This window comes from Biomphalaria glabrata, chromosome 11, assembly GCF_947242115.1.
Source record: "Biomphalaria glabrata chromosome 11, xgBioGlab47.1, whole genome shotgun sequence".
NCBI lineage: Eukaryota > Metazoa > Mollusca > Gastropoda > Planorbidae > Biomphalaria > Biomphalaria glabrata.
This window is the reverse complement of record NC_074721.1, coordinates 42,407,359-42,551,537: the sequence shown is the minus strand read 5'-3', so window position 1 is coordinate 42,551,537 and position 144,179 is coordinate 42,407,359. Positions and strand designations below refer to the sequence as shown.

The window sequence follows — 144,179 nt, the reverse complement described above, 5'->3', positions numbered from 1 at the left end:
CAGCACTGACTGAAATCAAATCTAAGAAAAGAGAGAGACTTCTTACAATAAACGATGAAATGCGAGTTTGTTTGTCGACTTTGGAGCCTCGATTAGATTGCATTTGCTCTCAAAAACAGACACAACATTCACATTAAACATAATACTGAAAAACAGGTAAAATCTTTTTTTCTTTTTATTATAAAACATCTGTTGTTCTTCGTGGTGTGCCGCAAATTTTTTGTAGTTTGTTTACTGTGCCGGCAGACAAAAAAGTTTGAGAAACACTGGTCTAGAGCTAGATCAACATTGTTGTAACATATAATGTAGGCCTACATAGATTGTGATAGAGATCTACTCTCTACTCAAGCCTTCAAGGTCTAGTATTCTAGATGTAGATCTATGGCTACATAGATCATAGATATATTATATACAAAATCTGGATGATGTCTCAGATTAGAGTGTGACTAGATCTAGAGTCTAGCCTACATAATGCTTAGGCTTAGTAGATCATTCTAGATCTCATCTAGACTCTATAGAATAGATCTAGAAAATCTAGATAACATCTAAAATCTACATCTCTCTGTTGCTGCATATTTTAAGCATATGAAACTTAATTTTTATCTAATAGATATAGCTAGATCTAGTCTTCACTTCTAGGTCACTTGATAAGATTGTGACAAGTCAAAAACTCGCTGTCAGAGTCACTCTAAATTATCACAGCATTAATTATTATTTTTCATTATTTATTTATTTTATTTTAATTATTTCCCCATCCTAACCCTAAATTATTCACCCGCCACACCTTTTCCGCTCCAGGCTAGACTTAGTTGACCACATTGGAGATAGTTAAGGCGCGTCCTTTCATTTATCTTCCCTTGACCGGGGCAAAGATACGCACAGACTTTGATCTTATCGACAGGATGTCTGACAGCCGCAGTGGACACCACCTTGTGTGGAATGCAAGTCACCCCTCCCCCCCCTTTCTCCTATGTCTCTCTTTGATCTAGGAGATTACTCGAGTCAAAGTGCCTCTCGACGCTCCCATCTTAAGTCTAATTCACCCACGTGTATGATAATTCTTAGCCTAGGACATTTCCTGTGCCCGCCCACATTTTCCAGGCATATATAAAGTAGATCCAAATCAAATCAGACCCTCTTATTTCTCATTCTCGTTGAGCTATTGAGTCTGGACTACTTCATACCTTCTTTCTCCTAGAGGAATACCTGGTGGTAAGCCGAACTTAATCACAAGTTCCATCTTAATTACTTTTGTGCTATTTCCACTGGATATTATCATGTGTATTTTATTATTTCACTTATATTTAATTAGTGCATTGTGTATTTCTCACTGGCGTAAGTAGAAAACATGAACATGTCCTATGTATTTATTTGTTTATTGCATTGCTCTATTAATGCTACGTTGCTCAATTGATAGTTGATGCAACTATGTATATATTTGTACACCTTATTTTATTTCCTTTATCTCGGTTGACAGCCTTGATAATTTCACTATCGCACTAATACTGCGCTTAGAAAGGAGATATGAGTTATCCCCCCTGTAATGAATTATCTCCCCTTTACTCATTTTACTCTAACGAGAGTTGCGCTCCTTGAACGGACACCCTCTCCATTCAAGCTCGCTCTATTGTTCTCGATCAACGGTCATATGTAAACATACCGTCAGGATCGCTGACACCGCCCAATTCAACCCCCCCCCTTTTTTTCTTTCTCTATCCACCTGTGTTGTTTATTTGAGATTATTATTTCCCCTTCTATGTACATTCTTATATTATTATTTCCCCTTTTATGTACATTTCTATATTGCTACTATCTGCCATCTATTCTCCAAACCCAATGTGTCATCATCTCCCCATTATGCTCTAAAGCAGTTTTACCAATCTGACGAATGCACCTCAGTCGAGGGCATCGATAAGATGCATAAGAGACATGTCCTAACTTGTCTTTATTTATCCGCAGCCTCCCTCAGGTGTCTGCCTTTTATCTATTGGATTAATCACCTATTTGCTATCAAGAGTGACCTGCCTATTTACCTGCCTATTTGTTTGATATCAAGAATCACCTACTATCTTTGTGCTAGTGCTATTCAGCACTGCACTAGCTCACTGACCTGCCTATTTATTTTGTGCTATTCAGCACTGCACTTGCCTACTGAGATCTACTCAACTCTACTACTCGGCGCTATCGGCATTGCCCGCCTATTCGACAGCCCACCTGTCAAGCTATTAGGTGCGGCGTCCCTATAGATTCAGATCTGTGTGAGACGTCATAGCTACGCCAACCCTCTGCAACTCACTGGACATATCCTGTCAACTACGCTGCCCACGGTAGATCCGCTCTGCCCGCAGTAACCTTGTGCCCACGGTAGCCGGCCACCCGCCCTACTGTGCCCACTACAGATATTAGATTTTGGGGATTGAGACTCCACAAGAACTATATCACCGGCGTCCCTCTATCCACTAGAGCGCCACCTCCAGCTGCAGAACCTCAAGCCAGGACACAGCCAGCTGCGACATCAACAGGAATACCAGCTAAGTCAGAGGACAAAGTGACATACTCTCTTATTAGGTGCAAGAGTGATGATTAAAGCTAGTATTATTTAGAGATAGAAGCAAACCCTCCCCCTTTTTATTCTTATATGTATATTTATGTAAATAAATATTCTTCATTTTTAACTTTTGTATCTATCTTTCATTGCTTTGTCTCGTTGCATGTCTGCTCCCGATTCATATGCTGATAGGTTGGTGTGTGATAGCTTTAAAAATAATCATCCCCTAGACATTAAACGCGCCAAACACACGTCACATCTCCCCACCTGTCACAAAGATAAATAAATTTAGCTTTTATGTAGCACTACTTTCATGCTTATAGTTATAGCATGCTCAGAGCGCTATGGTCCAATCTCATTGGTGGACCGGAGGGGAGGGGTATCTGGGAGGTTTTCAGTGCTGCCTTTAGGCGCTCATTAAACACATCTCTGCACAAGATATATTTGGACTATAGTTACAGATAATAGTTACTTATTATTAGATACTAGTATTATATAGATCAGATCTAGCATCTAAACCAAAGAAAACTTTACTATCCAGTTTAGATCTAAGTCTAGGGCTGAAGACTTTTTAAAGTTTATTTTAGGACTAGGCTCATCAAGACTAGTAACTTGTTGATAAATCTAATGGTCCTAGATCTGTGTTTCTTTTACAACTTTCAAATGCTCTTTAAGATTTGAAGCTAATTACACCTTAGCCCAAACCTTTTGGCTGTTGCGGCTGAAGCACTTCACTAGTCTCAATTGAATTTTTGGTGTAAACTAGGGTTTTGAATTTCTATATTTTTAGGATGCTTCGAAGTCCAACCAATTCTTTATATTACAAGAGTTCTACATCTATTATTAAAATGTTATTGCTATTTTTACTTTTGAACATGTCTACAGGCTTACAAGAGTTTAGCAGCTTACAACCAGTTCCTAGATGGTTGGGTTCAAGATGTTATGGCTTTTAAACCACTAGCAAAGGTAAGTAATTAATATTGTTATATTATAGTTAATATCTTGATATTCAAAGGTATTTACATGTATATGAGACCAATATCTGTCCAATGGCTGTGTGAAGCGTCTAGTGTGGTAGCTTAGCTTGTTGCCACCGCTGGCTAGCATTTGTGAAAGGGGAGCAACTTTGTAAGTCTCTCTTGCCAGTACATAGCCTCTCCACAGCAAGTCCTATGCAGTACCTCCTCGTGGTGGCAGATGGAAACTGAGGCTGCGAAGCCTCAGGCTAAACTGCAAGGGTCTCGGAGGAGGTTTGGCCCCAAGATGTGAGGCAGGCATGGCCCGTCGGCGTGCGGACACGCCCTGTTGCCCACAAACCAAACCCCTAGCTATAGGTCAATAGCCGCACTGCCTTGTGTGTGTGTCCCTGTAAGGTCTAAGGCTAAGGGAGTAAACCCTAACAGAAAATCCGGTCCTGGAGCCCCGTAGGCGGGGGGACAGTAGTAAGACTACTGCTCTCTGGCAAACTCCTGCAGCCACCTGTCCCCAAATTGTGATGGCTCGCCATCCCTTTGGACCCGGTCAGTATGGAAGAGAGGCGGGTGCTGACGTGTGGGCAGCCCAGCACTCGCAAATTTACCGCCCAGGCTTTCCCCCAGCAATGGAGAGGTCACTCCATCTCTGACAGTAATGTCTTTGAAAAAACACGGAGAGTGGTAGTTACCGGTGATAAGTTCCTAGCTGATTGGCGTAAGCTGGAACGCCAGGGACCACTCTTGACGGTAGGAGGGGCTTTTTAGCCTCACTGGATAGCTACTGCCTGCCTTAAGCCGAGCAGCCCTCGGACAATAAAGTGCTATCCCGCCACAGCTTGCCGCACCACTGGGTGCTTGGTGCTAAGACAAAATCAAAAAGCAAGCTGCTCACCCGCACCTGCAAATAAAATGAAAAGAAAACCCTCAACATTAATGCGTTTAGCAAGCTGGAACATACGGACAATGTGTCCTGGCTTCAATACTGACCCTGAACTCGTCACCGACATGCGACAAACAGCTATCATTGACAGAGAACTCAGCAGACTAAACATTGATGTGGCCTGCCTGCAAGAAACCAGACTGGCAGACAGTGGATCTCTTACAGAAAGCAACTATACATTCTACTGGCAAGGAAAACCAGAACAAAGCCCTAGAATACATGGCGTCGGCTTTGCAATAAGAAACAGTCTCGTCCCCTGCATTGCAATGTTTCCCATTGGCAATGAAAGAGTAGCACACATGAAATTTGCATCACCGCAAGGCAAAGTTAATATAATCTGTGCTTACTCACCAACCCTTGCTGCACCAGAAGAGGACAAAGACAGATTCTTTCAAGCTCTAGAGGACGTAATTAAAAGTATTCCAAAGTCCGAGCACCTCTATATAAATGGAGACTTTAATGCCCGTGTTGGTGATGGAAATGATGCATGGCCAAAATGCTTGGGACCTCATGGTGTTGGCAAAATAAATGACAATGGCCAAAGGCTACTTGAGTTCTGTAGCTCTCATGAACTGTGTGTAACAAATACATTCTTCTCTGGCAAGGAACGCCATAAAGTCTCTTGGCAGCACCCACGCTCAAAAAGGTGGCACCAGCTTGACCTCTGCATCACCCGAAGGATGGATCTGAAAAGTGTCATCCACACCCGTTCATACCATAGTGCGGACTGCAACTCAGACCATTCACTAGTGCTAAGCAAAATCAAACTACTTCTCAAGAAGGCTTACACTTCCACTCAACCCAGAACTAGGCGAATTAACGTCAACCATGTAGGTGACCCAGAGAAGTGTGCACTCTTTGGCGAGCTCCTGAACAGTTCAATCCCCTCGTTAAGTGATGAAGAAGACATCTCGATCAGATGGGAGAAATTAAGAGACGTAATCTACAGTTCGGCAATCACCGCCTTTGGGCCTCAAAAACACAAAAATGTAGACTGGTTTGAGGCGAATCTAGCACATATGGAACCTTGCATCGAGAAAAAACGATCTGCACACCTCGCTCACAAGACAAAGCCTAATCCAAAATCTCTGGAGGCCTTCAAAAGTGCTAATAAAGAGGCAAAACAAATGGCTAGAAAATGTGCTAACAACTTCTGGAGGGATACCTGCAACAGAATCCAAGACAGTCTCCACTCAGGAAATAGCAAAGCTCTATTTGATGTCATTAAAGCGGCCCTGGGTCCAGCAGTGTCTAAGCCTGCCCCCCTTCTATCCAAATCAGGAGAAAAAATTACAGATCAAACCAAGCAGCTAGAACGATGGACAGAACACTACCTCGAAGTCTATGCCACACAGAATACAGTAGACGATGTCGCCCTGGCTTCTCTACCAGATCTTCCAGTACTGGAATGCCTAGATGAGCTTCCGAGCCTTAGTGACCTCAAAAAAGCCATTAACTGCTTAAAAAATAGAAAATCTCCTGGGAGTGATGGTATCCCAGTGGAAGTAGTGAAAGTCAACGAATCACTCCTGCTCCCTGAACTCTATATTCTCCTCTGCCGCTGTTGGGAAACAGGTCATGTCCCACAGGACATGCGTGACGCAACTATAGTCACAATATACAAGAACAAAGGGGATCGGAGTGATTGCAACAACTATAGGGGTATCTCTCTCCTCAGTATAGTGGGCAAGATCTTTGCTAGAGTGGCACTATCCAGGCTGCAAGTGATAGCTTCTAGAGTCTACCCAGAGTCTCAGTGTGGATTCAGGAGTGGTAGGTCCACTATAGACATGATATCTTCTCTACGACTACTGCAGGAGAAATTTAGAGAGAGAGACAGACCCCTTTACATTGTTTTTGTCGATCTGACTAAAGCTTTTGACATGGTCAGCAGAAGTGGCCTTTTCAAACTCCTGAGGAAAATAGGTTGCCCTCCCAAACTACTGAAGTTAATTGAATGTTTTCACGAGGAAACTAAATGTACTGTCAAATTCAATGGAGCCCAATCAGCACCTTTTGAGGTTTGCAGTGGTGTCAAGCAGGGATGTGTGCTCGCACCTACTCTGTTTGGCATATTCTTCTCCTGTCTACTGCATTATGCGTACAGCGACATAAACGAAGGTGTGTTTCTCCATACAAGATCCTCTGGAAAACTATTTAATGTATCAAGGCTGCGGGCAAAAACCAAGGTTAGGAAGCTACTCGTCAGGGAACTCCTGTATGCTGATGATGCAGCTATTGTGGCTGATTCTGATATTCAGCTACAGTCCATGGTTGACAAACTATCTGCTGCTTGCCAGAAGTTCGGCTTAAACATCAGTCAAAGCAAGACTAAGATACTTGTCCAAAACACAAACACTGCACCTCAAGTAAGCATTAATGGCCAACCACTAGAAATTGTTGATCACTTTTGTTACCTTGGCTCCATCATATCCAACAACACTCTACTGGATAAAGACATAAACAACAGGATAGCCAAGGCAATGGCCACCATGTCACGGTTGCAGAAAAGAGTCTGGGACAACATATTGCTGACTAGCAGTACTAAAGCCCTAGTCTACCGGACCTGTGTGTTGAGCACCTTGCTGTACGGAAGTGAAACATGGTCAACCTACTCATGGCAGGAAAAAAAGCTGAATGTCTTCCACCTCCGATGCCTAAGGCGGATCTTTAAAATAAGGTGGCAAGATAAGATAACAAATGAGGAAGTGCTACATAGAGCAGGATGCCAGGACATCCGCTCTGTTATCAGCAGCAGACGCCTTGGCTGGCTTGGCCACGTTCGTAGAATGCCAGTAGGTCGACTTCCACAGGACATCCTGTATGGCGATCTAATTGAAGGCAGGAGAGCCGCTGGTCGCCCACTTTTACGTTATACGGATGTATGCAAACGCGACATGAAGCTCTTCAAAATCGACACTGGCAACTGGGAAGAGGTGGCACTGGACAGATCCACATGGAGAGAGAGCATAAAGGAAGGGTCACAGATTGCAGATGTCATACACAACAGAAGCAGAAAGAAGGGTGAAAATGCAATGGCGCCTGGTGATTTTATATGCCCAACCTGTGATCGCAGCTGTGTATCAAGGATTGGCCTCTTTAGTCACACAAGAAGTTGCAAAGGGAAAAGATCGTCTCACGAGACGTAAAATGCCACAGATGAGACCAATGTCTTGATATGTACAGGTATTTTAAATAATTTTTTTTTTCTTTTTAATAGGTCTTCACTCTCAGTGGTTAGCATGTACTGCAGCCCTGGATAGTAATAAGTCAAGATAATAGTGAACAAATAGATGCTATCTTACTAGATTTTTCTAAGGCTTTTGACAAAGTTCACCACCATAGTTTGCTTAAAAAATTAAAATATTTCGGCATTAATGGTCCACTGCATCAGTGGATTAAAGATTTTCTGATAGGCAGAGAACAAACTGTAATAATAAATGGCTCTAAATCAACACCGATAACAGTAAACTCAGGTGTACCTCAAGAAACAGTCTTGGGTCCACTACTATTTTTAATTTACATAAATGATTTACCAAATTGCATTACTTCAGGAACAAAAGTCAGATTATTTGCAGACGATTGCCTAATATATAGAACAATAAAAACAACACAAGACACAGATATTTTACAAAGAGAATTAGATGAATTACAGAAATGGGAATCAAATTGGAGCATGTCTTTCCACCCAGAAAAATGTCAGTTGTTAAGAGTAACAAAAAAACTAAAACAAATTAATTCCCCTTATCTTATTCATGGCAAACCAGTAACATAGACTAAAAACGCAAAATACCTAGGTGTTATAATAAATGAAAAACTATCATGAAATCCACATATTGATGAAACTACAAAAAAATCAAACAAAGCATTAGGATTTATTAAAAGAAATTTCTATAAATCAAATAAGAACATAAAACTAAAATGTTATTTAACCTTGGTTAGGCCAATAATAGAATATGCATCCTCCGTTTGGGACCCCTCAACTCAAGAAAACATTAAGAAACTGGAACAGACACAAAATAGAGCAGTGAGATTCATAACAAACGAATATTCACATTTGACTAGAGTAACACCTTTAGTAAAATCACTAAATTTAGAAAGCCTTCAGGAAAGAAGGCTCAAAAGTAAAGTAGCAATCATACATAAAACACTGAACCATAATCTTCAAATACAAAAACAAAATTTAATAAAATACTCTGAAAGACACAAAGATAAAGGCACATTCCTCGTCCCATATGCTAGGACAAATTTGTACAAATACTCCTTCTTCCCTAGTACTATTAGAGCATGGAATGGGTTACCTGAGCTAGCCAGGAAAACCAGGGACTTGGCAGAATTTAAGTCATTGGTTAATATGCATGACTAAATGCATGACGCGTAGGACGTAATCATCTTCTTTTTTGAATTAACGTCTGTATTATATAAGAAGAAGATGGTATTATTCTATCAGCCCACTGTTCTTGTATAGTTGGACTTGGTGAGTCCTGCACTCATGTGGCAGACATGGATCCTTGAGTCAAATAACCTACTCACTGAAGCCCAGGCTGGCTTTAGAAAAGGCAGATTAACAGAAGATCAAATTGCCTTCATCACACAAGAAATAGAAGACGGCTTTCGAGAAAAGAAACCAACAACAATTGTGTGGGTTGACTTAGAAAAAGCATTTGACAAAGTCTGAGAACAAGGTCTCTTGCTCAAGCTAATCCAGCATCACATATCCCAAAGAATGTACAACTGGATAAAGGAATACCTAAATAATAGAAAAGCCTTAGTTTGCATGCAAGGACAAAGAAGCCACACAGTGGGTATAAAAAATGGCGTCCCCCAAGGAGGAGTCCTATTTCCAACACTTTTCCTAATATTCATAAACGATCTAAATCAAAACCTACCTAGAAAAGTTAAAAGCAGCCTTTATGCAGATGACCTTGCCATAATTAGCACAGAAGAATATGTAGGAACATCGAAATTTCGATTACAAGATGCTCTTGATAAACTCAATAATTGGTCCAAAGACTGGGGCATGTCCATCAACACAAAAAAGACCACATATACCATATTCTCACTGTCAACAAAACAACAAACAATAAAATTAACATTAGATTTGGAAGCTTTAGAAAAAAATGACAGCCCTACTTATCTTGGAGTCACCTATGACCCGAGACTAACCTGGAAAAACCAAATAGATAAAACACAGAGTAAAGGCATCCAGAGACTATCCCTCTTGAAAAAATTAGCTGGCACAGATTGGGGAGCTAATCACAACATCCTGAAAAAGACCTATACCAGTTATGTAAGACCTGTATGGTGCCACAGCATGGGGCTCAGCAGCCCAAACCAACCTAAGAAAAATAGACAAGGTTCAAAATATTGGTCAAAGGATAATGACAGGAGCAATAAAAACAGCACCCATAAGAGCTATGGAGGAAACCGCTGCCCTGATCTCTCTGGATGAAAGAAGAGAAATAAAAATCCTTTCTCAATTCACTAAATTGGAAACCTTGGAGAGGCACCCACTCAGAACAAAAATCCACAAAACTGGCACAAAAAAACATCTCAAAAGGACCAATTTCATACAGGAATCTCTAAACCTAAAAAAGAAACACCAACTTGAAAAAATTACTCTGGAATCCTCAATACACTATAATGAATCTCTACCCTGGGACGAAAGCCCTCTTCCTACTACAAGGGACCATATTGAAAACATAAAAAGAAAATCTGATTACAGACCAACAGAGCTCAAGGAAATAGTGAACTGTTTTCTACATACCAATTACCCTAGCAATCAGTGGATCAGAGTTTACACGGATGGCTCATCCCATAAAGCCACCACAAATGGAGGAGCTGGAATACTTATCCAATGGCCAGATGGAGGAAAACTAGAAAAATCCATTGCAACTGGAGAGTTCTCTGACAGTCACAGAGCAGAAAGGGAAGCACTAGCACTAGCTGCTACCATGTTAGCAAATCATCCAAGTTCCCCTCACAGTCAGATTGTCTTTCTAACAGACATGAAAACAACCCTCCAAAGCTTGCAAAACTCTGATTCCCCTCATATTAAAAACCTCAGAACAGCACTTACAAAGCTCAACAACAACAGCAAAAAAACTGTTATCCAATGGATACCAGCTCACATACAACTAGCAGGAAATGAGAAGGCTGACACACTCGCCAAGAGTGGGAGAACAAACTCACAAGTAAACTCTGCACTCTATCCAGAAGAAATGAAGAAATTAATTGTAGATAAAATAAATGAGAAATGGACGAACTCCCATCCAAATCACAAGAAAGATGACGCTTACTATAAGCTATCCCGACAAGACCAACGTCTAATCTTTCGACTCAGGGCCGGACACAACAGAATGCGACAACACATGTTCCGGAAGCTCAAAATTGGAACCAGTGAAATCTGCCCATGTGGAGTATCACCAGAAAATGCCGACCAAGTCCTCCAAAACTGCTCTCTCTACCAAGAGGCCTGCATAAGACATTGGCCCCAAATCACCCCAATAGAAAGAAAACTATATGGAGAGCTCCCTGATTTGGAAACCACTGCGCAGTTCATCTCATGTACTGGTCAAGTCATATGAACACTCCAACATAACAATGAGAACGATGAAGAAGAAGAAGAAATGTGGCAGACACTTTATTTATGCTGGAAGCCAACACCAGGCTAAAAGAGAGTAAGACAGTTACAGGCTTGTTATCTTACTGGATAAATCCATCAGAGCTTAAAAAAGTTTTGCCAACTAAGGTTTCTGAGATTGATATCACCTCATTAAAAAACAAAAAGTTAAATTTGATTCTCTTGTGAACAACATCACTTCTAAAAATAAAAATTTAAAGGCTATTAAATCCAAAGAAACTATAAAGCTTAGTATAAATATTTTTAATTCATTTATTGAAAGTAATGAGTTCCAATCAGATATTTTACTGTGTTGTGCTAATAGGAAGAATAGGTTTGTGCCTGTGCTTTAACGCTGCTAGGTCTCTCAATGAAAATTTCAAAACAGTCATTTATTACTGTCATCTTCCTGTCATAAGTACAAATAAATTTTTTGGGCCTGAGACTTTCCTTATTGGGCCAGAAAATCAAATCGGATATGTCGACATACATAACATCCAAAACAGTACATGAATATCTTAGATCAGGGGTGGGCAACCTTTTTGTATCGAGGGCCGCATTATTTTAAAAATTGGGAATGGCGGGCCGCATATTTATATACAACTTATAGAGACACTCTAAGCTAACTGTGTAGAATGTCTTTTAATTCATATTTACACTGTATTATATTCACGTTTCTTTTTTTTTCCCCACACTTCACGTTAAGGAATTACAACAAGAGTTAGCAATTATTTAAACCAATTTTACTTATTTTTTTTCAAATTGCTGTTGTCCTTTTACATTAAAATATCCTGACAAATATACAGTTGTACTTAATGTGCAGTATTTTACTTTCTACACTCGTGCATGATGTTCCGGAACTGTGGAACTAGCTTACTAGTTTCTATCCTTGTGACTGCTGTCAAATTACAGTCAGTCAAAATCGACCAGTAGTAATGCTTGTTTAGTTTCCACAAAGGAAAAGGCTTGTTCACTGAATGAGACAATATATGTTCTGGAAGTTAAATGTCGGGACTAGAGAAACTTGCCCATCACCAGAGAATGCTGAACATGTCCTTCAATGGTGCATTCTAAATCAAGAGACCCGAACAAGACTTTGGCCCAAAAACCCTCCTAAAGAACAAAAACTAAAAAAAACAAACAATTTTTATTTGTTACTACTAGGTCTAAATCTATTGACTAGATCTAGTGAAATCTAGTCTAGATTATTCTAGATCTACTTGATTATCTATCCTTTTCTAATTCTAGGGCTCTACTCTAGTCACACTAGATCTTGTATATAGTTCTAGATCTAAAATAATTTAAGAGTCTACTAGTACTAGTCTAGATCTATATCTAATAAGTCCTCTATGTCTAAGAACACAGATTATAATAATTATATTAGAGATCTAAATATTTATGTCTAAATCTATAGTCTATAATAGACTTATTAAGAACTAAATTTACATAATGATACATAGAAATCTAGAATCTAGAGATCTATCACCTTCTAAGTCTATTTCTAGATAGATCTAGAGTCTACTTCTAGATCTAGTTATCTAGTGCTAGCCCTACTTCTAGATCTAGAAACTAATTTAGACTATGTAATAAGAAAAGTAGATCTAATAGCCTTATTTTAGTAATAGCCTTATTTAGGCCTTAGACTTACTGTGTCTAAGTCTAAGTCTAGTTAATTAATTAATTTAGGTCTAGATCTTTAATAACGTTGTTTTTTTAAATCCTTTTGAAAGTTTCTTAGATTACTTAGAAACCAGTTCAAGGAGTTAGTGTTAGTGTTAGAATTAGAATAGTCAGATCTATTTGATCTATGAAAGTATGATAATCTATCAAATCATCTAAAATCTAAAAAACAATCTAGACTAGATTAGATCTATTGAAATCTATTCATTCTAATCTAAATCTAGTCTAGATTCTAGATCTAGAAGTCTAGTGACCTAGACCTATCTAGTAGCCTAGTCTAGACTAAGACTAGATTCCTAGATTGTCTAGGTCTAGATGATGACTTGATGATAGATAGATCTAGTAGAGTCTAGAGTACTGTAGAGCCATTGTCGTGAAAAGAAAGGGATTTGAATGGAATATTTGGCTAATTAGCACTTACTAGATTCTAAGAATAGATCTAATTTTAATATCTAGACCTAGACTACTAGATCAGTAGATCTAGAGATCTATGTCTAGAACTAGATGTAGATCTAGTCTTCAACCATTTCTTCGTAAATTTAGGACACACCGGGTCCGGAAGTAGATGAAATGTAAACAATAAACACAGACCTATATATATTTTATTTTGCACTCAGTATTTTCAATTCGCACTATTAATAAATAATGATAAAATGGCAATTTTTTTTTTAGTGTCGGAATTCAGACTTGGCGGAACAAAAAATCGTGAATGCGGAACGGCGGAACATGTGAGCTTTTTTGATGATTTTGCGGGCCGTTTCCGCATAATGCGGGACTATAGGCATGTCTGCTGTAGGTGTCAGCAGGCCGCATAAAACATTCCGCTGGGCCACATCCGGCCCCCAGCCGTAATTTGCCCACCCCTGTCTTAGATGCAGTTGTGGGATGAATTTTAAACATATCAGCTAATACATAGGCTGCTTTACCTAGAATATTTGAAATAATGTGTGTTAAAAAACATAATTTGTGTACATTCATAATTATAGTAGTTAAATTATATATAAATATGTGTAAATGTGAGACAGTGTATTTTTTTTGTACCTGTATTATATCCAAGCTATCCAATGAGAAATATTTATATAATTTAATATATAGATATATTTATTCAAATCATAATATGCATTCATTTATTTGTGGAAATAAAAGAAATGAATTGAAGTATTGTTTGTATATTAATTATTATTATCTTATCTATTAGTATGAAAATTGTAGATCTATTCATTCAAAAGAGGCCCTTAGTGAAACCTGCAGTACCAGGTTCGAATCTCGTTAAAGACTGGTATTTTGAATTTTGGGATACCTCTGAGTCCAACCAGGTTTAATTGGTATTTGACATTAGTTGGGGAAAAGTAAGGTGGTTGTTCATTGTGCTGGCCAAGACATCCTCGTTAACCGTGGTCCACAGAAACAGGTGACCTTTACATCATCTGCCTTATAGATCGTAAGGTCTTTAAAGTTAACTTGTTTATTTAAAAAAAAACATTTTATTTCAAGATCAATTTTTGTAACTATGTAACTGTTTGAATAACAATGGACGCCAAGAACTAGTTGTTTTTTTTTATAAAGTATCTTAGTTAGTAATTCAAATCAAGATATCTGCCTGGTCATGCATTTTGTGTGATGGACTGTTCAGACTTACCGATGGTTCCGGGTTTAAACCCTGCCCATTCCCATCCCCTGTGGAAATCGGTTCTAAAAAGTTAAATCTAAATCTAATCTAGATTGAAAGATTCTAGTCAAGATTATTTTCATAATTTGCCTGTTCTGTATTATGCATACAACAAAAGAAACAATGAAGTTCATTTTAAATAATAAATCAAAATATTTAGAAAAACAACTTGCCTTAAATTTTCTTCTTTGCTGCTTGTTTTTTTAATATGTAGTTTTCAAGTCCTTCCTGTTACTCAAAAGAGCTGGTTTTATTAATCTGTATGTGGCTCTGTTCCAAAAGCAATATAATGAAGCCCGCTATGCATCTTCATCTGAAAAATATAAAATGTGATGAATGTTGTGTTGGACAGAGTTTAAGTCTTAGAAAATGAAAGTTTTACTATTTATAGATTCTGAAAAATTCTAGCTTTATAAATGCAATGTCAATAGACTCAAGTCGTATCGAAATAATTTCTTTTACCATCATTTTTATTAGAAATCAAAAATTAGATCTAACTCTATATTCTAGACTGCCGATACAAAAAATAAAATGTGATTTATTTTTTATTTATATTATATATCCAGAGATTTAAGTATCTATAGGATGGCTGCCTGGTCGTGCGGTTTGCACGCTGGACTGTCGTTTGGACTTATCGATGGTCCCGGTTTCAAACCCTGCCCGCTCCCATCCCCCGCCGTCCTGCGGGAGGTTTGGACTAGGAAGTAATTATCTCCAACTCTGAAGGAACATCCGAAATAAGTAAAACATTTTACAAACAAACATTTTACAAACATTGTATATAGAATTAGAACAGGCCCAGCCTGTGTGGGGGGGATCGAGTTGATGGTGCTTAAGTGCACTGAACATAATTTCTTAAAAAAAAATAGATAAAAAAATCACTTAGATTTAGATCTAAATCTATACAGACTCTATGTTTGTTTTTTTCTACAATAGTGCTAACATTTATTTATAGATCTATATAGATCTATTTCAACAATAACAAATGTTTGACCTGAGTAGTTGATGTCTTATTTACAAAGTGAATATCAAAGTGGTAATTAGATCTACACCTAGAATCTAGACTAGTCATCTTGTAGAAGAAAATTAGATCTAGATCTATACATATCTATGGGATAGGACCAATAGCGAACGCTTTTGTGCCAGTTTTTAGTTTAGAATTTTATAATGAAAACATCTGCGGACTCCTCAGCTATTGGGCTATAAAACTAAATTTGACTCTTTTTTCCATATCAGCTATTAAATTTATAATTCAATTCAACTTGCGGTATGGGTCGGACATAATCAGCTAACGCAATTTTCGCGGGAGTCATAATGAGCGAAAGGCCGTAAAAAATAGCGAAATAGCATGTTAAAATATAGGAAATTATGCTTCAATTAGTTCTATCATCTAACTTCTTCCATGAAGCATTATAACTATTGTCCTCCTTGTGGCATAAAGCCTAAATTTGTTTTCACTTTCTCGTGCTCCACATCTCCTTTCTCTGCTTGGAACTGATGTCTATATAGCCTACGAAACTTGCGATCAATTTTTTTTCTTAAAAGAAATAAAGAAACTACAAAATTCTATCACGCCACCTTCCTATAGGCTACTCCACGTCGTACTACTCTCCATTTCATAAACTCTCGTTACTCAACTATTTTTTTTTTAAGAAATTATGTTCAGTGCACTTAAGAGCCATCAACTCGATCCCCCCCACACACACAAGCTGATTGACCCAAAGGCAGATCCCGAATGCGATGGATTGATGATGTATGGAGACAGATCTACAACAGCTTGGTTTTCGGGCATGGAGACGAAAGGCTCAGGAGAGATCTTGTAATTTTATAAATGTATATTATATGGTAACTCTTATATTTATTACTAAATATATAGTTCGCGTTTTTTCCTATCCTGAAATCGAATATTTTCTCCTGGAAAACTGTTGGAGATCTGAAAACCTAATCTCAGAATGGTGGGGTAACCCTGTGAAAATGAATTCTGCACTTCTTTTAAACATTTATACACATATTAATCTCATTAATTAGTAACAAGAGGTTAACCAGACAGTTAAAAAAAAAGGAGGAGGGCAAAACAGAGGTCCCCCCCCCCGTATCCCGTATAAGCGCTGTTAAGATCAACTGAAGCGTCATTTCACCCCCACTGGCATAGAGGAAAGTAGCTGCCAGCATATGACCTCTGAGAGACTGTTGGAGAGCTGCGAGTCAAACATTTTAGACAGAAAGAAAATGCAGGAAAATATGCTGGTCGCAACTGGGCGTAGTCATGTGAAACACGTAGTGATGCACTTATCCTTAATCTTCGAAATCGAAGACGTTGGGTTAAGGTTAAAAATAGGCCTATTATTTTAATATTTCAGTTTACAAACAATAACAATAGATAAGACAAAAAGAAAAACAGATTAAATCAGTAACTAAATTATTATTAATGGCTTTTTAAGCTTATAATAGGGGTTTCGCTGAATAGGTTTTCAGTTAAAAAGGTCATTTTGAGCGAACACCCCATAATATTTTTTTTTCAACGGAATGAATAGCCTTAGCTATTCTAGCTAACTATTTCCTCGTCAATTTAGAAGCATAATATGCAAATCGCCTTAAGTTCGGACCTATTCTCGTTTATCTGGAAATGTTTTGAGAATGAAATTTCCATACATGTCAACTTTGACCTTTAGCTACGCTTTATTTTATTGAGGGAAAACAAAAGTGAATATGTGGGAAATGTAAAAAAATGTCTTTGTAACACCATTTTATTAGTTCTGCAGTTACTTTTGAAATAAATAAGAATGGATAAAAAATACCGGGAGGTGTTCGCTTTGTATGCCATTTCGCTGATGGGCCTTTCCTATAGATCTAGATCAGATCTTGTACTACAACTTGTAGTAGTTATACTTATAGATCTAGTAGTGAAATCAGATCCACTGAAAACTGAAACTTTCACTGAAAGTGAAAGCGAACTGTTGATAATCTAGATAAATCTATAGATCTAGTCTAGAATTAGATCACATGTGTATTGCAAGCTTTGATAGGCTTTACTTTTCTAATTATTTCTAAGTTTTGATTGAGAGACATCAGTTATGGCAAGGACTAAAAAAAATGATAATTTGTTTAGTTGATCATCGAATTGCCACATTAATTTAATAGCCCGGAATAAGGGCAAGGCCTCTCTCAGCCTAGCTTGCCGGCTAAGTCTTGGTCTTATAAGTTCTAGATCTAGAATTAAAAATCTACAAGGTCTATTTATTTTTAAGTTTTTTGCCTACATATAGATATAGAAGTTGAATAATAAGTCCACACGTAGTGTACAGAAAACTTTATCAGCAGTCGTCAATCGAACGTAAACCAATATGAATATGGTTGTTTATATTGGTAAGGGCGAAACCAAATACCGGAAATATCCAAATGTCGGAGATAATAGGGTACTAGATCTATAAATAAATATTAGGAGATTATAAGACTTGTCTTCGAAAATCAAGATCTCTCTTAAACTGTCGCTTCTATTTAAGTGAAATTTCGTACACAGGTTCCTTTTACCTCCTAGATGCTTATTAAGAACGGGTTTCGATAGAATAAAAACGTTGGGACCACAATTTGCGAAAAACCACAGGCTTGCTATCAAAGCTTTGTATTTTATTATTGGTATTTCCCAAATCAACTTAATAAGGAAATTATAAGGCTTGTCTCTGAAAATCAAGATATCTCTTAAACTGTCGCTTCTATTCAAGTGAAATCTAGTACACAGGTTCCTTTTTACCTCCTAGATGCTTATTAAGAACGGGTTTCGATAGAATAAAAACGTTGGGACCACAATTTGCGAAAAACCACAGGCTTGCTATCAAAGCTTTGTATTTTATTATTGGTATTTCCCAAATCAACTTAAAATAAGGAAATTATAAGGCTTGTCTCCGAAAATCAAGATATCTCTTAAACTGTCGCTTCTATTCAAGTGAAATCTAGTACACAGGTTCCTTTTACCTCCTAGATGCTTACTAAGAACGGGTTTCGATAGAATCAAAACGTTGGGACCACAATTTGCGAAAAACCACAGGCTTGCTATCAAAGCTTTGTATTTTATTATTGGTATTTCCAAAACAACTTAATAAGGAAATTATAAGGCTTGTCTCTGAAAATCAAGATATCTCTTAAACTGACGCTTCTATTCAAGTGAGATTTAGTACACAGGTTCCTTTTACCTCCTAGATGCTTACTAAGAACGGGTTTCGATAGAATAAAAACGTTGGGACCACAATTTGCGAAAAACCACAGGCTTGCTATCAAAGCTTTGTATTTTATTATTGGTATTTCCCAAATCAACTATAAATAAATATTAGGAGATTATAAGACTTGTCTTTGAAAATCAAGATATCTCTTAAACTGTCGCTTCTATTCAAGTGAAATCTAGTACACAGGTTCCTTTTACCTCCTAGATGCTTACTAAGAACGGGTTTCGATAGAATCAAAACGTTGGGACCACAATTTGCGAAAAAACACAGGCTTGCTATCAAAGCTTTGTATTTTATTATTGGTATTTCCAAAACAACTTAATAAGGAAATTATAAGGCTTGTCTCCGAAAATCAAGATATCTCTTAAACTGTCGCTTCTATTCAAGTGAAATCTAGTACACAGGTTCCTTTTACCTCCTAGATGCTTACTAAGAACGGGTTTCGATAGAATCAAAACGTTGGGACCACAATTTGCGAAAAAACACAGGCTTGCTATCAAAGCTTTGTATTTTATTATTGGTATTTCCAAAACAACTTAATAAGGAAATTATAAGGCTTGTCTCCGAAAATCAAGATATCTCTTAAACTGTCGCTTCTATTCAAGTGAAATCTAGTACACAGGTTCCTTTTACCTCCTAGATGCTTACTAAGAACGGGTTTCGATAGAATCAAAACGTTGGGACCACAATTTGCGAAAAACCACAGGCTTGCTATCAAAGCTTTGTATTTTATTATTGGTATTTCCAAAACAACTTAATAAGGAAATTATAAGGCTTGTCTCTGAAAATCAAGATATCTCTTAAACTGACGCTTCTATTCAAGTGAGATTTAGTACACAGGTTCCTTTTACCTCCTAGATGCTTACTAAGAACGGGTTTCGATAGAATAAAAACGTTGGGACCACAATTTGCGAAAAACCACAGGCTTGCTATCAAAGCTTTGTATTTTATTATTGGTATTTCCCAAATCAACTATAAATAAATATTAGGAGATTATAAGACTTGTCTTTGAAAATCAAGATATCTCTTAAACTGTCGCTTCTATTCAAGTGAAATCTAGTACACAGGTTCCTTTTACCTCCTAGATGCTTACTAAGAACGGGTTTCGATAGAATCAAAACGTTGGGACCACAATTTGCGAAAAAACACAGGCTTGCTATCAAAGCTTTGTATTTTATTATTGGTATTTCCAAAACAACTTAATAAGGAAATTATAAGGCTTGTCTCCGAAAATCAAGATATCTCTTAAACTGTCGCTTCTATTCAAGTGAAATCTAGTACACAGGTTCCTTTTACCTCCTAGATGCTTACTAAGAACGGGTTTCGATAGAATCAAAACGTTGGGACCACAATTTGCGAAAAAACACAGGCTTGCTATCAAAGCTTTCTATTTTATTATTGGTATTTCCAAAACAACTTAATAAGGAAATTATAAGGCTTGTCTCCGAAAATCAAGATATCTCTTAAACTGTCGCTTCTATTCAAGTGAAATTTAGTACACAGGTTTCTTTTACCTCCTAGATGCTTACTAAGAACGGGTTTTGATAGAATAAAAACGTTGGGACCACAATTTGCGAAAAACCACAGGCTTGTTATCAAAGCTTTGTATTTTATTATTGGTATTTCCCAAATCAACTTAATAAGGAAATTATAAGGCTTGTCTCTGAAAATCAAGATATCTCTTAAACTGACGCTTCTATTCAAGTGAGATTTAGTACACAGGTTCCTTTTACCTCCTAGATGCTTACTAAGAACGGGTTTCGATAGAATCAAAACGTTGGGACCACAATTTGCGAAAAACCACAGGCTTGCTATCAAAGCTTTGTATTTTATTATTGGTATTTCCCAAATCAACTATAAATAAATATTAGGAGATTATAAGACTTGTCTTTGAAAATCAAGATATCTCTTAAACTGTCGCTTCTATTCAAGTGAAATCTAGTACACAGGTTCCTTTTACCTTCTAGATGCTTACTAAGAACGGGTTTCGATAGAATCAAAACGTTGGGACCACAATTTGCGAAAAAACACAGGCTTGCTATCAAAGCTTTGTATTTTATTATTGGTATTTCCAAAACAACTTAATAAGGAAATTATAAGGCTTGTCTCCGAAAATAAAGATATCTCTTAAACTGTCGCTTCTATTCAAGTGAAATTTAGTACACAGGTTTCTTTTACCTCCTAGATGCTTACTAAGAACGGGTTTCGATAGAATAAAAACGTTGGGACCACAATTTGCGAAAAACCACAGGCTTGTTATCAAAGCTTTGTATTTTATTATTGGTATTTCCCAAATCAACTTAATAAGGAAATTATAAGGCTTGTCTCTGAAAATCAAGATATCTCTTAAACTGTCGCTTCTATTCAAGTGAGATTTAGTACACAGGTTCGTTTTACCTCCTAGATGCTTACTAAGAACGGGTTTCGATAGAATAAAAACGTTGGGACCACAATTTGCGAAAAACCACAGGCTTGCTATCAAAGCTTTGTATTTTATTATTGGTATTTCCCAAATCAACTATAAATAAATATTAGGAGATTATAAGACTTGTCTTTGAAAATCAAGATATCTCTTAAACTGTCGCTTCTATTCAAGTGAAATCTAGTACACAGGTTCCTATTACCTCCTAGATGCTTACTAAGAACGGGTTTCGATAGAATCAAAACGTTGGGACCACAATTTGCGAAAAACCACAGGCTTGCTATCAAAGCTTTGTATTTTATTATTGGTATTTCCAAAACAACTTAATAAGGAAATTATAAGGCTTGTCTCTGAAAATCAAGATATCTCTTAAACTGTCGCTTCTATTCAAGTGAGATTTAGTACACAGGTTCGTTTTACCTCCTAGATGCTTACTAAGAACGGGTTTCGATAGAATCAAAACGTTGGGACCACAATTTGCGAAAAACCACAGGCTTGCTATCAAAGCTTTGTATTTTATTATTGGTATTTCCCAAATCAACTATAAATAAATATTAGGAGATTATAAGACTTGTCTTTGAAAATCAAGATATCTCTTAAACTGTCGCTTCTATTCAAGTGAAATCTAGTACACAGGTTCCTTTTACCTCCTAGATGCTTACTAAGAACGGGTTTCGATAGAATCAAAACGTTGGGACCACAATTTGCGAAAAACCACAGGCTTGCTATCAAAGCTTTGTATTTTATTATTGGTATTTCCAAAACAACTTAATAAGGAAATTATAAGGCTTGTCTCTGAAAATCAAGATATCTCTTAAACTGTCGCTTCTATTCAAGTGAGATTTAGTACACAGGTTCCTTTTACCTCCTAGATGCTTACTAAGAACGGGTTTCGATAGAATCAAAACGTTGGGACCACAATTTGCGAAAAACCACAGGCTTGCTATCAAAGCTTTGTATTTTATTATTGGTATTTCCCAAATCAACTATAAATAAATATTAGGAGATTATAAGACTTGTCTTCGAAAATCAAGATCTCTCTTAAACTGTCGCTTCTATTTACGTGAAATTTCGTTCACAGGTTTCTTTTAACTCCTAGATGCTTACTAAGAACGGGTTTCGAAAGAATCAAAACGTTAGGACCACCATTTGCGAAAAACCGTAGGCTTGCTATGAAAGCTATGTATTTTATTTTTGATATTTCCCAATCAACTTAATAAGGAAATTATAAAGCTTGTCTTCGAAAACCAAGAAATCTCTTACATTGTCGCACCTATTAAAAAGAAATTTCTTGCACAGGTTCTTTTTACCTCCTAGATGCTTAGTAAGAACAGTTGTTGACAGATTCGAAATCTTGGAACAACCTATAGTGATAATCTACAGGCTTGCTTTAAAGCTTTTGTATTTTATTTTTGGTATTTCCCGAATGATCTTAATTAAGGACTTAATAAGGCTTGTCTTCGAATCAAGAAATTTCTTAAATTAATTGTTGTTTGTAATCCATTTGTTTTTTTTTTTTTGTGATTGCTTTTTCGGAATCGACATTTTTGTAATGACTGTTTTGAATCGGACCTATGTTGGTTTTTTTTTTTTTGTGGTTATTTAGAATCAACTTCTACTCTTTTGGGGATGGCTGATTGAATAGACTTGTGCATTTTTCATATATGAACATTATTCGTAGTTTCTGTTTTGAATCGACCTGTTTGTTATTTGTAGTGGCTATTTGAAATCGGCTTGTGCTTTTTTTGGGGGGATGGATCTTTAAAATCGGACTTCTGCGTATTTAAGGGGGATGCACAGTGAGAAAACATCGATCTAGGTCAAAAATATCGATATTTTAAAATTAATTGATTTTAATAGTTTAAAATGTCTAGAAAACGAATTCCCTATCAGAATACTAAAAAAACTGCGCTTTATACATCAATTTTGTATTTTAAAAGTAGATGTATAAGCAAAATGTTGATGTTTTGGTTAAAAATCAACATTTTGTAAGCTAAAGTTGATAAGCTAATGTACGCTCTTATCCCTAACAGATGGTATCGATACAAAGGTCTACTTTTCTAGTTCCGATTATGTGCATGGTTTCTCATTCTATAAATATAAACTTTCAAAATACGTCACTACCTCTTTTTTTTCCCTATATCCTCATATACACACTCACTAAGCCATATTTACGCATGCGCACTATCAAAGCTACATTGGTAACTATGACAACAAAATTTACACGCATGCGCACATGACGTGAACCGGTCCTTCTGTAAACATTTGAAAGCCTCGATTCATTATTCAAACTCAGAAATGCCAACAAAAGGTTATATGTTTGGAAAGAAAAAACGTTACTGTAAGCCCAGAGGAAGACATGCTTTAAAGACAAATGCATAATTACAAAGGTAAGTCTAAATCTAGAGTTTTTTATTTACTAGACCAGCGTGTGCTTACACATAAAATAATGAGATAATCACTTTGCTTCATTAATCTTTGAATTCGACAAACGCAACGTGTTTATCATATCAATGAATCACATCTAGATCTAGATCTATATATAGATCTAGACATTAAATAAATATCATGAAAGTGATTGCAAACATAGAGATCTATCCTTTTTTAGATCTAGTATAGATTAGGGACATAGATCACATTAGAACTAGAATGACTAGATATTCTAGATTGACTAGATCTAGACATCTAGATCTAGATTCTAAATCTAGATTATCATGTAGTTGTAGGACTTCAACTTGGTCTTTTTTTTTTTAAGATCTAATACATATATCAAGGTTCGTACGCGGTCTGGAAAAAGTCTGGAATTTTAAAATTCAGATTTCAGTCTTAAAAAAGTCTGGAAAATTGCTACTTTTCGATGCAATTTTGTTAAATGTCTGGAATTTGAAAAAAAAATAATCCGATGTCATTCAGCCCTCAGGCGCCGTAACCGGTAAAACGCTAGGCTGCTAGATCTAGTTGGGCATAGAGGCTTCCATTAATAGGCCTACTAGATCTATCTTTTGTGAAAGCATGCGCAATCCACGGCATGTCGGTGAAATGCCAGCCAATTTCTAGACGGTGTACTGTAGACTTAAATCAGATTTAGTAATAGATCTAGTCCTAGACTAGTAACTAGTTTATTATGACTGCTGTTATCTTATCTTATATAATACAGACGTTACTTCAAAAAAGATGATGATTAGAAGATGTTATTCTATATTATCTAGATGGTCGATCAAATTTCAGTTAGGCTACCAAAGGTCGGGAAGTTTTTGGCCTAGATTTATTTATGCATGGGCGAAACTCCCCCCCTCCCTTTTTTTAAATAAAGAAAACAAATATATCTCGTCAATGACGTCAATATAGAATATATATAGAGAGTCTAGATCTAGATCTTGAGTCTAAACCAAAAATATTTGGCAACAAGAATGACTTACTAGATCTAGGTCTACTACTAGATTTAAAAGTCTCGATCTATTCGCGACTTAGATAGTTTACTAGATCTAGGTCTACTACTAGATTTAGTCTCGATCTATGACTATGCGCGACTTTTATTACTAGATCTATATCTGTTCTAGGTCTACTAGATCTACTAAATTCTAAATTCTACTAGACTAGATTACTAGATTTAGTCTTGATCTATGCGCCACTTCTTAATAGATCAAGGTTTTCTACTAGCCTAATGTTAGCCTCGATCTATGTGTGATTACCCCCCCCCCCCCCCCCACATTAAATAAAGAAAACAAATTATATTATAATATATCTAGTCAACATAGAATATGCCTATAAGATCGATAAAACTTCCCATCGAAGGCCCCTAGTTTTTTAGGTTAATTATTTGGCAGCTGTCTATGCGCACTTGAGTCTAAACTAAAAGACTAGGCCTTTAGAATGACTTCCATTACTAGGTCTAGAATTAGATTTAGTCTTCATCTATGCGCAAATTAGATTACTAGATCTAGGTCTACTACTAGATTTAATACCTAATTTAGTCTCGATCTATGCGCGATTCCCCCCCCCCCCCCCCATTTAAATAAAGAAAACAAGTTATATTATATCTAGTCAACATAGAATATAGATCTAGATCTTAGTCTAAACTAAAAGATAAAAGACTAGAGCACAAGAATGACTTAGATTACTAGGTCTGCAACTAGATTTAGTCTCGATCTATGCACGATTACCCCCCCCCCCCCCCTTTTTTTTTCCCCAAATCTATTCAATGTAGAATATAGATCTTGAGTCTAAACTCAAAAACTAAAAAGACTTAGAATACTAGATCTACTACTAGATTTAGTCTTGATCTAAGTCTAGATTTAGATCTAGCATACTTAGCATATAGATCTATAATTATAATCTAGTATGGTTATGATATAGATTTAGATCAATATTATCAATTTTTACCCCGTTAAAATAAACAAGTCAGTATTCACATAGGCATAGGCCTATTGTGAATTAGACATAAGTAAGCCACTACTACAAATTAAATTTCAAGTTCAATACAGTTAATCTATCTCTAGATCTTTATTTAAATTTATCTCCTCCAATAGAATTATAGGCCTACTAGAGGTAGGCCCTCTAACCTAGGCTAGTCTAAATAAGTCTTTACTTTTTAACTAGTGTCTAATGTTTACGCCACTAAATATCTATATAAAAATTATAAAACTATTGGACTAGTTATGAGATTAAGAATAAGATTTTACAACTAAGTTAGGCCTATTGAACTATATAGGGCCTATTAAATTTCCCAAGTCTAAGTGCTACAAGATTAGTGACTTTTTTTTTTTTTTTTTTTTTTTTCCCTTGTACCGTATGTTCCTTAAAAATTGAAAATTATTATTACACCCACAGGCACCACGACATGGCCTAAATTGTGCCGATGTGCCTCAAATCAAAAATCAAATCATTATTACACCCTAGTCCAAACCTCCCACAGTACGACAGGGGTTAGTTATTGGCAGGGTTTGAACCCAAGATCACGAATACAGCAGTCCAGAGCACATATGGCATGCTCAGGTAGCCATCCTTTTTACTGTTAGTAAGTCTGGAAAACATAAGATAAATGTCTGGAATTCATTTTCACAAAAGTTGTATGAACCATGATATATAGATCTACATGTAACATGTCACTTTACATTTTTTACTTTTGATGAATACAATATATGATTCCTAAAATGCATTATAAAATTTAAAATAATCTTCATGTTGTACATAAATAGATCCTCTAATTTTTTTTTATTTGTTTGCAGCTCTGTTTTGGATACAGCTGGATCTGAAGCAGCAACAACGCAGCCTGCAAGTGCAGCTGAACGAAAAATAATTCTAACTGCAATTACTAACGCTGATAACACCAATAAGAGGCTGCCTGAAGATTTCATATACGTCATGATGAATTCAATGGAATTGACCACAATGGTCTCCTTGTTGTGCTGTCCACATTGCTTCGACAAAAAATTAACCATGTGCATCACACAATCAAAAGGCATGGCTCATTTGATTAAAATCAAATGCCTAAATTGTGAAATATATTTGTGGCCTGACTTGACCTCAAAAAAAAGTAATAATGTTCATCTGGATATTAATGTCCGCGCTGTCGCTGCATTAAAAGAATCTGGAATCTCGCATTCTAAATTTGATAGGTTTTGTGGACTTATGAGTATGCCCTGCATGCACAGAAATACTTATAACAATCTAACTAACACTGCTATAACACTGCTATAATTGAAGCTGGTGAAGAATGTATGATTAGGGCATCTGCTGTTGTGCATGGAAGAAACATTTCACAACCTCTGACTACAGATGATAGAATAAGTTCAAAAGGCTGTCCTGTTATTACAGTTTCTTTCGATGGGACTTGGCATAAAAGGGGCCACTCATCTCATTCAGGAATTGGCACAGTTATTGATTTTGATACTGGACTCGTCATCGACACCGAAGTCCTATCAAATTATTGCTGTGTTTTGTGATTCAAACTCTGCAGAACTAAATTTTGATGCCTCTAAGCATATGTGTCAAAAAAACTTCAGTGGCTCAGCAAATGCAATGGAGGCCGCAGCAGCATCCAAAATTTGTTCTCACTCTGTGGCATCAGAAAACTTGTTTATGGCATGATGCTGTGTGATGGCGATAGTAAATCACATTCATCTGCCATTACCAACTCAGGATATGATGTAGAAATCTTAAAAGAGGACTGTATTAACCACATCTCAAAAAGAATGTTTAATGCTTTGAACAATTTAAAAATGTCTAACAAAAAAGAACTAAATTATAGGCTTACAAAGCCAAAAATTGAAAAAATTACAAATAACTATTCCAAAGTTCTGCGCCAAAATGCTCCTGACATTCAAAAAAATGAAGCTGGCTGTTATGGGCTCATTTTTTCATATGATGAGCTCAGACCTAGATCATAACCACAGGTTGTGTCCTGATGGCACTACATCTTGGTGTCACACTTTAAGAGATCAGAGGCACTAAAACAGCCATACAAAAAACAATCAGACCATCACATCAGAAATAGGAAAACTGTTATTTCCTATAACAGACACAGATCTGTTAAAAACATGTTCAAGAATGGGAACACAAAACGCCAATGAATCTTTTCATTCCCTCATTTGGCAAAGATGCCCCAAAACAGAATTCGCAACATTAAAAACTAAGGACGGCGACATACCTTGCTGTTTTAGCCTGTTGGCATCAGTTTTTGACATATTAGGCGTTCCCTGGACACTAAAGAACATTTCTTCTAGTGAGAAAAAGCAAAATGTCAAACTACAGCTTGTTGTTAGAAAAAGATCAATCACATTAGTGTCCAGGAGAAAAAAAAAAAGAAAAAACGAAGAATTGAGCATGAGCACCGGGCAGAGGTTCTAGAAGGTCCAACCTATCAATCAGGCCATTTTAATGAATAGTTTTTTTATTATCTATTATGTTATATTATGTAAATATTCCCCTTTTTTTTTCATTTTTATGGTTGCAATAAATATTTTATATCATTTTAAAAACTTTAAATGCGTTTTTCTCAAAATGTATTTTTAGGTGCATGTTGTCCACAAGAATCTCAAAATCTTTAGTTCTGTATAATTTAGACTAATAATTTTTCACATGTAGTTTATTGATAGTATATCATAGGTAATAGGCTGCAAAAATTTTCAAAATGTTTAATTTTCATAAAAAAAAAGAAAAATAATGATGTGTCCGCAGGTGAAAAATGTGGTCGAAAAAAAAAAAATAATTTTAAAAATTCATTTTGAGGTTATGATGCGACAAAATGTATTTAACCCATATACATTTTTTTTTAGTATACACTTCTTTCACTACATCTTTAATTAGGTGATTTAATGGCTGAAGGTTACAACACATGACTTCTGAACCTGGTAAAGACAAGGGCTTTGAGATTCAGAATATTTATGATACCTCTAAGTCCACCAAACTCTATTGGGTACTAAAAATTAGAGTGTGGTATCAGCCAGGATAACCAACTACTTAGTAGGCTAAAGTTTATATTATTGATTAACATGCATGGCTAGATTCAGTGGCGTCACTAGGGTCGGTGTAACCCCCCCCCTCCAAGGAAAACGAAATCTCTCCCTCTTTATTTGTAGGTTAAATCATTTATAAATTGTTTACATTTTAATTGATGGAAGCTGTGTAGGTAGATTTTACTTTGTTGACAAGTCTAATAGAGCCTACAAAAAACGTGCGCTAATGTTAAATTAGATCTATTGATTCTTGCTCTTGTTTGCAAAGATATGTTTTAGTGTACAGCTGTAATCATAGTGACTAGTGACGTCAGCAATGTCTTTTTTTTTTTTGACTTCATGGACAATTTTCATTCATAAATCATTCTAGCTGAAATAAATTTTTCAATAATAAAACATTTTCAAACCGACTGAACATTTCATGTACGCTATGATAAACTCAAAATAGTTGACTACAATGATCTTCATAATTGTTGTCCTCATCGTTTCAACAAGAACCTGTTAGCCTCACACATTGTAAAGTTCTAAATTATAGGCTTACGAATCCAGAAAATAATATAAAAAAAACTATTATTTTAAAGCTCTGTGCCAAAATGCTCCTGGGACTAAAATCCAAAAGATGAAGCTGGCTGTTATGGGCTCATTTTTCACACGATGAGCTCTGACCTGGATCACAATCACAGTTTATGTGATGCACTACCTCTCTGTCATAACAAAAATCACCACCAGACCATCACATTGGAGATAGGAAAAAACGTATTTCCTATTATTAAAAAAACTAAAAGACATTGAACTGTTAACAAAATACTAAAATGAGAACTCAAAATGTCAATTAATCATTTCATTCTCTCATTTAGCAGAGGTTGCCTTAATTGAAAATTTGTTTAGTTGGCGACATACCTAGCGATTTCGGAGTTCAAGAACTTACCTGTTGGTATCAATTTTTTTTTCATATTACAAATTCCCTGGACACTAAAAAAACAACATTTGTTTCAGTGGAACAAAAATGTTAAAAAACTTGGAAAACAAATTGAACAATAAAACTGTAAGCTAAATTATTGATTTGTTACACCCGAATTTAGGCAGTGTTATCACGGATTGGAAAGCAGGAGCCATCTTTCAAAAAGCACGGCCAATTTGAACAAACAAATCAATTAGCTTGGAGATGAAATCCACCTACTCAAAACAATCATTGTCCCAACGCCACCTTGAAAAAAGACTGAGCAGTGACGGCTGAGAAGGATCATTTGAATAACATACCGAGATAATGCTACCAATAGAGAAATATTTTCCAGCGACTGAAAGAGGCGACTGAACGTCGATTGACATTTGTGAGATATATCATTAGTGTCAATGTGTAATGCTGAGTTCTTGCTTCCTGAAGTACTCTAGACACGTGACAAGACGAATATTATAAACTAACTGAAGCTCGTTTCAGCAAACATGAAGTTTATTTTATTACAATAATAATGCACTGCACTCCTTGTTAGTGCTACAAGTCAAGAAATAATAAACAATCCTATCCGCATAGCAGCGGTATCAAATGTATCAATCACGTCCGCATCTCAGCGGGTAACAATAAGAACAATTACTAATAGTGACACTGGAGCTTCAACTATAGATATCCATTGAAATACGAATAATACCTTAATATTCAATAAGCACATAATGAAATCAACTCTCAAATATTATTAATCAACAATCATTAGTCCATCGACTTTCATCCTATATGCATATATATACACCAGTCCAGGAAGCAACGTCCAACCTTCCTGGACCGGGAGCAAAACCTTACTGACTTGACTTGACTTGACTGAACTCCATAAAAGTCAACTTTATTCATTCTACTTCCTGTTTTCTACATCAGGAATTCCACGTGTCTTTTAAACTCTTAACATGACGTGAACTTTAGATAATGCAATGTCAACTAAGACTGTGACAATTAGACAAGACGAAACATGTTTACTTAAGTCATCCTTAACACGAAAGCCGAAAAGAGGAGCGCAAAAACATGCCGTCAACGTTTAATCATGGTGTCACACCGATTCAAAAGGAAAGTATAACGGACTTAGGTTAGTTCTTTGAGGGGCTATTTAAATGCCCCAATTGTATATTGTCAAGAGAGGGGGTGTAAAAAGTGAAATTGTGTGTGTGTGTGTTTGTTTATTTTATTAGTTGAGTTGTAGATTGTTTTTAGCACGGGGTTTTTCAAGGGGGGGGGGGGGAGGGGACAATAAGGTTTCCTGTGGTCCGTCTAGTCAGAAAGCTGACCTTGTCTGAGTAGGGTGTTGGTGATTGTTTTTCGGTTATTATGCCTAGAGTAAGGAGATATTATATTATTATTCTTGCTATGTGTGCGTACTGAATATTTGGGGTAATGCTATGATGTGTCATGATACCCTTATGTAATATATTATATTATATATTATATTGTTTGCAGTAAATAAATACTAATTTTCTACTCCGTTGAGTGTACTTTATAATAATTGTACGCTTGTAGAGAACTACAGTTTGGGCATAAATTAGCTCTTAAAGAACTAACCTAAGTCCGTTACAGAAAGTAGCTGTGGAGAAAGCTTGCAGCCCTATGTGTCGAATAGCGCGCGAGCGCTTATGTCAATGTGTTTCTCAACATTTTGCATTAATAAAATGTTACTTTCGCCACTCAACTGATCAGATAATTTGTTAAGGGGGAGCGCCTTAATCTCACTCAGAGTTGTCTGGGGGGGGGGGGGATCCCCGGGTGCCAAACGTTTTTCTACATTTCTGAGCTTCATAATCTCTTTCCCGTGGCGTGTACAACGTAATATTTTTCTCATAATAGGAAAATTACTAGTCAAATCAAACTGAATTCAGAAAGTTTAGTACATGCTGATTCTAAAATGTGAGAAACATTCGAGGTAGAAATTTGTATTTTTAAATATTTTTTTTTTGGGAAAGTGCATTTTCTCGACTTGGGTGTCGCCCCCTGATGGGTGCCACCCGGTGCGGCTTTGCACCCCACGCCTCTCCCCATAGTGACGCCACTGACTAGATTTAAACATGAAATGCGTAGGACGTATTTATCTTCTCTTTTGAACTTATGTCTGTAATCTATATATATTTAAGCTTTAAATGCATGTGAAAATATTAGAGTTAGTAAGGAAGATAATGTGAAGTAGATTGTAAACTAAAAGAAAATGTTTTTGTAAAATAAAATATTGTATTGTCTTCATCACCTCATATCTGAACACAATATCATAATAAAGAATAAACAAGATGTGCTTTAATAGGTTTGTTAATTGACCTCAAAACAAATTTAAATAATAAACAGGTGTAGATTCGACTGATGAGATATCGGTGGACTAATTTAATTGGCTGTCAAGTAAAAAGTTGATTAATTACAGTTATGATTGGCTTATTCTACGACTTTAAATTATTAGGCTACCAACGCAGTTTGCACAGCACTCAGAGAAAATTATTATAGTTCGCCAACAGCTATAGAGCACAACGACCGACCGCTTAAAAATCCCGAAATTAAAAAATCCCAGTCTTCACCAAGACTCGAACCCAGGACCCCAGGTTTTGAAGTCAAGCACTTAACTACTCAACCATAGCCCCACCGGATATGTTACTTACGTGTAATTATTTCATTGATTGCTTACTAGTCCATCTGACAGACACATCATACACACCCAGTTTTACATAAAGTAACTAATCTTTTACAGACCAGTGTAACAAACCGTGTTAGTTATTATAATGGTAGGGCTAAATTTATAGTTGCACGAGGTCCAGGCGAATGTGTGTAAGGACAGATGAGAGAGCGAGTTGGTGACTGGGGCACAAATGAGAGTGCATATACTTTCAGAGGTTAGTTTAGACTATAGTTTGGGTTTGAGTAAGTCGAGAGCTTATTAGTAGGAAAGTCTTATCGTAGATAGTCTTTGTTGGTGAGCGTTGTATTTTCTTTTGCGTTTATCTGCGTACGGGACGTACTACTTAATACGTGGAATAGTTAATAAAGTGTTTCATTAACTATAAAGTTCTGAGATGTGTCTATTTAAAGAGTAGCCTATGTTCATAGGGCCGGATTTAGGACAGGACATGGTGGAGCTACTGCCCCAGTGAATCCACAAGAAAGGGGCCTCCACAAGATTTTAAGTCTCAAAATTTTGACGTTTCAGTCACTTTTATGTTTGTTGTTTTTTGTTTCGAACATTTTTTCCGACAAAAGTTTAAATTTTACGATTGACAAGAAAGACGTGTATGCTTGTATCATGCTTACAACTTAGAAATGCAGTTTCGAATCTCTACGGCTGTGCGTCAAACCAGGACCTTACCCTCCACAAACTCAAAGATAAATTAAATGTACCTTCTTTGTTTAACTAAAAAAATACAATAAAAATGTTGTTTAAGAGTCTATAAAGTATAAAGTAGAATAAATTTACAAGTAGGCCTACTTTGTTTCTTTCTTCCAAAACATGGCATATAGTTTTATTATTAATAAGTGGATTTTTTAATTTATGATTTTGAAAAAGTGTACGGGGCTCTACAAAATTTCTACCCCGGGGGCCTCCACATAGTTAAATTTAGCCCTGTATGTTCATGTTACACTTTTACAAGTTAAGATGTTTCTGTCGTCAAGAAGCTAACTAAGGCTTAGAGTCGCTTTCCAGTTACTCAACCCCCTAGACAATGACGTTTACAGCCAGGGCAACTCTTGAGATAGGCCAGCGGTTCTCAACCTTTTTAGTGCTGCAACCCCCTAATAAGATTCTTTACTAAGCATCGAACCCCAACCGTAATTTTTTATTCGTTCACGGACCAAGTTCAATCGCAATTGGCTAATGTTATAAAATCCTAATCGTAATGTCTATATTTGATATTAAACTATTACTCAGCCCTGAGTTGTCAAGTTCTTTGAATTGGTTGTGTCGTGTGGTACAGTTTGCAGAGAATCTGGGTAGTGAGAAACGTTACAATATATATATCTTTGCCAGTGCTACAAAGACAAGCAGCTTAATGACTTATAAGTAGATTAGCAAAGTATAAAAGATATAATGAGAAACAAGGTAGTCTTAGACCAAGCTTAATTTAATGATCTAGATATAGTCTTTTTTTTTCTCAAGACTTTGCAGCTACCTTCGTGTACAAATAAAATGACATTGTGCAAAATTTTGAACGCCAGAGTCTTTAGAAAATGTGAATATGTTTATCTTCATGCATAGTGAAAACGAGATTGAATGAATTCTTGTGAATACAATGACATTGTGCTTATTTTTGTGTGAAATTAACAAATCTTTGGTAACGAAGTAACATTTTGTTTACACTACAGATGATTATATTGTGATTCGCCTCTTGTAACCATATTTTCTTCATAGAGAATGTATGTTAAACTCTTATAAAATAATTGATTTAATAGAGAAAACTTTTTCAAAGTATTATTATAAAAATTAAAGTGAGTTTACTACTTAACAGTACTTTGTAGTTGGGCTTCTAAGATTGTAATTGAATAACTTTTAAGGCCCTTTTTTCATTGCTCTTTTTATGGTCACTAATAGAAGTTGCTGTAAACTGGTATGCTCCTCCTGACATCCTCCAAAACTTAGTCAGTCATCATTGACACTTAAACATAACAATTCTCAATCTTATCATTGACACTAAGTCATTACCATTCTCAATCTAATCATTGACACAAAGACATTACCATTCTCAATCTAATCATTGACACAAAGACATTACCATTCTCAATCTAATCATTGACACTAAGACATTACCATTCTCAATCTAATCATTGACACTAAGACATTACCATTCTCAATCTAATCATTGACACTAAGGCATTACCATTTTCAATGTAATCATTGACACTAAAAAATTACCATTCTTAATCTAAAAATTGACATAACATTCTCGATGTAATCATTGACACTATGACATTACCATTCTCAATCTAATCATTGACACTAAGACCTTCCATTCTTAATCTAATCATTGACACTAAGTCATTACCATTCTCAATCTAATCAATGAGGTTAAGATGTTTCCATTCTCAATCTAATCATTGACACTAAGACATTACCATTCTCAATGTAATCATCGACACTAAGACATTACCATTCTCAATCTAATCATTGACACTAAGACCTTCCATTCTTAATCTAATCATTGACACTAAGTCATTACCATTCTCCATCTAATCATTGACACTAAGACATTACCATTCTCAATCTAATCATTGACACTAAGTCATTACCATTCTCAATCTAATCATTGACATAACATTCTCAATGTAATCATTGACACTATGACCTTCCATTCTTAATCTAATCATTGACACTAAGTCATTACCATTCTCAATCTAATCAATGAGGTTAAGATGTTTCCATTCTCAATCTAATCATTGACACTAAGACATTACCATTCTCAATCTAATCATTGACATAACATTCTCAATGTAATCATTGACACTATGACATTACCATTCTCAATGTAATCATCGACACTAAGACATTACCATTCTCAATGTAATCATTGACACTAAGACATTACCATTCTCAATCTAATCATTGACACTAAGACCTTCCATTCTTAATCTAATCATTGACACTAAGTCATTACCATTCTCCATCTAATCATTGACACTAAGACATTACCATTCTCAATCTAATCATTGACACTAAGTCATTACCATTCTCAATCTAATCATTGACACTAAGTCATTACCATTCTCAATCTAATCAATGAGGTTAAGATGTTTCCATTCTCAATGTAATCATTGACACTTAAGACCTTCCATTCTTAATCTAATCATTGACACTAAGTCATTACCATTCTCCATCTAATCATTGACACTAAGACATTACCATTCTCAATCTAATCATTGACACTAAGACATTACCATTCTCAATGTAATCATTAACATAACATTCTCAATGTAATCAATGACACTAAGACATTACCATTCTCAATGTAATCATTGACACTAAGACATTACCATTCTCAATGTAATCATCGACACTAAGACATTACCATTCGCAATCTAATCATTGACACTAAGTCATTACCATTCCCAATCTAATCATTGACACTAAGACATTACCATTGACACTAAGGCATTACCATTCCCAATCTAATCATTGACACTAAGACATTACCATTGACACTAAGACATTACCATTCTCAATGTAATCATTGACACTAAGACATTACCATTCTCAATGTAATCATTGACACTAAGTCATAACCATTCTCAGTGTAATCATTGACACTAAAAAATTAGCATTCTTAATCTAAAAATTGACATAACATTCTCAATGTAATCATTGACACTATGACATTACCATTCTCAAAGTAATCATTGACACTAAGACCTTCCATTCTTAATCTAATCATTGACACTAAGTCATTACCATTCTCAATCTAATCATTGACACTAAGACATTACCATTCTCAATCTAATCATTGACACTAAGACATTACCATTGACACTAAGTCATTACCATTCTCAATCTAATCATTGACACTAAGACATTACCATTCTCAATCTAATCATTAACATAACATTCTCAATGTAATCAATGACACTAAGACATTACCATTCTCAATGTAATCATTGACACTAAGACATTACCATTCTCAATATAATCATCGACACTAAGACATTACCATTTGCAATCTAATCATTGACACTAAGTCATTACCATTCCCAATCTAATCATTGACACTAAGACATTACCATTGACACTAAGGCATTACCATTCCCAATCTAATCATTGACACTAAGACATTACCATTGACACTAAGACATTACCATTCTCAATGTAATCATTGACACTAAGACATTACCATTCTCAATGTAATCATTGACACTAAGTCATTACCATTCTCAGTGTAATCATTGACACTAAAAAATTAGCATTCTTAATCTAAAAATTGACATAACATTCTCAATGTAATCATTGACACTATGACATTACCATTCTCAAAGTAATCATTGACACTAAGACCTTCCATTCTTAATCTAATCATTGACACTAAGTCATTACCATTCTCAATCTAATCAATGAGGTTAAGATGTTTCCATTCTCAATCTAATCATTGACACTAAGACATTATCATTCTCAATCTAATCATTGACACTAAGACATTACCATTCTCAATCTAATCATTGACATAACATTCTCAATGTAATCATTGACACTAAGACATTACCATTCTCAATGTAATCATCGACACTAAGACATTACCATTCTCAATGTAATCATTGACACTAAGACATTACCATTCTCAATCTAATCATTGACATAACATTCTCAATGTAATCATTGACACTAAGACATTACCATTCTCAATTTAATCATCGACACTAAGACATTACCATTCTCAATGTAATCATTGACACTAAGACATTACCATTCTCAATCTAATTATTGACATAACATTCTCAATGTAATCATTGACACTAAGACATTACCATTCTCAATTTAATCATCGACACTAAGACATTACCATTCTCAATGTAATCATTGACACTAAGACATTACCATTCTCAATGTAATCATTGACACTAAGACATTACCATTCTCAATCTAATCATTAACATAACATTCTCAATGTAATCAATGACACTAAGACATTACCATTCTCAATGTAATCATTGACACTAAGACATTACCATTCGCAATCTAATCATTGACACTAAGTCATTACCATTCCCAATCTAATCATTGACACTAAGACATTACCATTGACACTAAGGCATTACCATTCCCAATCTAATCATTGACACTAAGACATTACCATTGACACTAAGACATTATTACCATTCTCAATGTAATCATTGACACTAAGTCATTACCATTCTCAGTGTAATCATTGACACTAAAAAATTAGCATTCTTAATCTAAAAATTGACATAACATTCTCAATGTAATCATTGACACTATGACATTACCATTCTCAAAGTAATCATTGACACTAAGACCTTCCATTCTTAATCTAATCATTGACACTAAGTCATTACCATTCTCAATCTAATCAATGAGGTTAAGATGTTTCCATTCTCAATCTAATCATTGACACTAAGACATTACCATTCTCAATCTAATCATTGACACTAAGACATTACCATACTCAATCTAATCATTGACATAACATTCTCAACGTAATCAATGACACTAAGACATTACCATTCTCAATGTAATCATTGACACTAAGACATTACCATTCTCAATGTAATCATCGACACTAAGACATTACCATTCTCAATCTAATCATTGACACTAAGACATTACCATTCTCAATCTAATCATTGACACTAAAAAATTACCATTGACACTAAGACATTACCATTTTCAATATAATCCTTGACACTAAGACATTGCTATTCTCAATGTAATCATTGACACTAAGACATTACCATTCTCAATCTAACTATTTGTACCGTCTCGAATGGTGTGAATGTTGATTGAATGGTATAAGGGCCTCTTCTGGCCTTGATGTAGTGTTCTTGTATTCTTAATCAAACACATCACATATTATGGATAAAATAATTACAAACTCCTCTCTGGCAGACAAATATTTATTACATCAAATAATAGTTCATAAAGTAGGCAATCTCAGCCATAAAATATCATCACGAATTATTTCACATCAAATACAAATTACATCCATAGAAATATCTCCAATTAGGTACTCATATTATTTAATCCAATTTCATAAAACAGAGACACCTACGTCTCTTGATACATCATGGCGCTAACTTACTAAAAAATCGTGGTCATGTGATCAAAAATGGTACCTCTTTGCTCGACAATGTGTAAGACCCATTTTCACGTGAACTGAAATCATCTCGTGCATCTCACTCTAATCATAGTGTTACACCATTGACACTAAGACATTACCATCCTCAATCTAATGATTGTCTCAGTGTTATCATTGGCACTAAGACATTACTATTCTCAATGTAATCATTGACACTAAGACATTACCATTATCAATCTAATCAATAACACTAAGACATTACCAATCTCATTGTTATCATTGACACTAAGACATTACCATTCTCACTGTTATCATTGACACTAAGACATTACCATTCTCACTGTTATCATTGACACTAAGACATTAACATTCTCAATCTAATCATTAACACTAAGACATTACCATTCTCCATCTAGACAAAATTTACATGGTCACAGTTTAAAAGTGAGTAAAGCAACAAACAACAATTAAATTTAAGAATCTATATTCATTACCCAGCTCAAATACAAACAGATGCTTAGATAATAATAAATAATTAATAATATAAATAAAAAATTAGTATAAAAAATATCAATAGTGCAACAACTTGCATTTTTTTTCTTTTTGCATTTGCATACCATTTGGCATGCAGTCGCCCCCCATGTGGGATAATTTTCCAACCCATCACAGCTGTTGAATGTACATGCAATCACTTGCTAATCAACATAAAAAGGAAAAAAAAAATTTAAGTTATTTCACATCCAATGTTTATCTCCCTTCCTTTTCTTCCTAGCCATCGACTACATAATGAGGAGAGCAATGAACCAGGCTGCCTTTGGTATTCCATGGCATGAACAACTCCGATTGACGGACTTGGACTTTGCTGATGATGTTGCACTACTCGGGGAAACAAATAAATGCATTCAAGAAATGACGGAGAGCCTAGACAGAGAGGCACCCAAAATTGGACTCCGCATAAACTTGGATAAGACTAAAATTATGCGAGTGGGATATAAGGCAAAGGGTGTCCCCGTCAGACTTGGCGAGTCAAAGCTTGAAGAGCTGGACAAGTTCACGTACCTTGGCAGCATAATAACAAATGATGGAGATGCTTATCATGATGTAGCGTGCTGAATAGGAAAGGCAGGGAGACAAAAATACACCTTCTCAACACAATCGTCATTCCAGCTGCTACATATGCATGTGAGACGTGGAAGTCATCTGTCAAAATTGAGAAAAGACTAAATGTGGCTCAACAGAGATGGCTGAGACGGATTTTGGGAGTCAGTTACACAGACCGGATCTCAAACAAGGAAATCCTATGCCGAACTGGGAGTCAAACACTTAGTGAGGTTGTGACTGAGCGTCGCATGAGGTTTGCGGGACATGTTCTACGTCAAAATGAATTACGCACACCAAGAGTTGCGATAACATGGAAGCCAAAATGAGGAAAGCGCAAACAGGGACGTCCTCGTATTACCTGGCGACACACCTTCATGGAGGACCTCAGAACAGTGGACACCAGGTGGGAGGAGGCTTCAGACATTGCCAGTGACAGATCATTATGGAGACAGCTTGCCGCCCAATGCGCCGAACGGCGCGGGAGGACCTAAGTCTAAGTCTAAGTCACATCCAATGTTTTCACATAATTGTAGATGCACAACATTATCAATGTGTATCATTTGACACACTGAGTAAATTTACTCAAATGATTTCAGAAAAAAAGTTCTTATTTATTTACAATATTGATGTGCTGTGTCAAAATATTATTCTAAGTTTTGTCATAATCAAAAAGGATTCATAGAGACATGTCAATCAAGTTCAAGGTTGACCTTGCATAAGACTACTATAAATAGTCTGAGTGTAGTATTGAAGTACAATAGTAAAAAATGTTCATGTTTGTAAACATTTATTGTAGTATTCAAGTGTGTAAAAAATTCAACAATATTTACATTGTTTTGAAAAAAAAATTCAGGTCAACAGTTCAAGTAGTTTACATCTCATTGTTTACATTGCTGTGCATGCTCAGTAGTAAAACAAAATATGTACACACAAAATAAACACATCTGGTATTTGTCATATTACAAGTTGACAATAAAATACAATGAGTAAATAGATGATCTGTTATTGATCATAAGCATGATAGGTCAATAGCAATTGAAGTGTCATGATGACCCAAGAGAAAAATGTAACAATAAAGTGTCATGACCTATTTGAAAAATGTGTAGAATGTTAAGTTGACTTAGTTGACTACTACTACTTGGTTCTAAATGATTTGTACTGGTTATTTACTCTATTAGAATGTCCTGGCTGATGTGTTTAATGTCATTATTTTCACTTGCTTCATTTTCATGTATTATGTATCTGGATAAAAAGTCAGCTATTACATTTTCATGTCCTGGAATGCTTTGTAAATCAAATTTGTAATCTGAGAGAATGAGTGTTCATCTGTTTATCCTGTCATTTTTTAGATCTTTTCTTTTTAGTGCCAGTTAATGGTTTATGATCACACTTAATGCTAAAAAATCTTCCTAACAAGTAATTCTTGAGTTTTACAACTGACCATACAATGGCTAATAATTCTTTTTCAATCACTGAGTATTTTCTTTCTGTTTCAGATAATGTTCTACTGATGTGTACTATTGGCTTAAAAAATGACTCCCTTTGCTGTAGTAGGCATGCCCCAATACCAGTGTTGGAGGCATCAGTGTATAGTGATAGTGTTGATGTTGGGTCAATACTGGCTAATTCTAGTTTCTCATTAAATTTATCTTTTAAGTTGCTTAATGCTAGTCTACTTTTTTCATCCATACAAATTGTGTTTCCATGCTTCTTTTTAGTAAATTCAACAAGGGGTTCAATTATCTGTGCATACTTTGGAATGAACTTTCTATAAAAGTTGCAAAGTCCTAATAATGATCTCATGTCTTTCTTAGTCCTAGGTTCTTTTATGTTTTTAATCTTTGTTAGGTTTGTTTCAGTGGGTGTAATTTTGTCATTAGTAATGCAATATCCTAAGAATTGGATTTCAGGCTTGGCTAGGTTTAATTTCTTGGGGGCTAATGTCATGTTGTGTGTTCTTAGTCTTGAAAATATTTGCTCTAGTACACGAATGTGTTTCTATTGTGAGTTGGTGAAAACACAAATGTCATCTACATAAGACAATACATTATTTATGCCTTCTAATAATTTTGACATGCCTTTCTGAAATGTGGCAGTACTATTTATTAAGCCGAATGGCATGACATTCCAGACGTAGATACCTTCCAGGCCTGGCATAGTGCATTTGAATGCAGTATATTCCTTAGAGTCAGAGTCCATTTTAATCTGCCAAAAACCTCTGTTTAAGTCCATTGTTGTGAATAGGGATGATTTACTTAAAGTTGTAATTATACTGTCAGTGTCTGGTAGGGGTTCTGGGTCTATGATTGTGCATTTGTTTATTTCTCTAAAATCACAGCAGATTCTTACGCCACTGTCTTTCTTTTTTACAATGACCATGGGTGATGCATATTTACATGTTTCAGATCTCTCTATCTTCCCATCTTTAATTAAGTTGGTCATTTCTGTCCTAACTAAGTCCTCGTATGCTTTAGGAATACTATAGGCTTTTGTTTTAGTTGGTAGTGCTTTGTTGAGTTTTATTGTATGTTCTATCAGATTGGTACATCCTAGCTTTTGTGTAATTACATCACTATATTTAACTGTCAAATTCTGTAACATATCATTTTCAATATTTGGACTACTGTTGTGTGTGGTGTTTATAGTGATCACTATATGTTCTAGTATGTTGTGTTTGGTTTCTACATCAGGTTCAATTATATCTATGTCAGTTATTTGTCTCTTATCCAATTTAACAAGTTTATCAATATTGAGTTTGCATTCTCTACCATCTTTATCAATGATGTACACTTTGTTATTAATTCTCTCTATAACTTTAAATGGTCCCTCATTCTTATCTTTACAGTGTTTGTTTTCTATCTTAACAAAAACTTGGTCACCTACATTTAGTGTTCTTAGTTTTCTATTTCTGTTTTTTATTTTCCTATGCCTTTCTAGATTTTTGTCCATGTTTATCTCTGCTAGTTTTATTCCTTGTCTAAGCTGTTGTTTGGTCTGAATTATCCAAGGATGGTACTGTTCTATGTTCTCTAAGTCTAACATGTTGTCGGCCCATAACTATAACGGTCCTTTAGGTTTTCTGTTAAATACAAGCTCATAGGGGCTGAATTTGGTGGTTTCATGGATGCTAGTGTTGTACGCAAATATAGCATAACTAAGGGTCTGGTCCCAGGTACTCATTGAGTCTCTTTCTAGCTTATATATCATCTGTTTTACAGTTCTGTTCCATTTCTCTATGACCCCATTTCCCTGTGGTGAGTAGATAGTGCTATGGACTAGGCGGATGTTAGTCATTTCTGCAAAGGCCTGGTTAAGGTGGGACTTAAAATTTGATGCATTGTCTGACAGTAACTTATTAGGGAATCCAAATTTAAGAAAAAGTGTTTTTAAACAATTACATATGTCAATGGCCTTTATATCTTTTAGAGGAAATGCTTCTGCCCATCTAGTGGACATGTCAATGATACCCAAAATATATTTATTCCCTTTACTGCTGGTAGTTAGGGGTCCCATTATGTCCATGGCTATTTTGTCCCAAAAATAGTGAGATTTATCTGATTTTTCTAGTGGGGCTCTAGTCACTGTTTTTTGTTTGGCACATTCTGTGCAACTGTTTACATAGTTCTTAATGTCTTTTCCCATCTTTGGCCAAAAAAAAAATTGTTGGCTATTTTAGCATATGTCTTTTTCTTCCCTAAGTGTCCTGCTGTGGGATCATCATGTGCCATGTTTAATATTTTAGCTCTTAAAGTTTCAGGGATCAGGATTTGAAGTCTGGTACAGTTTTCTTTCCTGTTATATCTAATGGCTAAGTTGTTAATTTCTATATGGTGGTTGTTTAAATTTATCTTGTTATAATCTTTGCTTAAGAGGTCTTGTATTGTGGTGTCATTTTTCTGCATAGCTATTAGTTCCTCCCTAGTTATACCTATTTCATTAAGTAATACTGTGGGGCATTCTATTTCTGGTGTTATTTTTTTATGTGATCTGGCTTCAACTAATAATGCCTCATGTTTGAATAGGGAATACTTTTGTCTATCTTCCGCCCATTGCATAACTTCTTCTAGTGTTGGATCTTTTACACCTTCTACATTGCCTATTATTAGATCTTGTGCTGGGGTGTCCATGACTATGGCTTCTAGTTCTCCTGTAATCCAGGGGGATTCTATTAGAACTTTAGCGGTCTTACAAATATCAAATTTTTGTATGTTTGCATAGGTCACTTTTACTGTATTTTCTAGATACTGTCCTGGTTCAACTAAAGAGGCTTTAACTATGATTGCCGTGGCTCCACTGTCACGAATTGATCCCACTTCCTTAAAATTGACATAGGATGGAAAGACCTTTATTTTAGACTTGTTTGATTGCATATAAGCTACATTTTCCTCTCTATGGGTGTTGGTGTTATTGCCACTGTTGTTTCTATTGTTTCTATTTCCGCTATTGTAGTTGTTTGGGTGGTTGTTTGTGTGGTAGTTAAATTGTTCCCTTCTAGATTGTCTGTTGTTGCTATTATAGTTATTGTGTTGGTAGCTGTTTGTAAAATTTCTTCTTTCATTGGGACTTGCACTCTGGTGTGGTCTATATGGTCTATTATTGTAATTATTGTTGTGATTGTAGCTGTTTGGATTGTAGAAATTAGTGTAGCTTCTGTACCTATAATTGTTACTGTAGTTTCTAGGAGCTTTACATTGGTTTTTCACGTGACCTCTTCTCCCACAATTAAAACATGTCTTGGTGTTAGACCATTTGTATTTATTATTGCTGTTGTTGTTGGATGTTGTTGCTGTGGCTGCAAGTTAGTGTAGGTCTCTTTTGTCAATGGTGTGTCCAGGGTGACTGTCTTTAAATAAATTTAAGTTGGTTATCAGTTCAGTCTCTGTCTTGATCTTTTTTCTTTAAGGAAAGTGAATACCAAATCTGTCACGTTGTTGAGAACATTGTCAATAAGTAGCATGTCTAGGATTTGTGTCGGGTCCTTGATGTCACATTTTGCTAGTTCTAACCATTTTATCATATTCCTCCTCATATCATATATTATTCTATTAAAGTCCCCATCTTTCTTTGATTTAGTGTCCCTAAACAGCTTGCGATAGAAGTCCGAATTTTTCCCGAAGTGCTCTAGTAATCTAGTCTTTACTGCCGCAGTCTTTCTTTTGGTCTACTGTTAATGTGGAAATGATGTTGAGGGGTTCTCCCGACAAATTTGCTAGTAGGTGTTTGGCCATGTCCTCATTGTTAAGATTGTAAGTGGAGGCAATATGCTCAAATTGGACCAAATAGTTTTCACGTGTTTCAGCTTTGGAATTAAATTTATGAAATTTAGAAATGAATGGCTTTGTTGTAGACTGTTGGGTTATAATGTTGGGATTTGTTTTGGCAGCTTCTAGTTTAGCTAACTCTACTTTGTCCTGGCTTTATTTGTGTTTAGTTTCTAAGTTCTTTTAATTCTTTCTCATGAGCTCTTTCAGCAGCTCTTTCTTCCCTATCTCTAATTTGTTTCTTTTCTTCCCTTTCCTCCCTTTCTTTCTTTTCTATTCTATCTTTTTCCTCCCTTTCTTTCTTTTCAGCCTTTTCTAATCCTTTTTTGATAAATTCCTTTTTCTCACCCCCTTCTAGTTCCATGACTTTCACTAGCTCTAAAATTTTGTCATAGGAAGATATGTTTAATGCTTTGTGTGCTCAAAATAGTTAATTAAGTGAGAAAAAATGTACTGTGTTACACTTATCAATACAATGTATGTCAATCATTTTACATGTGTGTATTATACAATAATAAAAAAATTCAATCAATGGTTATAATGTAATGAAAGAATTTAATGAGAATTGTCAAACAAATGTCTAGATCTAGATCAAGATTTACTCATGAGTTACTCAATTCAGTATTATAAAGTATTCAAATTTAATACTCATAAATATCAACATATGTTATACATGTCTGCTGTTGTGCCAGAGTAAAATAGTAAAAAAAAATGTAAATTAGAAAAAGAAAGAAAATATATGCACAGTATAAGTGAAAAGGACAAACACAGAAACAATATAGAGAACAACACAGTCTGCTTTAAAGAAATTAATAAAAAGTAGAAATGCGACAGGAGAAATACAGATATATGGATACAGGATTTTAAACAAACAACAATATAGATACAGATTAAGTACACTGAAAGAAATACAAACAAGACTCAACAGCTAAATAAATATTTTCCCACTATATTCTATGACCTCCGTACCAACAAGGAGAGCCTCAAACGCATTGGGCCTTATAGAGGTTAAAGAACAAATAGGATAGACCCTAGAAGAACTTATCAAACAAGAAAGTAAACATAAAGAAAAAAATGTGAGTAATTCTGTTGAATAATATCTCCTGACTATATCTAATAGTCACCAATACTTAATCTTATATATCAATCAATATATTTATACAATAATATCTCCTAACTATATCTAATAGTCACCAATACTTATACTTATATATCACTCAATATATTTATACAAAACTCATTTCAACTTACAAGGGCTTCTTATTGTAGATCTTCCATCTTCAAATAGTCAATAGTAATCCAATTGTTGAGTAATCCAGCGAAATAGTAACACTAATAATCCGTTGAAATAATAAGGTAGTATCCAATAGTCCAGCCACAAAATAAACCAATGAAATGAGGTAATATATCCAATGAGTTCAATAATCCAGTTCTATGCCATAAGATGGCTCGAATGCTCAAATTTACAATTAATACAAGTTCTGTCAAGTACTCCAAAATAATCCACAGTGGTTAGGAAGTTCACAAAAAGGTAATCCAAGATAATCACTTAATAGGGGCTTCTGTTAGTTCAAATTAATATAATCCAGTTCTTGGAAAGATAGAACTTGTACAGGTACTTGTATATTAGGCTATGCATTACTCCTAAGTAGCCCAAATAAATAACATCAAATCAGGATATCCATCAGTATGCTGAAAAAAAATATTGACCATAAGTAGAAGAGTGTCTCAACTGAGAGCAATCTTTCTACAAGACCTGAATGGTAGAGACCATGTTAATGTCTTCTGAGTGTGCCAATGATGAATAATGGCGAGCACTCGATGATGAAGCGGTGTATCTGTCATCAAACGATGTCTTGAGTGGTGTAGATCTTTCTTTCACACAAATAGATTTTGGAACAGGGTTGTCTTCTGCTCTTGTTTACACACAGGGTTGATGAATCTCAGCATGCAGATGTGGAATAGCTTTAGCAAAGCTATTTAGGTTACTTGAATGATTCGGTCTGCATGTAATGGCGTGACTGGTGTAGCCCCATTTTCTACAAGATCAATAGCAAATATTCTTTTTTTATGCTTTGTTTAAGCCTGCTTAGCATACTTTATTAAAGTGCATAATTTGACTATAGTAAGTATTGCTTATAATATTAGCTTTTTCTTGCATCAAAGTAAATCAGAAATATTATTTTAAAATCAATTGTTGATTTAACATAATCATCAATTTAGTGGCTCAGAAAAGAAAAAAATGTCTGAAAAAATGATTATAATTTTTAGAATAGTTGCGGATAAAAATGTAATAAGAATGCCTTTTAAAACTTGCAATCTATAGGGCAGATGATGTAAATGTCATCTGTTTCTGTGGCCTACAGTTATAAAGGTATCATGATATGGCCAGCACAATGATAAACCTTCTTTACTCTCCCCAACTAATGTCATTAAAATTGCACAGACTTGAGGCACTCTATGATCCTGAAATTCAAAAACAATCTTGACCAAGATTTGAACCTGAAAACTCTAGCTCAAAATAGCTGCACTTAACCACTTAACAAGTCCTCCCCCCCCCCCTTTAAAAAAATCAAATGTTCCATTATGAATCAGCACATCATCATTTGCAGAGAGAATTGCTGCCAATCTTTTGCCTATACAGGATATAGCTAGCTTAAGTACAATAGAGATAACTTTATTCAAGAATTTTTAACTTTGGCTGAATGTGCATTGTGACAAGCTAATTCAGGAACTGGCTTATACTGTAACATTTATTTAAATATTTTAGACTAAAATTACAACTATTATACACTAAAATAAAATGTTATTTCATTCACTATGCCATTATGTTATGGAGTGTTTACCCTGGCCCAGCATTCTCCTCCTTTTGCAGCATTACATGTTCTGTAATCTTCAGGGGCCCAAAGACTTTTTCCAGTGATGTAAGCCTCCAGAGAATCATATGTCCTTGGATAATGGCAGCTGTGAACAGAATCACTTTTGCATAACACTTTCCAAAATGTACAAACTATTTAAATATATTAATATATGCCTTTATTCTAAAAACAACCTCATAATAATATACTTATTCTTTTAAAAGTTTCATAGAATTTATTACATGCTAGATATCCTTATATGTTCACCTAGATGTCTACAAGCTAGCAGAGCTGTTTGTTAGAAAGTTGATTAGATCTTTCCAAACTCAGAAAGCCACTTTTTAAACTTAATGAATAGTGAACAATAGATAAGTTACATCTAAAATAAAAATGCCAACAAAAGAGCTATTCAGGCTTTAGATGGGAACCCACAGGCACAAGGCACAGAGGAAGACCAAAAAGAACAGGACAAACACAATCTTCATATCTTCTAGATTACAGGCATTACTTCAAAATAGAATATAATTATGTCCTATGCATTTCATGATCAATCTAGTCATGCATGTTAATAAGTTACTTTAACTCTACTAAGTCATTGGTTTTCCTGGCCGATTGAGGCATCCCAGTCCACTCTCTAATGGCATTAGGGAAAATTGAAAATAATTATGTGGTGTTGTCTTTTTATCTGTTTCTATCTCATCATCACTAGTTTTGGGGAGTAAAAAACTTAACCAACATACCCAATAGCATAAACAGATTTAGCTCATTTTTTTTTTATCTTTTAAGATGTCATGAGCAATATCCCATCCTCCATCATGTGCTATAATTAAAATATTTTTAAAAGCCATTTAAATCTAATGCATTTCTCAAAGTCTGCAAAGAGAGAGATAACAAAGATGTCTGGTAAATGTTGTATGCAGGCCTTCTAACAGAACTAATAATTTCAAAAACAAAAAATGATTTGGAAAATAGGACCCTAAATATACAATCTGTTGAATTTCAATAATCAATTTATTTATGAACCATCTGGTTTATTATATATTCAAAAAATATTTTGAAAGTTTAAAAGTTATAGAAGATTGTCCTTATAATCACTTGAGAAAAAATGTCAATATACATTAACTCATTAGCTACTAATGCGCCAAAATGCGCCCTTCCCCCCTCAGTACTAATGCGCCCAAATGCGCCCGCCACAGCACACATACAGCATGACTTGCGTAGCTCTCGTTTTCCTGCGCGACGCGTGGTGTTATTTTGAGCTGGCTGGGTTTTTTAAAAAGTAGAAATATAGATCGTTTCGTTAAAAAAAAACGGATGTTTTTACGTCTTTCGCTTCAGTTTCTATGGGCCTTCGAAGTTTGTTGATTTTTTTTTTCGATTTTTCTTAGCTGCACAGGCCATTTTCTCAATTACCTTTCAATTTTTAGACCCGTTATCGCAAATAATACACTAAATACAGCTAATAATGAACTTGATATTGATCAAGACATTGATCATTAGAATTTAGCGCTACATTTAGACTTAGATCTAGTCCGATTCAGAGATAGAGTGAAGGAAACATTAGATCGATCATCTAGCCTAGATCTAGACTATTCTGGATCTAGCGTCAATGAATCTTCAACATCTTTGACTGATATTTTGAACAGTTTTTATTTACCACATGAAAACTTTAGATGAAATAGATCTAGTTGGGGGTGTTCACAACGTTGGTTTGGACAATGGTTTGATTACTTTTACTTTGTTATGCTAGAAGTCATGAAATCTGAGACACATGCAGAACCACATCAGCATGATGCCATGTTCAGGCAACTAAGGGCCTCACGCGTACCCAGTGAAAGTCAGTAAATACTCAAGACATATAAAGATTTTATATAAAAGCATAATGTTTATTGTATAGGCCTACTAAATTCCTACTTAAAAACATTACTGGTCTTTGGGTAAAATTTAAATATTACCAAAAATTACAGATCTGATTGGGGGGGGGGGGGGTCCACCAGTCTTCAAAAAATCAGGCACTCGAACACATTTTCGTCTTTACCTGTTGTTTTTATTGTTTTAATCTTGTAAAACCTATTCAAGTTATACATCATTTTAAAGGTCATCTATTTCTCTTTTTTTAGAAGTATTTTTTGTTATTGATAGATGTTGTTTTATGTTTTTTTAAATATATTTTGTAAAGTCAGTCTATTGATGTTTTGGAGTTACCTCCCTTTGCTTAGTATTTGGAGAGATGCTGCTTAGGAATGGCTTAGTAGCTAATGAGTTAAAAGTCAGAATACTTTTTATATCATTTCTACAATGATTCCCTATAGAATAAGTGATGCCTTTTGATGACAAGAAACTAATCTTTAACTCTTTGACAACTATCAGATACATACAATATGATCTGGTAAAAACAAAGATCTTCACTTTTTCCAAAAATATACAAACTAAGTATTATTATACAGTATGTCTTATAAAGAAGTATAGTATAAAATGTAGACAATTACCTTTATAATAAGTCCTAAGATAAGTTAGGAATGCAGTATTTCCCATGGCTGTGCAGCCCCAGCTGAGACCTACATATTTATATAATCAACACTATAGCCTCTCTCATTCCATATCTGATGAAGATAAATTAAAATTAGTTGTTAGATTTATACAAAGTCCCTGTGGGGCTGAGGGGCATACACCAGTTGGCTACCTTTCAAGGGGGCTGGATTTAGAATTCCAGTAAGCACCACACATTTTCATAAATTTTCAATTTAGATTTGGCTTGAGCTATGTTGCAGAAAGGGTTAAGTAAGGGTTGGAAACAGCATGGAAATCTTCTCCCAAATACTGCCTCTCCCCACATGTTCCCCAAAGAGCTTAAACTGAGCACTGAGCAAGCTTTATGTTATGATAAACCAAAGAAAAATAATAAATAAATAAACATCTGAATTTCATTCAACAGAAAAGTAAAATCTAGACAGTCAACTGTTAATTAAGGCTAGTAGAAACTAGAACAAATATTCGTTTTGTAGAGTTCATTTTCAAGAATGTTGTTTATTATGTTGCTATCTTGACTAAGGCTAACTCATTTGCCACAGAGGGCATTTCAAACCCAAGCAAAGGGGCATAGCACTTGTAATACATATTAACATAAACTTTTTCATATAAAGTTAAATATAAATATCTTTATATTATGAACTAACCGTGTATGTAATAGAGACCAACAAAAAAACAAAAACAGTCTAGAGAAAACCAATACATAAGATCATAGAAAGTGTAGGGGCAGCTACGGAAACTTACCCCAAAGTAGTCTATTGTTAAATTATGCCTTCTTTTAGCTCCAGTAATCCATCCCTTCTTTGTCTACTCAATTAATCATATACACTCTGGACTATCGTTTGGTGGTCTCCATGATCCTAGGTTAGACCCCTGCCTGCTGCCACCCCACATCTTCTTGTGGGACGTTCAAGCTAGAATGTAGTTGTTTTCAACTCTGAAGGAACATCTGAAACATGTAAAACATTTTTACAATAATCAGAATGGGTCACCACAATTTAGATCCTGCACACATAATAATTCCAGACTCATCATAGATAATCAGTAAGTCAAAGTTAATAAGTAAATACTGTTTGCATCAGTTTAATTTAACTGAAAAAAAACCTTTATAATAAATATGTCATAGAAAAAAGCAGTTTTAAAATCAAAATCAAGAAATTACTATTTTTCTAAAATTTACCTTAAATAAATAGTCTAAGATTTCATTCCCCTGAATCTCTGGATAGTTGACAAAGTACCGTAGTTTTGAAGTTGCCTAGGAAACATTTTTTTTTAGGAATTAGTTTCAAAAAGATCAAACTCATGCCTGTAATAAACCTTCCTCAGTTACCAGTACTATAAAAAAATCCTGAGTTTGGTACCATGGGGTCAGTTTAAGCTTTATTAGTCTCATTGTAATTTTTTCATTTATGTTTTGAATCTTAATTAAATAACATTAAATCTCTAAAATCAGTGGCCTGACTTTTAAACTTATTTGTTTGTTTCTAGTGTAACAGTGTAAGCTTACTTTATCAACTCTATGGCTTACTAGATAGTAGATAGACTCTAGTAGGCTATTACAATTTTAAACATCAATGACTAATGACCAACATGGTTTCATCTTATAGATCTAGATCTAATACGACAATTTGTGTTGTGAAGAAGTTAGAAGGGAATTCACCTTGGCCTTTTGGATCTTAAACTTAATCCAGCATTCCAGGATATCATTATCACTCTTAGTCTTACTCTTTGTAGTTACGTCTCAGAAAAATAATGATCTTTAGTTTTTAAAGTTAAAAAATAGTACAATCCTATTTCGCGGATTTAAAATAGATCTAGTCTAGAAGTGGATAGATCTATTAATCACAACTTCAGAAATATATTCACGCAAATCTATGATATAATCATAACTTATTTCCATTTAGTTTCCATAGAGATAACAAAATATGTCGCGTTTCGAAAATCTAATCTAGATTATGTAGGTCTGTGATCTTACTCTTAACCTTTTTTTTTTTTTTTGGCTTTATTACCTATGTAAGAAAATGTGAGTTCAGAACAAAGACCTAGATCTATATATATTATATTGGGAAGAAGGATCATGTGATGTCTAAAGATACACACAAACCAACAGTTACAATCAGCCTGCCACTTAAAGGATATATTAAGGATATAATATCAAGAACAGATATTGCAGTGTCAGTGTTCCTGGTGTCATGGCGACTGAGTTGCCGTTTCTCAAGCTTGCCATTGTGTATATTTGTTCAGTCCTGGCCTGTCCCTTCTGAGACGCTCTCGCATGATAACTATGTCGTGTCATTCATTCTACTTCGAATTTGATATGACATTCAAAGTATGTTTTGATTGGAGGTTTAACTGTTCAGACTTTAATATGCTTGATATTTTGGTAGTTCATTTGCGTATCAGTCCGTAAAATAAGATTTATGGATGACTGCTATTGTATAGAAAAATATAGACATACCAATGGGATTTTAAAACATCTGAAATATAAAAAAATTGTAAGTTCATAAGATGCTAATAACAAAACCAGTCAATCATATCACGTAAGAGTATTAATTCTTTATCTCCGTAATTATTTTTCCATGTTCTGACTGAATTGTTCATTTTTCACATTTGTACATTCTATCCTGAAAACATTACTTTTGGTATAGAATTATATGAGAATGCATGCTCTTTTTATATAACAAAAAAAAATAAAGTTTATAAAACCAAAAATTAATTAAATTTAATGGCGTCAAATCAACGATGGTATCGTTAATTAGGAGAGATACAGTTGTTAAGTATAAGTGACAACATCTTCATAAATTCACTACATATTATGTTGAAAAATACAACTTGTATAGACAAAAATGTATTTACAAGGAAGAAAATAGTTGATAGCCTATGATTACAGACTTTTTTTGAAGTCTAGTTATTGTTCATGTCTACAAACTTTTTGATGCTTAAATACCTGATAATGGTATGTCTACATACAAGATGATAGGCTTATTTCTACTTATGCTTGCTTCCCTAGTGCTATTAGAGCATGGAATGGGTTGCCTGAGCTAGCCAGGAAAACCAGTGACTTGGCAGAATTTAAGTCATTGGTTAATATGCATGACTAAATGCATGACGCGTAGGACGTAATCATCTTCTTTTTTGAAGTAACGTCTGTATTATATAAGATAAGATAAGAAGATGTTGACAAATTTGTTGTGTTACTACTGTGTTAGTGTTGGAGCGAGACCCGACAAAAGAACGAGCAATATTTATATATATTTTTTGAAGTAACGTCTGTATTATATAAGATAAGATAAGAAGATGTTGACAAATTTGTTGTGTTACTACTGTGTTAGTGTTGGAGCGAGACCCGACAAAAGAACGAGCAATATTTATTTTATTTTAAAATTTATATTTAGTCATTTTTAAGCTTATTTTTCATTTTAACTCTTTCTCTCTTAATGGACGATGCCAACGTCGATTTGAATCCCATTAAACTTAATTGGTTTTTGGATTTATAAACTTTAATGTGTGCTGTGTAAAAAGAGCATGCATTCTCCTAGAATTCAATACCAAATATAAGATTTTCTGATAACAATAAAAAAAGTTATTGAAGCTTAATCATAACAGGATAGTGAAATACAAATGAGCAAAATGAATAAAACTATCGGAATTAAAAAAAAAAAATTACGGAGAGAGTTAAAAAAGGAAATTCATGTTACATGGATTGCCATTTGACATATTGTTTCATAATAATGTCGCTTTTTTTTTGGTCAGCACAATTTTCAACTTCCCGATCTTACGCAAATAGCCCAGGCCAGCGCTAGACGAGCGGTCTGAATTTAGTGTGGAGCGCTATGCCTTTGACTTATCAAATTGTTTCGAGTTTTGCAAGTGCTACTGTCATTTTTCTCCACAATTTTATCTCCACATTTTACTCACATTCCCACATTAACATTCTTATCTTCACACACATCTCCACATTTTCATCTCTACTTTCTCATCTTCGCTTCGTCCTAGTCTTCACATTCTTCTACCTTCGTTATTTTTTTAATTTGTGATTTTTGTGCTTGAAAAGTTCTTGACTTTTAATTTAATCTATTAACTGAACAAAATAAATATGTAGTCTCAAATGAAACAATACAACGCGCACTCCTTTATAACTCTTACTGTAACCCTTAGGATTGCGTAACACACTTTGGGAAAACTGTCTTAGAAGAGATAATTAGCTGGCCGAGTCTAGGTAAAACATCGAGGACTGGGGGAGGAATGTGTATGACCATTTCAAATAGTATAACAATTACAAAGCTAAATAAAAAGAAAGGGAGAAGACGTTGACCTTAATGCCCTGTAGACTAGACACTTGTTATTGTCACGTGAATTAACCTTTATTACATTGTGCCCGGGACAGGAGTTTTGTGATTAAACAAATAGGAGTACACTATAATGCAGTTTGTTTTGTGATTAAATAAATAGGAGTACACTATAATGCAGTTTTTATCGTTGATGTATATTTAGGAATTCAACTTTTGTTGGCGTATTCTACAGTTACAATTATTCCTATTAGATATATCTTATTCCTAATGCATCCCTGGTGTTTCTTGAAGCGTTGGAGGGTTTTAAACTAAAATATATCTGGCCCATGAGTTCGAATTCAGGTCGTTACTACCTTTTTCTTTATCTTTATAAATTATTTTATAAATAAATTTAATTACATGGCTTATCCAAACTAACTAATGTGAGTACTCTTTTTTTTTCTTTTTTTTTAAAGTATTTTTTTTTAATTTTCTTGTTTATGATTCATCTTTTAAGGAATCACAATCTACAACAATATCTTTTTTTTTTTCATTTTAATACAATAAATCTAAGCCCAATTACCTTGACTCTGACACACTATCATCACTATTTGAGAAAATATTTTTTTATAAAGATCATTTCGTACTTTCGCAGAAACAGGTTTTTAAAAAAACAAGAATCAAAACAAAAACACAATTTGCATAATCTGTACGCCTGCTACATACACAAAAAAAAAATTAAAAAATAACGCAGTTGTTCACTCCCGTTTTAATAATCTCCCCTGATATAAAAAGTAATATTATATTATTAATATGTTATATTATATTAAAAACAAATGAAACTGATAAAGCTGTTCAAGTATCTTAGCATGTCATTTTTTTTTTCAATCTACATTTTAAACTAAACACTCATTATATAAATATTACTTTTACTTCTAATATAAAAAATCAGTTTTTAGTTATGTCGTCAACAAAACGCTAACTAGCGAGATTCTCGTTAAATAACATTGAAGTACGTAAGCAAACAGAGTTTGAAAAACCACATTTCTAATCTAGTGCTGATACCAGTAGAGTGTGAGTGTTTGGTATGTTTCGCCACTGATTCTCTAGATTCAACTTTTGTTGCCGGGGGCTGATCATGACACCTTTCAACATTGGCTTCAGGAATGACAATAAAGCCGTAACTTAATGCTGGCATTTCTATTGGCTCACGAATGTTTTTCTGGCTGAAGATAATCTCAGTTTTTCCCGAGCTGTCCATTATGACGTCATTGAGTTTGATGGCTCTGGTTGGAAAAGAAAACCAGCGCACAAAGTCAATTTGCTTTAAAATGTTTAACAAGGTATTTCGTGAAGGCACATTTATAGAATACTGTTTAAATTGTTCTATACATTCACAAAAGGCCCGCTTGATTCATTACTATTTTTCATGCACTATAACCAATGACTTAAATTCTGCCTAGTCATTGGTGTTCCTGGCTGACTCAGGCAACCCATGCCATGATCTAATAGCACTAAGAAAGAAGGAGCATTTGTACACATTTGTCCTAGCATATGGGACAATGAATGCGCCTTAGCTTTGTGTCATTCTGAGTATTTTATTAGTTTTATATTTTATGATATCGTTGGATGTAATCTTCTTCTTTGTTGAAGTCACGTCTGTATTATATAAAGATAAAATTATGGTTCAGTGTTTTATGTATAATTGCTACTTTAAATTTAATTCTTCTATCCTGAAGGTTTTCTAAATTTAGTGATTTTATTACAAAAAGCAAACAATTTGTAATCGACATTATTGACCAAAAACGATGTGGGAAACCCCTAATGACATAAATACGAAGCTTTTAAAATCATAATCATACTTATCTACTCGCAATGCCCATAAAGGAGATGCGGTGGCTGAGCGGTAAAGCGCTTGAGTTCTGAACTGGGGATCCCGGGTTTTAATCCTGGTGAAGACTAGAATTTTTAATTTCGGGCGCCTCTGAGTCCACCCAGCTCTAATGGATATCTGACATTAGTTGGGGAAAGTAAAGGCTTTGTACTAACCACATGACACCCTCGTTAACCGTAGGCCACAAAATCAGATGACCTTTACATCATCTGCCCTATAGACCACAAGGTCTGAAAGGGAAACTTTGCCCATAAAACGCTCTGCCCGAATAAGGTAGGCCTGATTCAGGTAAGTCAAAGGTTAGTTTCCTTTGTCCCTTCCCAATTTCAGTTTACCCAGAAACAAGTCCTACACCATACAACCGTCACATCTATAACTGATTGAAACTTACTGGCTTAATACATCTTTGGCACCTGAAGTAAACCAATAAACGTCTTTTGCTTGACTACCAAACTATGGTAGATTGATGACCACTGGCTCGTCCTTGACATTCAACATGTAAATCACCAAGGCACCAACCTTGTATCTAATAGAACATTTTGGTACAGTTTATATTTTAGAATGCTAGCAATGGGTACATTAGAACTGAAAGTAACGTTGGCCTACTGGTGGGGCTACATTGGGGCTAGGTCGAAGCCGACTTGAGCTGAGCTGTGTTTGCTGAGCTCCTAAAGGCAACACGGAAGCCTTCTTTCTGACATCCTCTTCCTCGTTGTTCCACAAAAGAGATTGGACCATAGCGCACTGAACAGATATAAGCATGAAAGATGCTCTATGTAAAAGCGATTATTAAAAAAAAACTACTTTAGTGTCCGAAAACACAAGGTTGATGTACGTTTCATTATATTTATCTTTAATATAATTATCATATACCAATCACTTATGTATCAAGAGATCTCATCAACTGCCGTTAGGAAATCGCCAGAAATTTTGTATGCAGATTCCCTTTTCCTGTAAAACGCTTGTTAAGACGCGGTTTTGACAGATTCGCCACCTGAACCAGAAGAACTGAAAGCTTTCTATTAAAGCTTGTGTTTTATTGTCGATATTTTCCCAACAGGCCGCATTCTATGCATAAAGTATACATAGAAGTAGCCCAAAAATAGGACTTTTTGTATTTTTAAAGAATTCAACTTCTTTTTAGGAGGGCTCTAAAAAAAACTAATAGCATCAAAAATAAAGTGTTTTTTTTTTTTCGAGAGTGCGATGAGAGAGCAAGGAATGATATTTTGAATCACTGTCATTTCTCTGCACTCAAAAGGGATCAAATGAATTCTTACAATTAATAAAACCAAATTGATATTCCTTTACATTTACACCACACACACAAAAAAAACAAGAATAATTTTAGTGTGGAGAACGGGAATGGACAAATTGAGTCCTTTAATTGAGTCCTTTGTAATATTCTGAGACTGATGGCATAAAAAATATTTATAGCGTCTAATACCCTACCGCTATAGACAATCCTTTTTTTTTGCGAGTGTTAGAACACAAAGTGTCGGTATGAAGAACTTTCGTACACATAGGACCAGATTTAGACTTGATAAGGTTATAATCTATTTAAGATAAGAAGCCCTTGTAATCAGCATAATAAAATTTAGCTGAACTATCCCTGGAAATGTTTTATTTTGGGGGTTCCTAGAAAGTGGGGGCACTAAGCTAAAGGTTATGTTGCCCATTGGTAAACCCAGCACTGTTTACACCGACCAATCCCCTTCAAATTCATAAATTTGATAATGATATGATTCTGGGTTAGTCAATTCATAGTTCTATAACTTCCTTTCAGACCGTCTCCAGATTTGTTGACTTTATACAGTTTTATTCATGAACTTTATTACTTCTCCTTGGTTACTTCTAGGTCTGATATTTTTTTTATCACTTAATTTAACAAAAAGACGAATATTTGGAAATTATTTACCCTTGAGGTTTGGCACAGTTAGCGTAAGGAGAGTCTGATGACGCATTAAAGACGTGTCCTTCTACCAGTTTTTTATACAACAACGTCAAATAGTAATCCTGTACGAAACGTTATCAAAACAGGTACATCATATTTGTCGTGAGCATAGAGAGAATTAACTTAAGTAAATGAAACCATTTAAAACTATGCTACACTATTAATACTGGTGGGGCTGAGCGTCATACATTGGGGCTAAGTCGAATCCCGACTTGAGCTGAGTTTTGTGTTGCTGATCTCGTAAAGGCAGCACGGAAACCTGCTCCCTGACAACCTCTTCCTCGATGTCCCACAAAAGAGGAATGAAGAAAGACGGTCGACAAGTCTTGCATGGTGCCCCAACGGTCCTATAGACTAGGTAAGGGATAGGTCAAGGTACACTATTACAACTAAAGAAGAAGAGCCGGGAAGAGAAAGCGGGAAGACAACATAAAAGAAGGGAAGGGTCAGATATTGAAAGAGATTGTATCAAAGGCAATGGACAAAGAAGATCAACAGATCTTGTGTGGTACCCCAACGGTCCAACAGACTAAGCCACTAAGGGATAGGCGATAGGTGAAGGTGATTATAACTATACCTAAACATTTCTTGGCTATTGGCCTGCTTCTTAGTTCTTTTTTTAAGAAAGACACAAAGATAAAAGCACATTCCTCGTTCCCTACACTAGGACACATTTGTACAAATGCTCCTTCTTCCCTAGAACTCTTAGAGCATGAAATGGGTTGCCTGAGCTAGCCAGGAAAACCAGTGACTTGGCAGAATTTAGGACTTAGGTCATTGGTTAATTATTAATATGCATGACGCGTAGGACGCAATCATCTTTTTTGAAGTAGCGTCTTTATAATATAAGACATAGATGTGCTGTATATTTTAAGAATGAAAAAACTACTTACATATCAAAGTAGGCATACTAACAACGCAATAAACAGAATATTTAAAGAGTTAACATCGATAATCACTACAGAAAATCTACTGTGACATTAACAGAGTTGCCTAACTTGAGTTACAAAAGTAATACAGTGAAACAAAAGGGAACAAAAAATATAACGAAAGCTACTTACAGGATTAGGTAAAAATGTTACACGGTACAGCAGAGAGTAACTCCCTCCCCAAATGTTAAATCGATAGACTCGCGTAATTCCGTGTAGCGCAGACTGGCCAAGTTTATCTAGCCACCTGAAACAAAAGCAAATACTGTTCTACACTATCTAACTAGCACAATGCATATGAAACAAGGGTCTCAGTTTCCACACTTATAGCACAGAGCAGGTCAAAGAAAAGATACCAGTTCCCTAATTAGATTGTTATAGTTACAAAGAATAATGCATATAGGCCTATAAAAGGATCCCTTTCAGACATTGCTATCTATAGAGGAGATAATGTAAAGGTCATCTATTTCTATAACCGACTGTTAACAAGGGTATCGCGTGGCCAGCACAACACCCTTTACTTTCACAAACTAATGTCACGTACCCATTGGAGTTGGGAGGACTGGTGGGCGCCCTAATAATCAAAATCTCAGTCTTCACCGAAATTCGAACCAGAGACTCCTAGGTTTGGAAGCCACTCAGCGGCCACGCCCATTAACTTTTATAGGCCTATAGACCCATTTAAAGAAAATCGCACAGCGGATATTTTTCCCATACAAAGTTAACAGCTTTAAACTTTAAAAAAAAAAAAAAGGGGATCTTGGCTAATTATTATGCTACAACGTCACAATGCTAAATCTGCTACCATGGTAACATGTGAACTAATTTGTTGGCAAGGCATCGTGTCATCTAAATAGTTGCGCCACTTGGACAGTCTTATAAAAAGAGCATGAAAAACACATGTACACAACCACATTTATATCTATAATTCTCTTCTTCCCTCAAGAGTTTGGACAAGAAGCAAGAGTTAAGTTAAGGAAAGATCACTCTCCAGGAGCTCCTGGTAACTCGATAGGAGGGCACGGGACATCTGTTTTAAGTTATAATATGGTTTTTTAATAATTTATACACCTAGAATTAGCGCGGGTCTTATGAAAGTGCGGGGCCCACTGCGGTCGCATAGGTTGCAGTGGCCTAAGGCCGGCCCTGCAAAAGAGCGGCGTATTCTACGCCGCCGGTTGACAAGTGAACTTATAAAACAAAAGTGACTCAGTCAAGTCGGTAAAACTTTACATCGAAGGACCCTTTTGAAGAATGTTACGCAAGTGGCAGCACCGCGCTGTCAAGAGCGGAATGATAATGCCGTATTAGTATTTATAGCTTTAGAAATCGAATACAATCTTAAAAGAAATGGACGACATCATAATAATCTCTTTTATCATTAAGAACCTGTAGATTATTGAGACATTACTTCAAAGTCCTGTTGGCACACACGTTCTAAAACAATTTATCCGTAACTGGATCCTATGTTAAATGCCTTTTATTTTCTATATTTAGGCCTACTTAAGTGTAATTAAAGATGTTTGCATTTGAGCTGAAAACTTTGGTTCTCGCACAAGGGGACTTAACTTTGCTGGTAGTGGCTACCAATCAAAACACGCTATCAACCATCCTTGAATGGCTGGCTGGTCGTGTGGTATGCACCCCCCCCCCCCTGGACAGTCATTTTGATGGTCCTGGATTCGCACCATTGTCCCCGCCATTCCTTAATGTCCTGCGGGAGGTGTTGGTGTTACAAGACGGCTGATGACGTGAGCAGTGTTCTGGCGCCTGTTTCAACTGGTCGTTGTCTAGGTAATATGGCTGAGTCTCGACTGTTGACGCTGGAACTAGATGTAGATATAGTGGTTTAGCCCTGTCGCGATGTACTGCTCTAGTTCAGGGGTCGGCAACCTGCGGCTCGCGAGCCACACGCGGCTCTTTGGACGTTAAGCTGCGGCTCTTTAGTTCCATGCGCAAATATTATTTAATTTATTGTAAAAAAACTTTTAAAAATTGTTCTGATTCGATTCTATCTCTCAGCCACTTGTACTCGCTTTTCAGCGCACCCCTCTCCATGTCTTGAAATGTAACATATTTGCAGGTGGAAGATATTCAATTTCCTTCTGCCTTATCACTTGATATAGATGAGTCTTACGACATAAAAGACACGGCACAAATTGGTATTTTTGTCTGGTATATGTCTTCCCAAGTTCCAAAAGAAGAACATCTAGGATCGCTAACGCTCTCGTGACAAACCAGAGGAAAAGATAGAGCTAATGTCGTGCGAAAATACATTGAAGACAATAAAAGCGATATAAATAAATCGTTTCAGTAGCAACTGATGGAGCCAGAAGTATGGCAGGAACAAAATAAAGGGGCAACTACAATTCTTTGGCGCAAAATTGAACTATGAAATTTTTACGTATGACTGCATAATATACCAAGAAGCGCTTTGTGTCCAAACATCTCCGGACGAAATAGTTGAGGTCATGAATTTGTTAATCAAGATTTTTAACAGCAACTTGTTTAAAAGCACTCTACCGTCGTCAGTTGAAAGAATTCTTAACGAAATGTTCGGAAGAAAAAAATGTAGTGGCTCTTTAAAAACGTTGAAATTTGGTAAATAGTAATTTTTGGCTCTTCCGACTCAAAAGGTTGCCGACCCCTGCTCTAGTTGTGGCTTTGTTATAGTTGTATATATGTATATTAATCACGAATCAGGACATCCGAATGATATTTTAAAATAACTACCAGGTCATCCAGCCTCGTTCAAGACCAGGTCACGTGACAATAAAAATAAAGACAGGACAAAAATAAACACGTTATCATTCCCTTCCCCAGTAATAAAATAAATCTAATTTAATGAAATAAAACCTAACTAGAAACCCAAATAAATAACTTAGATTATAAACAGAAATAATAATAGTAAATAAAACATTCTAAAATAGCCAAGCAGAAGAAAACGCGGGAGAGGTCAGTTGGGGTCACATTCCAAAGACAGGACTGTCACTAGCAATGGAGTTATTCTAGTGAACACGCAGACAAACGGGGTGTGTACATAACGGTTAGTGAGTTGGCTAGAACAGTGTCTCCCAAACTGTGCTCCGCGAGGCCTGAATATGTGTTCCATGAATTACTGGAATAATTCACTAGTAGGCCATCACGTGAACAATCTCTAAAAACAATAAATAAAGCAAAGTGTTCCGCTAAATACTCAGAATGTGCGAAGTGTTCCGATAAGCAAACAAGTTTGGGAATGGGCTAGAATGTTATAAAGAAACACCCGAAATATGCAGAAAAAAAGAAACAAACTTATCTAGGACATTTCATAAATTGGTATTTAGATTTTTCGATTCCCTCTTTTTTTTTTTTCGTGTTCTGCTTAAGTATATTGTGAAAGAGGGTCCGGAAACAGAAAGTCTTTAAGACGATGAACTTCAGTCTTAGTTTACAGACAAGTAATGATGCAGGCCTACTTACGAGAACTTTCCAGAGAGATTAAATATTTGCTGGAGTCAGCCTGTACAATCTTGGTACACCTATACGTCCTGCAGTCCTTCACCCAAGTACTACCTACGTCATAGCACATTTCATTCAGCTCGCAACCTGCGAAAGAGAGAGGGAGATATGAACTCCGATTGACAACAGGACACATAGGACATGGACAACAGGACATGAAAGATTGAGACAACAGGACAGGTAGGACTGAGCCAACATGACAGGAAAGACGGTGACAACAGGTCGGGTAGGACTGAGACAACAGGACAGGTAGGACTGAGACAACAGGGCAGGAAGGACTGAGACAACAGGACAGGTAGGACTGATACAACTGGACAGGTAGGACCGAGACAACAGGACAGGAAAGACGGTGACAACAGGTCGGGTAGGACTGAGACAACAGGACAGGTAGGACTGAGACAACAGGACAGGTAGGACTGAGCCAACATGACAGGAAAGACAGTGACAACAGGTCGGGTAGGACTGAGACAACAGGACAGGTAGGACTGAGACAACAGGACAGGAAGGACTGAGACAACAGGACAGGAAAGACGGTGACAACAGGTCGGGTAGGACTGAGACAACAGGACAGGTAGGACTGAGACAACAGGACAGGTAGGACTGAGCCAACATGACAGGAAAGACGGTGACAACAGGTCGGGTAGGACTGAGACAACAGGACAGGTAGGACTGAGACAACAGGACAGGTAGGACCGAGACAACAGGGCAGGAAGGACTGAGACAACAGGACAGGTAGGACTGAGACAACAGGACAGGAAGGACTGAGACAACAGGACAGGTAAGACTGAGACAGCAGGACAGGTGGCACTGAGACAACAGGACAGGAAGTGTATGAGATGTATACTGACCTTCGTCAACTAAAAGTGCTACATTATGGTCACATCGATATTTAATTCAAGACGTTAAACCAGGTAATGTAAAAATCTCTCCCTGCCGGTAAGCATTGTTATTCACAACACAAGAGTCTGAAAAATACAACGCAACGATATTGTTAACTCATTTTTTTCCTACAAAAAAAAAAACGCCCTACAAAAATAAACTATCAATCATTCAATAAGCCCTCATCAAGAGTTTCTTCCTACAAAATGAAAATAAAAGTGTTACTCCCAATTAATAAATAATTTTAATAATTGAAAAAAAAAAAAAAAATAAAATGGATATGTTCTCAATCATTCTATATTGGGAACATGAAAGGGATTAAGACCTCTGCTGGCAGTCACTCACTGAACTTCCCTTTGTCTGTTCTCTGTAGTGGAATATTACTTTTCAGCTTCATTTTTTAAAAAAAGTGCCCTTGTAATGACAACAAATTTCCAGTAAAGATAAAAAAAAGAGAGTCTTAGACTCTATATTCCTGAGTTTCATAAAAAAATACGTATGTGTATCTGATATCATCTACATACAGCAGAAAGTAACTACATATTGTTAGATACTTAGTTTAGGAACCCACTGTAGTAGACAGACCTTGAACGCGACATTTTATAGTTACGACACAGGCATTGGGTTAGAGATTATTATTGTAGACTTGCAGGACAGTTACTGCTAAGCTCTTGAAGGGATAACATCGTTTTTTGACTCGACTGTGGCCCAGTCTGTATTAGAGTTTGTTACTCTATTTTCATCTCCAGTGAACATGTTGCTGTGCATTGATCCTGTTGGTTATTTCTTTGTGACGTGAGGTATGTCTTAGCAATCGACCTCGTATTAGTAATACACTATACAAGATACCCTAGCATCTAAGATTATCAAGGTACTATAGAAATACAATAAGTACAACTTGTTACATTCGTTACAATATGTTATAAACCTTTATTGTAGGTGACAATAACTTTATGTCAACACAAACAATTATGTTCCAAGAAGATAAGTGACTTGAAGTGGATAAGATCTAAGTACATAAGATTTCCAGGATAACCAATTGACTTAGCAAGAGTTTAACCGAGACCAGTCGTCATAGAAGGCCTCAGCACTGACCTGCAACGTTGCAAACTATGAGCAGTGGAGACCAATAGCTCCTTGTCACGTCACAGGTCTGTTCGACATGGCAACGAGTCATTGACCTGCCCACACGTTGTGACGTCGCAGGTCAGTGTTGAGTCCTATTATAACGATTGGTCTCGGTTTTAATCACTGCGATGTGTGGCTGAGAGGTTTCGGCTGGCTGTTTATCAAAAAAAAGGGGGGGGGGGCTTGAGTTCAAAACCCGACTCGAGCAGAAGATTGTTTACTGAGCGCCAGAAAACCTCTCATATACTGGTCCACAAACGAAACTGGACCGTAACGCACTGGGCATGCTTTGGCCTAAACATGAAAGTTGCTCTGTATAAAAACAAAAACTAAAAAACAAGCATGACTACACACATGAAACGAGTAGAGCGTCTTTTTGAAGTAACGTCTGTAATTGATAAGAAAAGTGTCGTCAACTGTTCTTTCGTTACGTCCTAACTAGTACGGTGATTTTAGAGTTATCAGACATCTACACTTTAAGAGGAGGACAAAAAGGAAAACAAAGCCTTCAAAAACGGGAGATAAACAAAGGACAAAGCAAAACTTTACAAAACAGCAGCAACAACAACTAAGCTTTCAATTTAGTTGCATGCACAAACGTATCAACGGCTGCAATATATTAACAACATCTCGGGGCCAAAGCGACTTTTTACATTAATATATCATTCACGCAGCCAAAGTTACTTGTGGATCTCCAGGCATGTCTTTCTTATTCGGATTGAAGGGTTTGCCTTTCAGTGAGTCTGTCTGAACAGTGAGTCTATTCTTTTTCTTTTGTTCCACAGTGCAATGATGAACGAAATCGCCTTTCAGTGAGTCTGTCTGAACAGTGAGTCTATTCTTTTTCTTTTGTTCCACAGTGCAATGATGAACGAAATCGCCTTTCAGTGAGTCTGTCTGAACAGTGAGTCTATTCTTTTTCTTTTGTTCCACTGTGCAATGATGAACGAAATCGCCTTTCAGTGAGTCTGTCTGAACAGTGAGTCTATTCTTTTTCTTTTGTTCCACAGTGCAATGATGAACGAAATCGCCTTTCAGTGAGTCTGTCTGAACAGTGAGTCTATTCTTTTTCTTTTGTTCCACTGTGCAATGATGAACGAAATCGCCTTTCAGTGAGTCTGTCTGAACAGTGAGTCTATTCTTTTTCTTTTGTTCCACAGTGCAATGATGAACGAAATCGCCTTTCAGTGAGTCTGTCTGAACAGTGAGTCTATTCTTTTTCTTTTGTTCCACAGTGCAATGATGAACGAAATCGCCTTTCAGTGAGTCTGTCTGAACAGTGAGTCTATTCTTTTTCTTTTGTTCCACTGTGCAATGATGAACGAAATCGCCTTTCAGTGAGTCTGTCTGAACAGTGAGTCTATTCTTTTTCTTTTGTTCCACTGTGCAATGATAAACGAAATCGCACTTTCTGCGTTGGCATTATACTCGGTAATTAAAAGAAATTAAAAAAAAAATCACTGAGTAGCAAAGGCGTAGTGAGGGGGGGGGCACGATGCCCCGAGCGCCACCCTCAAGGGGGCCCCACAATCAGCCTATATGTCTATGTGATTTTCATGGAAAGTGGGGGGAGTCGCCAATAATGTACCTTGCCTCGGGCGCACATTTTGCTCACTACGCCTCTGCCGAGTAGGTCTAACTATAAGTAGGTCTAACTATAAGTAGGTCTAACTATAAGTAGGTCTAACTATAAGTAGGTCTAACTATAAGTAGGTCTAACTATAAGTAGGTCTAACTCTAAGTAGGTCTAACTATAAGTAGGTCTAACTATAAGTAGGTCTAACTCTAAGTAGGTCTAACTCTAAGTAGGTCTAACTCTAAGTAGGTCTAACTATAAGTAGGTCTAACTATAAGTAGGTCCAACTATAAGTAGGTCTAACTATAAGTAGGTCTAACTATAAGTAGGTCTAACTATAAGTAGGTCCAACTATAAGTAGGTCTAACTATAAGTAGGTCTAACTATAAGTAGGTCTAACTATAAGTAGGTCTAACTATAAGTAGGTCTAACTATAAGTAGGTCTAACTATAAGTAGGTCCAACTATAAGTAGGTCTAACTATAAGTAGGTCTAACTATAAGTAGGTCTAACTATAAGTAGGTCTAACTATAAGTAGGTCTAACTATAAGTAGGTCTAACTATAAGTAGGTCTAACTATAAGTAGGTCTAACTATAAGCAGCCTTGAGTATAAAAACTGTAGGCCTACATGAAGGCAATTATAAAAAAAAAAGTGTGATTTACTCCTCTGGTGTGAATGTATGTTTTGGTTTTTTAATAGTTACAATGTTTTGTTTGGTGTAATGCACACATTGTAAGACAAATTTCCTTAGGGACAATAAAGATCATTATTATTATGTATGATCGAGTTTGTTTAATCCAGAAAATTCAAAAGATTGCTGCTAATATGTCAATATGCAGTAAAGAAGAGACTAATTTTAGACCCATGCCTTCCGGCCCACTCAATGGCGACCACACCGGTCCATATTGGTGGCAGCCCACAGGACATTTGCCCAAAGTACTCAATATAGCCAGTCCGCCCCTGATTTAATAATAATAATAAGAAGAAACCAAAGTGTACATTCACACCAGACTCACTCATAATTTACATGTGACAAAGTTTATACCAGATTGTTCTTATTTAATGATTTGATTGCCAGGGGAACAACTTTTAAAAAGATACTGTGCTTCTAATGGTTGATTGCAATTATATTCTACTTCTACAACAAGCTCTTTCATTTTGTATCTTCAGGTTTTACTTTTGACTTATCCTTTTGGAATTTTTTTAATGTGAATTTTTTTTTAAATATACATCTAAAAAAAAAGATGAATCAATTTATTTAGAACAATAGAATTATTACAGTGTCTTTCTTCCACTCTATTGTTCTTATATGCCGACTGTCTGTCTGTTACACACACACACACTCACACACATACAGGCCTACACAGACGATCTCTTTTCTTTTAACTCACCGATAGGATTCGAATACGATGTGGCCAGAATTGCAGCGAATGTGATTAGAGATGTACAAATCTAAACATGTAGAGACAAGAAAATAAATAAACAAAAATATTTGAAGTTTATTTTATACGAACAAAATTTACATTTAATGTACAAATTTAATATAAATTGATACAGATATATAGTTATTTTATATAATTAATCTTCGGACTCGAAGACAAGTCTTTTTTTTTTTTTCTTAAAGAGTTCTGTAAACACATTTTAGCTTAACACACGTACCATTTTCTGGACACAGTCTTACCAACTGCAAGTATCAGTAGGCCTAAGTGCTTAAGTCAACCACGAAGTTCTCCCATTTATATAGATCTAGTTTTAAAGTGCATTGTTACTAGTCGCCTTTAATACATTTATCAATAGGCAAATAATTTTTAAAAAATTGGGTCATAAATTTCACAATTAACTTTCAGCGGCAATTAAATATTTTTAAACTAACCGCTGCAGACGTCAAGGATTAAAATATCTCACAAATGGTTTCCCTAGCGCAGTAGAGGTCAGGATTAACGACATAAATTTCTAATCGGTTGGAATAGTCTATAGATCTAGTATCTAGGCTTTAATATAACTCTCTCTGTAATCAAATCATCAAAACTCTTTTATATAGGCCTAAAGTAGGGCTTTGAATTTTGATTTAGAATTGTTATACAGTAATTGAAGACTGAAAAATCTTGGCGAAGTGCGGTGTGTCGAAAAAAAAAAAAAGGTGAATGTATGTGCGCCTTGGTTCTAAAGACGGTGAAAACATTACGTTTTTTTTTTTTTGCCCCATTCATTATGATTTATCTCATCTCGCACCTTTAGGCCTACTCTGGCGTTTTCAATTTTGTTAGAAATATAGGCTATATTTTTAAAAATGCTAATAGATTTTGTTCTTTTTAGTGGAGTTTAACAGATTGCTAGTGGAGCTGGTCAACATTGAAACATTTGTGTTTTTTTCCTTGGTCAGAAATAAAAGTTGTTACCCAGAGTGAGTTTGTTTAGAGAGTTTGTTTAGAGCTACACATCTGTGAGAAGACTATTTTCCGTGGCTACGCAGCCCCGGCTGCGACCTAACTTTAAATATAGGCTTATAGTGAATCGGGTGTTAGCAGAGTCTCATTCTAATCACAGCATTTCCACGCAAGAGTTTAATCAACAGCCGAAACTACAATGGACTACACACCACACTGACTTCAAAATGCTTCACTTAAAATAACAGTAGGCCTACGGTACTGTTGTACGAAGCTCTACAGGTCTCTCTCTCTCATCCTGAACACAGGACGGGGCCATGAGCGATTGGTCTCCACTGTCCACAGATCACGTCACATATATGTGTCGGGCCTACTGTAATATAAAATCGCCTCCCCACTAGAGTTATAACAATCTATCTATCTATCTATCTATCTATCTATCTATCTATCTATCTATCTATCTATCTATCTATCTATCTATCTATCTATCTATATCTATATCTATCTATCTATCTATCTATCTATCTATATATATATATATATATATATATATATATATATATATATATATATATATATATATATATAATAAGGCTTGTCTTCGCGTCCGAAGATTAGTGAAGAATGCAGTATTTCCCGTGGCTGCGCAACCCCAGCTGTGACCTTCATATTTTGCCACACCCAGGGCAAGCATAACCATTGTCCGTAGGTGGTCGATTTAGATATATACATAAATTACCCGTACACGTTACATATCAATACCTTGCAATCTATTCCGGAAGCCAAGTGTCATGTATATACCACCCAGCCACCGCGCCTCCATATAGGCCTATATATATGGGCTATATGTGTATTTGTGTGCAAGCTATGTAGGATATATCCTGGATATATCTATACAGGTCTAAATGTTTGTGTGTGCATTTCTTGACGGTCTTAATGGTGGCATAGGCCTAGCCGGGCATAAGTCATATATCACGATATGGTCTTGACGTTGGTCTATAGATCGAGACATTATCTGGATGAGATAAGCTGAGATCACGACATGATATTGTAGGCTTATAGATCTATGTCATATAAGTCCGGAAGTGATCATTATGTGACCTTCACCTAGACGGAGACATGATAGTAACTCCTCCTCCTTTGTGATGTATGATCAGCACAATCCCATTTCCTGTGGCTATGGATTCGAGTTATATATTCGCTCTAAAAAGCCGGCAGCACACATAGGAATTTATTTAGGCCTGTTGCGGTTGTCCGTTTTGATTCGATCTGCGTTATTTGTATTAAATTGATCCCCTTGTCTTGTTTCTCAGAATACCGACATTCACGGCTTCAAGCCACGAGGTTCGATCATTCCTTTTTTTTGTAATGTCGGAGGGTTCATATTAGTAATCTTATGAGATGAACCGAGCAGTGGTTTCCAGATCAGACAGTTCTCCTATAATTTTCCTTCTATAGGAGGGTTTTGAGTCTTTTGACACTCTTTGAGTGTCTTTTTATCGTAGGCCCTATGTGCGCATGTTGACCCCGTTGTGAGTGCTATCAAGTAGCCTACACACTGACACAGCTCCCCATAAAAGCCAGAGTTTGGCAGGGATCACAAGATGAGATCATGACCTTCCATATCTAGTCATCCAATGGATATATCTTTAAATGTAACTCTGAAGTTGAAACAACCTAACCCTAAGTAGGCCTATTTACAATATTGTTGAGAATCTAGAATATACTATATTATAAAGATTATATATCGACTAACTTTGGCCTAGTTTTTTTTTCTCGTAAATTTGTTATATTCTAGGACTAGGTAACTTTAGATCTAGATCTATAACATCGTTATATCTAGATTCTATATTAAAAGCTATTGTTTTAATGAATATTTATTTAACTTTACTTTATATATACATAGATAGATAAAGAACTAGAATCTAAACTGTCTATTAATCTATTTTTATTCAATGTAGCTCTAGAAGATCACAGACCTATATAGACTCTATATAATATATAGGTCTGTGAACCAGATCTAGATTTCATGTATATCCCCACATACCGTAGATACTAAACGATAACTAGCCGTTTTAATTTTGTAAACGTTGAAAGCTTTTTTGTTTGTTTAGCAACTTCCAGTTCTTTGACTTTGAGCAACTGATTAGACCTAACTTAACTATTAGCGTGTTACGTAAGACTTTCTACAAGTACGCGTATTAGTCTTACCTTTACTTACAGTTTAAAGTATACAGTATAAGTATTAATCAAGTAGGTCTACACGGTCTACTCAGTCTTCACTCAGACTTCACTGGTCTAGGCCTAGGACTCTAGCCTAGTCTACTACAGTCTAGGTGACAAGGTCTAGCTAGAGTGACTAGACTAAGTTAAGGACTAAGTCTAAGACTCTAGTCTAGAGACTAGACTCTACTATCTAGACATCTGACATGATCTGATAATCAATATCATAAATGATAAGACTGATTTGATTAGGCATCATAGAGTTGACATTTGTCATTAGTCATTGTCATTAGCATATCATAAGACTGATTTGATTAGGCATCATACTGATCATAGAGTCATTAGAGTAGAGTTGACATTACTGACATTAGTCATTAGTCATGCCATGATTATCATTAGTCACAATTAGTGAATGATTAGTGTGACATTCATTAGTATTAGCCATTAGCCTTTTTTTTTTTTTAGGTATGATTAGCCTGCCTAGGCATTTAATTTTTATCAATGATTATCGTGATTCAATGAAATGAATGACAATGATTGCCCAATCAGAACCAAATCTTTTTAAATTTTATGTTTTATGACCAATGCGTCTTATTCGATAATTGGCAAATAAATTATAATTTAAATTTATTATTATAATTCTTTATAATAATTAATTAATTAATAATAAATCTTTATTATTATAATTATAAGCTTATACTTAGATACTAGTTTATAATTATAGCTAGTCAATCTAGAATAAGCTAGATCTAGATTCTAGATCTATTATAATTTTAATTTATATTTTCAAATTTAGTCCAAAATAGATTAGTTCTAGTCTAGATTCTAGATCTATTACCTATTTTTCTATTAGTCTTACTCTTACCCTTACTTACAGTTATTGGGTTAAATCTAACTCTACCATAGTAATAATGATCATATAGAAGACATCTGATTAGCATTGCTTATAATCATACAAATGTGTTTCTCAAAAATATGTTATTGGAAATGGAAAAAAAAAGATGCAACACAAGCTAAAGGGGATATCACTGAAATAGATCAAGAATTGTGAAATTGATATTGAAGAGAAATCATTTCTCACTGCATCACTATTATACCTAGCAATTTGTATAAATCCAGCAGATTTGAAAAGCATGAAATTTCATCCAGGATCATGCGCAAATGTTCTTTCACAGAAATTACCATTGTATTTTTATAGAAAATATTGGAAATGTAAAACTATTAATTTTCGTCAAATTTTTTCTGCCAAAACTAAAGTGTCATTTGGAAGTATCGGATATTTTAAGACAAATCAAGGAATGTTGCATTTGATCATTGCAGTGATGTTTTTCTTTGCTTCTTATAATTCTTTTGGCAGTATATTCATCACTAACATTCGTCGATGAATCATAAAATGATGTCCGATAAGTTTTGGTGACTCATATTGTACCAAACATTGAAATCCAGATCAATGTCATAACAATGAAATCACAAGAGATTTTTTTACGTTTTAAAAAATAAACCAGTTTTATCAAATTTGCACATATCACATATTGTAGTAGTTGTTTCAACAGGTTTCCTACCTAAAAAGAAACGCCTTGTTTAAATTGTCTAAAATAGAGTGTATATCATTTTCATTAAAGTTCGGCAGCTTCTATCAAAATGAAGTTACTGATATTTCATTATCATAGATCTGGCTTATAGAACTTAGTTACAAATAACATACTGTGGTTTTTCAATTTTAATATAACTATCAAAGTGAAACCATACCATTAAAAAATTGTCATTTTCTTTTCTTAACGTTCTTTGGAATGTTTCATAATAAAAATATTAACTTTAATAACATGGACTTTTAAACAATGGTGAAACAATGAAACAATTAAATATAAACGAAAATGCTTTTTATATATGTCACGACGAGTGCAAATTTTACTATAGAAATAAAATCTATGATTTAAAAAGATTTAATTCTATAACAATAAAAATGTTAGAAATCATTCTGATTCTGCATCATCTATCCTTAAACAATAAAATAAAGTAACTACCAATGGGAAAAAATTCAAGTCTTACACTTTAATATTACATATTTCTATTGGTCTTGGGTGGCCCCTGCAAAAATCATAATTGAGAACACCTGTACTATGCTATTGGCAATTGGATGATTATAAAATTCTCGTTTTAACGCTTTCTCTCCTAACTGACGATACCAGCGTTGATTCCACCAGAATGTGGTAGATAATTACGGAGAGAAAGAGTTAAGGGGGGACAGGACAGAGCAGGATGTGAAAAGTAAAAAAAAGTACTAGCCCAAGAATCATCATAAATAGAGCCTGATCTAATATTTCAAAATAACTGAAAAGCAGAAGAATAGTCAGTATAAAGAAGACTATTTGTTAATGCAGAATAAGATAGGCCTACATCGGGATGAAGTGCACATAAATATGAAGAATAAAAAGAAAAGAAAAGGAATTTATAAGATAACTGTGATCATTAAGTTTATTGCAAGCTCTCACACAATTTTGTAAATACACAAGTTAAATGATAACAGCACAACTCTAGCTACTTTTAGATTAAAATTAGTTCCAATATATTCAATATTTGTCTCTTTCCTGTTTACATCTTTCAATATCAATTGTATAGGTGTTTTTTTTTATTTTAATCAGAGCAATTGGTGTAATTATTTTTTCTAGATGATTATTGCATAATATTGAATGCAACATGGCAACAGCTGTTGTTATTGGTGGAGGTGTTAGTGGTCTTGCCTCAGCATTGTATATACAGAGATCTTTGCCACAATTTTCTAAGGTCAGTATAGTTGTCTGAGCTAATTGTTTTGAAAGAGATCTTCATCAAGGGATGTATTTATATCATCTATGCTTTTTACATTGTTTTGTTTTGTGATTTTAAAAAATCCTTTTGTTTAGTTATTACTTTTTACATCTTTTTATACTTTACAAGTTGTTTACAACTTTACATATAACACTCTACATGAGTCTGTCTTCTTTTTACATATCAGAAATTGTCATGTCTGCTATAAAAGTTTATCTATGTGTTGGTTCAGTAACATTTTGACAACTAAATATTTTGTTTCATGCAAATTAATTCCTGCTTTTTTAGCTCTTTTTATACTGACTTTGCTGCTATTGCGGGTTTTGGTCAAACCAGTTATTGAAAAAAAACAACTTTTTTTTAAAGATTTAACTTCAAATACAGGATTAGGAAACAAAAACCATTGAAGTGTTGATCTCTCTTACCAATATGTTGACAGTTTAGGAGCTTTATTTTATTATTTGGTAACATGTTGGGGAATGGCAATGTGTGCTTCTCCAGATGTCTATAATCTTCCTTAAATCTAAACAAATTTTGAACATACACTATTTTCATTGGATAAAATTTATTTCTATTACCTTAAATTTGAAACTTAAAAGAGATGGCCTTAAATTTTGACTTGTACAAATATATTGATTTAGTTTTTATTTGTAACACTCTTTTTCTTATTTCACTTTTTTTTTGTTTTAAATTAGTTTTATTTCCCCCCACAGTAACTTTAGTATGTTTGAATTAAATGTAGGTTGCTTAGATTGATAATCTTTATATTATAGGAATTGATTTTAAATTTAAAGCAATTTAAAAAGATTTAATTCAAAGAAAAAAGGTAATAATTAAAAGAAACATCCTAAGATTTATAGATTGACAAAAAAGTGAATTTTTCTTAGATAATTTAATTATGGAGAGATTTGTACAAACATTTTTTTTTTCATTGAGTAAATGATTGTATATCATTAGTGTCTTGAAAAATCGATCTTATATATTTACTAATAATATTATGTAGGGTGATTCTGTATTAAACCAACAAATTAGCAGTGATATTTATTAAGTTATATTTATTAAATTTAAATAGTTTGATGACATAATTACATTGTTTTTTTATGTTATTGTAGGTAATTCTACTTGAAGGCAGCAGTCGAGTAGGAGGATGGGTTAATACCACCACCTATCCTGATGGAGCTATTTTCGAACATGGTCCTAGAAGTTTACGTCCAGTGGGTGAGGCTGGCAGAAACACACTTTTGTTGGTAAATTGATGACAATTCTTTCACATAATGATGTAAACTTAAAGCTTTTCAGAACCAGAGTAGTAGTTAAGCTAGTGTTCTTTGAGTAACTGTATCTGATGATACCATAATTTGACTTGAGTAAACATTTCCATGTGTCAGATATGAACATTGTGGAAGTGAGTCAAAGGGATTGATTTGCAGTAACAGTGCAAGTTTAAAACCAAGGGCCCCCACTCTGAGAAAATTGAAATGTTTTTTTTTCATTGTTCATTTTGAATTATTTTCTTAAACATTTTTTTTTATTTTATTGATCAATAAGTGTAACAGTTGCAATTTAGTATGGAACATTCTTATAGCCTTCACACTTTTATCACAGCCCCAAAAAATAAAAGCTAATGTTATTGAAAAGCATACTTGTTGATTAACTCTGGAGTTTAGTTTTGAAATATGTACTTTAAAAAATTGATTTGATTGAAAAATATAGTTTAATAGTGTGTTTGTGTGTGTGTGCCTAGGTTTATAAGTGGAAAATATCAATAACCAATATGTAGTTATAATTAGAAAATGGATTGCTGGATTGTGCAGTATGCAAAATAATTGTTCAGTATTATATAGGTTATTGAAACAATTCCACTAATTCTTTGGGGGAGGGGGGGGGGCGAGGGGTACTCAGCATTAAAAAAATTATAAAAGGGGTACGTATAGGTCAAAAGTTTGGGAAACACTGTTCTAGTTCATCACACACTGGCAACTGTTCTCATGCAAACTTACACACTTACGATCAGTAGCTCGTACATTCCAACGGACACAAATAAGTAAAATTTGGTTACATACAAATACACATATTCATCCCTGACATTATTCAACTATAGTTGCATCAAGACAATGGCTTGTGGGGGAAACAAAAGAGTAAAGTTCCCCCTTTCAGACCATGCGGTCTATAGGGCAAATGATGATGTAAAGGTCATCTGTTTCTGTGGCCCACGGTTAATTAGGGTGTTATGTGGCCAACGCAACGATCGACCGCCTTTACTTTTCCCCGTCTAATGTTAAGCACTCATTAGAGCTGGGTGGACTCAGAGGCACCCTAAAGATCACAAGTTCGAAAGCCAATTACTTTAACACTCAGCCATCTCACCGCCTCATTGCTTCTAAGGTTAGACTTTATTTTTCAATTTAGAGAATTCCTTGAGACATTCCTACAAAATGTAACACTGTATTTGTTTTAAAATTACTTTAAAAATTTTTTTTTTATGAAGAATGGATGGCTGCCTGTTTATGTTGTATGCGCTCTGGACAGTCATTCGATGGTATTGATGGCCCCGGGTTCGAACCCTGTGCACTGCCACCTCCTACAATCCTGCTGGAGGTTAAAGCTGTGATGTAATTATCTTTAATCTATAAAGGAACGTCCAAAAGGTGTCAAACAAACATAACGGCTCAAAGAAGAATAAGTTTTTAAAAAGTTAAATATTAATTTTTATTATATCTCTTTAACAATTAAAAAATTCCCATAATCGCATCTTAAAGTAAAATATTGTTTTGTGTAGTTACTCAATTTAACTTTCATTTTACCTACTTAAAAAGGATTGAAATCTCACACATGGTTTGTTTGTTTTACATGTTTCGGATGTTCCTTCAGAGTTTACTTCCTAGTCCAAACCTCCTGCAGGACGACGGGGGATGGGAGCGGGCAGGATTTGAACCCTCGACCATAGATAAGTCCGAATGACAGTCCAGCGCACAAACCGCATGACTAGGCATGGTTAGATAGGCCTATATCTTCAAAAAATGTCAAAAGTCCACAATGGACTTACTAATACACTATATCTTTGGCAATTAGAGACACTGATTGAACAGACATGTTACAATACATCAGTGAGTAACCTATATTTACATTATTTTTACTTCTGGTTTTCATTCATCAGACATACAGCTAATGAAACTAAAATATCACACCTTCGCCTTTTGCAGCTGATGCTCAATAATTGTTTTTTTATATATGAAAACGATATTATGCTATTAGCTAATTATAATTGTTCAATTTTTTAAAAAAGATAGCTTTGAAGACATAAAGAATAATTCCATCTTCCTCATGCTTTTGTAATTGAAATATGTTTTGTATACTCTAAAGGCTGAAGAGCTTGGCCTAACCAAGCAGCTAAAAATAGATATTTGTTTGTTGATGGGAAACTATGCGCTTTACCCACCAGTAAGTTTTTGCCTTGTGCTTCATTAGACATTACAAAAAAGTAAGACATTAGCTAATTAAAAACTTATATATATATATACTGAAGAAGCTTTTTATTTTTAAAACTGATAAAAAAAAAATCTATCTTTATTAGAAGAAACATGAACTCAAACTGATGAGTGTTTTGCACTTTTTTTTTTCATGTCATTATAAATGTATCCATGTTTTACAACATTCTTTTTGAAATGAGAACTGATTTTTGTTGGCCTATTTTAAAGCGTATTTTATTTTTACACTTAGATGCGTGGAGCATGTTCAAAAAACTGCCTCCTTTCACCAAGCCTCTAATAACCTCACTTTGGAAGGAACCTTTTCATAGAAGGAGTAATGAACAGGATGAGTCTATTTACAGTTTTGTAAGGCGAAGATTGGGTCCAGAGGTATATTCTTGTTGTTGTTTTTTTGAGTCAGGGAGGTTTTATATAGAAGGATGTAATGTAGCGGAATAATACTAGATCTATAATATACAAAAAATGATCTGCTTGATATAAGAAGTAGTAAAGAATCCTACTTTCTGTTTCTATATTTTTGAAAACATCTTTTTAGTTTGCAGATATTGCTATAGATGCCCTTTGCAGAGGTATTTTTGCAGGTGACTGCAGAAAGCTTAGTGTTCAGGCATGTTTCCCACCTCTTTATGAAATGGAGAAAAAATATGGCTCCTTAATAGCTGGAGCTGTTTTTGGTTTCAAAGGTAAATAGGAAGTATTGGCTCTGTGATTTTGATATGTAGCTTCTGTTACATCAGTTCAAGGCTTATCACATAAAGAATAACAATATATATATGTATAATTCTAATGCACACATACATACACACATTTCATCCATAAAAACCTCCTAAAATCTCCTAAAATTTTGTCATGGAAAAGTGCTACTAACCCTGTCTAAATACTTTTGACTCAATGAATGAAAGTAGCCTAGCTCTCTGTAAACTTTTGTCTTTTGCAATTTTTAGTTTTAATTTTTACAAAATTGAAAGTGTTAACTAATTCACTGACTTTTTTAAATTCATTCAAGTTAAGCATCTGACTGTTAAAAAAACCCACTCTTGCCGTGGAAAAGCTGCAAAATGTTTTTTTTTTGAGCTGTGCCATATTTTTCTATCGCATTTATATCTAAAAAAAAACATTTCACATTACCTTAAAATGATCTAAATATGTGCAACTTTTGGTCTTCTCAAAGTGTTTTCATATTGTTTACACTTACATATAAACTCTAACCCTCTGAGCTAGTTTGTTTATAATGTGTGAGTTTGCTAAGCTACCTAAAAATTTGTAGCATCTTCCCTTTTGTCAGATTGTTTTATTTTTCTATATTCTTAAGATTCTTTTTACTGGAATTCTAAATCTGACTATTAATTTTTAGGCTCATTTCAGTTTGAGATTTTTCTAAATCTAATAGAATGTTTAACAGATCAAACTTTCCTCACATCTTACTTCTAAATGTCTCTGTAACTTTAGAGTAAATATTGGAACCAAACACACTGAACTTCAATGCCGAATTGGAAGCCTCCCCAAATAAATCATAACTTTCAAGTAGAGTTATGTACCAAAAAGACCGAACTCTTCAGAATTGACATAAGAGTTAAACAATCCATGGACCCAGCACTTTAAGCATGAATAAAAATATTGCTAAAAGTCTAATTTTGAATTTAGGAACAAACACTCGATGACTTTTTGGTAAAGACTTTTCTCATAGATGCCTGATATTCTAATGTGTCTTCATCTAAAAATTAATATTTTGGAAAGTGTTTATTGACATCCAACATTGAAGAGTAAAACACTTTGGTGTCCCAAACTTGAACATAACATTTAAATTCATTAACATTATGTATTTATTTTCACTCAACTTAAGTGGAAGTTACTAATTCAGTTATTATTTCCTCAGATCCCAAAGTTGAAGCCACTGGCTTAGTCAGGCGAGCTATTGAAGATAAGTGGGCCTCCTGGTCATTATCTAAAGGGCTTCAACAATTGACAGATGCTATGGCTGCCTCAATACAGAACGCAAAAGAAGGTGAAATAAGGCTGGACACTAAGGTCACTTCTCTTAAGCCAAATCAAAATGGTAAAATAATAGTAAGTGAATTTTTAAAAAAATTTGATTTATAATGGCCCCATTTTGGCTGGACAATAGATGTGCCCTAATAAATAACTGGTTAAGATTGATTCTAGTTAAGTTTGTCAGACTCTACTGTGATTAAACAAGAAAATTCTGGATAGTCACTTTTAGTAAATGGGAATGAATCTTTCTTATTTCAGCTTTATTCCTGTCTAATGTCATTTCAACCCTTTTGGTCTCTGCAAGGATCATACCACCTTGTACAGATGTCTACATGCTGCCTGATTATGGGCTATTTCGACCCACATAGTCATAGTTCTTAGGTCCTGCTTAGTCTTGTTTTAGTCGTGGATGTCCTTCAGGTCTGCACAGCATAAAGGATGATTTTGAGAACTCTGCCATCTAGCATGTCGCGACATGTCTGAGCCAACATTGTCTTCTATGTGTCATACATAGACACTGCTTTATTGAATTTTTGTTGGATACAAACATGATCTTTCCAGAAGATGCACACAATGCATTGCAGACAGCATATGTGAAAACCAGTCAATCTATGCTCTAGATATATGTCTCACTTCTATTAAACAGATTGCTTCCTATACAGGATTTTTAGACTGGCATTTTTGTTTTCATGGTCAATTTAGCATTTTTCCAGTCCGAGAGAATTTTGAGATTGCAGAGGCTTTTCTAATTCTTTTTATGACATCATCAGCTCAAAAATGTATTGTCTCTATTTATGGTTATTATTATTACTACTATTTTAATTTTTGTGGCTCATTGAGTTATCTGTTTTATTCTTAGGTCTCTACCCCATCAGATTCTATTGAAGCTTCTCTTGTTCTATCTGCTGTCTACAGTAAAGGTAAGACAAAGACTGCTTTATTGATCCTTTTTGGAAAGTTGTTGTGATTACAAGGATTCTTTTCCAGGTTCCCTAGTCAATTAGTAGTGCTGATACAGTCTGACAGAATAAGGAACAAACAAATTGTACCATTCAGTTCGCAGCTATGTGATATAGTGATATTGGTGGTTGTCTTCTAAGATTTTTGTTGCAAAAGCTTAATTAAATATGGTAGGATTGTGCTTTTTATGCTCTTTTTATAAGACTGGCCAAGCAGGGCCACAGCTTGGATGACATTTTGCCTTGACTAAAAGTTATTGCATATGTTGGCAGATTTTGTATTGTTGCACAGTAAAAATTAACCAATAGGTTCTTCTTTAGTTTAAAGCTGTTTGTATAAGAAAAATAGCTACTGAATTTTTTTTGGCCTGTTGTCTACTATGACACCCAGATATCTGAATTAGTTCACTTGTTGTATTGGTATATTGTTTATCTTGTTTTCAAGTATCAATCTTTTTTTTCTTCTGAAGAATATGATTTATTTAGTTTTTGTGAGATTCAGTTCAAAAAAGGTGCCAGTGCTTTAGTTGGTATCAAACTTTGATAGTGAATTTCATCTTCTAAAATTAGACAGACTATGGCAGCAGCAAATTTAGTAAATTTAACTGAGTCTTAGAGGCTTCTTATGTCACTAATGTTAAGAGTACAAAATCGAAGAAAGTACACTACCTCATGGGGTCCATATACATTGAACTGGAGTTAATTAACTTTTACAAACTGGGAACATAGAATTAGGAAATTTAGAACCCATGATTGTAGTTAGTGGCTGATATTTAAATTACCCTGTCCTTGGCTGTATTTTATTGAAAGCCATGAAGAAATCTATAAAGAGCACTTGTGCATTTGATTTGAATATATCTATTCCAATTATTGATTGTTCTATTTAGGACATGATAAAATAAAAATATAAGAGATGTTTATATATACAACATTCTTCATGTATTTTTGTTAATTTGATAAGTTAAAGTTACTATGTAAATATTGAGAAGAAACACTTTTGATTAGTGTAAAAAGAAAGCAGAATTTTCAATGTTTTCTTTTATCCAAATATATTTAGCAGCTGCACTTCCCAAGAGCATGACAGATTTAAAAGAAGATTTATCTGCCCTTCCTTCTGTCAATGTAGTGGTGGTCAATTAAGAGAACAAGGAAAATGTTTTGCCAGTCAAGGTAAAATAGAAATTGATGGATAAACGTGTCTCCATATTGACCTAATGCTTTAATAATGCACAAACTGTTGTATTGGTTCAATCTGATTTATTTCATTGATGATTTTTTGCTTCATTCCATGTATACCAGTGTTTCTCAAACTTTTACCAGCGCACCACCCTAAATAAAAAAAAACTTCTTTGACGCCTCTCCTTAGCCAGCTAGGGATTGGGGCAACCCCATAGGCTCCCCCAGTGGATTCTGGGAAGGTTCTAAGAATATATTAGACTAGAATAGAAATAATTACCACACTGTTTTTCAGTTTTATTTGGCATCATATGTTTAGAATCCAAATTTACATATTAAATGTTAGACCGTTTGTGCTTTTTGATAATTTTTAAGTGCTTTGTTAGCTAGAAAAGTTCTTTTTGGGGATAGTATTGGAAAGGCAGCAGGTTCTTTTTCTCTTCAGCAAGAGGATAATAGGGAGCATGTTCTGAGCTTCAGAAATTCTTTTCCTGGCATCTACAAAACCTTATTGTATCTTAAGAAAAGCAAATGTAAAAAAAAAGTCTGCAGTAAAAAGTGTAGGGATGGGCCTATATTGAAGTACTTTCTTGCAATCAGACTGCACTATTCATCATTGTAAAATAAAGTTATAGGTCAAAGTATACCTAATAAAGAAAGAGACAGCACTGGCCAGTACTATTACGCAATGGACATTTGAGGTACATATAGTGAAATATGTCAGTAGTTGGTGTAATTGTCATAAAATCATATTTTGTTAAGTAAGTCATTATAACAATGTGCAACAATAGAATATCAACCACTCTGACACAAGAAAGTTGTGAATAAACATGTTAGCGTAGATATTTTTAAATGTCTTCAAATATTTTTGAGACAATATTGTTACAGATGCCTCTCATGAAAGGGTCGTTCATTTTACAAGGTTCTTGTTGGAATATGAAATAACGTCTTTAACTAAAAATATTGTAATTTTTTAAACATTAGTAATAAGGAAATTATACTTCATTAATATCTTATCTTATAAAATACAGACATTACTTCAAAAAAGATGATTACATCCTATGTGTGTTCCTAGGTAATGTTAACCAATGACTTAAATTCTGCCTAGTCATTGGTTTACCTAGCTGACTCAGGCAACCCATTCCACGCCCTAATAGCATAGGGAAGAAGGAGCATTTGTACAAATTTGTTGTAGCATATGGAATAATGAATGTGTCTTTATCTTTGTGTTTAGGTATTTTATTAGATTTTGTTTTTGTATTTGAAGATAATGGTTCTGTGTTTTAGGTATAACCAGACCTGCCTACCTTTTCGCAAAATGCGTATTCGTTACGCAAAATCTCCCAAAAATGACCGTCAGTACGCAAATACGCATTGAACCCGTCGCGTTACGCTTTTCGTATCCTTTTTTCCCCCCTCTCTTGACTAGCTTACGAGCGGTCACGGAGGTCACGCTAAGCCGTTTTGTTGGCCCGGGGGGGGGGGGGGGGGGGGACAGAAAAGGTGGGGGAACACATTGTGTCCAGATCTATACGTTGATTGGTTCTTAAAAGCAATTAGATTTAGTCTAGAAATTGAAGAACGCGAGAGTGAGGGAGTGGCAGGTTGGTACCGTCAGCTGATACACCAACGTGACTTTTTTTTTTGTAAGTTCATTAGTAGAAAATAATTATGTTGAATCCCTGATTCCCGTATTCATTTGTATAGAAAAGAAATATCGAAGTGCTATCGATTCAAAACACATTGAGTGACATTGTAGATATCTAGTCTAGATCTGGATTATAGATCTAGAATCTAGATAACTTGTTTTACAGGAATAGATCTAGCTAGACATTACGATTGATGATTACTTAATGTCATGAGTCTCTACATTACTCTACAATCTAGATCCAATTTAGTTGCAGTATGATTTAGATTGACTAAATCTAGATCGATAACATCTACTACCATCTAGTCTAGATCTAGACTAGATTAAATTCTTAGTCATAGTATAGAATAGATCAAGCCAATCAAGGATGAAGGTAGGCCTACGAAAGTTTGGAGTAGACCTACGTTTGTAGCGGATCCAAGGCATCGGTAACACTCTTGAGCCCAGATCTAGAGTAGATTATATTCATTATATAGACATAGATCCAAATCTAGTCTAGATATCATCTCTATTGTCGTATTGATTTAGATTGTAGATCTAATCATGACATCTAGATCTAATATTATATATATATATATATATATATATATATATATGACAAAATAGTGGTTCGCGTAAGTGTTACGCATTCTGGTGCCAAAATACGCATTTTGACCATCAGCGTTACGCATTTGGACTTTTTTTGGTAGGCAGGTCTGTATAACTGCTACTTTACTTTTAAGTCTTCTGTTCTGAAGGCTGTCTAAATTGAGTGATTCTTCTAAAGGTGTTACTCTAGTCAAATATGAATATTCGTTTGTTATATTCAAACACAGATTGATAACTAGAAAAAAAAATGTAATTCTTAAAAAAAATATATTAATAGGTTTTGCCCCCCCCCCCCCCTTTCTCCCTCTTTTGTTGGGCCTTTCAAGATGACATCTTGGGGTGTGCAGTTTACAGTTTGAAAAATGCTGATGTACACCTTTTTTTATACTTGTCATCTTCATTTAATGTACACCACATTAAGTTCTATTGTAAGCCTATAATGAATGACTATAAGTTTTGAATTATATTTTTGCCTTGTAGGGTTTTGGTCACCTTCTGCCATCATTTGAAAGTGGACCCATTCTGGGTGTAGTCTATGATTCATGCACCTACCCAGAACATAATAGAAAAGGCTGTCCAGAAAGCACTCGTATTACTGTAAGTTTTCTTTCATAGATAATCTAAATAAAACTTGTAGAGGGTTGTATGAGTAGTGGTTTCAAATTTTTCTTAGCATCTCTTTTCACAATTCCTTAATGCCAACATGATTTTATACACTCAAGTGTGTTTCAATTACTTACCGGTGGTTTCTGCAGGTAATGCTCAGAGGATCTTGGTATGATAAGTTACTGTCTCCTGATGGAACTCTGCCTTCTGGTTCTGACATTGTATGGATGGCTTCTCAGGCAGCTGCTCAACAATTGGGCATAAAATCTCATCCAATCAGATACCATGTAACATTGCAGAAGGTAAGAAGTAGTCCTTGTTATTGATTTCTATTTTCTGCCATTTCTCGGAGATATGACAATGCTGTTTAAGCACTAAAGGTTTTGGCTTTGCTGTAAAGATAATAGCCAAAAAATATTAACATGAAAGATAAAATGAAACTGAATGTGTCATATAAACATAAAATAAACATAAAATAGACATGTTTGTGGCTTGGAAAGGATGGAAAGCAAGTCTGGGCTTCAATTTGAAACTTTTAAACTCTTTCTCTCCGTAATTATTTTCCTTGTTTCGATAGAATTATTCATTTTGCTCATTTGTATTTCACTACCCTGTTAGGATTAAACTTCCATATTTTGTTTGTTTGTTATATTTGGTATCGAATAGGGGAATGCTCAAGTTTATAACTCTCAAAATCGATTTAGTTTAATGGGGTCAAATCAACGTTTTTGTTGTCAATTAGGAGAGAAAGAATTAAAATAATAAACATAAACGCAAAAAAACATTTACCGTTAACGCTCAATGTTGAACATGTAAATTTGAAATAGCACTCTTCTCTGTTTTTGTGTCCAACCAAGTGCCAAACAAATAAGTAGTTGAATGCAAAACTCTGTGACTTTTTAGACCATTGAACATTATCACGTTCTAAATGCTGAACCTTCTGTTTAGCTGTCTCTAATGTGTTATAACTTGTGGATTGTGTGTGTTGTGTATTTTACGTTGAGTGTTGTATTTTTGTACCGGTGTGCCATGCTGGCTTAGAGTCTGTGTGTGTGTGTGCTGTGTTGTTATGATCTGGTTTGGCCTTCTTTTTCAGTACCACCTTGGAAAGAGACATGTTTTCTGAGTACCAGTTGTTATAGTATCAATGGACCTCATTCACCAATCGTAAACAAACAACATTTAGCCACGTAGGGCTCTATATCTTCTATATAATTTACGATCTCATGTTTAATTCATGATGGTTGTCACGTGACAGTTTTTTTTCCGTTGTTTTATCAATAAGATCACGTGACTAAATGTTGTTTGTTTACGATTGGTGAATGAGGTCCATTAGGATTTAATGACAGCACTGATGTTTAAGATACAACTCCTCCATTATACTGACATGAACTAGAAGATGAACAACTAATAAAAGACTTGTGATACACATTAATAACATACTTGGGAAAAACATGTGAACATTAGACCAAGGGAGGACTAGAAGAAATCAAAACAAAACAAACACACAACATAACTTCAACATAAATAAACATATGAATGTAACACCAGTTACTACAGTGTGCATATTTAATGTCAAGTATTTGTGTAGAACTTAATTTCTTTAAAGTGCTGTCTGTTTAGCACCAGACTACAGTGTGCATATTTAATGTCAAGTATTTGTGTCATGACTTGTAGAACTTAATTTCTTTAAAGTGTTGTCTGGGTAGCACCATACTACAGTGTGCATATTTAATGTCAAGTATTTGTGTAGAACTTAATTTCTTTAAAGTGTTGTCTGGGTAGCACCATACTACGGTGTGCATATTTAATGTCAAGTATTTGTGTCATGACTTGTAGAACTTCATTTCTTTAAAGTGCTGTCTGTTTAGCACCAGACTACAGTGTGCATATTTAATGTCAAGTATTTGTGTCATGACTTGTAGAACTTAATTTCTTTAAAGTGTTGTCTGGGTAGCACCATACTACAGTGTGCATATTTAATGTCAAGTATTTGTGTAGAACTTAATTTCTTTAAAGTGTTGTCTGGGTAGCACCATACTACGGTGTGCATATTTAATGTCAAGTATTTGTGTCATGACTTGTAGAACTTAATTTCTTTAAAGTGTTGTCTAGGTAGCGCCATACTACGGTGTGCATATTTAATGTCAAGTATTTGTGTCATGACTTGTAGAACTTAATTTCTTTAAAGTGTTGTCTAGGTAGCGCCATACTACAGTGTGCATATTTAATGTCAAGTATTTGTGTCATGACTTGTAGAACTTCATTTCTTTAAAGTGCTGTCTAGGTAGCACCATACTACAGTGTGCATATTTAATGTCAAGTATTTGTGTAGAACTTAATTTCTTTAAAGTGCTGTCTGGGTAGCACCATACTACAGTGTGCACATTTAATGTCAAGTATTTGTGTCATGACTTGTAGAACTTAATTTCTTTAAAGTGTTGTCTAGGTAGCACCATACTACAGTGTGCATATTTAATGTCAAGTATTTGTGTCATGACGATTAACAGATCATGTTTGGTGCTCCAGTAGACTAAGGGATAGATGAAGTTGAAGGTGTTTCATGCACTAATTATTATCTTTAATAGATTTTATTACTTTGTTTACAGGAGTGCTTGCCTCAGTATAAAGTTGGACATGTTTCTTGGGTGGAGAAAGTGGAACAGAAAATCAAGGAGAGTAACCTTCCATTGCACCTAGTGGGCTCTTCCTATAGAGGGCCAGCCATCAATGACTGCATCTATAATGCTAAAAAGGTGGTTGAATCTTTAAAGGCACACTGATAGCATTAACATGTACGAGCGTATGTAAAGTTCTTGCTGAATCCATTGTGTGTGTTGAAGTACTTCTATTTTGTAATAAATGTTATAAAAGGTATGGAAAAAAACATTACACATGTGGTTCTAATCATAATACCAGGATTGAGTGCCATTGTTCACTATTACACACATGTGGTTCTAATCATAATACCAGGATTGAGTGCCATTGTTCACAATTTTGTCATTCTAAAGATTGCAATGAAATATTTGTAATATTTTTTTCTGCCCTACCTCACCCTTCCTCTTGTCCCATCCTTTACCCAAAGTATAGTTTGTATTCTTTCAAAAACTTTTGAGAGAGAGAGAGAGAGACAGAAAGAAAGAGTATTTTGTTTGTTAATCAGATTTTAAAGTTTTACTCTCATTCTTATCTGGAATCATTCAAAGTCCATTAGATGACAAAGATTTGCGCAGTACTTAGAGAGTAGAGTTTTGGTTGCAGCATGTTCAAGTAGTAGTTACAATAATGTGCATGTGTTTGTCCTAGCATGCTGGTGTTGAACTTGATCAGGCTAAAGTAATTCTGTAAAATAGAGTTTTCTGACTGTGATGTTTGACTGAGATTGATAGTATAACAGTTTTTTTGTAGACATAAATAAGAACAAAACTCATTATCTACAGATTGACTTCATTCAGATTTAGTATTTCACATTTTGATAATTATTTTAATTCTAACCATCATTTTAATTTTCTGTAAATAATCTCTCTAAGCTGGTCAAGGCTTCACTTTTTATTTTGGCAATATCTTATATGAAGGCCTTGCTTGTAATGTGCAATCTAGTTAGTTCTAACCTCTTATATTGTTACATTTCTGTTATTCATAGTTGATTTAATCAAATATGCTATGGAGGGCAGTATCTGAGTTGTGAAATGATGGGTTCTTTAACTTGAGTTTTGAGTTTGAATTTCATGCTGTGATTTTCAATTTAGGATTTCATGATGTGCTTTTGTATTGCCTGATAAAACTATTAGTATTTTTGTTTAATGTTGTATATCAAATGATGCAGAACTAACAAATTTATTTATTTATCTTGAATAATATTGAGATGTCAAAAATTGTCTTTCAATATTTAGGCATTATATAACAAGGAGATAGTTGAAGTGTCTGGATTGAAAGCTTGTCAATAATTAAATTTTAAACTATGTCAAAATTTTTTTAGTATTTTCATTTTGTTTTTTTATTCTTTAGTCTTACATTTTGTCAGCAAGAAGTGAAATTATCAATAACTGGAGAAAACTAAAAATAAGCAACTGCAGAACACTTCAATGCAAGCAGTTATAAAAAATAAATAATTTATCAGCTAATTGTTCTCATATAAATTAAATGAATAATTTAATTGTTAATTATTTTTTTCTCATGTACTACTTAATCTCTATAATGTTTAAGCATCTAATTGGATTACATGACACTATATAATTTTCATCATTCACTTATGTGAAAGATTTGTACAGACCAACATGTTGATATTTTTTCTTGAAATTAAAGTTCAAGATAGATCTGACTCTTTCTATTTGTTTACATGAAATGGAAGTTTCTTAGGGTTAGGGTTTGGTTTTTCATGATGAATAGTGTTTCCATGAGATGGATGTGATTCATTGTATGTGTTCAATGGTTCTCAACCTTTTCAATGTTTAATACTTTTGGGAAAATGAAAACAATCATTGTTTTCTTTTCACAATAAAGTACAAGCCTAGACTTGATGGTATGTCTGTGAATCAAACTACTAAGACAAATAGTTTTCTTGTATTTTTATGTTCTATCAACTACTAATTAAGGTTTCAGAAACTTAGCAATACTTCTAAGTTTTCTCTGCCAGGTTTGGAATTTAATGATAGAAATGATTTTAAAGAGCGTTAAAAGTATTCGATGCATATATCAGTCTCCTTAACGTCTCGTAGCACACATATAAAAAGAAAATAGCGAATGAAATGAAATAAGGGACTGCACCAACAAGGCTGGAACCACAACCATCTGTTTAAAAACACTTTGTAAGATGTAAAATGTTTTTCATTTTGTTGTCACTGTTCTCTATGTTTGATGTCATGAAAACAAAATGTATGTTTCAGTAGGACAGGCAATGTCATTTTACAGTGAACTTAATGATAGAAACATGTCAATAGAGTTTTGGTTTATGGAAATAGAGTAAATAAGAAAACCTTTTTTTCTTTTTTACATATTTCAACTGCAGACTTTTGGTCCGCCGGTTGGGCACCATTGTTTTTGCCTGAAAGCGTCTTTACTGAAATAGTTGATCTCAAATGTTAAAGTTTTTACCAACATCATATGTTGATTTGAATGTTACTATGCATGATCATTTTCCTTTCCATTCTGCCTTTTTTCCTTTAAAAAGCCACAATATACTTTGATTCTTAAGCCTTGCATTGCTCTTTTTTTTTTTAAATAACTTTAAAATACTAAGATGGATTCCTAAATGACTAAATTTATACATTGGAACAGAGAAAATAAGAAATGTATAAGATCTTGTCTACCAATAATCTGACAGAAAATTGTTAAATGCTATGTTGTCATGGAAGATATCATGTCTGTTTATTGGTAAATCTTTGCGTTTATATTATGCTACTACTTGGGAATCCATCTTTTTATTATTTCAGAAAATGTATTGTATCATTTATCTAAACAGTTGTTTATTTTAATTGACAATGTTTATCCTAACTTGTTATCGTTACAATTGAAAAACAAAAGTTGATATTATCAATATATTTCCACATTTTTTGAGATCTTTAAATACATCTTATTGTTTTTTTTATAACAATTTTGTTTATTAGTGTGTTTTGATGTGTTCAAGTCATAGTTCCAATGCAATCCTGTTCATGATATAGCAAAATTATTTATAAATATATGTTATAAAAAATACTGGGCAAATAACTCAAAAAGTGTAATAAATAAGAAAATCAAATAATTAACAATAGGCAACAGAAACGTCTGACTGACTTCGCTGTACTGAACCTGTACTAAAATTTCTGTGTCGTCTTGAGCTCAGCTGTTCTTAATTGTATTGGACCGACTTGACACTCTCTTTTTCTTAGGTTCCCTAAGGCTTTTTTCAAAAGTCGCTGTCCTTATTAGATCATCACATGACCATATGACAAGTAATTTACATGGAAAGTGTTTACATAAACCTGCTTCCCATATGCAGGTCTGTGTGACATGTCAGATGATCACACCAGCATCACTAGTTCAATTTTAACAATGCCCCCTTCTTAGATATGTCTGTCCATGGTACTGGTGGAGTCTATTGATGTGGACCTTCTTCTGCTTCGACTGTGGACTTTTATGTATTCAGAACTAAGGAGTGTGTGGCATGTTAGAGAGTATGCAAGTAGTTCCAGTGACTGAAGTTCTCTCAAGTACATGGACAACACACCACACACATGTTAAAAATACCTCCTTCATCCAATAGTACCAATAATGCAATTCAATCCAAATATGAACATAATACCGTAGATGAGACAAGTTAACCCATGTCTTGAATTATGCAGTTTTTAAGTACTACTTCATATTCACAATTACATGACTGCTCTCTTACATAAATCATAGTTTTACTTCAGTGCTAACTCAAATGACTTTAATCTCTTTCACCAGTCCTTCTGGTCATCTCATAACTAATGTTCACCTGTTCATGCTTTCACTCTCTTAGTTCAACAAATTCTTATGAAATATGATTAAGTACAAAAAGGTTATTATTTTATCTGTGACAGATTGCTTGTTCCATCAAACCTTTTCCCAGATCTACTTGATAACATGTTGACGATTGTCAGTCCTTTTTAGATCATCCAATGACCATATCATGGATAATTTACATGGAAAGTGTTTACAAGAGTCAGCTGATCACACACATGGTTACCCTGACCCGCGTCACTAGTTCCATTACAAAATATAAATGAATGTGACATGAAGTGGCATTTTTTTTTGTTTAGTTTCATTTTCAATTCCTATTGCAAAGGACTCGCTAAAATCAATTCAAACATAGGAAAAAAAGTAGTCTTACAATGCATATTGAAAGTTTATTTGCAACTGGGTTTAGTTATATTGACATATAAACAAAATAAGACAGTAGTGACAGTAGGTGTGCTCGTTTTAAATTACCAATATTGGTATAGTGTGTATTGAAACACCGGGTGACCCTAGATATTTTTGTTTGGAGGAATAAACTGCTGATCAAGTTTCATATGTGACTGTCTAGCATGGGTCAGTTAACTATTAGAGTGCTGATACCAGCTGAAGGGCAAAGTAAAATAAAGTTAATTGTTTGCATAGTTATTCTAGAGAATACTAAACTTCTATTCTCCTGTCTTCATTTTGATGCGACAAATGTGTCTAAGTGACAAGGGGACACACAGGATGATCTTTTCCGAAGGAATGTTTCTAACTTATAAAATAATGTCGAAGAAGAGCCCATTCTTTGAAACACATCAAACATTGAACAATACATTTATTATATAGTCACATTTCAAGATATTCCACATGGCAAAACATTTGCTGCTTAGAAGTAAAAAAAGAAAAAATTACTTTTCCTAATACAAGACTACTGATATATGCCATAAAGCTTACAAAATATCACATCCTCTTTGACTGATGGAACTTAGTGTGTAGTTATTTTATTTATTTAAAAAAATCTTTTTTTTTGTGTCCATGTCACTGGGTAAAAATAAAGCACTTTATCTACAGGTTTTAAAGAATCAAAAAAACAAAAACAAACAGGAATGAATTTTTAAAATAAAAAATGTTAATGTAAATAAGACAAGAAAAACATGAGTTTAAAATATATACAATGTAGCTCTTCAAAAATATATATATTTTTTTATATGAAATAGTTTACTAGAAACAAAATGTTAATATATTTCAAAATAAATACAAAAGCATTAGTTAAAACTGGTAACAAAATAACATGTTTAGTCTCGTTTTAGACTAGTCAGATAGTGACCAAATGATGCATTTTCAAGAAGAGACTATTTTCAACTTATGTAACTTTAGCAGCTATTGAAAACTTAGACTGTTTAATAGAGTTCTCACAGACTCCAGAGAAAAGATTCTCTACATTGTATTTTTGGAGCATCCAGTCCTTAGTTAATTTACAATGACAGAGGTCTGGTCTAAGGGAGGTAATCTGTGCTGTTTTGTTATTCTCTTTTCTTTATTTCTTGGAGATAAGGAATTCAATTGTTGTCGTTTCTGATTGACTTTGAATTGTTTAGATGTTAGAGATACAGGAGGTAACATTGAGTCCAGTTTGGGAGACTTGGGAAACTTCAATAAATTGTTGACTTTGATCATTAAACTTCTGTTAGAAAAAATTTAAGAAAAAAAAAATTGAACTTGTTAGTCTGTGATTTAAAAATGTCAAAACACAATTGACCTTTCTAGAAACATGTAACATAATTAGATGACCTTACTTCTTTACTTCAATCAAACAGAAAAACAAAGTAGTTCTCAGATTAAATGTCACACATATACATACAAATATTGCTTATTGGTTTTGCAGATTAGTACGAATTATTGTATACATGCATGCGATATGCATGCTTAGTGTTCAAGTACCAAAGGGCACACTTTTGGAAGACCATAATAATAATAATAATAATAATAATTTTATTTAAGAAGCGCTGTTAACAAACAAAATGTAGACTCAAGGTGCTGTGATAACATTACAAACACAAACACGAGAGCTAAAATGACAAACTAATCTAAAAAAATTTAAACAGTTAGGTCTTGATTTTTTTCTTGAATGTATGTCTGAGATCAATAGAGAGTGAGTTCTAAACCTTTTGTCCGTGCACTGAAAAAGCCCACAGACCATAGATTTTGAGGGAGAAACATGGCACCACTACAAGCATTGAGTCCATTGAGGGCAGGGCTCTCTGAGGGACATATGAAGTGATCAGTTCGCTAAGGTACAGGGGCATTTCTTTATTATAGTGTGGCCACCTTGTAGTCGATTCTTACTTTCACAGGAAGCCAATGGAGTGTGCACAAGAGAGTAGTAGCAGAACCCAAAGTAAATCTGAACCTATTTCACAAATTAAAATTTTTTTGCTATTTATTTTGGGGGTGTGGTGGATCAGTGGTAAAGTGCTTGGATTCTAAACCTAGGGATCCTGGATTCAAATCTCCAAGAAGACTGGGATTTTGAATTTCTGGATTTTTAGAAGGCCGCTGATTCCATGCAACTCTAATGGGTACCTGACATTAGTTGGGGAAAGCAATAGCAGTTGGTCATTCCTTCATCATTACATCCTAATTAAATCATCTACTCTATAGATCACAAGGGTACTGTACTTTTTGGGGGGTTAAGGTTATTCCTAAGAAGGTAACCATTGCCTAACTCTAGAAAACAATCCATATTATATTAAATTTCTGTTTTAAAAAGATACCTGTGTAGAAAAAAATAAAAACTTTCAACATAATAATTTGCTAATAAGAAAAAAAAAAGATTAAGTCTTACATCTTAAAAAAAAAATCAAAAGTCAGAAATATTTGCAATGATATTTTGATTTAGAAAGGATAACCCAGAATAATAATTTTTTTTTTACATTTTTCAGATGTTTTTTTCCAAATTGAAGTTAATTACATCCTCAGAAAAATCTCCTGCAGGATGACGCAGTGGACAGCACTAAAATCTGTGACCAACGAGATGATAGTCTACAGCGCATACCACATGGTCAGGCAGCCATTCATATAAATACAAATAATTCAAAGAACTTACTGAATGTGGAGTTTATGCTCATCTATGTAAAGTTGATATTCATTGAACTTGTCAAGATAATTCTCAGGCATCACCATCTTAAAATAGAGTCAAAGTATGTGAATGTTTATATGTGTGTGTACATATTTCTCATTTACTCAGTTTATATTATTTCATATGCACTTTCGTTTTGATGTATATGTCTTTAAAAATATTATAAATTAACACACACCACTAATGTATGTTAGTATGCATACTTATGTTCAGCCTGACATCAATTACAATACATTACTTACATTTTTCATTTGCATATAGATTAAAATCCTTTGACACATATATTTGTTGTAATTTAGAGACATTTTTGTTTTGGGAGCTCAGTGTCATCATAGCCCCAGGAAGGTGAATGGGTTTTAAAGTCTCCAGCTATGATGGTGTGTCTAGTGCCTATCATTATTCTATCATCTTAAGCCAGTTCTGAAAGATTATAAGTCTTGATGCACTAGAAGCATATATTGTTTTTCCTGATTTCCAACACCAAAGTGTCTGTCCTCCCCTGACCTACATCTGTGGGCACTTTCTTTGCAACCAGACAATTAGCCACTGATACAAAAGACTGGATGAATACCCCCCAGCTAGAAAACTAGTAGATGGTTAGAGATGCAGAAGATGTATCCGGATATAGTCTAGTCTTTCATGCATCATGTCACAAGATTAGCTGATAAAGATGGCCTCTCTATCAGCAGGCAAAATATTGATCATTTTCACTGCCTTTCCCCTTGGTGTTGCCCCACAGACCCAGACATTCACTTGAAACTAGTGGATTCCAATGCCACTAATCTAAGGCATTCATCTACTGCCACTGAATAATAGCACCATCAATGCCTTCAAGCCTAATGCTATTTTTACATATACTGATAGGTCAGCATCAATAGACTTTGGAAGAGCAGGTTTTGGAGCCTAAATTGAGTTTCTTGGTTCTGACTCAGTTAAAATCTTTGGATCTTGTGGTAGTGTTTGCAGTTTCAATATGGAGGCCATGGTCATCTGTAAAGCCTTAAAAGTCATTACGAGGGCAACACAGACTGTTATGGTCACTGGCTCGAAGCCTGTGCTACAGGCTTTGCAAAGCTCTGGACTATGCCCCCCCTATATCAACACGGTCATCATGGCTTCACACAATATAAACCAATGCTAAGGCACCCCGGTAATAATGCAGTGGGTACCGAGTCACATAGGAGTGACTGGCAACATCATTGCAGACTCCTTGGGTGTGAGTTTTCAGCATGCTCTGGCAACAATTAAAAAAAATAGAAATGGAAAAATGGTTGAGTGCTGGGACAAGTCTCAAAAAGCCTGTGAAGTCTGGAGGTGGAGGCTGCCAAGGCCTGAGCTAGTTATAATAGCATAGTGAAGGATGGGTCACTGTCCCGTTGGCTTATATTTAGCATGTCTCACATGAATCTTTGACTCACTGCTGTAGGGAACAAGAGGAAACCATGTCTCATAATCTTGTTGATTGCCCCAGACTTGCTGACCTCTGTCTCGACAGGTCTGGGGAAACCACTAATTCTCGACCTATATTGTGACATACATGCACTTCGCAAAACATCAAGGTTTCTGTCCAAAGCTATTATAAGAGAGGATTTGAACCTCTTAAGCCCTCACTGAAATAAAGTTTGATGATGATGATTTCAGGAGATAGAATTTTGTTCAATTGGCTCCTTCATGTTGCTTTTACCAGGTGGAAGGGACAAAAAGACAGAAGCAGGTCAAGTTACAATATGCCCCACACCCGCCACCCTAAAAAAGGAAATATGTCTATGTTAACAAAAAAAAAGAAAGTACTATGAAATAGAGGATTGTCTAATATCCATCTAGAACTGTCCTCCATCCTATAATGAGAGAAATGACCTTTACCTTTAATTTGGTGTCTACATTAAATCTACAGCTTCTTTTTTTTTCCAGTTAGGGATAAGGCTATATTCTCCTGTGACATCACTCGGACACTTAGAAAGTAGTTCATGCCAAAAACAATGGGCTGGAAAGGCGGAGCATGGACGTGGGTTTCATGATCCTTCCAGATCCAAGATCTTCTTCTTGACCCAGTAAAATCTAATTCAATTCCCCCCTGTTGATCATAATTTAACCTGAAAGAAAGAAATCACTTTGTTCATATTTAGGTTATTTTCAAACATGTTCTATATTTATAATTTGTTTTACAACTTCCAAAACTTATAATGAAACAAAAAATGATAGAATAAAACCCTATGTTGATCACTTGTCAATTTTATTGCCTAATACATTGTTTTATTTATTGTCTATCAGTTATGTAAGATACATTTTGTTTTGTTTTTTATCAGTAAATTATGATGACACTGCTCTAAATATAATTAGTCAAAGTAAAGTTCCCCTTTCAGACCGTGTGATCTATAGGGCAGATGATATTAAGGTCATCTGTCTCCTAATGAGAAGTGTGTTATGTGGCCAGCACAATGACCAACCGCCTTTACTTTACCCAACTAAAGTCAGATACCCAAAAAGTTGGGTAAATATAATATAATGCAAGCATATTGAAATAGCTTAAGGCCAACTTAAAAAAAAAATGAATAATGCAATAAACAGAAATAGATAGGAATACATTAAAGCTTTAAAGTAAATTGTATCATCCTTTTAGTTTGACTTCAGTTTGGATCACTAAACTAATGTGATACAAAGTAATAGGAACAAGACTTAAACCCAAATTTCCTGAGTTGACTCTGAACACTGAATTTTGAACATTGCTTTCTGAAAAGTGTCTATGAGTAATGTAGCATAGCTCTCCTACAATATATCACTTATTTAGACAAAATATTGGTACTACTATGAAATCTCACATTTGTATTGCCATTACTTTCATATCTTTTTTTTAATTTCCATTAGTTTATTATCTATTTACAGGTGTTAATATTGCATTCATTTAGACTATTTAATAAAGATAACAAGTAAAACTCAAAAGGAACATTACTACTATTTCTGTAAAAAAGAAATACAAATGAAAAGATCATCCATGTTTTAAGAGTATATGCCAACTGTCAATGAGGATAGATAGGTGAATATTTAAAAAATATAATTATTTGTTTTCTTATTTCATTCAGTCACAGTCTCAGTTGACATTGCCTGATTTAATGTTCACCTCGGGTTAAGAGGTTAAAAGACACGTGGAATTCCTCATGTAGAAAACAGGAAGTAGAATGAATAAAAAAGTTGACTTTGAGTTCAGTCAAGCAGTCAAGTGGTATACTTTGGACCGGGCAGTCAAGTAGTATTTTTGGTCCGGGACGGACAGTAGCGACTTAGAAAGTCGAGTAGTAATGTCAGTTAGGTAGTAACTTTTGGGCAATTGATGCCAGTGGTCTTTTTGAGACATGTATTTCTAGTAGTTATTCTGTATTATTCTGTACAGTGTTACCCGCTGAGATACGGACGTGATTTGTAATATACTCTAGAGAGTTTAACGTATTGGATATATTTGATACCACTGTCATGTGGATAGGATTATTTCTTGTAGACTTGTGTAACTAACAAGGAGTGCAGTATTATTATTATTGTTATCAAATAAACTTTATATTTTGTCTGCTGAAACTGACTTAAGTCAATCTGTAGTATCTATGTTTGTCACGTGTCAAGAGTACTCCAGGAAGCACAAACCCAGCATTCTACGCATTCTACGCACAAACCCAGCATTCTACGCATTCGCGACACAGTAGTAGTGACCAGTCCCTCATGTGTGTGATAGTAATACATGTCACACAATATCAACGCCACGTCTCAAAACGTGCATTGACACATTCCTAAGTTTAAATATAGTCAATAACTAGGAGGCACTAACCCTAACTCTAACTCTGCATGATTATTATCAAAAGATTTAAACTTTCTATTTAAATACATTATATTTAATAAATAAACTTCAAGTGTATTTAAATCCTTGGATGTTATGGATCATGTTATGTTCCTCTCAGGCTCTGCCAGCACTGCTCAACACAAACAACCAACTCATAAACTTGACAATCCTAAGTTTAATGCCTGTATCTACATATCAATTAAATAAGTACTATATGATCCATAAGGCGAAGCTCAACTTCCTTCCCTATTGAAAGTTTACAATAATTTCACACAAAAATCAGGGAAACACATCTCAAGTTAAAAAAGAAACAAATACCTAATTTTTCCATCCATGAAATAGCAAGTTCCACAACCAGTTGCATCAAAGACTGCGAGTATCTGTGATTCTGTACTATCATCAAGAACAACATAAGTATTCTGTCCTAGTGTCACACTGGTGATTAAAATAGCAATTCTTCCAGAAGGATAACTTTAAATATGTTAAGGACATAGAAAAGAATTGTAATTCACCACGTGTGCACATTGGCATATGTTTTAATACATCAATCTTTAAAAACATACTGCAAACACAAGAAAATTATGGCAGATCATTCAAACCAAAACAGGTTTCTGACAGTAAATTCTGGTACCTCCAACAGTTCAAATTATTTAATTCTAATTTTAGCAAAGGATACAAAACATTTCCAGTTCCATCAGGAAATATTATAAGAAATGGAGTTCCATTTGGATAAAACTTTTGAATGATTTCTCTACCTTGAACCTGAAAAGCAGATTATAAAATATTTTAGAGTCAATAAAACTAAAACTTGACATTAACAGAACTACCCTAAAATGACATCATCAGAACTACCCTAAATTTGACAATAACAGAACTGCCCTAAACTTGACATTAACAGAACTGCCCTAAACTTGACATTAACAGAACTGTCCTAAACTTGACATTAACAGAACTGCCCTAAACTTGACATTAACAGAACTATCCTAAACTTTACATTAACAGAACTATCCTAAACTTGACATTAACAGAACTATCCTAAACTTGACATTAACAGAACTACCCTAAACTTGACATTAACAGAACTATCCTAAACTTGACATTAACAGAACTACCCTAAACTTGACATCATCAGAACTACCCTAAAATGACATCATCAGAACTACCCTAAACTTGACATTAACAGAACTAACCTAAACTTGACATCATCAGAACTACCCTAAACTTGACATTAACAGAACTACCCTAAACTTGACATTAACAGAACTACCCTAAACTTGACAATAACAGAACTGCTCTAAACTTGACATTAACAGAACTACCCTAAACTTGACAATAACAGAACTGCTCTAAACTTGACATTAACAGAACTGCCCTAAACTTGACATTTACAGAACTGCTCTAAACTTGACATTAACAGAACTATCCTAAACTTGACATTTACAGAACTGTACTAAACTTGACATTAACAGAACTGTCCTAAACTTGACATTAACAGAATTATTCTAAACTTGACATTAACAGAACTGTCCTAAACTTGACATTAACAGAACTATCCTAAACTTGACATTAACAGAACTATCCTAAACTTGATATTAACAGAATTATTCTAAACTTGACATTTCCAGAATTATCCTAAACTCACATTAACAGAATTGTCCTACACTTAACATTAACAGAACTGTCCATAAGCCAAAGCAAAGGTACCTAGTTAACCATGGCACAATTTAATGAAATACTTTATTAATATCTGCTCAACAAAATGGTACACTGGTATAGGTTCAAATGAAGAATGTCTAAGACAACACTAGATTCTACTAATGTGTCTAAATTAAATTAAAAACTGTTGGGAATGTAGAGTAATTAACAAATAAATACATTTCACTCCATGTTATTATAAGCCTGTTAATATCATAATGTGCTGAAAAATATTTTAGTCTTCTATCCTGAAGGATCTTTAGACTTAATGATTTTACTAAAGGTGTTATGGCGGTGGGCAGGGACTGAGCCTGGAACCATTGAGCCCATTGAATGATACACATACCAAATGACTAGACAGCCATTAGTTGTGAAACAAACACAGTATTACTTTCTAATGGTGGAACATTTTACATAAAACCTTACACTTGAATTAATGAAAAAAAAAACTGGTCCTGTATAGACAAACCAAAATGATAACTTTTTGTTTTTAAATATAAAAATAAAAAAAATGCATGTCAAAAGTCAGAAAAATCTGGCCAGAATGAAAACAATGAAAGATAATTTTGTGATACCAAATTTTTAAATCAATAATTGAGTTTTAATTTACTGCATGAGTATTGTCACATACAAATGGCTGCCTGGTCGTGCGGTTTGCGCGCTGGACTGTCGTTCAGATTTATCGACGGTCGAGGGTTCAAACCCTGCCCGCTCCCATCCCACGTCATCCTGCGGGAGGTTTGGACTAGGAAGTAAACTATCTTCAACTCTGAAGGAACATCCGAAACATGTAAAACATTTTACAAACAAAAAATAGATAACTTATAGTACCTCACTATACTGGTACTTTAGAGAATATAGTGTATACAGAGCAGGAAAATGTAAATAGTGAACATGAGTTAGTTAGGACTGGAAGTAAGGTATGAGAGATGAAGAGTTAGTGGAAGAAGTTGACTTAAATTAGTTAGAAGAGTTAGTAAAGTAAAAGTCAGTCAAGTACAGTAGTGGTAGCAAGATAGTATATGAGTATGTGGTAGAAACTGAAAATAATCATGTCGTTATACAAAATCATAGAAACCATAAAAAAGATGTTTACTTGTCCACTAACTAGTGCCATAGGATGAAAGGGTTCAGGTGCGAATATCTCTGTATCTGGGTCATCAAGATTGAGAGGATTTGGAACTCTCAGAGTCCAGCCTTCCTCTAGCAACGATCCGACCCCATGATAACCTGCTAACTATAGCAAAAAAACAAACAACGCAAGCTTAAAATCTATGGCCATATTACAAGATCTTCGGGGCTCGCAAAGACCTTCCTTCAGGGAACAGTACCAAGAAAAAGAAGAAGAGGCAGACAGATAAAGCGATGGGAGGACAGCATTAAAGAATGGACGAGCATGCCATTTAAAGAGTTTCTTATTAATGTAAAAGACAGGGAGGAATGGAGATAGACGGTCGACGAGTCTTGCTTGGTGCCCCAACGGTCCAACAGACTAAGGGGCAGGTAAAGGTAAGGTAAAGGGTGTGTAGCCAGTCAAGGCTAACTAGCCCCTCCTGCCCGAGGCTTACTGTTTTACAGGCCAGTTACTCACTTTTGCCCCTTCTCCTGTTAGTGAAAGCAGTTCCGCCGGACTCAACTCATGAAGGCCAGGAGTTGGACTGGTTGTCAGAAGCTACTTGAAACGCATGCCGTTATAAAGCAATGTATAGATAGTGGAGTACTTATATCCATTATCACTTCGGACCATGGCAACCTTGCGGAACAGTTACTAAATACAGATAGCTTTCTTGTTGCGAACACTAACATGGGTGTCCTTTGTAAGTACTACAGCTTCTTCTTTCCGGTCGTACATGTGCTTTTCGTGTTTCTGTTTCTCACACTTCAGTGTGGGCTCTTGGGGACACCTCTATGCAACAATTTGCCCGTCACACTTCTTTATTACACTTGTACTTTGTTATTATGACACTATTATTCATTCTCCAAAAGCTTGAACACAGCATTCCAGCCGTTAAGAATTTAGAAAGCTCTCTCTCTCTCTTTATGCGCATAACATCACTTGGAAAACTTGCGACGCTATATTCCAGACTTTCTTGATTGTCAAAAGGTATTTATGGGTTTACATTTTTTCTTTCTCCTGCTGACATCACAGATTAATATTGGACAAATATGGATGATTTAATTTTCAAGATGAATTCAAACATAAACAATTGAGCATAGAAAACTGAAATGTAAAAAAAAAAAAAAAAAAATTCTGACCCTAATGATAAGTTCACGATATCCAGTTTGCTATATCCATATTTTGTTAGATCTTAAACTCCTTATCTCCTAATCGACCATACCATCATTGATTTTGACCTCATTAAATTAAATTAATGTTTAATTTTTTAAACTTGACTTTGAATTATATAAAAATAGCATCAATTCCCCTTTAATTATATACAAAATACAACATTTTCTGATAACAAACAACAAAGCTATTGAATCCCAATCATAACAGGGGAGTGAAATCGTTGTGAGCGAAAGGAAGAATTCCTTCAAAACGTGGACAAATAATTGCGGAGAGAAAGAGTTAAGTGTCATACTCAGAAAATAAGAAATTTAAATATTCAGAGTTTGTTATATTCAGAGTGCGTTATATCTAGAGTTTGATTAATAAGGTTTCAAGTTTCTAAAGACATTCAAGTCTAGTTCTGTGATCAACCCAAACGGCGTGTCCGTCGTAATTGTTCAAGACGAGGAGATTATTTCTGAAAGTTTCTAGCTAGCAGACTTTAATCAGGCTACGGTCACTACCAGATGAATCAAATCCATTAGTTTCTCAACAATACACACACGACAATAGAATATTATATATTTATAAAAAAAACAACAACATAGTTCTAGGGGTTTAGGATCTAGATTAAATTTCTCTGTGGGCTATGATCAACACTATCATTGTTATAAACTACTATACTGATCATAATTTATTTGTGTACTTTTTATTTTTTACTGTCTTTGTAAACTTTTGTTTTTCTCTGTAAATTATTTATCCCCTTTTATCTGCGTGTGTCTGGGCGGCACCTTCGTCACGGAGGTCACGGTCTGGGAGTGAGGGGTAAGGCGGGCGCGAGAACATGGCGGTCGTGTATTACGCGCTCTGGGCTGTCGTCTAGAGGTACCGAGCAAGCAGTTATCTTCAATTCCGAAGGAAAAAAAAAACGAAACTTGTACAATAGATAATGAATGTAAGGACACCATTATCTTTTTTTTTTTAAATTGAATAAATTGAATAGACACACAAGAGACACACAAGACATTGAGACACTCAATAAATAGACACACAATAGACACACAAGACATTGAGCCACTCAATAAATAGACACACAAGAGACACACAAGACATTGAGCTACTCAATAAATAGACACACAAGAGACACACAAGACATTGAGCCACTCAATAAACAGGCACACAAGAGACACACAAGACATTGAGACACTCAATAAACAGGCACACAAGAGACACACAAGACATTGAGACACTCAATAAATAGACACACAAGAGACACACAAGACATTGAGCCACTCAATAAATAGACACACAAGAGACACACAAGACATTGAGCTACTCAATAAATAGACACACAAGAGACACACAAGACATTGAGACACTCAATAAACAGGCACACAAGAGACACACAAGACATTGAGACACTCAATAAATAGACACACAAGAGACACACAAGACATTGAGCCACTCAATAAACAGGCACACAAGAGACACACAAGACATTGAGACACTCAATAAATAGACACACAAGAGACACACAAGACATTGAGCCACTCAATAAACAGGCACACAAGAGACACACAAGACATTGAGCCACTCAATAAATAGACACACAAGAGACACACAAGACATTGAGACACTCAATAAACAGGCACACAAGAGACACACAAGACATTGAGCTACTCAATAAATAGACACACAAGAGACACACAAGACATTGAGACACTCAATAAACAGGCACACAAGAGACACACAAGACATTGAGACACTCAATAAACAGGCACACAAGAGACACACAAGACATTGAGACACTCAATAAACAGGCACACAAGAGACACACAAGACATTGAGACACTCAATAAATAGACACACAAGAGACACACAAGACATTGAGCCACTCAATAAACAGGCACACAAGAGACACACAAGACATTGAGCCACTCAATAAATAGACACACAAGAGACACACAAGACATTGAGCTACTCAATAAATAGACACACAAGAGACACACAAGACATTGAGCCACTCAATAAACAGGCACACAAGAGACACACAAGACATTGAGACACTCAATAAACAGGCACACAAGAGACACACAAGACATTGAGACACTCAATAAATAGACACACAAGAGACACACAAGACATTGAGCCACTCAATAAATAGACACACAAGAGACACACAAGACATTGAGCTACTCAATAAATAGACACACAAGAGACACACAAGACATTGAGACACTCAATAAACAGGCACACAAGAGACACACAAGACATTGAGACACTCAATAAATAGACACACAAGAGACACACAAGACATTGAGCCACTCAATAAACAGGCACACAAGAGACACACAAGACATTGAGACACTCAATAAATAGACACACAAGAGACACACAAGACATTGAGCCACTCAATAAACAGGCACACAAGAGACACACAAGACATTGAGCCACTCAATAAATAGACACACAAGAGACACACAAGACATTGAGACACTCAATAAACAGGCACACAAGAGACACACAAGACATTGAGCTACTCAATAAATAGACACACAAGAGACACACAAGACATTGAGCCACTCAATAAACAGGCACACAAGAGACACACAAGACATTGAGCCACTCAATAAACAGGCACACAAGAGACACACAAGACATTGAGACACTCAATAAACAGGCACACAAGAGACACACAAGACATTGAGCTACTCAATAAATAGACACACAAGAGACTCACAAGACATTGAGCCACTCAATAAACAGGCACACAAGAGACACACAAGACATTGAGCCACTCAATAAATAGACACACAAGAGACACACAAGACATTGAGCCACTCAATAAACAGGCACACAAGAGACACACAAGACATTGAGCTACTCAATAAATAGACACACAAGAGACACACAAGACATTGAGCCACTCAATAAACAGGCACACAAGAGACACACAAGACATTGAGCTACTCAATAAATAGACACACAAGAGACACACAAGACATTGAGCCACTCAATAAACAGGCACACAAGAGACACACAAGACATTGAGACCAGAAGTTATGGGAACTGTATGTTGATTTCATGTTTAAATTGTTTTCTTTGGGTGACATGTTTTTTTCTGGGTAGCATGTTTTCCGTCTGTGTTTCTATAAGCATTGTCAAACAGTGAGATGATTTCTTGGCTTGACTGGACTGGACATGCCCACTATATCTCTATGACCAGTCCAGCTAAGTCGGTGTCATAGTCTCACAGCGTATTGAGCCTCGGTCAAAAACAAAATACCCCCCCCCCTCCTTTTTTTTTTTCCTTTGTACAAGTTGATCGACAAGGTAAGAAGTTCGTAGACAGAAAGACATCTTTCTAACCGTGAAAGTGTGAAATACATTAAAGGAGAGGGAATGGACCTCATTCACCAATCGTAAGCGAACAACATTTAACCACGTGATCATATTGATAAAAGAATGAAAAAAAAAAAAAACTATCACGTGACAGCCTGTGTACGTGGCTTTACGTTGTTTGTTTACGATTGGGGAATGAGGTCCATTAGGAAACATATTGGAAACAAAATAATACTAAAGGAAGCAAAAATTATTTTTTTAAAATTTAATCTGTCTTTTTAAAAAATCTGTTCATCTTCTGTTAAAATGATTAGCCCAAGATTTAACTAATGACAAAATTGTGGTGTCTGGACTTGGCTCTTGAATATGGAAGGTTACGTGAACTGTAATAATATGTTTAGTGTTTACAACGCTTTCCGGTGGATGACCCGGAACTGATCTTCTTTATTAGCATCGCAAATAAACGTACATTTCAAATACTTCCTAGTCCAAACCTTCAGCAGGACGAATGGTTGTGTGGGAAGGCAGGGTTTGAGCCCCGGAGCATCGATAAATCCGAACGACAGTCCAGCGCGCAAACCACACAACCAGGCAGCCACCCAGTTGAAGAAGATATAAGAACGGCTTCTGACTTGGAAGAGTGGAAGGATTTGAATACGCGAACTCTTACAACACACTTGCGACCAAAGTCATATAAGACAGATGATAATGAAATAGTACTTGTATTCATTTGGTATCATTTCAGTACAAATTATGGAGACATTAAAACGAAGAGAGAATTAAAGGTACAAAAAAAAAAAGGAATTCACTTGCACATATAAAAATAATGTATTTGTTATTTGTTTATAAATTGTGAGTTCGTTTTGTTAGTGTGTTTGTGTGTATCTAAATAGGCCAACCGTGTGATAGAGCGAGACCAATCTTTACAGAAGGCCTAAGCACTATGGTGATAGTTTTCTAGCGCACTGGATCGCAGTTTCTGCAATAAATTCTCAACAGTAGCACTTAAAGTAAAGCTCTAAATAGGCGAATTTCTGTGTTTCTCAGACAAGGGTGCAGATTATAAAGATGCGTAGATATAAAGAGACAGTTAATTGATTAAATTTTTTAGGGCCCTTCTCACTGCTGGGCCCCATGTATAGAAGTTTAGATAGTGAAATGAAGTGGGAAAATACTAAACGAAAGAGGCGAGATAAGAGAATATATTAGAGGAACATTATTTGAATTGGTAAGGAAAAAATAATTTGGTGATACAAACAAGACATTGAGCCATTCAATAAACCGGCACACAAGAGACACACAAGACAATGAGCCACTCAATAAATAGACACACAAGAGACACACAAGACATTGAGACACTCAATAAATAGACACACAAGATACAAACAAGACATTGAGCCATTCAATAAACCGGCACACAAGAGACACACAAGACATTGAGCCATTCAATAAACCGGCACACAAGAGACACACAAGACATTGAGCCACTCAATAAACAGGCACACAAGAGACACACAAGACATTGAGCCATTCAATAAACCGGCACACAAGAGACACACAAGACATTGAGCCACTCAATAAACAGGCACACAAGAGACACACAAGACATTGAGACACTCAATAAATAGACACACAAGAGACACACAAGACATTGAGACACTCAATAAATAGACACACAAGAGACACACAAGACATTGAGACACTCAATAAACAGGCACACAAGAGACACACAAGACATTGAGACACTCAATAAATAGACACACAAGAGACACACAAGACATTGAACCACTCAATAAACAGGCACACAAGAGACACACAAGACATTGAGACACTCAATAAATAGACACAAAAGAGACACACAAGACATTGAGACACTCAATAAATAGACACACAAGAGACACACAAGACATTGAGACACTCAATAATAGACACACAAGAGACACACAAGACATTGAGACACTCAATAAATAAAAACACAAGAGACACACAAGACACTAAGCTACTCAATAAACAGGCACACAAGAGACACACAAGACATTGAGACACTCAATAAATAGACACACAAGAGACACACAAGACATTGAGACACTCAATAAATAGACACACAAGAGACACACAAGACATTGAGCCACTCAATAAATAGACAAACAAGAGACACACAAGACATTGAGCTACTCAATAAATAGACACACAAGAGACACACAAGACATTGAGCTACTCAATAAATAGACACACAAGAGACACACAAGACATTGAGCCACTCAATAAACAGGCACACAAGAGACACACAAGACATTGAGACACTCAATAAATAGACACACAAGAGACACACAAGACATTGAGACACTCAATAAGAAGACACACAAGAGACACACAAGACATTGAGCCACTCAATAAATAGACACACAAGAGACACACAAGACATTGAGCTACTCAATAAATAGACACACAAGAGACACACAAGACATTGAGCCACTCAATAAACAGGCACACAAGAGACACACAAGACATTGAGACACTCAATAAATAGACACACACGAGACACACAAGACATTGAGCCACTCAAAAAACAGGCACACAAGAGACACACAAGACATTGAGCTACTCAATAAATAGACACACAAGAGACACACAAGAACTTGAGACACTCAATAAATAGACACACTCAATAAATAGACACACAAGAGACACACAAGACATTGAGACACTCAATAAATAGACACACAAGAGACACACAAGACATTGAGACACTCAATAAATAGACACACAAGAGACACACAAGACATTGAGACACTCAATAAATAGACACACAAGAGACACACAAGACATTGAGCCACTCAATAAACAGGCACACAAGAGACACACAAGACATTGAGCCACTCAATAAACAGGCACACAAGAGACACACAAGACATTGAGCTACTCAATAAATAGACACACAAGAGACACACAAGACATTGAGCCACCCAATAATCAGGCACACGAGAGACACAGAGACTCAAAAGACATTCAGCCACTCAATCAATAGGCACACAAGAGACAGACTAGACACTAAAGAAACAGACACACTAGAGACACATAAGACACTCAGCCACTAAAGAAACAGACACACAAGAGACATACAAGAGACACGCAAAACACTTAGCCACTCAAGAAACAGACACACAAGAGACACACAAGAGACACACAAGAGACACACAAGACAGACACGACAGACACAATTTTCTACACTAAAACTTAACACTTTTGAGGATATTCTTCAGAAAGAAATTGCTGCCACAATAAGTAGATTGCCTCATCAGGAACGACTTCCGGTCTAGGACTCGTCTCTGTCGGTTTTCCGGCTGCGCGTGCGTCTGATGACGTCGCCGCACGTGCCTCAAATGGAGATTTCGAGTCGTCCCGGAGCACGTGTACTGGCTGAGTAGATTGAACAAGGGAAACGCCCAACGCATTTGGAAGGATTCGTCGGACGTGATCTGCTGAGAGTGGGTTCCTTGACTGGGGCCAGATGACCAGCAGAAGATGTGCCAAGCACTTAGTGACCATGACAAATAGTGCACATCTTTTAAACAGTATCTTTAACACAGATTGAAGCGAGACAAAGGCTCATAGCAGGACTCTATTGGATTTCTACTTTACTTTTCTTTCTCTCTCTCTCTCTCTCTCTCTCTCTCTCTCACTCTCTCTCTATGTCTCTCTCATTCTATCTTATTTGTTTCAAGATAGTAAAAAGCAAAACATAAAATTTTAAAAAAAATCCATGTCTTGAAGCCACCGCGCGGACTACGAAACAAATATCACATATATCAACACTAAATAACAAAAAAAAATTGAAAAAAAAAAATGATATAGATCTTTTACCCTACCTCTCTCTCTCTCTCTCTCTCTCTCTCTCACACACACACACACACACACATACACACACATGTAAAGAGGCAAAAGTCTTATTCATATATAAAGAGGCGAAAAGTTAAGACGTAGGTCAAATGGTGATCAGATTATTAAGTCCTAGACAGTCAACGATATATTTCATACGTAGATAAGTTTGTGGAATTATCTTATCTTATCTTATCTTATTTGTCATCACATTACGATTCATTACAGAGATGTTTTATAGAATGGACAAACTTGATACATTAGAAAAACAAAACGAATCGGAAGCACCCTCAGCAGGGAACACATGTGTTGTATTGGAACAGCATCTACACGGAACATGCGGGATATAGGACACACCAACTACACAGAACATACAGGATATAGGACACATCAACTACACAGAACATACAGGATATAGGACACACCAACTACACAGAACATATGGGATATAGGACACATCTTCTACACAGAACATGCGGGATATAGGACACACCAACTACACAGAAAATATGGGATATAGGACACATCTTCTACACAGAACATGCGGGATATAGGACACATCAACTACACAGAACATACAGGATATAGGACACATCAACTACACAGAGCATATGGGATATAGGACACATCAACTACACAGAATATATGGGATATAGGACACATCTTCTACACAGAACATACAGGATATAGGACACATCAACTACACAGAACATATGGGATATAGGACACACCAACTACACAGAATATATGGGATATAGGACACAGCTTCTACACAGAACATATGGGATATATGACACAACATCTACACAGAACATATGAAGTATAGGACACAACATCTAAACAGAACATATGGAGTATAGGACACAACATCTAAACAGAACATATGGAGTGATGGAGTATATAACACAACATCTACACAGAACATATGGGATATAGGACACAACATCTACACATAACATACAGAATATAGGACACAGCTACTACACATAACATACGGGATATAGGACACAGCTACTACACATAACATACGGGATACAGGACACAGCTACTACACATAACATACGGGATATAGGACACAGCTACTACACATAACATACAGAATATAGGACACAGCTACTACACATAACATACGGGATACAGGACACAGCTACTACACATAACATACGGGATATAGGACACAGCTACTACACATAACATACGGGATATAGGACACAGCTACTACACATAACATACGGGATATAGGACACAGCTACTACACATAACATACAGAATATAGGACACAGCATCTACACATAACATACAGAATATAGGACACATCAACTACACAGAACATACAGGATATAGGACACACCAACTACACAGAATATATGGGATATAGGACACAGCTTCTACACAGAACATATGGGATATATGACACAACATCTACACAGAACATATGAAGTATAGGACACAACATCTAAACAGAACATATGGAGTATAGGACACAACATCTAAACAGAACATATGGAGTGATGGAGTATATAACACAACATCTACACAGAACATATGGGATATAGGACACAACATCTACAAAGAACATATGAAGTATAGGACACAGCTACTACACATAACATACGGGATATAGGACACAGCTACTACACATAACATACGGGATATAGGACACAGCTACTACACATAACATACGGGATATAGGACACAGCTACTACACATAACATACGGGATATAGGACACAGCTACTACACATAACATACAGAATATAGGACACAGCATCTACACATAACATACAGAATATAGGACACAGCAACCACACATAACATACAGAATATATAACACAGCATCTACACATAACATACGGGATACAGGACACAGCTACTACACATAACATACAGAATATAGGACACAGCATCTACACATAACATACGGGATACAGGACACAGCTACTACACATAACATACAGGCTATAGGACACAGCAACTACACTTGACACGCGGAATGCAAAAAACACAAAAAGCTATATGGAATACTAATGATACAACGAAATAGCGTGAGCTGATTCCATTCAGTTTCTCTCTCTCTCTGTCTTTCCTTTTTTCTCTTACTCTTTCTGTCCTTCTCTCTCTCTCTCTCTCCCCTCCCATCCCGTGTTTCAAAGCCTTCACTTTAAGCCAGACATGCCTCGTTAAAACTCAAGACTCATCCAGATCGAGGCTTCCAAGCACTCAAAGCGAGGCAAGTGTCTCGTTGTCATGACGTTCCCATGGTCCGTAAACGCGCGTCTCCGCAAAGCTTCCGGTTTTTCAATTCGCTACCCGACTGTAAGATGCGAGACTTCCTCCAATCTCTTTCATCCGCCATGGTGCCTTTCTTCGTCTGCTCCCACTCGCTGGCCAGGCTTTCATTGAAATCTATAAACGTCACAAAAATTGCAGTAGATAAAAAAAATAATATTTTAACGAAAGAAACAATCTACATGTAAAAATTATTTGTAAAAACAGTTTATCTTTTTTTTTTTTTTTTTTTTTTCAAAACTATTTATAGTAATCAGGGGAAGCTACTTGTTTCATTTAGATGCAGACGTCCAGTTTTCAGATGTACACAAATACAAATAAAATTCTAGAGCAGCAAAAATAAAACCATAACACTGTTACAAACATCAAAGTCTTTCTCTCTCCCTCTATATTTCTCCATACTCCCACATTTCATTTCTCTGTATATCTGTAATCCTCTCTCTCGCCTCTCTCCATCTCTTTCTTACCCTCTCCTCTCTCTCCACTCTCTTTCCCTCTCTTTCTCTCATTCTCACGTAAGACATACACACATCCAAGCTTACATAAACACGCACACACACGTGTCACAGTTGTCTGCAAAGAGCACCAAGGGTTATCTTCTCCTGCTGCAACATTTGAATGCAAAAAGAAAAGAGTTTGGGGCTGGGAGGGGGGGGAGGTAAAACGAGAATTCCTCTACGTAAACATTCGATCGTTCAATGGCAAACAGACAAACAAATACAGCCAAACAAAAACAGACAAACAAAAACAGACAAACAAAAACAGACAAACAAATACAGCCAAACAAAAACAGACAAACAAAAAACAGACAAACAAAATAGACAAACAAAAACAGCCAAACAAATACAGCCAAACAAAAACAGACAAACAAAAACAGACAAACAAAAACAGACAAACAAAAACAGACAAACAAAATAGACAAACAAACTAGACAAACAAATACAGTCAAACAAAAACAGACAAACAAAAACAGACAAACAAAAAACAGACAAACAAAATAGACAAACAAAATAGACAAACAAATACAGCCAAACAAAAACAGACAAACAAAATAGACAAACAAAAACAGACAAACAAAATAGACAAACAAATACAGCCAAACAAAAACAGACAAACAAAAACAGACAAACAAAAACAGACAAACAAAATAGACAAACAAAAACAGACAAACAAAAACAGACAAACAAAATAGACAAACAAAAACAGACAAACAAAATAGACAAACAAATAGAGCCAAACAAAAATAGACAAACAAAATAGACAAACAAAAACAGACAAACAAAAACAGACAAACAAAATAGACAAACAAAAACAGACAAACAAAATAGACAAACAAAAATAGACAAACAAAAACAGACAAACAAAATAGACAAACAAAACAGACAAACAAAAACAGACTAACAAAATAGACAAACAAAAACAGACAAACAATTAGACAAACAAAAATAGACAAACAAAAACAGACAAACAAAACAGACAAACAAAATAGACAAACAAAAACAGAGAAACAAAAACAGACAAACAAAATAGACAAACAAAAACAGACAAACAAAATAGACAAACAAAAATAGACAAACAAAAACAGACAAACAAAATAGACAAACAAAACAGACAAACAAAAACAGACAAACAAAATAGACAAACAAAAACAGACAAACAAAAACAGACAAACAAAAACAGACAAACAAAAACAGAAAAAAAAATAGACAAACAAAAACAGACAAACAAAAACAGACAAACAAAAACAGACAAACAAAAACAGACAAACAAAATAGACAAACAAAAACAGACAAACAAAATAGACAAACAAAAATAGACAAACAAAAACAGACAAACAAAAACAGACAAACAAAAACAGACAAACAAAAACAGACAAACAAAAACAGACAAACAAAATAGACAAACAAAAACAGACAAACAAAAACAGACAAACAAAAACAGTTAAAAAAAAAGAGAAAAAAAATAGACAAACAAAAACAGACAAACAAAAACAGACAAACAAAATAGACAAACAAAAACAGACAAACAAAACAGACAAACAAAATAGACAAACAAAAACAGACAAACAAAATAGACAAACAAAAACAGACAAACAAAATAGACAAACAAAAACAGACAAACAAAATAGACAAACAAAACAGACAAACAAAAACAGACAAACAAAATAGACAAACAAAATAGACAAACAAAAACAGACAAACAAAAACAGACAAACAAAAACAGAAAAAAAATAGACAAACAAAAACAGACAAACAAAAACAGACAAACAAAAACAGACAAACAAAAACAGACAAACAAAATAGACAAACAAAAACAGACAAACAAAATAGACAAACAAAAATAGACAAACAAAAACAGACAAACAAAACAGACAAACAAAATAGACAAACAAAAACAGACAAACAAAAACAGACAAACAAAATAGACAAACAAAAACAGACAAACAAAATAGACAAACAAAAATAGACAAACAAAAACAGACAAACAAAATAGACAAACAAAACAGACAAACAAAAACAGACAAACAAAAACAGCCAAACAAAAACAGACAAACAAAAACAGACAAACAAAAACAGACAAACAAAAAAAGACAAACAAAAACAGCCACCAACTTAGAAACAAACAACTAAACAATCAGGGTAAACAAAACGAACAAGCAATCGTTAAACCCAGCAAATATAAAAAGCAATTTAAAAAAATAAATAAATATAAGGCCTAGACGCATGTAGTGACGGGCAAGAGTTAACTAAAAAGTTTAGAAGCTTTTAGTTTTTAGCTAAAAAAAAACAACAAAATTAAGGCCGAAGTTTAATTGGAAAAAAAAAAGTTTAGTTACATTCTTATTTTATGGAATGTTTTTAAAGTTACAAACTATAAAGTTCAGTTAAAATTTTAAAAACGTTTCCACAAGCGGTACCTCTAAAACCTAAATCACTGTTTTCTGGTCACGTGATATCAACAACTTTGATTATCAAAAAAAAAATGATGGACCGGTAAATTAAGATGCTGGCAGACGTTATGGAGTCAATACGCTTCAACGTACCAGCATTATAAAATCTTGTTAAAACATTTTATTTTTTGTCAAAAGCTTCTATGCAATGTAATAAATGGCGGTTTTCTATATTTCGCTGACGGTGAAAAGAAAATCTAAATCGACCACCTGCGGACAATGGTTATGCTTGCCTTGGATGTGGCAAAATATGAAGGTCACAGCTGGGGCTGCGCAGCCACAGGAAATACTGCATTCCTCACTAATCTTCGGAATCTAAGACAAGACTTATTATAGAGCTAATTAGTGGTGTTCAGTACCTGTTGGTTTATATTGGGAATATGATAAGCGTGTTAGATCAATATTTAATGGTTTTAATCAATTCATTTCAGCGATAATTTATTAACTGCAGGAACATTAACTTTCTGTATAGCTTAAACCTTAGATGATGCCGAAGCCTATAATAGATAATAGATAAAATGTTATTTAACCTTGGTTAGGCCAATAATAGAATATGCATCCTCCGTTTGGGACCCCTCAACTCAAGATAACATTAAGAAACTGGAACAGACACAAAATAGAGCAGTGAGATTCATAACAAACGAATATTCACACTTAACCAGAGTAACACCTTTAGTAAAATCACTAAATTTAGAAAGCCTTCAGGACAGAAGACACAAAAGTAAAGTAGCAACTATACATAAAACACTGAACCATAATCTTCAAATACTAAAACAAAATTTAATAAAATACTCTGAAAGACACATAGATAAAAGCACATTCCTCGTCCCATATGCTAGGACAAATTTGTACAAATACTCCTTCTTCCCTAGTGCTATTAGAGCATGGAATGGGTTGCCTGAGCTAGCCAGGAAATCCAGTGACTTGGCAGAATTTAAGTCATTGGTTAATATGCATGACTAAATGTATGACGCATAGGACGTAATCATCTTCTTTTTTGAAGTAACGTCTGTATTATATAAGATAAGATAAGATTCTAGTCTGTAGATCTTTAATGAGATCTAGGTCTAAATAATCTACTGTTGGGCCTATATAGATCTTAGAGCATTAAGAAAACCAACTCAAGGGAGAAAAAAACTAATCCACACCCTTCTCTGTCCACAAAGTAAATAGACTGTGTGTCCGGCTGATTTTAACAACCTGGTCAGATAAACGTACACATGTGGTCCTAGTGTACTGTAGTGTGTAGTCAATGTTGACAAGACTACTCTGCGTATTTCCTTTGCACTTTATGCAATAGTGTTTGTTGTATGTCCAGTAATCATGACGCGTAGGACGTAATCATCTTTTTTGAAGCAACGTCTGTATTATATAAGATACGACAAGATAAGGTCAGACATCAAAATAACACATGGACATGGGTAGTCAAGCATATATGTAGATTTATCTTTAGACTAAAATAATTACAAATGTCAAATGTTTCTGAAAACTCCAGCAATTTCGTTTTAATTTCTTTGGTTACTAGATCTAAATAAGAAATGGTCGATCTAGCTATTTTATGAGATTTTAAATTTGACTGTGAGGTTTTCCATTATATAATAAATCAATATAATTTTTTTTTAAAGTAGGCACTACCCTTCTTATATAAAGGTTTTAATTCAAGACAAAAATACACACTTACTTATCAGGTGTTTTTTTTTTTATTTAAATTTATTGTGCAATAACATTTACATAAGAAACATCTTCCTTATTACTGATTTTATTCTGGAGAAAGATTTCTACAAGGTTAAAAGAATTAGATCGATTTGTACCCAACATAGTGTGGGATAGATTAACTAGGTCTAGATCAGCGGTTCTCAACCTTTTATGCTCGGCGACCCCTTTTTACAATACCCCACTTAGCCGCGACCCCCCCCCCCCCCCCACCCCATCGCACACAGACAGCAATCGAAGAATAGACAATAACCCCTGGTCTAGATCCAACCCCCATCTCCAAAACATTTATGAACAGTTGTTTAAGTTGAACTGATTGTTTGGTTTGTTTTGTTTAACTACAGTATTTTAGTTGAAAGTTAGTTTTAGTTTAACTTTTTCAATTTAGTTGAGTTCCTTCACTACCTACATGCGGGGGAGACTCGCTGGCGTATATGTCCGTTGACGAAAAAGATTGTCTAGACCAAATTTTTTTTAGAAGACAATATTTTGGAAAATTATAGACGAGAGTTTTCCTAATAGTACTAATAAGCTAGTTATTCTTATACAGGCCAACATCAACTGTCAAATCTATGAAAATCGTTAGAGACGTTTTCGAGATCCGTGTCCATGCAGGTTCCAGTTTCAATGAAGAAGTTGCCAGCTGAGAAGAGGAATTGTAATGAGTAGAATAATTCGTTTAGCTAACTAATTTGTTTACACAAGTTGCGTAGCTTTCTCTATGTACTAATTCTTATTTAACACACATTGACCCACTGTGTGTGTAATGTTATTACAGCGCCTTGAGCCTACATTTTGTTTGTTAACAGCGCTCTATAAATAAAATTATTATTATAATCCGCCATTGGTGTGCTACAACCTTGACATTGCAACGCAGAAGTAGAACATCTATGAACTAAATACTGTCATCGTGACAATAGAATCATCTCGGATACTATATCATCTTCACCTTCACCTATTCCTTAGTCTGTTGGACCGTTGGGGCACCACACATGATTTTTCAACCGTCTCTCTCCATTCCTCTCTATCTTTTGCCTTGAATAGAACCTCTTTCAATGGCAGGCCCGTCCATTTTTTATGTTGTCTTTAATCGCTTTCTCTGTCTGCCTTTTCTTTTTTTTTCATGGTACTTTTCCATGAAGGAACGCCCTTGCAAGCCCCAAAGGCCTTTTAATATGGCCATAGAGCCTTTGTTTTCCGTTACTATGTAGATCTGTAGTGCTATTAGAGCATGGAATGGGTTGCCTGAGTCAGCCAGGAAAACCAGTGACTTGACAGAATTTAGGTGATTGGTTAATATGCAGGACTGAATGCATGACACGTAGGACGTAATCATCTTCTTTTTTGAAGTAACGTCTGTATTATATAAGATAAGATTAGATAAACAAATTAGCTTAGAGGGTTTTTTTCTTGTAAAAAAAAGGAGGGGGGTGAAGAAAAGGAGAATTTATTTTGACCACACATTATCATGGGTGGTGGTGAGGGGGATAGACCTCACTGCACAAGCTATTGCTTCATATATTAGCTACTGGTCAAGGGGAATTTTGTGGGTTTGTATATTGGTGAATATATATGTGTGCTTGTGGGTATATGTATATGTGTGTAGGATGGCTGCCTGGTCGTGCGGTTTGCGCGCTGGACTGTCGTTCGGATTTATCGACGGTCGAGGGTTCAAACCCTGCCCGCTCCCATCCCACGTCGTCCTGCGGGAGGTTTGGACTAGGAAGTAAACTATCTTCAACTCTGAAGGAACATCCGAAATATGTAAAAACATTTATGCAAATATATGTATGCTGGATGATAATTTGTGGGATATATATGTATGTATATTTTAGTATTACAGTAGTGGTTTTCTAATTGAAAATGTATTTGACTTAATGGATTTATTTACATTTTATCTTATCTTATATAATACAGACGTTACTTCAAAAAAGAAGATGACTACGTCCTACGCGTCATGCATTTAGTCATGCATATTAACCAATGACTTAAATTCTGCCAAGTCACTAGTTTTCCTGGCTAGCTCAGGCAACCCATTCCATGCTCTAATAGCACTAGGGAAGAAGGAGTATTTGCACAAATTTGTCCTAGCATACGGGAAGAGGAATGTGCCTTTATCTTTGTGTAATAAAGTAAATGTTGTGCTTCTATTAGGATGTATTTCTAAGTGTTCTTGGGTAGTTACCTATTTTGACAGACTGCCCTCAGAAGTCTTCGTCACTTTGCTTGGTGGCCCTTTGGGTCATAAGATAATTGTGTGTATATATGTATGTTTAGTATGTGTGTACGGTCATGCCTGTATTAGTGTGTAAGTATTGGTGTGTGATTACTTTTATTCTCGGTTAGTTATCCTTTAGTTGTTGATATGCTAAGTATCATATTTCTGACTCTGAAGGTGTCAATATTATTTATTTGCTTGTAAATTATAACGTTTATTATTATTTGTATGATTTGTCAAGTAAGGAGTTGATTCAATGGAGGCGTTACATGGTGATGAATTTATTATTTTTTAAAATTTTCCTTTGTGTGAGATTTATAGTCAAGGCTAAAAGGCACTTTGAGTTTTATTCGCACTTGGACACTATTTAAAAAAAAATAATTACTCACAGATACTATATTTTATCTATATTGTATCTTTTCAGTCTGTGGTGATTCTGACAGTACTCCAGGACCTCTCGGTGTCAACTGATCAGATCAGACATACTAGAAATTAGAAAGCATAATTAACTTAGATTATATCTAGTCCTCACTATTTCTCATGATCTCACTGCTATGCTTTTTAGCCTCAATCTTGGTTTGATGATAAGTTAAAATGGAAACTGATGCATCTAAGTCAACTTGTGGAGGTTTCTCTACTAGTGATTTTTCTAAAAAGCGGTCATAGTAAAAATAAGTGACTGAGTGATTTTTCTAAAAAGCGGTCATAGTAAAAAAAAGTGACTGAGTGATGTACAGGAACATCTTCTGCGTTGATTAGCTCGGTTCTAAGTACACATTGTTGTACATAAAATCTGCTACAATAAGAATTCATGCGTGTCGGATGGTAAACGCACCTACAAAAACATTAATGTTGGCACCTTTGAGCTTCCATAGAAACTAAAGACAGTTTCCTTTCGAAAGAATCCCAGTATCAAGGACTTTGTTCGTGTACGTACAATGTGTCTACAACAGAGGACAATAGACAACTTAATGGTCGTCAAGTTTTGCACCTTTTCAGAACGATGTTAAATTAACTGTTGTGAGAACATGGAGTTTACGGTTACAAAAAAAAAAAAAAATCAATAATTACAAGTACACCTGTGAATCATTAACCCTTAAAGTACTGAGCTGTTTTACAATGAGTGCATACCAAATGGAATTATAATTCTGATGTTTTGAGGCTAATATATCACGCGCATTTTAAGGGTTAACTACGAACAATTTTGGATCTTAGTTGTTTGAAATGAACATCAAAACTGATCTTGTTTTGACCACTCGCTTATGCTCCTATAATTGCGACTATGGTGTAAAATAAATCCATCTTACACCCACGTACAAACCGGTTTTAAAAACAACAAAACCCGAAGTACAGTCCATCCAGTCATGGTCTGACGACGCTATAAAGTTACCTGGAGCAAACAGATTGGGACATGTCTGTAAACAACTGCCCAGACAGATGAACTTACCACAACTGTTAATTCGTACATCCAGTTCTTTGAAAACATGATTGTACCAAAGAAGAAAATTAAAACAGTCAGTGATAATAGACCCTGGATGACCAACATTAAAAATAAACATTCTGTCGTCATCGAGAAGTACATAGAAGTCTATTTATAAAGCGCTGGTTATGAGTGTGTATGTGTTTTTCGTGTGGGAATGTTGTTCGTATGTGCATCTATATTGTGCATCTATATTGTTATTGTACAGTAGTTACACCGCGGTTGTCAATTGTAGTCAAACCGAATTTCCATTAGATTGGATCAATAAAAGTTATCTTATCTTATCTTCTTAGATAAATTCCAGCGTGTATATTACAATGAACAGTGTAAATGATCATGAACAATATACAATTATCTCAAAAACCTTAACAAGTTTGTCATGTGTGTTCGGAATAAACTAAGAATAACAATTAACCTAGTCGTCATATTGACCTTGACCTTGACCAATGTTCAAGATAAGCATTTAATGCACTTGGGGCTAAAGAAACTAAGCCACATCAACATTGGAGATTATATAAAATATTTCAAAATAGCATATTTCTTGACAGCTGTTGTGTGTGATATAATAAGTGCATCTATGAGCTGATGTGCGTGTGTGTGTGTGTGAAAGGGGGAGAGAGAAGGCTCAGTGTATAGAGTCTGCAGCTTAGTGACCTCAAATCTATCATATTTACTGAAGGAAAATCTTTATACTAGAAATGGAGCAGGCCAATATGTGAGAGTCTTCAGAGTTTTAGAAAAAAAATGTAACACTAGTATTCATCTGTTTCTATGTCAATTCGGTTAAAGAGAAGGGTGTCATGTGGCCAGCACAAAGACAAACCGCCTTTACCTTCCCAACTAAAGTAAGGTACCCATTAGAGTTGGGTGGACTCAGGGCCGCCCTAAAATCCCAAAATTCAAAACCCAGTCTTCACCGAGATTCGAACCCAGCACCCCATTTTCGGCTTAACCACTCAGTCACCGCACCCCATTGACATTTTTAGTCTTCCTGGCTGGCTCAGGCAACCCATTCTATGCTCTTATAGCACTAGGGAAGAAGGAGCATTTGTAAAAATGCGTCTTAGCATACGGAACCATTAGTTTGGCTCTATCTTTGTGTTTTTTAGAGTATTTTATTAAATTTTGTTTATCTATTTGAAGATTATGGTTCAATGCTTTATGCATAATTGCTACTTTAATTTTGAGTCTTCTCTCCTGAATGGTTTCTAAATTTAGTGATTTTACTAAAAGGTGTTACTCTAGTCAAATGTGAATATTCGTTTGTTATGAATCTCACGCCTCTATTTTGTGTCTGTTTCAGTTTCTGTTTTCTTGAGTTGAGGGGTCCCAAACAGAGGATGCATTCTATTATCAGCCTAACCAAGGTTAAATAACATTTTAGTTTTATGTTCTTACTTGATTTATAGAAATTTCTTCTATACACTTATAGTGTAGTGACACAGTAGTATGCAATCAATTTTAACTCTTTCTCTCCTAACTGACGATACCAACGTTGATTTCACCAGAATGTGGTAAATAATTACGGAGAGAAAGAGTTAAGACCTGTCTTTTATCGAGCTAGTCTCACTGCGTACATTTATGTTATTGATTTCTTGACTGTGGTAGTTATAGATAATTCAATAATTCTTTGTATGTGTTTAGAAAGGAGAGTCTATAGTATCCTGCTATGTCCTAGTGGTACATGTATTATTAATTATTTTACTTTCAATTGCAACTTTAAATTGTGTCTAATTAAGTTTTGTGGTGCCAAACTTTTTTTTTTTCAATGTCAACACAATAATTTGTTTGTATATTTCGAATTATGTGTACTGTATCAATAACAACATTGGCTGCCATAGCAGGCTGGCCTTAGGCATAGGTAAACTAGACAGCTGCCTGGGGCCCCCGATTAGTGGGGGCCTCGCACAGGATTGAAAGAAATATTTTTTTTACAGAAAAAATTGGGAAACATGGATCAAAGTTCAAACATAGCAGAGGTCTACGTCTACAAGCCTAGATCTAAGTCACTACTATGGTTCAAGCTTTATCTACAAATGTTTAGATCTACTTGTTAGACTACAGATGTTAGAAGACCAATGTTTCTTCCTTTTGGTGATATGTCGAAACGTTATTTCTAGTCTGGTGATCATGAATCGTCAATGAAGCAAATTCGTGCAATGGGTGCTATATGAATTTAGCTTATTTCTTAATGTAGATATAGATACAGTGCGGTTTATAATTCATTTGTTTTTCTATTTCATTTGGGGGCCACCATATTCACTTTGCCTAGGGCCTCCAATTACATAAGTCCGGCCCTGAATAGTAACATGAATGCTGTTTTTGCATAGAGTTATAGCCCAGGAAGTGACGTCACATTAACCGATCTGTCTGTTATTCAAATCGTAACTAAATGCATGTGGGATACAGTTTGATGCGTCTGTATACTGTCACGTTACGTGCTGTGCCGTCTATTTGTTTTCCATATTAAAGAGATATTTCTATCTTATATCGTCTCTGCACCATTCTGTCCAGACTTTGACTCACGGTGCCCCCAAATGCGGATGAAAAAAAGGGGGGGGGGCTTATTATTTTTTTCTCATATTTTCTTTAGCTTCTTTTCTCAATAATCTTGGTACCTTAGTGATGCTGTAATAGTATATAACATGTCGTGCTCATTCATACTACAAAGTGTTAAACACCATTTTAATACACAATAGATTAGGGTAGATTGACCCAGTGGCGTAGCTAGGGTGGGGGAGGAGGGGGAAAATTGGAAAATCCCCCCGGGCCCCCACTTGAAAAAGGGGGGGGGGCAAAATGAGTGGGGGTTTTTTAACATTAAAAATTACAATATTACGCATCATGCAGGTCCCCAAAGAGGTCAAGCCCCCCCCCCGGGGCCCGCAAACGATGGAAAAATTACTAGCTACGCCCCTGTATTGACTTTATCAACAAGTCTTCTTAGCTGTGAAAAGGGGACCTATACCATAACTCTTGATGCGTAGGGCTGAATTAAAGAGATACAGAGAGAGACAGAGAAAGAGAGAGGGGGGCAGGAGAAAGAGGACAAAGAGAGGGGGGGAAATCAATAATTCCGTATGTATCTTCGATTATCATCAACATACTCGTACCCAAACTGCCGTTCACGTAACAGGTAAACTTCAATGGGACTCACATCTTTCAACGAAAAACAACCTTATAACCAATGACTATGTACCAAGAAGTGAGAAATGAAGCTGTAAACAAGGAAAATACATAAAAAAAATCCTTTAGAAAAAAACAAAACAACAACAGACCTGTTCTGAAGGGAAAAAATCCACACTTACAATAATATCTCTGAATAAAAAGACGTTTTCCCCCTGATTCGATATCAAAATAATTAATAACTTTTAATTGTAGGTTTCAAAAATAATTAGAAGATAATGGATAATTTCGATTTTTTATAATATACAATTGTAAAATATTTATCTAATTATTATGCCTATTTAATTCTAAAACTAAAACAAATATTTTTTTATTATAAAAAATACAAAAATTTTCTTTAGAAAATGTCAATAGAGTTTTCTATGTCACTCTGTTACGAAAATAATGTACGGAAAGGTCAACCTTCAAAGGTAGATAACTGTTGGAAAAAAGGTTTATCTATTTTTAATATGTATAAGTATTACTACACTAACAATTTTAAAGGTCAACCGTAAGAAAATATGACATGATATGATTAAAGTACAGAGCTCATAGTAAAAATGTGTATGAAGAGCTTAAAAAATTATTTCATTTTGGCATATAACTCATTTTAAGATTAAATTTATTTTTATTATTATTTATTGTAATGATTTTTTTTTTAATTTTCTGTTTCTGTTTTATTTTTTTAAAAACATTTATTAGTCCATTTGGTCCATTTTCATAAAATCCTGTCCTGTTTGGGTTGTCTTGAAAATTTATTAATTTGGTCAAAGGGATGTAACCAAAAGAAATTGCCAGCTTGCATCTTCCAGTCCTAATTGTCTCTCTTGTTGAAAAAAAAATTAATAAATAATTTATAGGTAATTTTTAGTAATTATAATTTTAAAGCAAATAAATGATGTATTAAATACATACACATGCACATTTTTAATAGTTATTACTTATACAAACACACACACCAATACATTCAAACTTATTTTCTTCATTGTTTAAACAGACGTTGAACGTTGTCCAAAGTTTATCAGTATTTTCTGTTAATGTCAGGGTTATGTATGGAATAATAAAATGCATTGTTTATTTGTTGTAACTTTGGTATGAGTTATATCCATGTTTTATGTACTTTGAGGTTATGAATGTGATAAGTCTGCACGTGATGTAAACTTATTTTCTAAATTTTCTTTCTATATGTTTGAGAAAGAGTAAGTATGTTTGTCCTTCGTTATCTCTGCAGAATGGAAGACCACTGCATCCCTAAACGACTCTTGTATGGCCAACTAAGCGAAGGAAAGCGCTCTCAGGGTTGTCAAAGATAGCGCTTCAGGGACACCCTCAAAGCTTCTCTGAAGGCGTTTAGCATAGACCCAGCCACCTGGGAGACAGAGGCACATGACAGAGCATCATGGCGTCGCGCTGTGAAAACTGGCTCACAGGTTGCTGAGGAAAAAAGAATAACGCTGGCAGAAGAAAAACGCCAGAGAAGAAAAGCAAGTCAAACGACACTAGCTCCAGCTGGAATAACCTGCCAAGTGCACGGCCGAACATTCCGGGCTCACATAGGTCTCACCAGCCACATGAGGAGGCATAAAACCCCAGTGCAAAGCCCTCAGCCCCCTGGATGACAAAGTGGTCATCCTCGAACCACGATGGACGAACTATATCTATATATCTCTTTGTGGAACAAGAAGTTAGATCGTAATAAATACAAGTGTATCTGAGATATTGTATTTTGAACGTATTGAAAATTGTATATTTCAAGTATGATTGGCCCTTCAACTTGTTTTTTTAAAGTATACTCTTATAAAGATTCAGTCTTTGTTTTGTATTCAAATAATCAATCACATTCCATGTTTGTAAAAAGTTAAGACTAGTGGCCCTTCTACAGTCATTCGAAAGTACACACGACTTGTTTTGTTTGGTTATTAATTAATGTAGTTGGATTTCCTTTCAGAATTTGCGATCACTTACCAGCATCACATGTAAAATCCTAGAACACATAATATGTAGCAACATCATAAACCACTTAGACAAACATAATGTCCTCACACCATACCAACATGGCTTTAGGAAATATAGATCATGTGAAACACAACTAATAGGACTAATTGATGACTAATTGATGATTTTTCAAAAGGTTTAGATAATAGCGAACAAATAGATGCTATCTTACTAGATTTTTCTAAGGCTTTTGACAAAGTTCACCACCATAGTTTGCTTAAAAAATTAAAATATTTCGGCATTAATGGTCCACTGCATCAGTGGATTAAAGACTTTCTGATAGGGAGAGAACAAACTGTAATAATAAATGGCTCTAAATCAACACCGATAACAGTAAACTCAGGTGTACCTCAAGGAACAGTCTTGGGTCCACTACTATTTTTAATTTACATAAATGATTTACCAAATTGCATTACTTCAGGAACAAAAGTCAGATTATTTGCAGACGATTGCATAATATATAGAACAATAAAAACAACACAAGACACAGATATTTTACAAAGAGAATTAGATGAATTACAGAAATGGGAATCAAATTGGAGCATGTCTTTCCACCCAGAAAAATGTCAGTTGTTAAGAGTAACAAAAAAACTAAAACAAATTAATTCCACTTATCTTATTCATGGCAAACCAGTAACACAGACAAAAAAAAGCAAAATACCTAGGTGTTATAATAAATGAAAAACTGTCATGGAATCCACATATTGATGAAACTACAAAAAAATCAAACAAAGCATTAGGATTTATTAAAAGAAATTTCTATAAATCAAATAAGAACATAAAACTAAAATGTTATTTAACCTTGGTTAGGCCAATAATAGAATATGCATCCTCTGTTTGGGACCCCTCAACTCAAGAAAACATTAAGAAACTAGAACAGACACAAAATAGAGCAGTGCGATTCATAACAAACGAATGTTCACATTTGACTAGAGTAACACCTTTAGTAAAATCACTAAATTTAGAAAGCCTTCAGGACAGAAGGCTCAAAAGTAAAGTAGCAATAATACATAAAACACTGAACCATAATCTTCAAATACAAAAACAAAATTTAATAAAATACTCTGAAAGACACAAAGATAAAGGCACATTCCTCGTCCCATATGCTAGGACAAATTTGTACAAATACTCCTTCTTCCCTAGTGCTATTAGAGCATGGAATGGGTTGCCTGAGCTAGCCAGGAAAACCAGTGACTTGGCAGAATTTAAGTCATTGGTTAATATGCATGACTAAATGCATGACGCGTAGGACGTAATCATCTTCTTTTTTGAAGTAACGTCTGTATTATATAAGATAAGATAAGATCTATAGAGTAGAAAATGATCTGATCATCTGCTTCGTTAACGAACAATGTTGCCAGCACCAGTCTGAAAGTGTTTTTTTTTTACCCAAATTACGATACAATACTGGGTTTGGAGGGACTTAGAATAGCTAAGGACAATTATGAAATTGTAATATCTTTGTCGAGATATCAAACCAAGATTTCAGTGTCGGGAGCCTAACGGTTGACTGGTTACTATTTATGTAGTATAATGTAGCAAAATAATGGACATTAAGTTCTTCAAGATATATAAAGAACGTATAAAACATATATTTGGTTGTTTATAAAAACGTACAAGTTTTAATAACTTTTAATTGTATGTTTCAAAAATAATTAGAAGATAATGGATGTTTTAGATTTTTTTATAATATACAATTGTAAAATATTTATCTAATTATTATGCCTATTTAATTCTAAAACTAAAACAAATATTTTTTTATTATAAAAAATGCAAAAATTTTCTTTAGAAAATGTCAATAGAGTTCTCTATGTCGCTCTGTTACGAAAATAATGTACGGAAAGGTCAACCTTCAAAGGTAGATAACTGTTGGAAAAAAGGTTTATCTATTTTTAATATGAATAAGTATTACTAGACTAACAATTTTAAAGGTCAACCGTAAGAAAATATGACAAATAAAACCTTTGTTTTTGTTTGGCTTATTCTTTTAGAATAATCTATAACGTTTAAGTTATTTAAAGTTACAGATTAAAAAAAAATGTTTATGAAGTATAGCCGAAAAAGAAGATTAAGATTTATCATTCAAAAAGAAAATTTATTTGAAAGTAATCTATATAGACACGAATTATAAATTTTCATATAGGACGTGTGGCTTTGTCCGTTAAATGGTGGCTTTTGGAGCCAAAGGTACGAGGTTCAAATCTCTCTGTAAGCATAAACATATACAAATTTTTTTTGTCGAAAACAAAAAACAAAAATCTGTACAACGAAATCGTAAGTAAATAATGATTATTTTGTCTAAATATATATATATATTCTTTTTTCTTAGAAAAAAAAACAATAGTAAGTCTAATGTATTGTTTTTTATTGTTCATATACATTTTCAAAAAAATTTATGTCTTAAAGTGAACAGATATCTAGAACTTTTTTTTTCTTTTTTTTTTTTAGGAAACCTCAGCTTTTTAGCTTTTCACTTCAGTTGTCTAGCTTAGTACATCCTAGGAATCCTTGGGCTTTTGCCTCTTTTCTTTGCCTCTTTTTTGGGCGTTGCCTCTTTTTTGGGCTCTTTACCTCTTTATTGGGCTTCTTTTTATTTTTTATTTTTTTTATTATTATTTTTTTCTTCAAAGAAAACACACAAAGCATCATTCTAAATTAATAATAACGCAAGGAAAATTTCATTAAAAAACAACAACATTTTTATCAAAGTCATATTCCAGGATTTACAGTATGATCGCGGAGTAGGCTGCATCGAAGATTCATAAAATGGTCACAACAAGTGGTCCAGAAAATGATGACAGCAGAGGTTCAAATAATGATGACAGCAAAGGTCCAGAAAAAGGTGACAGCAAAGGTCCATAAAATGATGACAGCAAATGTCCAGAAATTGGTGAAAAAAACATTCACAAAATATTATGAAAGTGTTCCTTAAAATAAGTATTGCCAAACTATATTTTAAATATTTTTTTTAAAGACTTATAAGTTATTAGCATACATTTTAATTTATATTATTTTTGCAACAATTTTTTTCTTTAAAACCTAAGACAAACGACCTCCCTCCTATATCCTTACGTATTTACTGTGGTCTGCGAGATTTATAAGAATGTACATATAATGAAGCAATTTGGTTTCTATTAAAGTACAGAGCTCAAAGTAAAAATGTGTATGAAGAGCTGAAAAAATTATTTCATTTTGGCATATAACTCATTTTAAGATTAAATTTATTTTTATTATTATTTATTGTAATAGTGTTTTTTTTTTAATTTTCTTTTTCTGTTTTATTTTTTTTTAACAATTTAGTAGTCCATTTGGTCCATTTTCATGAAATCCTGTCCTGTTTGGGTTGTCTTGAAAATGTATTAATTTGGTCAAAGGGATGTAACCAAAAGAAATTGCCAGGTTGCATCTTCCAGTCCTAATTGTCTCTCTTGTTGAAAAAAAATTAATAAATAATTTATAGGTAATTTTTAGTAATTATAATTTTAAAGCAAATAAATGATGTATTAAATACATACACATGCACATTTTTAATAGTTATTACTTATAAAAACACACTCACCAATACATTCAAACTTATTTTCTTCATTGTTTAAACAGACGTTGAACGTTGTCGAAAGTTTGTTAATATACTCTGTTATTGTCAGGGTTATGTATGGAATAATAAAATGCATTGTTTATTTGTTGTAACTTTGGTATGAGTTATATCCATGTTTTATGTACTTTGAGGTTATGAATGTGATAAGTCTGCACGTGATGTAAACTTATTTTCTAAATTTTCTTTCTATATGTTTGAGAAAGAGTAAGTATGTTTGTCCTTCGTTATCTCTGCAGAATGGAAGACCACCGCATCCCTAAACGACTCTTGTATGGCCAACTAAGCGAAGGAAAGCGCTCTCAGGGTTGTCAAAGATAGCGCTTCAGGGACACCCTCAAAGCTTCTCTGAAGGCGTTTAGCATAGACCCAGCCACCTGGGAGACAGAGGCACATGACAGAGCATCATGGCGTCGCGCTGTGAAAACTGGCTCACAGGTTGCTGAGGAAAAAAGAATAACGCTGGCAGAAGAAAAACGCCAGAGAAGAAAAGCAAGTCAAACGACACTAGCTCCAGCTGGAATAACCTGCCAAGTGCACGGCCGAACATTCCGGGCTCACATAGGTCTCACCAGCCACATGAGGAGGCATAAAACCCCAGTGCAAAGCCCTCAGCCCCCTGGATGACAAAGTGGTCATCCTCGAACCACGATGGACGAACTATATCTATATATCTCTTTGTGGAACAAGAAGTTAGATCGTAATAAATACAAGTGTATCTGAGATATTGTATTTTGAACGTATTGAAAATTGTATATTTCAAGTATGATTGGCCCTTCAACTTGTTTTTTTAAAGTATACTCTTATAAAGATTCAGTCTTTGTTTTGTATTCAAATAATCAATCACATTCCATGTTTGTAAAAAGTTAAGACTAGTGGCCCTTCTACAGTCATTCGAAAGTACACACGACTTGTTTTGTTTGGTTATTAATTAAAGTAGTTGGATTTCCTTTCAGAATTTGCGATCTATAGAGTAGAAAATGATCTGATCATCTGCTTCATTAACGAACAATGTTGGCAGCACCAGTCTGAAAGTGTTTTTTTTCCCAAATTACGATACAATACTGGGTTTGGAGGGACTTAGAATAGCTAAGGACAATTATGAAATTGTAATATCTTTGTCGAGATATCAAACCAAGATTTCAGTGTCGGGAGCCTAACGGTTGACTGGTTACTATTTATGTAGTACAATGCAGCAAAATAATGGACATTAAGTTCTTCAAGATATATAAAGAACGTATAAAACATATATTTGGTTGTTTATAAAAACGTACAAGTTTTAATAACTTTTAATTGTATGTTTCAAAAATAATTAGAAGATAATGGATGTTTTAGATTTTTTTATAATATACAATTGTAAAATATTTATCTAATTATTATGCCTATTTAATTCTAAAACTAAAACAAATATTTTTTTATTATAAAAAATGCAAAAATTTTCTTTAGAAAATGTCAATAGAGTTCTCTATGTCGCTCTGTTACGAAAATAATGTACGGAAAGGTCAACCTTCAAAGGTAGATAACTGTTGGAAAAAAGGTTTATCTATTTTTAATATGTATAAGTATTACTAGACTAACAATTTTAAAGGTCAACCGTAAGAAAATATGACAAATAAAACCTTTGTTTTTGTTTGGCTTATTCTTTTAGAATAATCTATAACGTTTTAGTTATTTAAAGTTACAGATTAAAAAAAAATGTTTATGAAGTATAGCCGAAAAAGAAGATTAAGATTTATCATTCAAAAAGAAAATTTATTTGAAAGTAATCTATACAGACACGAATTATAAATTTTCATATAGGACGTGTGGCTTTGTCCGTTAAATGGTGGCTTTTGGAGCCAAAGGTACGAGGTTCAAATCTCTCTGTAAGCATAAACATATACAAATTTTTTTTGTCGAAAACAAAAAACAAAAATCTGTACAACGAAATCGTAAGTAAATAATGATTATTTTGTCTAAATATATATATATATATTCTTTTTTCTTAGAAAAAAAAACAATAGTAAGTCTAATGTATTGTTTTTTATTGTTCATATACATTTTCAAAAAAATTTATGTCTTAAAGTGAACAGATATCTAGAACTTTTTTTTTCTTTTTTTTTTTTAGGAAACCTCAGCTTTTTAGCTTTTCACTTCAGTTGTCTAGCTTAGTACATCCTAGGAAACCTTGGGCTTTTGCCTCTTTTCTTTGCCTCTTTTTTGGGCGTTGCCTCTTTTTTGGGCTCTTTACCTCTTTATTGGGCTTCTTTTTATTTTTTATTTTTTTTATTATTATTTTTTTCTTCAAAGAAAACACACAAAGCATCATTCTAAATTAATAATAACGCAAGGAAAATTTCATTTAAAAAAAACAACATTTTTATCAAAGTCATATTCCAGGATTTACAGTATGATCGCGGAGTAGGCTGCATCGAAGATTCATAAAATGGTCACAACAAGGGGTCCAGAAAATGATGACAGCAGAGGTTCAAAAAATGATGACAGCAAAGGTCCAGAAAAAGGTGACAGCAAAGGTCCATAAAATGATGACAGCAAATGTCCAGAAATTGGTGAAAAAAACATTCACAAAATATTATGAAAGTGTTCCTTAAAATAAGTATTGCCAAACTATATTTTAAATATTTTTTTTAAAGACTTATAAGTTATTAGCATACATTTTAATTTATATTATTTTTGCAACAATTTTTTCTTTAAAACCTAAGACAAACGACCTCAATCCTTTATCCTTAGGTATTTACTGGGGTCTGCGAGATTTATAAGAATGTACATATAATGAAGCAATTTGGTTTCTATTAAAGTACAGAGCTCAAAGTAAAAATGTGTATGAAGAGCTGAAAAAATTATTTCATTTTGGCATATAACTCATTTTAAGATTAAATTTATTTTTATTATTATTTATTGTAATAGTGTTTTTTTTTTAATTTTCTTTTTCTGTTTTATTTTTTTTTAACAATTTAGTAGTCCATTTGGTCCATTTTCATGAAATCCTGTCCTGTTTGGGTTGTCTTGAAAATGTATTAATTTGGTCAAAGGGATGTAACCAAAAGAAATTGCCAGCTTGCATCTTCCAGTCCTAATTGTCTCTCTTGTTGAAAAAAAATTAATAAATAATTTATAGGTAATTTTTAGTAATTATAATTTTAAAGCAAATAAATGATGTATTAAATACATACACATGCACATTTTTAATAGTTATTACTTATAAAAACACACTCACCAATACATTCAAACTTATTTTCTTCATTGTTTAAACAGACGTTGAACGTTGTCGAAAGTTTGTTACTATACTCTGTTATTGTCAGGGTTATGTATGGAATAATAAAATGCATTGTTTATTTGTTGTAACTTTGGTATGAGTTATATCCATGTTTTATGTACTTTGAGGTTATGAATGTGATAAGTCTGCACGTGATGTAAACTTATTTTCTAAATTTTCTTTCTATATGTTTGAGAAAGAGTAAGTATGTTTGTCCTTCGTTATCTCTGCAGAATGGAAGACCACCGCATCCCTAAACGACTCTTGTATGGCCAACTAAGCGAAGGAAAGCGCTCTCAGGGTTGTCAAAGATAGCGCTTCAGGGACACCCTCAAAGCTTCTCTGAAGGCGTTTAGCATAGACCCAGCCACCTGGGAGACAGAGGCACATGACAGAGCATCATGGCGTCGCGCTGTGAAAACTGGCTCACAGGTTGCTGAGGAAAAAAGAATAACGCTGGCAGAAGAAAAACGCCAGAGAAGAAAAGCAAGTCAAACGACACTAGCTCCAGCTGGAATAACCTGCCAAGTGCACGGCCGAACATTCCGGGCTCACATAGGTCTCACCAGCCACATGAGGAGGCATAAAACCCCAGTGCAAAGCCCTCAGCCCCCTGGATGACAAAGTGGTCATCCTCGAACCACGATGGACGAACTATATCTATATATCTCTTTGTGGAACAAGAAGTTAGATCGTAATAAATACAAGTGTATCTGAGATATTGTATTTTGAACGTATTGAAAATTGTATATTTCAAGTATGATTGGCCCTTCAACTTGTTTTTTTAAAGTATACTCTTATAAAGATTCAGTCTTTGTTTTGTATTCAAATAATCAATCACATTCCATGTTTGTAAAAAGTTAAGACTAGTGGCCCTTCTACAGTCATTCGAAAGTACACACGACTTGTTTTGTTTGGTTATTAATTAAAGTAGTTGGATTTCCTTTCAGAATTTGCGATCTATAGAGTAGAAAATGATCTGATCATCTGCTTCGTTAACGAACAATGTTGCCAGCACCAGTCTGAAAGTGTTTTTTTTCCCAAATTACGATACAATACTGGGTTTGGAGGGACTTAGAATAGCTAAGGACAATTATGAAATTGTAATATCTTTGTCGAGATATCAAACCAAGATTTCAGTGTCGGGAGCCTAACGGTTGACTGGTTACTCTTTATGTAGTATTATGCAGCAAAAATAATGGACTTTAAGTTCTTCAAGATATATAAAGAACGTATAAAACATATATTTGGTTGTTTATAAAAACGTACAAGTTTTAATAACTTTTAATTGTATGTTTCAAAAATAATTAGAAGATAATGGATGTTTTAGATTTTTTATAATATACAATTGTAAAATATTTATCTGATTATTATGCCTATTTAATTCTAAAACTAAAACAAATATTTTTTTATTATAAAAAATGCAAAAATTTTCTTTAGAAAATGTCAATAGAGTTCTCTATGTCGCTCTGTTACGAAAATAATGTACGGAAAGGTCAACCTTCAAAGGTAGATAACTGTTGGAAAAAAGGTTTATCTATTTTTAATATGTATAAGTATTACTAGACTAACAATTTTAAAGGTCAACCGTAAGAAAATATGACACATAAAACCTTTGTTTTTGTTTGGCTTATTCTTTTAGAATAATCTATAACGTTTTAGTTATTTAAAGTTACAGATTAAAAAAAAAATGTTTATGAAGTATAGCCGAAAAAGATTAAGATTTATCATTCAAAAAGAAAATTTATTTGAAAGTAATCTATACAGCCACGAATTATAAATTTTCATATAGGACGTGTGGCTTTGTCCGTTAAATGGTGGCTTTTGGAGCCAAAGGTACGAGGTTCAAATCTCTCTGTAAGCATAAACATATACAATTTTTTTTTGTCGAAAACAAAAAACAAAAATCTGTACAACGAAATCGTAAGTAAATAATGATTATTTTGTCTAAATATATATATATATATTCTTTTTTCTTAGAAAAAAAAACAATAGTAAGTCTAATGTATTGTTTTTTATTGTTCATATACATTTTCAAAAAAATTTATGTCTTAAAGTGAACAGATATCTAGAACTTTTTTTTTCTTTTTTTTTTTTAGGAAACCTCAGCTTTTTAGCTTTTCACTTCAGTTGTCTAGCTTAGTACATCCTAGGAATCCTTGGGCTTTTGCCTCTTTTCTTTGCCTCTTTTTTGGGCGTTGCCTCTTTTTTGGGCTCTTTACCTCTTTATTGGGCTTCTTTTTATTTTTTATTTTTTTTATTATTATTTTTTTCTTCAAAGAAAACACACAAAGCATCATTCTAAATTAATAATAACGCAAGGAAAATTTCATTAAAAAAAAACAACATTTTTATCAAAGTCATATTCCAGGATTTACAGTATGATCGCGGAGTAGGCTGCATCGAAGATTCATAAAATGGTGACAGCAAGGGGTCCAGAAAATGATGACAGCAGAGGTTCAAAAAATGATGACAGCAAAGGTCCAGAAAAAGGTGACAGCAAAGGTCCATAAAATGATGACAGCAAATGTCCAGAAATTGGTGAAAAAAACATTCACAAAATATTATGAAAGTGTTCCTTAAAATAAGTATTGCCAAACTATATTTTAAATATTTTTTTTAAAGACTTATAAGTTATTAGCATACATTTTAATTTATATTATTTTTGCAACAATTTTTTCTTTAAAACCTAAGACAAACGACCTCCATCCTATATCCTTAGGTATTTACCGGGGTCTGCGAGATTTATAAGAATGTACATATAATGAAGCAATTTGGTTTCTATTAAAGTACAGAGCTCAAAGTAAAAATGTGTATGAAGAGCTGAAAAAATTATTTCATTTTGGCATATAACTCATTTTAAGATTAAATTTATTTTTATTATTATTTATTGTAATAGTGTGTTTTTTTTTAATTTTCTTTTTCTGTTTTATTTTTTTTAACAATTTAGTAGTCCATTTGGTCCATTTTCATGAAATCCTGTCCTGTTTGGGTTGTCTTGAAAATGTATTAATTTGGTCAAAGGGATGTAACCAAAAGAAATTGCCAGCTTGCATCTTCCAGTCCTAATTGTCTCTCTTGTTGAAAAAAAATTAATAAATGATTTATAGGTAATTTTTAGTAATTATAATTTTAAAGCAAATAAATGATGTATTAAATACATACACATGCACATTTTTAATAGTTATTACTTATACAAACACACTCACCAATACATTCAAACTTATTTTCTTCATTGTTTAAACAGACGTTGAACGTTGTCCAGAGTTTATTAATATAGTGTGTTAATGTCAGGGTTATGTATGGAATAATAAAATGCATTGTTTATTTGTTGTAACTTTGGTATGAGTTATATCCATGTTTTATGTACTTTGAGGTTATGAATGTGATAAGTCTGCACGTGATGTTAACTTATTTTCTTAATTTTCTTTCTATATGTTTGAGAAAGAGTAAGTATGTTTGTCCTTCGTTATCTCTGCAGAATGGAAGACCACCGCATCCCTAAACGACTCTTGTATGGCCAACTAAGCGAAGGAAAGCGCTCTCAGGGTTGTCAAAGATAGCTCTTCAGGGACACCCTCAAAGCTTCTCTGAAGGCGTTTAGCATAGACTCAGCCACCTGGGAGACAGAGGCACATGACAGAGCATCATGGTGTCGCGCTGTGAAAACTGGCTCACAGGTTGCTGAGGAAAAAAGAATAACGCTGGCAGAAGAAAAACGCCAGAGAAGAAAAGCAGGTCAAACGACACTAGCTTCAGCTGGAATAACCTGCCAAGTGCACGGCCGAACATTCCGGGCTCACATAGGTCTCACAAGCCACATGAGGAGGCATAAAACCCAAGTGCAAAGCTCTCAGCCCCATGGATGACAAAGTGGTCATCCTCGAACCACGATGGACGAACTATATCTATATATCTCTTTGTGGAACAAGAAGTTAGATCGTAATAAATACAAGTGTATCTGAGATATTGTATTTTGAACGTATTGAAAATTGTATATTTCAAGTATGATTGGCCCTTCAACTTGTTTTTTTAAAGTATACTCTTATAAAGATTCAGTCTTTGTTTTGTATTCAAATAATCAATCACATTCCATGTTTGTAAAAAGTTAAGACTATTGGCCCTTCTACAGTCATTCGAAAGTACACACGACTTGTTTTGTTTGGTTATTAATTAAAGTAGTTGGATTTCCTTTCAGAATTTGCGATCTATAGAGTAGAAAATGATCTGATCATCTGCTTCGTTAACGAACAATGTTGCCAGCACCAGTCTGAAAGTGTTTTTTTTCCCAAATTACGATACAATACTGGGTTTGGAGGGACTTAGAATAGCTAAGGACAATTATGAAATTGTAATATCTTTGTCGAGATATCAAACCAAGATTTCAGTGTCGGGAGCCTAACGGTTGACTGGTTACTCTTTATGTAGTATTATGCATCAAAATAATGGACATTAAGTTCTTCAAGATATATAAAGAACGTATAAAACATATATTTGGTTGTTTATAAAAACGTACAAGTTTTAATAACTTTTAATTGTATGTTTCAAAAATAATTAGAAGATAATGGATGTTTTAGATTTTTTATAATATACAATTGTAAAATATTTATCTAATTATTATGCCTATTTAATTCTAAAACTAAAACAAATATTTTTTTATTATAAAAAATGCAAAAATTTTCTTTAGAAAATGTCAATAGAGTTCTCTATGTCGCTCTGTTACGAAAATAATGTACGGAAAGGTCAACCTTCAAAGGTAGATAACTGTTGGAAAAAAGGTTTATCTATTTTTAATATGTATAAGTATTACTAGACTAACAATTTTAAAGGTCAACCGTAAGAAAATATGACACATAAAACCTTTGTTTTTGTTTGGCTTATTCTTTTAGAATAATCTATAACGTTTTAGTTATTTAAAGTTACAGATTAAAAAAAATGTTTATGAAGTATAGCCGAAAAAGAAGATTAAGATTTATCATTCAAAAAGAAAATTTATTTGAAAGTAATTTATGCAGCTGCGAATATTAAATTTTCATATAGGACGTGTGGCTTTGTCCGTTAAATGGTGGCTTTTGGAGCCAAAGGTACGAGGTTCAAATCTCTCTGTAAGCATAAACATATACAATTTTTTTTTGTCGAAAACAAAAAACAAAAATCTGTACAACGAAATCGTAAGTAAATAATGATAATTTTGTCTAAATATATATATATATTCTTTTTTCTTAGAAAAAAAAACAATAGTAAGTCTAATGTATTGTTTTTTATTGTTCATATACATTTTCAAAAAATTTTATGTCTTAAAGTGAACAGATATCTAGAACTTTTTTTTTCTATTTTTTTTTTTAAAAAACCTCAGCTTTTTAGCTTTTCACTTCAGTTGTCTAGCTTAGTACATCCTAGGAATCCTTGGGCTTTTGCCTCTTTTCTTTGCCTCTTTTTTGGACGTTGCCTCTTTTTTGGGATCTTTACCTCTTTATTGGGCTTCTTTTTATTATTTTTTTTATTTTTTTATTATTTTTTTCTTCAAAGAAAACACACAAAGCATCATTCTAAATTAATAATAACGCAAGGAAAATTTCATTAAAAAAAAAACAACATTTTTATCAAAGTCATATTCCAGGATTTACAGTATGATCGTGGAGTAGGCTGCATCGAAGATTCATAAAATGGTGATAGCAAGGGGTCCAGAAAATGATGACAGCAGAGTTTCAAAAAATGATGACAGCAAAGGTCCAGAAAAAGGTGACAGCAAAGGTCCATAAAATGATGACAGCAAATGTCCAGAAATTGGTGAAAAAAACATTCACAAAATATTATGAAAGTGTTCCTTAAAATAAGTATTGCCAAACTATATTTTAAATATTTTTTTTAAAGACTTATAAGTTATTAGCATACATTTTAATTTATATTATTTTTGCAACAATTTTTTTCTTTAAAACCTAAGACAAACGACCTCCATCCTATATCCTTAGGTATTTGCTGGGGTCTGCGAGATTTATAAGAATGTACATATAATGAAGCAATTTGGTTTCTATTAAAGTACAGAGCTCAAAGTAAAAATGTGTATGAAGAGCTATAAAAATTCTTTCATTTTGGCATATAACTCATTTTAAGATTAAATTTATTTTTATTATTATTAATTGTAATAGTGTTGTTTTTTTTTTAATTTTCTTTTTCTGTTTTATTTTTTTTAACAATTTAGTAGTCCATTTGGTCCATTTTCATGAAATCCTGTCCTGTTTGGGTTGTCTTGAAAATGTATTAATTTGGTCAAAGGGATGTAACCAAAAGAAATTGCCAGCTTGCATCTTCCAGTCCTAATTGTCTCTCTTGTTGAAAAAAAATTAATAAATGATTTATAGGTTATTTTTAGTAATTATAATTTTAAAGCAAATTAATGATGTATTAAATACATACACATGCACATTTTTAATAGTTATTACTTATACAAACACACTCACCAATACATTCAAACTTATTTTCTTCATTGTTTAAACAGACGTTGAACGTTGTCCAAAGTTTATTGGTATGTTGTGTTAATGTCAGGGTTATGTATGGAATAATAAAATGCATTGTTTATTTGTTGTAACTTTGGTATGAGTTATATCCATGTTTTATGTACTTTGAGGTTATGAATGTGATAAGTCTGCACGTGATGTAAACTTATTTTCTTAATTTTCTTTCTATATGTTTGAGAAAGAGTAAGTATGTTTGTCCTTCGTTATCTCTGCAGAATGGAAGACCACCGCATCCCTAAACGACTCTTGTATGGCCAACTAAGCGAAGGAAAGCGCTCTCAGGGTTGTCAAAGATAGCTCTTCAGGGACACCCTCAAAGCTTCTCTGAAGGCGTTTAGCATAGACTCAGCCACCTGGGAGACAGAGGCACATGACAGAGCATCATGGTGTCGCGCTGTGAAAACTGGCTCACAGGTTGCTGAGGAAAAAAGAATAACGCTGGCAGAAGAAAAACGCCAGAGAAGAAAAGCAGGTCAAACGACACTAGCTCCAGCTGGAATAACCTGCCAAGTGCACGGCCGAACATTCCGGGCTCACATAGGTCTCACAAGCCACATGAGGAGGCATAAAACCCAAGTGCAAAGCTCTCAGCCCCATGGATGACAAAGTGGTCATCCTCGAACCACGATGGACGAACTATATCTATATATCTCTTTGTGGAACAAGAAGTTAGATCGTAATAAATACAAGTGTATCTGAGATATTGTATTTTGAACGTATTGAAAATTGTATATTTCAAGTATATTTGGCCCTTCAACTTGTTTTTTTAAAGTATACTCTTATAAAGATTCAGTCTTTGTTTTGTATTCAAATAATCAATCACATTCCATGTTTGTAAAAAGTTAAGACTAGTGGCCCTTCTACAGTCATTCGAAAGTACACACGACTTGTTTTGTTTGGTTATTAATTAAAGTAGTTGGATTTCCTTTCAGAATTTGCGATCTATAGAGTAGAAAATGATCTGATCATCTGCTTCGTTAACGAACAATGTTGCCAGCACCAGTCTGAAAGTGTTTTTTTTTAACCAAATTACGATACAATACTGGGTTTGGAGGGACTTAGAATAGCTAAGGACAATTATGAAATTGTAATATCTTTGTCGAGATATCAAACCAAGATTTCAGTGTCGGGAGCCTAACGGTTGACTGGTTACTCTTTATGTACTATTATGCATCAAAATAATGGACATTAAGTTCTTCAAGATATATAAAGAACTTATAAAACATATATTTGGTTGTTTATAAAAACGTACAAGTTTTAATAACTTTTAATTGTATGTTTCAAAAATAATTAGAAGATAATGGATGTTTTAGATTTTTTATAATATACAATTGTAAAATATTTATCTAATTATTATGCCTATTTAATTCTAAAACTAAAACAAATATTTTTTTATTATAAAAAATGCAAAAATTTCTTTAGAAAATGTCAATAGAGTTCTCTATGTCGCTCTGTTACGAAAATAATGTACGGAAAGGTCAACCTTCAAAGGTAGATAACTGTTGGAAAAAAGGTTTATCTATTTTTAATATGTATAAGTATTACTAGACTAACAATTTTAAAGGTCAACCGTAAGAAAATATGACACATAAAACCTTTGTTTTTGTTTGGCTTATTCTTTTAGAATAATCTATAACGTTTTAGTTATTTAAAGTTACAGATTAAAAAACAAATGTTTATGAAGTATAGCCGAAAAAGAAGATTAAGATTTATCATTCAAAAAGAAAATTTATTTGAAAGTAATTTATGTAGCCTCGAATTTTCAATTTTCATATAGGACGTGTGGCTTTGTCCGTTAAATGGTGGCTTTTGGAGCCAAAGGTACGAGGTTCAAATCTCTCTGTAAGCATAAACATATACAATTTTTTTTTGTCGAAAACAAAAAACAAAAATCTGTACAACGAAATCGTAAGTAAATAATGATAATTTTGTCTAAATATATATATATATTCTTTTTTCTTAGAAAAAAAAACAATAGTAAGTCTAATGTATTGTTTTTTATTGTTCATATACATTTTCAAAAAATTTTATGTCTTAAAGTGAACAGATATCTAGAACTTTTTTTTTCTATTTTTTTTTTTAGGAAACCTCAGCTTTTTAGCTTTTCACTTCAGTTGTCTAGCTTAGTACATCCTAGGAATCCTTGGGCTTTTGCCTCTTTTCTTTGCCTCTTTTTTGGGCGTTGCCTCTTTTTTGGGATCTTTACCTCTTTATTGGGCTTCTTTTTATTTTTTATTTTTTTTATTATTATTTTTTTCTTCAAAGAAAACACACAAAGCATCATTCTAAATTAATAATAACGCAAGGAAAATTTCATTAAAAAAAACAACATTTTTATCAAAGTCATATTCCAGGATTTACAGTATGATCGCGGAGTAGGCTGCATCGAAGATTCATAAAATGGTGACAGCAAGGGGTCCAGAAAATGATGACAGCAGAGGTTCAAAAATGATGACAGCAAAGGTCCAGAAAAAGGTGACAGCAAAGGTCCATAAAATGATGACAGCAAATGTCCAGAAATTGGTGAAAAAAACATTCACAAAATATTATGAAAGTGTTCCTTAAAATAAGTATTGCCAAACTATATTTTAAATATTTTTTTTAAAGACTTATAAGTTATTAGCATACATTTTAATTTATATTATTTTTGCAACAATTTTTTCTTTAAAACCTAAGACAAACGACCTCCATCCTATATCCTTAGGTATTTACTGGGGTCTGCGAGATTTATAAGAATGTACATATAATGAAGCAATTTGGTTTCTATTAAAGTACAGAGCTCAAAGTAAAAATGTGTATGAAGAGCTGAAAAAATTATTTCATTTTGGCATATAACTCATTTTAAGATTAAATTTATTTTTATTATTATTTATTGTAATAGTGTTGTTTTTTTTTAATTTTCTTTTTCTGTTTTATTTTTTTTAACAATTTAGTAGTCCATTTGGTCCATTTTCATGAAATCCTGTCCTGTTTGGGTTGTCTTGAAAATGTATTAATTTGGTCAAAGGGATGTAACCAAAAGAAATTGCCAGCTTGCATCTTCCAGTCCTAATTGTCTCTCTTGTTGAAAAAAAATTAATAAATAATTTATAGGTAATTTTTAGTAATTATAATTTTAAAGCAAATAAATGATGTATTAAATACATACACATGCACATTTTTAATAGTTATTACTTATACAAACACACTCACCAATACATTCAAACTTATTTTCTTCATTGTTTAAACAGACGTTGAACGTTGTCCAAAGTTAATTCGCATGTTGTGTTAATGTCAGGGTTATGTATGGAATAATAAAATGCATTGTTTATTTGTTGTAACTTTGGTATGAGTTATATCCATGTTTTATGTACTTTGAGGTTATGAATGTGATAAGTCTGCACGTTATGTAAACTTATTTTCTTAATTTTCTTTCTATATGTTTGAGAAAGAGTAAGTATGTTTGTCCTTCGTTATCTCTGCAGAATGGAAGACCACCGCATCCCTAAACGACTCTTGTATGGCCAACTAAGCGAAGGAAAGCGCTCTCAGGGTTGTCAAAGATAGCTCTTCAGGGACACCCTCAAAGCTTCTCTGAAGGCGTTTAGCATAGACCCAGCCACCTGGGAGACAGAGGCACATGACAGAGCATCATGGTGTCGCGCTGTGAAAACTGGCTCACAGGTTGCTGAGGAAAAAAGAATAACGCTGGCAGAAGAAAAACGCCAGAGAAGAAAAGCAGGTCAAACGACACTAGCTCCAGCTGGAATAACCTGCCAAGTGCACGGCCGAACATTCCGGGCTCACATAGGTCTCACAAGCCACATGAGGAGGCATAAAACCCAAGTGCAAAGCCCTCAGCCCCCTGGATGACAAAGTGGTCATCCTCGAACCACGATGGACGAACTATATCTATATATCTCTTTGTGGAACAAGAAGTTAGATCGTAATAAATACAAGTGTATCTGAGATATTGTATTTTGAACGTATTGAAAATTGTATATTTCAAGTATGATTGGCCCTTCAACTTGTTTTTTTAAAGTATACTCTTATAAAGATTCAGTCTTTGTTTTGTATTCAAATAATCAATCACATTCCATGTTTGTAAAAAGTTAAGACTAGTGGCCCTTCTACAGTCATTAGAAAGTACACACGACTTGTTTTGTTTGGTTATTAATTAAAGTAGTTGGATTTCCTTTCAGAATTTGCGATCTATAGAGTAGAAAATGATCTGATCATCTGCTTCGTTAACGAACAATGTTGCCAGCACCAGTCTGAAAGTGTTTTTTTTTACCCAAATTACGATACAATACTGGGTTTGGAGGGACTTAGAATAGCTAAGGACAATTATGAAATTGTAATATCTTTGTCGAGATATCAAACCAAGATTTCAGTGTCGGGAGCCTAACGGTTGACTGGTTACTCTTTATGTAGTATTATGCATCAATATAATGGACATTAAGTTCTTCAAGATATATAAAGAACGTATAAAACATATATTTGGTTGTTTATAAAAACGTACTAGTTTTAATAACTTTTAATTGTATGTTTCAAAAATAATTAGAAGATAATGGATGTTTTAGATTTTTTATAATATACAATTGTAAAATATTTATCTAATTATTATGCCTATTTAATTCTAAAACTAAAACAAATATTTTTTTATTATAAAAAATGCAAAAATTTCTTTAGAAAATGTCAATAGAGTTCTCTATGTCGCTCTGTTACGAAAATAATGTACGGAAAGGTCAACCTTCAAAGGTAGATAACTGTTGGAAAAAAGGTTTATCTATTTTTAATATGTATAAGTATTACTAGACTAACAATTTTAAAGGTCAACCGTAAGAAAATATGACACATAAAACCTTTGTTTTTGTTTGGCTTATTCTTTTAGAATAATCTATAACGTTTTAGATATTTAAAATTACAGATTAAAAAAAAAATGTTTATGAAGTATAGCCGAAAAAGAAGATTAAGATTTATCATTCAAAAAGAAAATTTATTTGAAAGTAATTTATGTAGCCACAAATTTTAAATTTTCATATAGGACGTGTGGCTTAGTCCGTTAAATGGTGGCTTTTGGAGCCAAAGGTACGAGGTTCAAATCTCTCTGTAAGCATAAACATATACAATTTTTTTTGTCGAAAACAAAAAACAAAAATCTGTACAACGAAATCGTAAGTAAATAATGATAATTTTGTCTAAATATATATATATATTCTTTTTTCTTAGAAAAAAAAAACAATAGTAAGTCTAATGTATTGTTTTTTATTGTTCATATACATTTTCAAAAAATTTTATGTCTTAAAGTGAACAGATATCTAGAACTTTTTTTTTCTTTTTTTTTTTTAGGAAACCTCAGCTTTTTAGCTTTTCACTTCAGTTGTCTAGCTTAGTACATCCTAGGAATCCTTGGGCTTTTGCCTCTTTTCTTTGCCTCTTTTTTGGGCGTTGCCTCTTTTTTGGGATCTTTTCCTCTTTATTGGGCTTCTTTTTATTTTTTATTTTTTTTATTATTATTTTTTTCTTCAAAGAAAACACACAAAGCATCATTCTAAATTAATAATAACGCAAGGAAAATTTCATTAAAAAAAAACAACATTTTTATCAAAGTCATATTCCAGGATTTACAGTATGATCGCGGAGTAGGCTGCATCGAAGATTCATAAAATGGTGACAGCAAGGGGTCCAGAAAATGATGACAGCAGAGGTTCAAAAATGATGACAGCAAAGGTCCAGAAAAAGGTGACAGCAAAGGTCCATAAAATGATGACAGCAAATGTCCAGAAATTGGTGAAAAAAACATTCACAAAATATTATGAAAGTGTTCCTTAAAATAAGTATTGCCAAACTATATTTTAAATATTTTTTTTAAAGACTTATAAGTTATTAGCATACATTTTAATTTATATTATTTTTGCAACAATTTTTTCTTTAAAACCTAAGACAAACGACCTCCATCCTATATCCTTAGGTATTTACTGGGGTCTGCGAGATTTATAATAATGTACATATAATGAAGCAATTTGGTTTCTATTAAAGTACAGAGCTCAAAGTAAAAATGTGTATGAAGAGCTGAAAAAATTATTTCATTTTGGCATATAACTCATTTTAAGATTAAATTTATTTTTATTATTATTTATTGTAATAGTGTTGTTTTTTTTTAATTTTCTTTTTCTGTTTTATTTTTTTTAACAATTTAGTAGTCCATTTGGTCCATTTTCATGAAATCCTGTCCTGTTTGGGTTGTCTTGAAAATGTATTAATTTGGTCAAAGGGATGTAACCAAAAGAAATTGCCAGCTTGCATCTTCCAGTCCTAATTGTCTCTCTTGTTGAAAAAAAATTAATAAATAATTTATAGGTAATTTTTAGTAATTATAATTTTAAAGCAAATAAATG

At 34.5% G+C, this 144,179-nt stretch overlaps 1 protein-coding gene, 2 long non-coding RNA genes and 1 pseudogene across 7 annotated transcripts; 1 reads left to right on the top strand and 3 right to left on the bottom strand.

Annotated features, from left to right (window-relative positions):
- Positions 1 to 46,755: 46,755 nt before the first annotated feature.
- Positions 46,756 to 53,266, bottom strand: LOC129921622 (uncharacterized). Its single transcript, XR_008773560.1, has 4 exons — positions 51,206 to 53,266; positions 50,770 to 50,974; positions 49,986 to 50,099; positions 46,756 to 47,602 (listed from the first exon to the last, which is right to left on the bottom strand). It is a non-coding gene; the product is annotated as an uncharacterized LOC129921622 (long non-coding RNA).
- Positions 53,267 to 54,464: 1,198 nt separating this feature from the next.
- Positions 54,465 to 70,824, bottom strand: LOC106066144 (uncharacterized). 5 transcript variants are annotated; one of them, XR_008773557.1, is made up of 7 exons: positions 70,757 to 70,824; positions 67,550 to 67,610; positions 63,423 to 63,539; positions 62,536 to 62,661; positions 59,206 to 59,320; positions 56,582 to 56,716; positions 54,465 to 55,582 (listed from the first exon to the last, which is right to left on the bottom strand). It is a non-coding gene; the product is annotated as an uncharacterized LOC106066144 (long non-coding RNA). The 5 variants fall into 5 exon arrangements; XR_008773556.1 differs by having other exon boundaries at positions 70,767 to 70,824; XR_008773555.1 differs by lacking the exon at positions 70,757 to 70,824 and adding an exon at positions 68,032 to 68,174.
- On the top strand, positions 70,600 to 87,165 carry LOC106069778 (protoporphyrinogen oxidase-like; annotated as a pseudogene).
- A 4,416-nt stretch (positions 87,166 to 91,581) lies between these two features.
- LOC106066287 (glutamate-rich protein 6B-like) lies at positions 91,582 to 100,284 on the bottom strand. Its single transcript, XM_056003597.1, has 6 exons — positions 100,231 to 100,284; positions 98,116 to 98,201; positions 97,758 to 97,910; positions 95,477 to 95,706; positions 93,581 to 93,657; positions 91,582 to 92,158 (listed from the first exon to the last, which is right to left on the bottom strand). Exons 1-4 carry the CDS (start codon positions 100,249 to 100,251, stop codon positions 95,502 to 95,504), a joined length of 465 nt encoding a protein of 154 aa, XP_055859572.1. The 5' UTR covers positions 100,252 to 100,284; the 3' UTR covers positions 91,582 to 92,158; positions 93,581 to 93,657; positions 95,477 to 95,501.
- Between the last annotated feature and the right edge of the window lie 43,895 nt (positions 100,285 to 144,179).

Bases quoted from the DNA above. Each gene is read 5' to 3' on its own strand.
- LOC106066287 (XM_056003597.1), bottom strand. From the start codon at position 100,251: ATGGCACTAGTTAGTGGACAA. The intron at 98,202-100,230 runs GTAAACATCTTT...TCTGCTTTTCAG, and splicing joins TGGCACTAGTTAGTGGACAA to GTTCAAGGTAGAGAAATCAT. The intron at 95,707-97,757 runs GTATTTGTTTCT...TCTTTCTTTCAG, and splicing joins TTCATGGATGGAAAAATTAG to GTTAAATTATGATCAACAGG.